This window comes from Prionailurus viverrinus, chromosome C1 (genome assembly GCF_022837055.1).
Source record: "Prionailurus viverrinus isolate Anna chromosome C1, UM_Priviv_1.0, whole genome shotgun sequence".
Taxonomy (NCBI): domain Eukaryota; kingdom Metazoa; phylum Chordata; class Mammalia; order Carnivora; family Felidae; genus Prionailurus; species Prionailurus viverrinus.
Genome location: NC_062568.1, coordinates 15,252,327 through 15,395,551, shown reverse-complemented (window position 1 = coordinate 15,395,551; position 143,225 = coordinate 15,252,327). Strand labels below are relative to the sequence as shown.

The 143,225-nt window shown below is 46.7% G+C and overlaps 1 protein-coding gene and 3 long non-coding RNA genes across 6 annotated transcripts; 2 read left to right on the top strand and 2 right to left on the bottom strand.

Moving 5' to 3' along the window:
• Positions 1-7,164: 7,164 nt before the first annotated feature.
• Positions 7,165-7,757, bottom strand: TNP1 (transition protein 1). The gene is made up of 2 exons (XM_047872806.1): positions 7,574-7,757; positions 7,165-7,366 (listed from the first exon to the last, which is right to left on the bottom strand). The coding sequence occupies exons 1-2, from the start codon at positions 7,710-7,712 to the stop codon at positions 7,338-7,340; spliced, it is 168 nt and encodes a 55-aa protein (XP_047728762.1). The 5' UTR covers positions 7,713-7,757; the 3' UTR covers positions 7,165-7,337.
• Positions 7,758-13,950: 6,193 nt separating this feature from the next.
• LOC125173609 (uncharacterized) lies at positions 13,951-15,024 on the bottom strand. The gene is made up of 2 exons (XR_007155089.1): positions 14,631-15,024; positions 13,951-14,143 (listed from the first exon to the last, which is right to left on the bottom strand). It is a non-coding gene; the product is annotated as an uncharacterized LOC125173609 (long non-coding RNA).
• Positions 15,025-18,964: 3,940 nt separating this feature from the next.
• Positions 18,965-20,182, top strand: LOC125173677 (uncharacterized). Its single transcript, XR_007155114.1, has 2 exons — positions 18,965-19,282; positions 19,992-20,182. It is a non-coding gene; the product is annotated as an uncharacterized LOC125173677 (long non-coding RNA).
• Positions 20,183-43,926: 23,744 nt separating this feature from the next.
• Positions 43,927-130,018, top strand: LOC125171522 (uncharacterized). Of its 3 annotated transcripts, none has more exons than XR_007154376.1 (3): positions 43,927-44,029; positions 108,845-108,998; positions 127,599-130,018. It is a non-coding gene; the product is annotated as an uncharacterized LOC125171522 (long non-coding RNA). The 3 variants fall into 3 exon arrangements; XR_007154375.1 differs by lacking the exon at positions 43,927-44,029 and adding an exon at positions 90,518-90,652; XR_007154377.1 differs by lacking the exon at positions 43,927-44,029 and adding an exon at positions 107,996-108,421.
• Positions 130,019-143,225: the final 13,207 nt, after the last annotated feature.

Below are 143,225 nucleotides of genomic sequence, written 5' to 3'. Positions count from 1 at the left end.
GTCAGGGGTCAGGAGACTAGGGCGATGCAGGTGGCAGAATAGAGTTCTAGTTCAGCTTCTGTCACTATCTGGGCCACGGTAAGTGTGTCTTTTCTAGCCTGGAGGACTCAGTTCCTCCATGTCTGAGAGCAAGGTGGTTGAGTGCACACCTTGCACAGATTTCTTGACTTCCTGTTTCTTATCTCTAAAACAGAGGTCATGAAATACTACCTAGTCACTGAGGTTGAGGGGAGGGTGAAGCTAATATGTATAAAGATCTCAAGGGAAAGCGTAAGTGTATTGCTATTATTATTATTCCTGGAGGTAAAACTTCCCCAAAATCTATTAATTTAAAACAAATATATAGGAAACAATATACTGAGAATTTAAGCTGTGTGCCTCCACTTTGGATTTTTCTTCTCCAATGTTTGTCTTCGTGTGTGTGTGTGTGTGTGTGTGTGAGATAAGGAGTGGGGAAAGGTGAAGGTGAACGGTGGATTTTGTTCATTTCTCTGTAGTGTTTGCTTGGAACAGACCCCCGCTTAGTAGGCTCTGCTCTAAATGAAAAAGGCAGAAAGAATGGGGCAACACGCCATTACCAAGGTAAAAATCCAGGTGACCCGAGGCTAGTTCTGTCCAATAAAAATATAATGCCAGTCACATTTGTGATGTTCAGTTTTCCAGCAGCCACATTTGAAAATCAAAAAAAGAGATGGGGCGCCCGGGTGGCTCAGTCGGTTGAGCGTCCGACTTCAGTTCAGGTGATGATCTCACACTCCGTGGGTTCAAGCCCCGCGTCGGGCTCTGTGCTGACAGCTCGGAGCCTGGAGCCTGCTTCGGATTCTGTGTCTCCCCTTCTCTCTGCCCCTCCCCTGCTCATGCTCTGTCTCTCTCTGTCCAAAAATAAATAAAAACATTAAAAAAATTTTTTTAAATAAAAAAAGAGAAAAAGTAAAATTAATTTCAGTTATTTTATGTAACTGACGACGTCTAAAATGTTTCAATATACAATCCATGTAAAAATTATTAATGAGCTATCTTACATTCTTTTGTTCATATTAAGTCTTTGAAAGGCAGCCTGTATGTTACCACCGACGCCCTGTCACTTCGAACCAGCCACGTTCCAAGTGCTCAGTAGCTACCTGTGCCCCGTGGCCCCCATACTGGACGGTGTAGACCCAGACCCGAGGGAGCTTCTCTCTGCTAAATCAGCCACAACATGGCTTGCTGCCTGGATACCTGGAGTGGAAGGAGGGAAATCATTCTTCTTAGGAGTCAGGCAGGGGAAGGCCGGCCTCCTTTACACCCCAAATTTGCATGTCTGTGTTCTTGACTTTCATGGAGATCACAGTCTGCTTCCTGACACTTCCTTACAATCCATGGCTCCCGGGCATGTTTACTTTTGCTGAGGTGTGAGCAGCAGCACCTGCATAGCTCTGTGACTCTCTGTCCTTGCCATCCCGTCTGCTGCTAACTGTTTCGACATAGTGAAAATGTTCTAGGTGGGGGAAAAAAACGGAGCTGAGAATAAATCCCGCTTCCAGTTCTGGCCATGAAAGTACGTAGGTTCTGAGTAAATTCTTTGAGCTAAGATGGCAGTTTCACAGGAAAAGCTGCCTTTTATAAAAGTGTTCACAGATTAAGGGATTCCAGAGAGTGGCTGTTGTGTGCTCGCTCAGATGCTATTTTAGCCTCCTGGCGGGTGCCCGGGAATTGTATACACTGCAGGGAAGGAGTGCTTTGCACTCTGCAGTGGGCATCGTTGCACCTGACCGCCTGGTATAGATCGTCTCTTCTTCGGTAACTGTCCTCCCATTTTCCTTTCAGGACCAGCCCCGCCCCACCACAACCCAAACTTGACCATCATTTTCTCTCTCCTGAGACCCTGACTTTTTTAGGGGAGTGATGTAAGAATGGAAAACAATTGGGGCCACTGCACTGGGAAGAGAGTGATTTGAGTCTCTTCAGCTTCCTGCCTGGCTCCCATCGTGAGGCCCGGTTGTTCAGTTTTGCCTTCCATTCTCTGGACGGTTCTTCATACTTCCAGTACATTCCATTTACCCCCTTTCAGGTTATTTCTGTTGCTCTCCACCAAACGCAAACGGATGCCTACTTTGAGGAGCAAGTAGGCTGTGGTCTGGCTCGGGCTCTGGAGCCAAGGGCAGCAAATAAGTAGAAAAGGAAAAGAAGAAGAATTAAGTAGTCAAACCAGGGGTGGCATCCAGGGGTGGCCAGGGTGGGAGAGGACTCACTGTTTCCTGCACTTTTTCTCACCCCTTCGCTCACTTCCTTTCTATGATCTCCCTGGGAGATACACTCCCCATGTGCTGCCCTGAGGTGGCAGAGAAAGCCCTTTATCCAGACTCTACGATGCTTTGTGTTCCTAGGAAGGCAGTTGCCAGCCACTGCTGGGCGACATTTCTTTAATCTTCTCCTTTAGAATCTTAGGACTTCTTATTGTTGGAAGGATTGGAAAGGACTCTGAGAGAGAGCCCCAGAGAGGGGGCCGTGATTGCCTTGCAAGTGTGGGCAGAGCTGAGCTTCCGAAGAGACCTCTGTGTCTCTTTGCCCCTCACCTACTCATGTGCACCACCTGGGAGCTCCTTAGAAATGCGGAATCTCTGTCCCCACCCCCACCCCCACCCCCAACCTGACCTGCGAACTCGGAATCTGAATTTTCTCTGATTCCAGGTGGTTCTACGCATGTGAAAGTTTCAGAAGCTTTTTATATAAGCCGGTGTGTTATTGTTCTTCTGTGTTCCTGAAGGAAACAGTAAGTCAATACATCAAGGTCCAGTTTCCAGCCCCTTCTCTTCTTGAAAGCCTCCATTTTGAGTCACTTTTGAAGAGGACCTCGGCACATTGTAAAAATTCCATCTCTTTGTCTTTTCAATAAAAGCCACCTGTGTGTTAGGCCCGAGGACTTTGCAGCGAATTAATTACAGACATACTTTCCTGTTGCAAATGGAACAACTTAACATGATCCTAATCACTGAGTTTATTAATCGGTCCCCGCTCCTTTTGACTGACATCCATGCTCAGATTTTATTTTTCATAGCATATTAGGTTAACAAGTGGATTCATCGACTTGTTTCCCGAGAAACAATGGCTGTGCGTGTGTCCGGATGCGATCCCTCTGTCCCTCATCTGTGGATGGCTTCGCTCTGTCCGGGACTTTACAATCTAGCTGGAGAGACGAGATCATGCCCAACTCCTACATTTTACAGGCGCGCAAAGCAAGCCATAGAGAGATGTGGGACCTGGCCTAGGCTAAAGGGTCAGGAGACTGCCTGCCCAGAGATTCCTCACTCACGCTTCTGCCTGAGCCAGGCTGGTTCACGGTGTTGGTGGAGCTGGGCCACAGGTCGGGGGGACATGGCTCCAGCTGTAGGAGAGGAGGCATGCAAGGCTTGGACTAGAGCAGGACTGATAGACAGATCAAGGTCACAAAACAAGAGGACTGGCCTTGATGGAATGTAGACGCTGGCCCCTTTCCCTGGTATAATGCTGCACGGAGACAACTGTCGCCTGTCCCACTTCCGGGACACTGAGCTAAAAGGTAAGAATGGCCGCAGGGCTCAGATGAGGGCGAGATCTCAAGGTCAGACTGATGAGAAGTTCGAGAGGGAGAGTGGCTTGGGGTGGGGGGGGCAGAAGTGAGAAGAGACTCTCTCGAAGAGAAGTAACCTACTTCCCCGCTCTTCAGCCTGGCGAGGTGACTGAGACCGGGGCTCCTGGAGGTTGGCCATTAACACCCTGCTCCACTCGGCTCTTTCCCCAGAGTGCGCCTGGAGAGCGAGTGCCCGGACTGCGGAGGCAGGCGGCGGCTCTCCTCCGGTCTTGAAGGACAGGACCTTTGGGTGACCGGACAGCAGAGCCCCAGGCCACGTCTGACTTGTACCGACTACCCCCAGGGCACACAGAGTCCCCTCCCAGCTGTGGTTTCTGGACCTTCACCTCTTCAGCACAGCCTTGAGTGTTTCTCCAGAACTTCCTGTTTGCCTGCGGCCCGCACAGTGGCGCCGGTCCCACCCGGGGTCATCTGGCGCGGCCCAGGGCAAGAGGTGGGGGTCAGCCACGCTCTCCCCACGGTTCCTCTGGGTTCTCTCCACCCACACACACATGGGTCCTCTGGGACCACTCCCGTAGCACCCTGAGGCCAGTGAGGCAGAGGCCCTGTATGCAAGTCAGCTCACAAGAAGGTCAAGGTGACCCAGAAGGGCTTCTGGCCAAGATCTTTAAATTTTTTTTTTTTTTTAGTTTTTGACTTTCCACAAAGGCCAAGTAAGTGATGACTTCAGGACGTGACGTTCCAGAAAAAAACTGGAGAGAGGAGAAAAGTCCCCCTTGGTTGGGGAGATATAGCAAAGGCACACAGAGGGCGAGATCTTCGAGCGTCGCATGGTCGAAAGACCCCTGTGCTGGTGACCTACATGGGCCTGCCTGGTGGGTGCTGGGCCTGCAGGAGATGTCAACAGAGAGACAGAATGAATGTTCCTGGAGGGCAGGGACTAAATCAACACTAGTGTTGGAAAATCTCCAGCATGTGGGCCTGGAAAATGTTCTTACAACAAAACAGAGTTTTCCTGGCGGCTGCTATTCCTTCCACAACCTGCCCGAGAGGGCAGAGACTGAAGTCACCAGGCAAGGGGTCTGGCTGCCTTGCCTAGCCTGGGGCTCTACCCCAATTAGTTAGATTGTTTCAGTGTTGAATTATTGAAATAGAACATTGTACTAGAACGTTCTGTCTGGGGATAATCGTGTCTTGCAAAGATGATGTGCCAACATGCTGTTGAAGCTGAGGGTTCAGAGCCCTGAGTAACTCGGTCTGGGTCCTCTCTGCCAGTCACTTCCGAAGGGACTTTGGTCCGTGATGGCAAACCAGAGAAGACAAATAGGACACTAAAGAGGAAAGCTTCCCTCAAAGTCATGCTAGCTACCTGACTCTTGATGCTTTGAGAGGCTGGGCCTTGTGTTCTGTATCACCTGGGATCCCTTACCTGCTGGCTTCTGGTTGAGCTTGGCCAGTGGAAGCACCAGGAGGAGACTGGAGAGAAATGTCGGGGTTTTTCCACTCTGCTCCTGCTCTGCCAGTAGCTGCAGCCTCTATTTTGTTCTTTCGCTCCTTCAAAGCTGCCGTTGCTAGGCTCCAGGGGTCTTGCCTCTGTGAACAGTCTCTCCGGGAAAGGCGCTCCTGTGAGCCCTGTGCAGGGTCTGCGGGATCCTGCCAGACACAGGCCGACCTCCTCCTGGTGAGAACATGTTTCTCGAGGGAAGAAGTAAATTTCACACTATCGGCATTATCGCTGGGCTCGCGTCTTCCCGACTCTTAACTTCTCCCTATGGGAGAGGACCTTTCAGATCGCTCTGGAAAAGGCAGAGCAGTGGGCGGGGGCAAAGGGGTGGGCTGTGCAAGGAGGCATTTGCAGCAGCGAGTGGCAGGGCTGTGAGCTGGGCACTGGGCAGGGGCACAATGTGGGGAAGGGAGGCCGGGGATCACAGACATCGCAGGGGCCTGATGTCCAGCAGGCGGCCTCCAGGTGACTCTAACTTCAGGGTCTGCCTGAGCTCCTGGCTACCGAAGCAGCCCGGCTGGGCAGGTGGGGATAGAAGGGGGTAAAACTGGCTTCCTGCCCGATGGTGCTTTGTTCAACTCCTTCCTGAGCACAGTCCTGCACTGCCCTTAATTGGTCTCTAACATCCAGGGTGGCAAAAGCTGACATGTTGCAAGGAGCTTTCGGGCTTTCTCTACACGGAGGCAGAGGAGCTCTCGGAGGGCGCAAGAGAATGGGAGCCAGTCCTTTCTGATTAGGGATGGCAGGGCTTTGTGCAAACCCGGAGACAAAACAAAAGGAATATTAGAGGAGCTAAAACCATAGAAAAGAGTGCGTTTATATTTTCTCTCTACAAAATTGACAACTGGAGGGAAGTACAAGTTTGAGGAGTTAGAAGTATCTGTGTGCCTGATGGTAAGATTTTGCTCTGGAGCAGTGTGCAGTAGGAGACAGGAAAAATCTTTACCCCATGGTCTAGACATTTTCTGTCTCGACATCCTTCATTATTGTTTTTTATAGATGTAAAAAAAATGGTGATCTTCTATCCACAAATTCTGTTCTACGGAACAGAAAACAAAAACCTGGTAGGATGTCAGAATTTTGTACAAGAGAAGAAAAATATTCAAGAAACAAATTGCATACAGCTCTTTATCAAGAGAAGAATATAGACCGTTGATTTGTTTTGGAAACACATCATGCCATGCACATTACAAGTTCAGAACTGTGTCACTGATATACCAACAGTTTACAGCCCATAAAAAGCTAACCTGGTTCAAAATGCTGATTAAGTTTCTACAAGCATTGTTTCCATTTTGTTTCCATTTTACATTTACCTGTTGGCACGAACGGTTTGTAAACAAAAAACATTTCTGACCACCTTCATTGTATTCACCTTCTTACCTCCATGGGGCTCACACTCAATGGTCTCACTGAAAATACGCAGAATTCCCCAAGACACTCCCTCCCCAGCCTCCCAGCCTCATGGCTCTTGTCATTCCTTCTATCCTTTCCTGGTGGCTTGGTTTAAATAGGAACTTCAGTTCCTCCCTGTGTCACCCTGGTGCTGTCTTCCAACAGGAGGCATTCGTCAAGAAAATATCGCCTAGGAAAGGTCAAGGAAATATCCCCTTCCGAGGGGGATGGGTGGATACTGAGGTGTCGCCTCCATGGCCAGAGATAGAAAAGGTCAAGGTAGAGTTGAAGGAATGGTCCAAGGTAGAGTTGACATTCGTATTGCCTGAACGCCATAGGCTCTGCCCAGGGTGTCTCCCCATCCCTAACAGCCTGCTGGTCCTGCCTGTTAGCCCACATAATCAGATAAATTAGCATGGAGAATTCTGTATCCACTCCCGGGACCAGTCTTTTAGCTTTAGTTTAGCCCATGGTTTGGGGTTGTGCTAAAACCAGAACTGTCTCAGAAATAGCGGTCATCAGTGCCAGTCTCCAGGTTCTAGCTCCTCCTCAACACCTGAATACTGTGATGGTGCCCCGCCAGTGCTGAGGCCCACGGACAGAGTCAAGGACAAACTACGGTGATAGTTTCCAAGTTATGTCGAACGGTTTCACACCTGCCAATTCTTTCCCAAGTCTGCCCAAGCCCATTTTCCAGCCAAAAGATCAAAAGGAAACCTTTCCAACTTTTCAAAGTTTTATTGAGATGTTGAGGAGGAACAGCCAACATATACATTCCTCATTTCGTCACGATTGGCATTTTACCCACACGATAGGTTCTTCTCTGGCTGTCGTCCTCTCGTCGCTGCCTGGCATTGTGTGAAGTCCACCAGGACAGAGCCCGCGGTGGCATCACAAGTGGGAGCGGTAATGGCGATTGGCTGGAAGGGAAGGACAGGTTTACAACAGGGACCCCAGTTAGAACACCCCCATTCATCCTCTTCCCGCCTCAGTGCCTGGAACGGGGCTGGAAATGAAATTCTCAGGCTGAGATTCTGGGTCCTGGAAAAGCTAACTGGATCCAAGAAGGAGGGCCCGTGGGGCAAGTCCCTCATGTTTGATCACTCCCTTGCTTCTCCCTGACTCACAGTCATCTCCCCGTCTTCTACTCTTCAGACTGCCCTTCCGGTATTTTCTTTTGCTGCCACCTCTCTTGACTCCCTTGTGAGGAGCTCGGTTCTTGCCCCTCCTCATGCCATGACTCTTGAATTTGCGGCTGGTCGACATTGTAACTTCTGCCAAAATGAGGGGCTTTGCAGGGCCCGGAGGCCAGGGGTCTGGGTATTTAAGGCCTTAGCCATTGTGACCCTGAAGGGGTGTGGCTTGACAGGTGGGTGGGGCTCCCCTGTGATGTCCCTGGCCTTTGTTACACTTCGGTCATACATGAGAAATAAGGTGGCCCCTCTGATGCAGCTCTAGACTGTCCTCAATGTTGAGGCCTTTTTTTTTTTTAATATTAAATAAGGTTTCCCGGACAGGTATCATTGAGCAACTAAGTTTCAGCTCTGTGCCAGGCATCTGGGGAGTACAAGAGACCATTAAAATAGGTATTTCCTGGAGGCGCCTGGGTGGCTCAGTCTGTTAAGCTCCTACTACTACTCTTGATTTAGACGCAAGTCATAATCTGACCATTTGTGAGTTGGAGTCCTGTGTGGGGCTCTGTGCTGACAGCCTGCTTGGGATTCTCTCTCTCCCTTTCTCTCTGCTCCTCGTGCTCTCTCTCTCAAAAATAAATCAATAACCCTAAAAAAAATAGGCATCTCCTGCCAGTAGGAATTTAATGGCTGTTGAGTGTGTGCACATGCATACGTGTTTAAGTCTCTCGCAGCATTGGAACATCACAAATGTATTTCCGTAAGGACGTGACTCCGGGAAACCCAATTCAACATGAGCAAAATATAAATACTTCTCTTTCTTCTAACTGTGACACTACGGGGTGAGTATTTCTGTAGGACTGTCCTGTACATTATAGGATGTCTGGCAGCATTCCTGGCCTCAACCCGTAGATGCCAGCAGCGGTGACAACCAAAAATATTTCCAAACATTGCCTCGGGGGGAGGGGCACAATCACCCTCTGTGGAGAACCATTGGCTTAGCCATTTCAGAAAATTCAGTCATCAAATATTTGTGATCAGATAGTATGTAAGATGGTTATGGATAAAACCAGACAGACTCTGTTTTCATGGCGGCTTTCAGCCTCATCAGGGAGAAAGCCATCAGAAATCTGCACAAATCAGTAAATAATTACTTCCCAGCATGGTGCAGGATAATTACATCAGACACGGTGGAGGATGTGGTTGGAGAGAGAGGCAGAGGCCAGACTAGGCTCCAGTGCATTGGGAAGCCACGGAAAAATGTTTAAGAGTTAGGTAAAGTGAGATTAGAGGCTGCTGGGTAGAGGCTGGATTGGCGGGGAGGTAGAGTGACTAGAGGTCACACAATAGTAATGGTTCAGGAGAGAGAAATACTTGATGCTCAGGCCTGGGCCAGAAAGGGTGCTGATCAGGATGTATAGATGTAGACAGGAGATACAGACTTGGTGATGGATGGATTGGCTTTGGTTGGTGAGAGCAGAGGGTGTAGAAGGTGTGGCTTTTGTTTCTGTGTAATACTTCGACCTGGAGGCTGGTGCCACTCACTGGGCTAAAGGCCAGGCATGGGGGTGGTGATCATCATGCATTTTGGTCTAAAACTTTTTCAGAGTTGAGGTGCCTTTGACATCTCCAAATAGAGATACTGCATGATTGCTGGGTACCTGGGTGTGGAGCTCCAAGTAGAAGTGTGAGCTGGGGACGTCCCCTGTCCCCAGCTTCCCCAGTAACGGATTCAACATCCAACCTTTTCTTCTTTGTCCTTCATACCTTATACTCATTCAGTCCCTTAGGAAAACATTTCGATGGAACTTGATCATTATTTTCTCTCTCTCTCCCTCCTTCTCTTTCCCCTGCCACCATCTCATTCAAGAACCAAACACCCTGCATGCAGCAAGTTCTTAGCAAAAGTTGGGTGAATAGAAAAGAGAACTCGTTCAAGTTCCATTCTCTATATTTCTGATGTCTATAGAGACAAAATGACAAGTCATGTTTTGAAACCCAGAGTCCTTGAAAAGCCATTGTAAGTGACACTTTCCGTTATCCTGTTTCCAGACGGGTTCTGCTGGAGTCTTTGATTTGTTCAAAGGGGGAGGAGCTTCAGGAAACAGGACCCAGCCTTCCCTTTTTGTATCTTGGAACTTTCTTATATACCTCAGCCTAGTTCCTTTTACAAGCAGGCTCCATGAAAGCAGTTTAAAAATTGCGTTCGTTCCTATCTGTTCCCAAGGGAGCAGTCCTTGAACAGTCCTGCCACAGAGTGGGAGCCCAATATGCATTTGGGGAGTATTTCTGGAATAAACTAAAAGTCCTTCTGTTTTTCTGACTATCTGATTCCTCCCCATTTTGTCCCACCTCTCCAGGGAAGGCTTCCCCAACTTTTCAAGTTCTCATTGTTTTTCGTAATTTGTCCGAAGCCCGTGGTCCTTTAATACTGTTCTCAAAGTCAACCAAAGCTAGGTGTGTGATACCCTGTTCTGTTTCCCACATTGCTATGTGGTGTGTGTGAGTCTGATCTCAAGAGGAGGCCGCGTGTCTCAGTTCTGGTCCTGACTGTTTCATAAATGTCACTTCTCTGGACTTCAGCTCCTTTATTTTTGTAAACAAGCTGGTTGGGTTAGGTGATCCCTGATGTTATCTGACTTTTACAGTAGGTTTCTTGTAGTCAAAGGCTTTTTTTTTTTTCTACTGCATTTCTCATGGGCACTGACGCAGTCCACAGTAGGTGATCAATAAACATTTATTCATTCTTGCTACTTGGGGATTATGAGGACAGACAGTAAGACACAAAGTGACTCTGAATACCACATAGGAGCATTTCTAGACGGGGAAGGGTGAAAAAAACATTGTTTCCATCATAGGCCCTGTTGCTCCTGAGGCTGCTTGCTGGCTAAAGCATTGGCAGGGGAACTGGCTTCCTGCGTTGGAATGACATTTTCTGGATGGTCTTGGAGACTGGATAGTATTTCTGTACCCAACACCCCCCCCCACACACACACCCAAACTCTCAAGTCCATCCCATCCCCAAAGACCTACTCTGCCAAGGGGAAGCTGAGATCACAGAGAATAAGGCAGCCAGGCTTGGGAACTAATGAAGAAACCAACAGAGTCCCCTTTGCATAGGGTTAAGGAGAAGTTCTGATTTCAGAAACTCAATGCTGAGAACTCCAGCGGCAGAAAGCCCTGTGTGGGGGGAGGTGCTCACAGGCCTGTCCCGTGTGGGGCTGGGGGTGTTTGGGTTGGCTTCTGGATCAGACCTCCTGGAGTGAGGACAGAGCACAGCTGAGCATTGGGCATTGCTGCCTGTCTCTGTTTCTCTTTCCATTTCAGCCCCAGTGTTGCTTAAGCCAAGGGCAATTTAGATAGAGCACAGTGAGTTCACTCCTGACACTTGGTAGACCTGAAGCCAACCTTTTTTTTTTTGAGAACTGTTAATTCAGTCTGCTGAGTGTCTCCTTATCTGTAATTTACTCTTTCTCCCTTTTTCTTTCTTTCTTTCTTTCTTTCTTTCTTTCTTTCTTTCTTTCTTTTCTTTTTCTTCTTCTTCTTCTTCTTTTTCTTCTTCTTCTTCTTCTTCTTCTTCTTCTTCTTCTTCAGATGAAGAAACTGAGGCACAGAGTGGTTACATGAATCCCTTCAAATAACCCAGAGATCTCAATGAAACTATTTCCTCCATACTTTGGCTTCCCTGGTGGGTCTTAATTTTGTTTCTCTTCATGAAAGGGAATGGATGCTTTCTGATTGCTAAGGGGACATGGAGAGAGAACCGAATTCTTTGTCCTTTCAGAAGAGGAGCTATCAGCTCCCTCTCTCTAGGGCTGAGTGTTAGCTTGTCTGAAGACAGGTGGATAAACAGAATAGTGTCTTTATCTCCTAGAAGGATGGCCAAAGTGGTGCTAACACTCCCAATGGCCCCTCTCTTAGGTTAGGGAGGGGCAGGCTTTGGGCATCACTGTTTCAGACGTCAGGCCTCTAGTGGGGCCCCATCTCACCTCTCCCGCTCAAACTTACTCCATTAGTTTTCCTGGCTAGCCCAAGAGATGCCTTCCCAGGGATAGATCTTCCCGGCAGGCTGGGAATTGGGGCTTATGAAGAAGAAACATGGAAAAGTTGCTGACAGTCCTTACAAATGTTGATGACTCAGTCCAAATCCCTCTCTAAAACCTGAGTCGCTCCAGATGTTGACCTCAGCAGGGAAGTGGGGACCTTCTACCCTGTTCACATGCACACCCTGTCTTCTTTGCTCTTGCAGCTGCTGCTGTTTGGGCAGGCGAAGGGGCTCAGGCAGGCCACGGGATGGGAAATCTGCCGAGAGAGGGGTCTCACCAGGGGCAGAGGTCTCTGAGCTCAGGACTTATCTCAGGTCTCCGGTAGGGAATAAAGAGAAACCAGGGCCCAAGACCAAAGAAGGAGGGAACTCAACTCCGTTCGCCTCTTTCCATCCAGTTCTGGGAAACAAGGGAGCATCACAGTTTGGATGATGTCTGGGTTCTGCCTGAAGATGTGTTGGGATTCTTTCCCATTTACCCTCCAGGCTCCTTTCCCATCTTTTTTGATTGCTTTCCCCAAACTGTTTCTCCATAAACAATTTCTGTTTTCCAAGAAGAGAGAGATTGGGCTGCTAGAAGGCGGGAGACACAAGAGCGGTGGCCCTGGGTGGTTCCTCAGGAGTCACCTGGACCCCTTCTTTTATAGAAGCCAAAAGGCTTGTCCAAGGGCTGCACCCTCGTGGTGCAAGAGCCATGGCTGAACCCAAGACTGCTGATTCCCAAGACAAAGACTTTCCATTGCTCCACACTGCCTTCCCTGCTTGACTTAAAAGTGGATCTGGTCTCCACTCTCCACTGTATTTGCCTTTTCTTCCTTACATGTGCTTCTAGGATCACAGTGAAGGAATCTAATACTGAAAGAAGATGGAGAACCGGGGGGAAATAGTTCTTAGAGGCAGGGTGTGAATTTGGAGGTCTTCTGCACAAATATAAATTCTCATTTGGAGAGAACTCCAAGTTTTATTTTTGTTGTTATTTTCGGACTTAATGAAAAGTTACTTGAATATGTCAATTCCTCTCGTAACTATTAACAATAAGGCCACATGGTGTAATATCACACAAAGTAAATCCAAATTTTATGCTTCAGAAACTTCCAAATAATGTTTTCACATTAACTACTCCCCTGACCACACTGACTATAACCCTGTCTATAACATCGTGAAGAAGATGCTGTCCCTTGCTGGAATTCACTGGGGGCACAGTTCCCCTCAGCCATAAGACAAAAACAGGGCTGTGTCCTCTGAATAGAAAGAGGGGTGTTATGGTATGAAAATATCACACGTATTCAATCATTTGGCTTCATGTGGTCTTTAGGAACAAATGTGTTTTATCCATCTACCAACTGGAGTAAGGAACTTTGAGTTGGTAGGGTTGCTAGAGAACAGTTTCATAATAAATAGGTCTGGGGATGAAGGGTAACTTGGCCAAAGTCACGAATTATGGGCAGACTTAGATCTCAAGCCCAGATCTCCCCATCTCCAGTCTAGGCTTATTGCCACTGTGCCTTGAGGCACTACTATTGAGATTTCTGGCCTCTCTCTTTTTTTTTTTTTTCCTGTACCCTTTCTCTGCTTTTCTCTTCACCCTTCATGTTCCGACAGCCACATTCCAGGAAACTTTTCCCTCTTGAAATCATCCCACCTGCCAAGTACAATCATGTCACTGAGTTTGAGGACACCTGCCCTGTGAGGGGGAGAAGAGTTGCCACCAAAAGGGGCCAAGGACCGGAGTGACAGACTGTTGCCACCCTCAAGGGTCAATGCCTTTGTAATTGATTGCAAGGCATTGTGACCAACATGCCAATAGGGTCCATTGGTCAGAGGAGACTCCCCGTGTATCTGGAGTATTTTTAGCATAAATGCCTCTTATAGCTCCACTGACCAAGGTGAGGTCAAGAGAGAACATCGCACTCCAATTATATCTCTTTGGCCTGCTCTGATGAAACTCCACTTCCAGCTCTTAGTGGTGAGCAGAGAGGGTAAAGAAGAGGAGAGATGCTGGAGGAGACATTTTACTGTCAAGAAGGCTTGCTCGACAGTCTCGTTGCCTGTTTGGCTCCCACATTGTTCTTTTGAGCAGAATTCTCACATTTTGAAGAGTAGATTCAGCTCTATTTACACTAACGAAGGGGAACAAAGCAATTCCTTCACAAATCCTGGAATTCTGTAGTCCAAAGCACAGAGATTTGGTGACTCTTTGCCCCTCACACTCCCTATGCTGGGACAGCAGGGGTGACTGCCTAGTGAAATCTTCAGAACAAAGCCTTTGTTTTTTAGTAATAACCCCCTTCTCCCCGCCCCCCCAAAAGACCCAGATTCTTCTGAGTGTTGCAGTGATCCAATTTTATTGATCAAGAGATTCTCAATGCTGGGCAGCCTCATTTTTGTTCCGGGAGAAAATGTGGAAGGTAATACCGCAGAGATCTATGTCACCGCAGTAAGGACTATGTCACCGTGCAGAAAGATTTGTATCCTCTCCAGAGCACTGTCCTGCATGAGTGCTCCGCAGTTTCTTCATGCTGTAAGGAAGCAAAGACAAAACTGAGGTTATAAGCTTCCCTGGTTAGGGTAGGAGAGTCTCAGAAGGTTCTTCAGGTGGGCACACGAAGCCAACTCGACATTTTCCAGAATTTCCCTTATGATTTTATTACCCTTTTCGCTATGGTTTGGCCTGACTTACTTGAAACTTCCTGGGATGCTTGTGCTGGGCAAGTCGTGTCTCCCCAGAATAAGCTACGTTATTTGTGGGACCCAGCGCAAGATGATTATACCGGCCTCTTGTTAAAAAAAATACTTTTAGGATGATTATAGCAGAGCGTCAACTAAGCCTCAGGTCCCCTGAGTTACAGGGCGATTTGTAAGTCTCTGAACTTCCTTCTCACTTAAGGCACTTCTAATGGTAAACATTCAGATAACTACATCGAGAGACCTCTATCTAATTCATCCTTATAGTCCAGGAGAGCTGGTCAATGTCTTATTCATAATGCGGGCTTGATGGATACTTACAAATGGCTTGCTTCTCACTGAGGCCATTCCATGTGCCTGAGAATGAATGAAGGCTCTTCCGAAATGCCTCCATCACCACCTCCTTCCTCCCCTCCTCTTACACATCCCCCAACTGCTCCCGGTATTCCTCCTACACTCCTTCAGGACCACACACTGAAGAACTGGCCAGTTGCTATCCTTTTCCTCCCCCAGGCTGTCCTTGGTGGTACTTTTTTCTGTGCTCCGGAAGAAAGATGGAGTCCTAAGGGATGGGCAGAAATGCCGTATCCTAGGGTGGCTGCATCCAGTCATGGTAGATGTTAGAATCCCAGTGTGGGGTTTCTGGTTATTTACCTGAAAATGGTTTTCTGAGCCTTGAGATGAGGCAGGGAGGAGCAGCTAAAGAAACCAGGCAACTGTGGACTTATATTTCCTCACTCTGGGATGTCACAAAGTCAGTATGAGGTCAGCGACCCAATCTACAGGAGAAGGGCTGAGCAGTGGGACCTGGGATGATTTCCTTCAACATTTAGTCAGACTGATTTTCTGGAGCCAAGCCTCTCGATCTACTAAACTTAGGTTATTTCATTTCTCCTCGTCTAAGAAATCTTCTTTTAGTCAAAGCCAGAAGGATATGGAATTAATGGCAATCCTATTATTTTACTAATGAGGAAACTAAACGCCCAGGTAGAAATTACTTCCTTATAGGCTTCAGGAAATTGCTGAAGGACACATAAATACTAAATAGCAGAGGTGGGAATTAAATCTGCATCTACTTAATTTTAGCGATTCGGCAGTGTCTCCTCATGTATTCGCTGCTCTGGTAGATAGGGACAAGGAGGTTAATCACCTAGGGGGTGACACGTACTTAATGTTTACCATGAAGAGAGACATGGACAAAAGGCTTGAATATTAAGACCCAGAAGACACTGACCCAAGTCAGTGATGGGGATAGAGAAGGAGTGAATTATAAAACACTGAGGTGACAGAAGAGGTGAAAAGAATGAGCTTTGAAGGGAAAGATTGAACCCTAGCCTTCCGCCCTGAATGAATAACCACCAATAGATACTGCAGCGGCAACTACATTTGGACAGAAAGTATTGGTTTTAGTGTTGCCCGGTTTGGGATGTCTACTGGACAGACACCATGTCTGTTTAAGCGCTCAGTGGACAAATGGGATATAAGTAACTAGCTCAGGAGAGCAGTGGAGCTGGTGATGTAGATTTGAGCATTGGCAAAGTAGAGCGTTGTGTAGTTGAATGTCCAGGAACAGATGGGATGATCTAGGGGCAAAATGATAGGATTCATCATCCACCTTTGGGTGTTTCGGGGAAGACAGCTGAGGAAAGAGAGCAGAGTACAACTCAGCTAAGAACGAAGTTGCGAAGTAACAGTATGGAGTTCAACATGGAAGTGTCAGACTTGGGGAGGTCATATACCACTCACGGGGGACCTCCCGAGTGCCCGGAGCTGTACAGAGCCCTTGGGGAGCCTGACTTCATTTTTCAGTGCTTGCTTTATTTGATCCTGTAGAGTATTTGGCTAGTAGGTTCCTGCAGGGAGAGAGTAGGGGGTGCAGTCAGGAGTGCATTGGGTAGAGGAGAGACAGGAGGTGAGAAAGGGGAGGGTGGAGGTTGTTTTTGAGCAGAAGGTGAGCCTCTCTCTAGCAACCACTCTCTCCTTTGCTTCACAGCCAAACTTCTTCAAGAGGAGGCTTTATTCAACCACGGTTGCTCTGATATGGAACATGACAGGCCTCCTTATTCTTCCAGGCTCACTTTACCCATGTGTGCTTCACCCCTACCTGACTTTAGCCTCCTCCTTTTGGGTAGATAAGTCCGCAGTTTGGGATGGCCATCTGGTCTTGACCGGTCCTTGTTATTTTACCTTTGTGCCTGCTGTCAGGCACCCTATACTCTGAGAGGACAGGGCCAAGATAATCGCTTGTGCTTGGAACAGTGCCAGGGATATGGTAAGCACTCTAGAGATATTAACTTATTTATTTAATCCTTACATCAACCCTGTGTGGTGGGTATTATTATGGCTGAATTCCAGGATCAGGGTGGTTAGGTAGCTTGTCCACGATCCTGCAGCTGGCAGATGGAGGAGCCGGGTTGTTCTTGTGTAAGAAATTAGAATAATTTCTCATGTAAGGCTGTTTCATACATATTTTACATTTTTTGAAAAAAAAATATGGACCGTCGAGAAAGGCACTCAAGAGATTTTCAATAAGTCCTCACCAATTGAGATGCGGATCACTATCATTTACTGAAACAAGGTTCTTTTTTCTTTTTTTAAGTTTACTGATTTAGAGAGAAAAAGAGACTATGAGTGGGGGAGGGGCAGAAAGAAAGGGAGAGAGAGAACCCCAAGCAGGCTCTGCATAGTCAGCACAGAGCCCGAGGGAGGGCTCGATCTCAGGAACCCCAAGATCATGACCTGAGCTGGAACCAAGAGCCAGACACTCAGTTGACTGAGCCCCCCAGGTGCCCCCATTGAAACAAAGTTCCTATATAAGGATATCTTGTTCACAAAGTGAGGATCTATTCAGGCATTTGGTGTGTGAGCGGGGGGCGGGTATCCATGTTGATATATACCTAGGCTGGTGAGTTCTCAGGCATACTTAACTCATAATTGGGGATCTCATGAACACGGCCCCTTCACTTCCTTTCTGCCCATTCCGCACACTGAATGCATAGGAAAGAGCCACCACGAATGCCACCATGAATGCCTAGGAAAGAACACAGAAACACACAGGCCCAGAGGCAACTGCACATCCTCAGTACAAATCTGGATGCATAAATCCATTGTTCTATCAAGCCATCTGTAGCACATAATATCATGATCACCAACGCCAATCCTTTTTGCTTAAAGATCTGAATTCTTCGGGTGTGGAAAGAACTGGATGGTTAGTAACTTTTTTAAAAAAACGTTCATTTATTATTTTGAGAGAGAGAGAGAGAGAGCGGGGTAGGGGCTGAGAGAGAGGAAGAGAGAGAAGCCCAAGCAGTCTCTGTCAGCACCGTCAGCACAGAGCCCGATGTGGAATTTGAACTCAGGAACAGTGAGATCATGACCTGAGTCAAAATCAAGAGTCAGATGCTCAACTGACCGAGCCACCCAGGTGCCCCTCTTAGTAACTTTTGATGAAAGAGGACACAGAATAAATTAAACTCAACTTTACAGATATGTTAAAACACAACTCGATGTCCCTCTCTTTCTTCCTCTCTCTTTCTCTCTTCCCAACCTTTGTTGCGTCCCCCGGGATTAAAACCTTAGGTCTTATGTTAAAAGAACAACAGGGGCACTGTAGAATTCCCTCCCTCCTAGAGTCTGTAAGAGGCAAGAAACTAGAGGAACTGTGAGAGATGCTTGGATTATCACCTCCCTGGCCCCCACATGAGGTGGATCCTCTTGGAGAGGGTGAACCATAACAGCCTTTGTTCAGGAAGTGTGCTTGAAACCAGGCTGTATTTCCTTCCTTCCTTCCTTCCTTCCTTCCTTCCTTCCTTCCTTCCTCTCTCCCTTCCTTCCTTCCTTCCTCCCTCCCTCCCTTCTTCCCTTCCTTCCTCCCTGCCTCCCTCCCTCCCTCCCTCCCTTCCTTCTTCCCTCCCTCCCTCCCTCCCTTCCTTCCTCCCTTCCTTCCTTCCTTCCTTCCTTCCTTCCTCCCTTCTTCTCTTCCTTCCTTCCTTCCTTCCTTCCGAGAGAGCAGGGAAGGGGCACAGGGAAACGTTTGGGACAGGAGGGTGTACTTATTATCTTGATTTGTGTAGAAAGATTCATGGTTGTATACCTATGTCAAAACTTATCAAATTTCTATCACATTTGGGATGCCTAGGTGGCTCAGTCTGTTGGGCATCAGACTTCCACTCAGGTCATGATCTCACAGTTTGTGAGTCTGAGCCCTACGTGGGGCTCTGTGCTGACAGCTTGGAGCCTGGAGCCTGCTTTAGATTCTGTTTCCCCCTCTCTCTGCCCCTCCCCTGCTTTCACTCTCTATCTCTGTCTCTCAAAAATGAATAAACGTTAAAAAAATTGTTGTTGCATTTAAAATATGTGAGTTTATTGTGTCAGTTCTACCTCGGTGCATTCATTTAAAAATTCCCATATTAGTTCAAATCCTTGCTGAAAAAGCTCTTTCTGAAAATAAGATATCGGGACCAGGAATGCACATGTAAATGTGCCAGCCAATAAAGGCTTTGAAGATGCTGGGTCTGAAAGGACAGGACAATTTCACTTGGTTAGTATCATCCAGGGTGGTTCCCATGGGCTACACTGATCAGCAGCCAGCTGATGAGCCAGCAGTCCTAATAGGTACTTTGTTGATTTTCCCCAAATGTCTCAGTACTCCCAAACCACCCAACCAAGCTCTTATGCTGAATCACAGCCATTGTGACAAGGCATCATTAATCATCAGGTCCTTTTGCCAGGAGCTCCCATGTCATGGGCACTTGTCTCTGTATATAAAAGGAGTGATGGGTGGGCTGCTTTGAATGAAGGGACCTGGGGTGGGGGAGGGGGGCAGCAGATAGATCCCTGCTGCTGGCCAGAATTGGGAAATATAAGAAGATGATGCAGTCCTGTAGATATAAGTGTTCAGCGTGCCATCTGAAGGATTTACTACAGAGACAGAAAGCAAAGAAGTTATGGAAGAAAAAGATCAGGAAGACAAGGTATTGATGACATTTTCTGATTATCCGAAGGGGCCTCGCAAACCCGAAGAGCTGTCCTCCTGGCTTGCAGGTGTTCCGAACTGTGATGCCTTTGTCAAAGCAAAGCTCTTCACTTGCCTTTCAGAGACTGCCTTCCAACTCTTCCCTGGCTTCCTGACTTCTACCCGCAAAAACCCAGCTCTCCCCCAGCTTCCCACCAATCCTTCAAAAAACCAGAATTTCTGTGTTCATTGCTTCTCTTCTTTATGGTAGAGCCTCCCTCAAATCTTTTCATTCAGTAGAGAGGTTGACATAACCCCTGGACCTACCTTTTTGAAAGTGGGTTTCTTTCTTTCTTTCTCTCTCTTTTTTTTAAGGTTTGTTTATTTTGAGAGAGAGACAGAGACAGAGACAGAGACAGAGAAAGCATGAGCTAGTGGGGAGGGGCAGAGAGAGAGAGAGAGAGAGAGCCAAATAGGCTGTGTACCAGCGTGGAGCCTAATGCGGGGCTCGTACTCATGAACCCGTGAGATCATGACCTGAGCTGACATCAGCAGTCAGACACTTAACCAACTAAGCCACCCCAGGTGCCCCTTGAAGGTGGGTTTCTCATACTCTCTGGCCTTATGTCTGATGAAATCTGAGAAACTGAGCTGAAGAGGTCCTTCTGTAAAAAACACATGGGTTTCCTGAGTGTAAATCTTACATTTTCTCATTCTTGTCTCCTTAGTCAGCAGCATATGCCAATGATCTGGTTGAAGACACTGCTCGAACCCATGACTTTCGGCGTCACAGTTTTTCCCATGGCCAGCAATAAGAAAAGCCTCTTTTGGTGCGGGCCCCAGAACACCATAATCATCTTCGATTTTACCTCTCCGCCCAGGGTCTTTTAAGTAAAATTTCTCTCCTTTCACTGACAAATGGTGTTTTGTGTGTTTTTGCTTAGCTGAACAGTGACCTATGGCAACCTGGAGTACCCCTGCCTTTTTTCATGTAATAGGCTAAGTGGGGTAGAACAGGTAGAGGGACAATCAAGCGAGTCGGGAGGAAATGTGTAAGAGACCTGCTAATAAAATATGATTGGGTTCCGGTATGGAATAGGTTGAGATATTTTCTGGATATGAAAAGAATTTACTTGGTTTGATAGACCTTCTAACTGGCTGGGTTGAGGTATAACAACCAGAAAACACAGAACCAGATCATCAGCTCATACTTCTAGCTTTGTTTGTTGGTAATTAGTAACGAAGGCACCCAAAGATACCCCTTTTTCTAGAAACAAGCTCGGGTCATGTCAACACGGAGCCCAGGAACTGTAAACATGAGAAAGGGTGAAAACAGAAAATAGGCCTAGACTGCATCTGTGTATTTGGGACTTTTTAAAGGACAACATCCCCAAGCCTCTCCTAATCGTGTGCTCTAGATACAGTGTAGTCTTGGACCCTTTGGGGTCAAATAATTCTGATAGCTGTGTGGAATCCCTTGTGTAATTGAACCTGGACCTTGTATAATTCACATAAAGGTATGACATCTCTTACCCCTGTCGCATTACCCTTAAAGTGCAACAGTTCTGTCACCTTTAAAAATCATATGCCCGCCAGACCAAAGCTGATCTAGAAGTTTGCGGCCTTAGAACCCAATTCTCCTGTGAAAGATACAGAAACCGTTGTCCAGCCGACTTAGGTAGGCCCCTGGGTTTTGTCAAATTTTCTAGATACCGATGAGCTTCTTGTTCCCAATGGAACATGGGTTTCTCCCATGATGGTTGATTTGTTCTTGGTTGACACATTTGCTCTCAGTGTGGGAGTGGGAGAAGATTTTAGTTTCAAGATCTTATGGGAAGTGTCCCTGCACCCAGGAGCAGAGGCATCCTGGGAATGTGGTAATGCTAGACTCCATCTTGTAGTAATGTGTTATAGTCATATGCTTTGCACACACCGGCGTAGTCTTGGGGAGAAGGCACAGACAAAGGAGGTCAGTAGCCTTTCCTGCTTCATTCTGTGCCAGTCATCCCTATCACACTCACCATTTTTGCCACATTTACATAGAACTTGGCCTTGTTCACATACGCGTGTTATGCAAGAGCCGATAGTCTAGAGTCAAAGTAACGGCATCGGGAGACCCGCCTCCCAGGCACCCAAAGATTGAAATTAAGTGTGAGAACTTTGAATCTTAGTGTCCAAGGCGTTGAATATTTATTGGTGAAAGCCCTGTATGAAGTAAAAAATCATGACCCACGTTATACCTCACAGCAGCTTTTGTGAGGTATGGCACCTGATAGGGCTACTGGAGGGGGACCTTGAAAGTGGTGGACAGGTTGGTAGGCGTTTTAGTCTTTGCAGGCAAAAGCAGCCACGGTGAGTGGCCATGGCCACATTCCAACAAGACTTTACCCAGAGCTTGTGTTAACTATTTCACTGATCTTGTAACAGTGATCTCAATTTTGCAGCTGAAACACACACGGAAGGACTAACTTGACAAAATCACAGAAAGGCAGAGATAATGGAGTGGTCTTTTCTACTCTCCTAGCCCCTTGAGACTTGTTCTGGTTCTGCCCGGGCCAGGATCTTCTTTCTTTGTGTCTTGTCTAAGGGTCAGCCCTCCTCTTCCTTTTCCACCCTTTGTGGTAGTTTCTATTCATGAGTCTTCACCTTTTGCTGGATGTCTCTATGGACCATCTTTCTCCTTGTCTCGGTGGTAGACTTCTTGTAAAAGAGTTAATTTTGAGGGGTGGGAGTCGGTGTGGGGGAGTGGGGTGAGGGCACAGAACCTGCTTGTCCTAAACCAGCTGTTCCTCAGGCAGGTAAGCCAGTGACGGGAAGAAGAAAGCTAACTGGCTATTCATAGGATCAGGACATTGTATGATGCAATGTGGTCATAATGCTACATAAAGCCGCCATTATCCTTATTCCTCATAATAGCAGATGTTGAAACTGGCCCAAAATTGAAGTTCATAAGTTTATGAATTTGAGTGCAGTCCCTTTTGCCTGTTTATAATTCAATCCTAAAGTCTTTTTCCCTTCTTTCCGCTCTTTCAAAATCTTATAGTTGTCTGTTACTATGCTGTCTGATGTCGACTTCAATACATTTTCCAATGACAGTAGATTATGTCACTCCCATAATGTATGTCCACCTGATGGCTTAGGAGCCAACTATAGTCCACAGACCTGTTTTGACTATGCAGGCCAACACGGGGTGAGCAAAAAACATTCGAACTAGTTGCCACCACTGAAACCAATGACTTTCATACACAATCTGGATTTTCAACTCCTTGGTGGCTCTTAAAAATTTGTCTAGCAACACTGCATCCCAATTGACTAGAGTTTAGAAGTACCTTTTAGATGGGGCATTTCACCGTTGTCTCCACCAATCTCTGCTTAGTTCCCTTGTACTAATATTATTGGCATGAACCCTGAAGACATTGACCTTGTAACCTCAATCCTAAACCGTTGGAATGTACCACTACTGACCCTGTAGGTGCCACTTCCCTCTTGCCCACATTTGTCAAATAGTCCAGGGGCCAGTTTGCCATTGTAGGCAGGGGAGCTGGGGTAAGAGTCTGGGATTGTGTATAGGTAGCTTGCTCGCCTTTGTCTCTCTATACAGATCCCATGGACTACACATTATTAGAGCCAATTTATTCCTGGCCTCCAAATCCCTACTTTTGCTTGAAACATAGTTTTAAATCCAGGAGGAAAAAGGAGAAGAGATCCAGCTGTCTGTCTAGATGTGCCTTGGGTTCCATATGGGAACAAGAGACTCGGAATAAAACAGAGTCCTCCCGTCCCTGGTGCTCAGCACGACATTTCGGTGGGTTAATAGCACTATGGTCTCTAAAACACAGCCCCCTTCCAAATAGCTGGAGAGGCCGGGTAATTGTGTTAGGCAGAGGAACCGCCTGAAACTGGACCTAGCCCCACGAGTCTTTTCCGGTGATGTGACTCCCTACCCAGCTGGGACGCTGTCTGCCTTCTGTGCCTTTGGCATTTGACGGTAATAATGGCAGCAATGATGACAATGTTGTGACAGGATAATTCACTGAACTATGAGTTTGTGTATATCCTCTGAGCTTTTTCTCTCCCTTGTTTGAATCGGAAAGCCACACTTTCATTTTGTGGCCTTGCTTCAGCTGGGGGACGAAACAAAAGCCCTCTGAAGATAGATTCCTTCCTGAGTTTTTGATAGCTACAAAACCTGACCTCCAGAGGGTATTACCTTTTGGGAGTGACTTAATTTTACTCATCCTCCAGTAGAGCCTGAGATAAGGACCTGAGAACAGGTTGTGTGTTATGAAGTAGATTCTAGGAAACAGGAATGGGGGAATAGGGTGTGAGCCTGGGAAGGGAGAGAATAGAGTGTGTGACTGAGCTGGTGACTGTCCAGGGCAACTGAAGCTTAGTCCCACTGGAGACCCTCCAAGAAACTACAGGAAAGTTACCTTAGAATTGTCCCTCCCGATGCTAGGAGGCTGGGACATTTATCCATTGATTTTCATCCCCTACTAGTTGAAGCCTTCCTTCGGGAATGTGAACTGCTCCTCTCCGGAGCCGTCTACTGTCTTTGGTAGGTGGGAATCCTTGCTCCCCATTATTCTGTTCTCTGTTCCTTAGGGCCTCAGCCAAAAATGAGACAGAAAACGCATCCTTTTAACATTTAACATTGTGTGTATGTGATTGACCTATTTATATTTATCTATCTCTGCATTTTATTTATTTATTAAAAAAAATTTTTTTTAATGTTTATTTTTTGAGAGACAGAGAGAGACAGAGCATGAGCAGGGGAGGGGCAGAGAGAGAGAGAGAGGGAGTCACAGAATCCAAAGCAGTCTCCAGGCTCTGAGCTGTCAGCACAGAACCCGACGCGGGGCTCTAACCCAAAAACCATGAGATCATGACCTGAGCAGAAATCAAGAGTTGGATGCTTAACCAACTGAGCCACCCAGGTGTCCCCTCCGCATTTCATATACACACATCTATAATTTCTGTATTATATATATTACCTATATGTTATATATAGCTACACTACGGGATCTGCCTAATATTCTATTATTTGTATTTGCATAAACCAATTTTAATACATTGTTAATTATTTGCTTGTATTTAAAAATGGATTCAAAATGTACATATCTCTTCCATCTCGTTAGTCTTTTTTGTATTTTCTTAGGATACAGCTGTAGAAGCAAAGTTACAGGGTCAAAGAGGATGATGTCCTTAAGACTCTTAGTACACTTTTTCCCCCAAATCATTTTTCTGAGAGGTTTCATTGACCTTTCCTCCTATCAGCAGTGTGCGAGAGCATTTGGGGTGAACTTTGGCAATGACCAGGAGTGGGTAAGTAGGAAAGTTTGTAAAATCTTATTGCCTAGAGAGCTTTTAGCACAGTGGAGATGTCTACTCATTTAAGATAAGTTAGGGGGTTATTCTACTTAAACAGAAAAGGGATGGATAACTTTATTCTGGATTCCTCATCTTCCTTACTCTGAAAATGTTTTTTTTTTTTTAATTGTATCAGCTGAAAAGAGCACATGCCCATGCATGTGCACATGTGTAAACACACTCAACACAGAGGAAAGATTCTTAGTAAAGAGTCCCAGTCTGGGGATATTTGAGTTTTCAAAAGTTCTGATTTTACCACCATTTGTTCCACCTTATTTTCTGTTTAGCCACGTAATAAATGAATTGCCAGGTATTCTGTGTTCAAATTTCCCTGAGTATGTGGTAAAGGATAAGCCCAAAGAATGTTAGGATTCTTGGACTTTCAATATGCATTACCAAATGCTTTGAGGAAAGTCTGACAAGGAAAAGGCTCAGGCTATTGATCATCAAACTTGGGAAGGACCTGATTTTCTTTGTCCCTTCTCTTTCCCAGGAGTTGACTAGTATTCAAAGAAAGAGATGTAAAAGAAAATGGAGATAAAGAAAAGAGGGAAAACAAAGATGTAGAGAATTTGGATTTCAGTTCAGCTCTTGGATTGGTGCACAGGGGCCATATTTCTGGATCAGAACTCAGGTGAATAATGATCTGCAGCCACATCTATGTGTTTTCCAGCGCCTCTTCTGTCTTCTTGTTTGACCTCCTTGCCTTTCTTATCTTACAGGCCCAGGGCATGATCACATCTGTCACCAATAAAAAATGAGCTTGGTTGTCACCCCAAACAAGGAGAACAGAATCTAAGGATTCTTAAGCCCAGGATTCTCAAGCTCTGACTTCCTCATTTCTTCTGAGACTTCCCACTAGATCTTTTAAAGTGCTCAACAAGAAGATGGTTGGTTAGTTTCATGAAAGAACTCAGTAAACAATGATTTCCAACCTTTGTAGGTCCCCACCTCTTCTGAGACAGGCCATTCCTCCAGAACACCAGGGGGAGCTGTTGTGCTGCCCAGTCCCAGCACCAAGATGGCTCCCATGAGTGTGGCTATAGACATACGTGTATTCAAACCATCAGGACCCTGCTAGTCACAGAGAGCCGAATGTTTGAAACTGGGATGGTCCTAGAGTCTCCAGAACTGTGGTGGCCAATGACCATGGAGGGAAATGTAGTTTCTATCATATCTGGAAGCTGCTATCTCCCCAAACTTCCCCCTTTCACCTCAGTCCCCTGCTGTGTTTCACTTCTTGATGAGGTCTACAATAAAATAAGTGAAAAGTGAAGCCATCCTAAAGTAATACCGGAGAGCATCTTGGAAGGAAAAGATGTAGACAGAAACATCTCTGCCACCATGTAGCTTACATTGTGTGGCTCCTACTTCCTGGAATGTCTTATTAACTGATATTTTTCAAGGTTTCCTAAACCTGGGGTCAGAACGGGAGATGCTCAATAAATACTTGTTGAATGAAGGGATGACTCCGGTTCCAGGGCTGGGCCTGCCACTCTCTGACCACTTGGTTCCTCTGGGATTCAGTCTACTCAGCTAGGTACTAGTGGGTAGGAGGAGAAAGTGAGGTTCTACTAACTAATCACTGGGGTCCTCTCTATTTGGGATGTTTTATAGTTTCCATATTCAAGGACCTGGTTAGTTAAGACTTAACTAGTTAGTTAGAGTCTTAAGAAAGGCTCTTCTTTATTGTCGCCCGGAATAAACTAACCCGTATATGAAAGAGAAACCGTTCTCTTCTTGAGCACGTGTGAAACACAACAAAAGGTCTCTTTTTCAGTTTTGGCTCTGCCTCTGTTAATTTCAAGTTGCTTCCGGAACTCATGTACATTGCAGATAAAGTGAGTCTAACGTCTGTGGGTGGATGCATTTAATTCGCTCTGCAAGGCAGCCCCCAGTTTGGCGTGGCCAGCGCTCTTCCCTGTTTGCTTTCTGTTGCTCGATGCTCCCGCTGCTCCTGCGGGCATCGCTTAGCAATGCTTTTCCACACTGGCAGCTCCTTCCAGGAGCAGCTGGTGCTCCAGTTTCCAGTTTTTCCAACACTCGCGGAACCAGGCCCATTGTTTCCCCCTCAAAAATGCCATCATAAGTTGGCCGGCACCCCCTGCTCAGGGCTCTGGGTCCCAGCGCCATGGGGCCCTTCCTCCAGCAAAGCAGCAGCCCCTTAGAGAGGGCTGAAGTTTAGCTCTGGGGGGTGTCTCCCTCCAGGCCTGTAAGTTTCCATGATTCTAATAATAGTCCCTTTTGTTCCCTCATACTTGTTAGCTGCTTCCAATCATTGCAACCTCTTTGCTACTTTAATATTCCCCTTGGCCTTTTCTGTTCTTGGTACTGAGTTAATTATTCTTTAAATTCATTCCGTGAAAATGAGTCGTGTGGTTTTCTGTCTCCCAAGTCTGGATCCTGACTGATATATGTGTGGACACAGGAAAATCCAGTTTACAACACACAGAGGCTTGAGGGCCAGATGTGTGATCTGGGCAACTGGTGCTCTGGGAGCTCGGGGAGGGGAAACATCAGTCAAGTCGAGGAGGATCAGAAAATTTCTCGGAGAGGTGGACATAGAGACGTGGACGGTGTTTTCCAGGTGGAAAACCAGGGACAAGGATGGTCAAGACAAGTCCAGGGGCGCAGACTCTACTTGAAGGAGGCCAAGGAACTTGCTTGAGTCTTTACTTTGCTTCTGTGTGTTGGCATCATTTCACAATGTCATCCTCAAGTAACACGTACATGTGGTTCGGGCTCGACGTGCACCACCCAACAGGTCTGGGCAAAAAGTTGGGGTTGAAACAAAAAGATTTGCTTGCTTAAGAAAGGGACCAGTCTGCCCTGTACTGGCTTTTGATGAACCTGGGATGGCTCTTCCTGGAAAGGACTTGGTTTCTTTTTTAGGTAAATCTGCTATTGATGACAGGATGTCAGACGGTAGGAGGATGGTGATGTATGACCTAGAGGAGGGGACCCTTGGATTTCCACTGCATGTCACCTTGATTTCCTTAGCTAAACAACGAAGCGATTGGACCCATCTTGTCCCAACTACTCCAGATCTTTCCCAGATCTGCTCAGGGACAGTGCACTTGATCTCCACACGTAACAGATATTCCAGGATGGCCCCAAGTGCAAATAAATACATTGTTGGGGAGTGTGGTCGCAGTGGCCTTGTACCACCCCGTCAAAAGGCACAAGTCTTCCTCTCGCGAAGCCTGTGGTTAGTGGGCGAAGCCACCTTGTCTTATCACGTGAGGCCTTCACGGCAGGTGTATGCAGCTACCATACGGGTCCAGGCACATGGCCTTCCTTGGTCCTGGTGAGTGATGTGGAAAGACATGGAAAAATGCAAATAAAGTGTGTATGGTGGTGGTGGTAGCCTGGAGAAATGGGGTTGTTTGGTTGCCCACGAGTGGCCGTTGGGCCCCCGCAGGTTCGCTCCCTTGGGAGGAAGCAGGCTGGAGAATGAGCCTTTACTGTAATTTCCTTTCTGGCTGGAGAGGGTGGGTCAGGGGGGCTGCAGAACCACCGGCAGAAGTGAGGCTCCCTCGGTTACTTTGTTCCAGACCCCACTCGGAGGGACCAAGTTCAGGCCCAGATCTGAATTTGTCCTTGACTGCTTGGCTATGAAGCCTGGAACCATAGCGGGGCAGGGTCAGGTGGAGGAAGAGAAGTTCCAAGGAGGGAACAGAGGAACCTGAGGGGTGTGGCAGGAGAGGAGAAGAGGGAGGAGAAAAGAAAGGCTTGCAAAGGCAGAGGCACAGTGGTGGCGGGATGTGGAGGAAAGGCCGGACACATTCAGGACCCTTTGTTCTCCGCCTGAGGTTGGGGGCGGGCAAAGGAGGCTGGGGTGGGCCCGGCACCCCGGAGGGGGGAGCCTGAGGGGGGAGGAGGAGGCTTGTGGCAGGAGAGGCTGCCAGGGGGAGGCCAGGCTGCCCCTGGGCACCCCCGCCCCTGAACCCCTCCAGGCTAGGGCAAGAGCACGACCTGCCAGCCCGCAGGCCAACACTGGGCCAGCTCCGCTTCCCAACCAGCACACTTGCAAACCAGCTGTTGGCCTGTTTTTCTCTTCCCCGCTTAGCTCCCCCCTCCCAGCTTCCAGTTCTCAGAACTCACTCCCATTGGATTCCAGGAAGTGGCTGGTGCAACTCTGTAACCAAATCCCTTCCAAACCTTTTGTATACCTTTTATGCCCCTCTGCCCCTCCGCGGTGTCCTTCACGGCTGGGTCTGGGTCGGGTTACAGAGAACTTGGGACCGGCCTGAGGCCCTGGTACAGTCCTGGGATCACGGAGCCTCAGGGAGCAATCCCCGCCCACCGCCAGCAGGCAGCCCTCCTGGACTGGCCTTGGCCTGCAGAGCTGGCCCATCGCACCCACCTCCCAGACGATGGGTGGGCCTGCTGTACGGCCAGCCAGCCACCCCTCCCCTGACCCAGGTATCACCAGGCCTTTCTCTGCTTCCTCCCTCCCTCCCTTGGTCCTGGGTCCTGGTAGCCCATTTTCCCCAGCCAATCCTTTTCTAGAGTTTTCACTGTCCTCAGAGAAATCTGATGTCTACCCGCAGGCTGAAGGCTGGTTTCCTTTTCCTGTATCTTTGTTGTCTAGATCCTTCCTCCTCTCTGTGGAGGATACTTTTGACCAACATCTTATAGAGAGGTGGGATGACAGGTCAGGGGTTGGTGAGGTTTTTCTGTAAAGGAAAAGTTAGCAAATATTGTAGGCGTTGCAGGAACACATACGTTTTTGTTACATATGCCTTTCCTTTCCTTTTCTTCCCCTGCCCCTCAGCTCTTCAACACTGTTTTTTTTTTTTAAAAAATTCCTAGTTAAAAGGCCGTACAAAAATAGGCCATAGCCACATTTGCGTTTGTTGACCCCTGGACTAGATGATCTCTCAGACTGTTATTTGTTTAAAATGTCTTAAAAATTAATTCTGGGCCTAGATACACAGAGCTGTGCTGAGCCTTAATTCCACAGAATCATCCCGAGAGTGTGGACCAGGGGTGCCAGAATCCGATGAGTTTGGGAAGCAGATCCCTTCCTACAGGACTGCACAGAGCCTTTGGAACTGGGAACTGTGTCTCTTGCACACCAGACTGCAGGAGATTCCAGTATGTCTGTCCCTGGAACTCTGTGTTCGGGGACAGTTGCTGGTGTTCTGTGAGATATCCTTGGAGAGACATTTTTAGATATGAACCTTCTCCCAGGTCTGCTTTTGACTTTGAAGAATCTACTTTTTATCTGGAGTTTGGACCCTGTCCGCAGCCCAGCGGAAAGTAGCATGAACCCCAGGAGGATGCACCTGTTCACTGAGCAGCCTCCTCTGGCTTGAAGAAAGGGCAGCAGGGTGTTGGGTGGGAAGCGGTTTGGGACCTTGCGCTTAGGAGGTGGGGAGGGGCCCAAGAGCCTGGGATGGGACAGCAGGCTCCGTGAGAGTGGACTGCAGGATGTTTCCTATTCCCTAGCTGGGGGTCTTGGAGAACTCATTCATTATTGCCCACTGAGCAGTGAGATCCGCTCAGGCCCCGGGTTCACCCATGTGGGCACCTGCGATTAGATTAGTCAGGCAACATCCCCAAGGGCCAACCTGCTGTGAGGGAAAGTACATGTTCAAGTCCGGAAGACCTGGGCTCTGTTCTCAGTTGCACTAATTAGCTGTGCGATGTTGGAGAAGTGTCTTTTCCTCTCGGACCTCAGCTTTTTCTCCCCAGCCGTGCTAGGACATGTGCCTTCAGCCAGCTTCATGACTTGTTGGTGACCCTCAAATAAAGAAAGCACATATATCTGGTAAGATACGTGCAGAAGGGATTGGAAGGGATTGTCCCCGAGCAACCTTCATGTGGTGACCCACAGACCCACGGAATTTCAGCCCAGGTGACGGTCTGTGGTTCCCACGCATCTCTGCCCTGTGAGAAAGGAAGCTGAGATTTATAGCCCGCATTCTGTAAGTTCCCTTCCAGATTTCATGCAGGAGGTACCGTGCGAACAGCATTCGAGACAGAGGAGAAAGTACAGTTTTATGAAGAAGAGTTCATGGGCCTCTGCCCCGTGGCTGTCATCTGAAAGCAAGAGTGGGGATGGGAGGTAGGGCGTCTGCCTGCAGGACTGTCTCTGCTCTGGGAAATCTGTGGGGGGTTGAATGGCAGAGATCTTGCCGGCGATCCAGACGGTGGGATTTGGGTGGCCAGGGCTCCCCTCTGTGATTCAGCTCGCGGTAGGGAACAGGGTAGTGGGTGGCTTCTGGTGTAGCCTGGGTGACTAGTAGTGGCTGGGACAGACGACTGTGGGCAAGGCCCCATTCTGCCAGGGCACCAAAGCGAGGAGAGGGCCCGGGGTAAAGGGCGATGAGATGAGATGGCAAAAAGTGGATCAAACACCTTCATCACCAGAAGGAGTATTTTGCTCAAGCCTTAAATCCAGGGAAGAAGGGCGCGGAGAGGCGGAGGGTGGCGGGAAAGCCCAAAACGGGTAAGGTTTTCGGACGGACACTTGGCGGTTTGGCAGTGAGTGGACCCGCGGTTTGCGGTTTGGGAGCTGAGTGTTGCACACGATGAAGTCCTTGCCTGCTTCGTGCGATGCCCAGGCTAACGGAGAGGAGGAAGCTGGCCCCCGGCAAGCAAACGTGCAGGTGGAGCGAGGCCACCTTTTCGCTTTCAGGGCCCTGGGATACTCTGGTGCAGGAAGGAGCTTGCCTAAATGTGGCTTAGTCCAACCTCCTCACCTGACAAACGGGAAGGTGAGGCCCAGGGAGGTCGCACAGCTCATTTATAAGAACACCTCGGTGCTTAGGCCTCCCTGGATGGTGGGGAGAGGAGTAGCTGTCCTTCCCCCTTGTAGGGGCTTTCTCAGGTGTGGGGTCTCCTGTGATCTCTGTCTCCTGACAGTGGTGAGGGAGGTGGTTGAGGGAGACGGATTTGAGGATGTAGGTCTCATCAAGAGCCCATAGCAGGGGTCCTCAAAGTGTGGTCCTTGGACCAGCAGCCTCAGAGTCACCTGGAAACTTAGCCATTCAAGTTCCCTCCCCAGACTACTGACCCACGTGGGTTGTATCAGGCCCTCCAGGGGACTCTGACATTCCCCGGAGATGGAGAGCCCCTGGCCGAGCGGGTTCAGCTGGTGCGTGGAGGGAGGGCCAGCATCCTCATCTTGACCGCAGGCCACTTGAGACCCGCAGCAGGCCTTCAGAGGAGGAACGTGAGAGCGCTCTCTCTTCCCTGTCCTCCCCTCAGCTACGGTGTGCCTCAGGTCTCCTTCCCACTGGGCACATCCCCCAGTCACCCCTCTGGGCTCCAGGCCTTATCTGCTGGCCCCAGATAACGAGTGAATTGGCCTAATCAGTCTGACTCGACTGACTGGCTCCAGGGAGGTCTGCGGATGGTGCCACGGCCAGAAATGGAGCAGCTCACGTGGCTGTCCCCCCTCCCTGCATGCCGTGGGCCCCCTCGCCACCCCATCTCCCCTTCAGGAAACACCAGTCCCGGGCTGGGCTCGCCCTCCTTCTGAAACAGCCCCCGGCGACTTTATTCCCCAGAGAGATAAGGGTGGCCTATCTAGGGTTTCTGTGAAAATCGAGGTGGCCGAGCCTCTCTGTCAAGGTCAGGCTGTCTTATGGGTGGCTGCCTGGGGGAGAGAGAGAGGAACTGGGCTGAAATGATCTCAGCCTGCCACAGAGCGAAACAATACGCCTTTGTAGCTCTTGCCAGCGTTGCGAGATAACTGGCATTTTGAATTACCGCTAATTCTCTGCCTTTATTGAGGAAATGGACCATCTTTGAAGCCACCACTCTGCTGATTATTATAATGCATGGTTAAGTAAATTGATAGGGCAGGGTCACCCCACATTGCAAAGACGTGGAAACGGGGCTCGGAGACGTTGGCCGACTCTCCTCGGGCACTGAGTCAGTCCTTGGCTGCAGCAGGGACCCAAAACCCCATTCCCGGTGTTGTGGCGGGAACCCGGGCTGATTGATGCCCACGAAGGCTCCATCTGCGAGGGAGGCCGGCTGATGGACCAGATGTCCTCCCAGATGTTCCTCCCAGGCTCAGCCTGTGTGGCATGATGGCTCCGCTAAAGGCAGTTTTAATCCTGGGGAAAATGGTTGTCATTCAGGGCTGGCTCAAAATTTGGCAAAGTCGGCTGTGAGCGAAACCAAGACATAGGGCCAAACAGCAAAGAGGGGTTTCCGTGAGATCGCCGGCGAGGTGGGGCTGCGGCTGTCAGATTGCCAGAGGCTGACGGCACTTGTCCAGGCATCCGGGCTCCGCTGCCTCTCCTTCCTGGGTCCGAGGGCTCTCTGTCCGCCCCCTTGCTCCTTAACTGGGTGGTAGATGGACCGAGTGTGTGAGGAGGAACTTCTGGTCAACTGCCCAATTCAGGGCAAAGGCTCTTGAATAGCACTATGACTTTATGATTACATTGCTATTTACTCACTGTTACTCAGGGAGATGAGTTTCGGAGGTGGCTGGATGTCTGGAGGGACCAGAGGGAAACCCTGGAGTCCTGGCTGTGTTGGAAATGTGTTTGTCGTTCCAGCTCTCACATCAGTCCTCGTATGTAGAGCCTCCTCCCTAAGCCAGGCCCCACCAGTGGCTGTGGATCCATTTCCCATGGGGAAGGGGAGGTGAGGGTTGACAGGGCAAAGAAGCAGGAGCTAAGCCAAGAAGAGCAGCTGCTTTCCTGGACCAGGCTTTCTACTCCTCTGATTTGTCTCCACTAGGGTCTCAATAACCCAGACTTAGAAGCAGTATCCCCACAGCGGCTTGAGAACATCAGACTCTTTGGACCTTCACCTTAGGACTCCTACCCACTTTTTAACCCTGCCATCCATAAAGCAAGTTTGGGAAACGCTACAGCCTGTAACCCCCGTATGGTGGCCTATAGCCCCCAGGAGCCCGGCCAGGGTCCTGAGAAGTCCTGCATGAAAGAGATGCCTTCTGTTTTGCATAACCGTGCCTTATGTTTTTTGGGGGAAGCACCTGTTTAGTATCCCTAGGGATTAGGATCTGTGTCAAGTTCTTTCTCATCTTGAAATCAAGTTTGTTTACTCATAGCATCCTCCACCCCTGGGGTTCTTCTTTGCTGTGTACTGAGTCTCTCCCTTAATGGAATTGGATCGTTCTAAGAGCAGGGACTTTAGCTGAGAACGGTGCTGAGCCCACAGCAGACCATGAATGCTTGTCGGAAGGAAGTGTCCGTGAGTGGTCTGGGTGCTGGGGGAAGGCAGCTGTTCTAATGATGCCCTTACCTGTGCCGTCCCCCCAACCATGGGATACCCTCCCTGACCTCTGCTCTTCCCATTCTGTGCCTATCGCTTCTCTCTGGTCTCTGACTCACCCCATCTATCTATGGAGTCTTCTTGGCAACCCACCACCAGCCACCATCCGTCCTTGGCCACACTCCCTTAGGACACCTGTTCCTACTTTATCAGACTCGGCTTACTTGGCCTTCCTCTTTGGGTAAACTAAGGAGAGCAGGTTCAATTCAGGGAGCAAGCTGTAGGCTGGACTGTGATGGCTGCTGGGCCAGGCCCGGGTAGGTGCTACAGACAGAGGCGATCTGAGGCCCTACTCTCTGGAGCCTGCTGCCCAGTGGGGAGTCAGCTCCTACCGGATCTCGAGAGCCAAGTGTTGAACTTTCAGGGATTTTTCCAAGCTGGTTTTCCAGGACAGCCCTTTACTAAATCATGGTTGAATAGCAGCCGTAGGCTTGACACAGAGATAGAGTCTGGCAACCATGAACTAAAGCATTCCAGGAGAATCAACTGACTACGTGGAATTTACAATAAAGAGCATTGTATGTTGTCTTATTTGCAAATTGTCTGCTTTACATCAGCAACATTTATTTCATGTATCCTTTTGTTCTTGAAGAGCCAGTTGTGAACCATGACCCTGACCCCGAGTCAGGGTACCGAGCTCTGTATCTTGCTGGTCAAAACTCTGCGTTGGGACTGTTCTGTGTTCAAATGCTCTGTTATGGGAGCGTAGGTGCTGTGTGGTCACGGGGAAGAGAAATTTGTTTGGTCCCACGGGATCATAAAACTCTTCCCAGAGTTGGCAAGCTGAGACTGTGAGCTAGAAATTAACTTAGAGGATGTGGGAGGCCCAAAGACTTACAATCACAGACTTTGCTGGTGGAATAATAAAGTCTAGAACCCCGTGCCTTGGCATACATATATCACACTAGCACACTGGCCTCCTTCATGCTCTCCCGGTCCCCAGATCCCCTGCTCTCTTTCCTGGTTCCCATGGGCTGTGAAGATGTTCTTAGCTTCTTTGCAGGCCTTTCCCAGGAGGGGGAGGGGAGAAAGGAAGGGAAGGGGTAAGCAAAATCCATGCGAGCCTCGCTCAGAGAGCATCTTGAGGCAACATCTGCCACAGCTGGGCTCCCGGCCGTCCAGACACCCTTCAGTCACGCTCTGACAGACGCATTCAAATAAATCAGCTCCCAGCAGGAAAGGGCTTGGAGAGTTCCAGGCCTGGTGAAACCAGATCTGGTGTGGAGGGACAGACAGAAGTCATGTCTGAGCCAGGAGGGGCATGCCCCAGGCCAGCCCCGGGTGCTGGAGCTCTGAAGGGAGCCCGAGAGGCAGCTCCCCAGTGGGGGTCTTTCGTTACCTTCCCCTGGGACCCCTCTCTTCTCCTCTATCAGCTGGACTTGAGTTTACCCTCTTTGTGTGAGAGCACGCAGCTGTGTGGTTCCCAGACCCGCAGCGCTCCAGGGTCAGCGCCACGTCCCCTGAAGGCTGCAGGGCAGGATGAGTCACAGGGTCAGCGTGGAGGGGGTCGGCAGGTCTGGGTAAGTCTCCCCTGTTGACTGGACCCAGGAATTTGAAACCCACTGTTTTCTAGTCACCAGAGGCGGGCATAAGAGGACCTACTGTCCCAGTGGGTGCTGTGTGTTCCAAGCAGGCACGGAGACAAGAAGGGGCTTATTTTCATGGCGCCAAGAATCACACATATTCCCTTCTCGGGAACGTTCCTTCTGGGCCACTGGATTCCCTTTTCTTCTGGGTCATGAAGTACAAGGGGGCTTTGGGCCTCCTTTACGGACATCTCCCCTTATCTGTGGTCCACGTGCTGGGGTCACGAGGGCAGTATGTGAGGCTCTTCTTTGTGACTCTAACACGTTCCCTCTTGTGGACCAAAGGGACCTTGAGCCTGGGGTAGCTTGTTCCTTCGTGCAAGTTTTATTTCTCAGATTCAGAGGAAAACCTAAGCCTTATTACCCCTTAGTCTGGGGTCTGCCACTGGTGTCGGTGGGGGTGACAGCAGGGGAGGTGTGGGTCATTCAGGCTCATGGGGCATCTAAGACGGGCCGCTGAGCCTTGGATGGGAAGGCCGGGCCCAGGGTCCAGGAGCCCCGGAGTCCAGAGACATGGCTAGCGCGGCACTGGAGAGCCAGGTGGGGAGCGCACATTCCGGGGCAGAGCCAGCTAGCTCTCTGCCCTCTCACGGATGTATGGAATCCGGTCACCACTTTGAAGCCAGGAGCTACATGGAACAGACCTGTCTCGTTACTCACGCCCCAGCCAGCCTGCTGGGAGGTGCTCACCGCCAGAGAGAGGCCAGAAGCCAGCAGGTGAATGGTGCCCCCAACGGAGGCTTACCTCACCAGGCTGGCATCAGGGCTGACTCAGAGGACAGGGTCTCGTATCACTGCTGCCTCCCGTGCTCCCCTTGGCAGTTACCTCTCCAAGGAGAGACCGGGCCAAGCTGTGCCGCGCTTACATAACGAGGCCTGATTACGCCTGGTATGCGCGCACTGGCAAAGGCCAAAAATACGTGCTATTGACCGGTAAGGATTTGAGATGCAGTTTGCGGGGGTCGGTGGGAAATGGGCAGTCTGATGGCGGCAGGTATTATTAATGCCAGTGAGGGGCAAGAACTATGCAAAGGCCAGCTGAGGCCTTTTCTTCCCCGACCTGGTGCGCCCCTCATGACAGCTTCCTCCCATCTCTTCCCGTACGTAACAATAAGTCCACCACCTGCTGGGCGTATATTCCTATGGTTCCCACACAATGTCCCACGGAGGGATGTGCTGCGAAGCATAATCTGAGAGGGGGAGAGGTGGCTGGGTGGGGATTGTCATTGCCATTTTCTACAGTAGGAAGCTAAGGCACAGCGGTTTAATGATGGGCCCAGCCTGTAAGAGGCACATCTGGTTCTAGAACAGGGTACTCTGATCCCAAATCTGGAGCCTCCTCTGTTACAGCTTTCCTCCATCCGCTCCTCTGACTTATGTCCCATCCTTCATAAAGCATCCACTGCTTGGGTTAATGGCCGGTAGACCTGATAAACTGACCTCCGACACGCCTTATTAGACTTATGAATAATACACATGGTCAAAAGGAGACACTTTTGAGTGGGTTACATGGTGGCTTTTAACGTTCAGTTGCCAGATTTAGCTAATAAAAATATGGATGCTTGATTCAATTTGGATTTCAGACAAACATTGAAGGCAGTGTTTTTGTTTGTTTGTGTTTAGTTTAAATATGTCCCAAATATTACATAAGACATATCTTCTACTAAAAATTCAAAGTTCAAATTGAACTGGGTGCTCTGTATTTTATCTGGAAACCCCTTTTTACTGGTCCCTAGGCAACGGGAACACAATTTTCTTTAATACTAAGACCAGCGCCATATTAGAATGTTATAACTTGTTAGTTAAGGAAGATGCCTGAGGAAGAGTTTGAGAGCTGACCCTCTGGGTGTGTTTGACATGAATTCAGTGGAGCTAACTAGGGGATAGGTGGAGATGGGTTGAACTGAAAACCTCAGGGTCTGCCAAGTTTATTTAGCCACCATATTTCCAGCCATTGGCTCATATGGTCCCACAGCTCTTGGACACTCTGTCCTGTTTTTGTTTCATTTTGTTTTGTGTTCCATTTTCTTTTTGCCTTGATGTTTTCATTTGTTTAATTTCCACTGAGCTATCTTCAGGTCCACTGATTCTTTCCTCAGTTGTGTCTAGACTGTGTCAAGTCTATGAAGGAATCCACCACTGGCTTTCAGCACCAACAGCTGGCTTTCCAGAAAAGGACTGAGGCTGTAGCTATGAGGGACTGGCCATAGGACAGAAGGAGGATGCAAAGCCCTAGGAAGAGAAGACTGGGGGAATCTGGCCTCCAAACACAGCTTCTATGGAGTTCTGGGGGAGGAGGAGGCAAGGGTCCAGGTAGGTCAAGTCCTTTCTATCCTAAGCATTTCATCTACTGTGGCTTAGGAGTGAAAGGAGGGTTTTTCTGCTCTTTTTCCTAAGATACCAAGGCAAATCCTACATGGAAACCAGGCAAAGCCTGGAGCCCAATGAGAGGTAACTAGGAAATGAAAAACATTAGAAAGAGACATGGTGAGCAGATGTCCACCCTTAGGGAAGGGTCAGATACTAGGAAGAACTAGGTCTGCTGGCCTGAGGCCCTAAGCACTTGGCTCCGTTGTGATTTCAGGGCTGGTTCAGGGAGACTTGCAATGCGAGAAGATGCTAGTTGGGTCCTGGAGATAATTGTTCCCATCCTAAAGGCCACAAGCACTTTGATTGGAACCATAGCCGTTGTATTTTACTCCCATTAATGAGAGCCCACATTTATTGAGGTGAGGCCCCATGGTAATCATTCTGGGGACTATAATGTTAAATAGGACTCACTCCTGGATTTATGGAGCTTTTAGTCAAGAAATACCCAGAATGCTTCCCTAGGTTTGCATGAATAGTTTTTGGGTTTTGTTTTTGTCATTCAAGTTTCAACTTAAATGTTAACCATGATGACAGGTCTTTCTTAAAGGTCTAACCTAACATACCCACTCCAGCAGTCACATGGTCTTATTGGCATCATTGAGACCTAGTGCTTTCTTGTTTATTTGTTGGCTTGTTTACTCATTGTCCATCTTTCCCTTCTAGAATGTAAGCTCTAGCAAGGAACTCATAGCAGATTCCCTCCACCCATTCCTGGCTGTATTTCCCTTGTCTGGTAAAAGGTATTTAATACAATACATTCATTTGTTTAATGAATAAAGAAAAGTTCTTTGGTCCTAGTTTGTTGCTCTACAATGAGCTAACCTCTGACCTAAAGAGGACTCCAGTACTCCTTTTATTATTATTTTTTTAAATTTTTAACACTTGTTTACTTTTTAGAGAGAGTGAGAGAGACAGTGTGAGTGGGGGAGGGGCAGAAAGAGAGGGAGACACAGAATCCAAAGCAGGCTCCAGGCTGTGAGCTGTCAGCACAGAGCCCGACGCGGGGCTCGAACTCACCAACCGTGAGATGACGCTCTGAGCCGAAGTCAGATGCTTAAGCGACTGAGCCACCCAGGCGCCCCTTTAACATGCTGCTGGGTTTCTGTCCAATTTCTTGCTAAACAGTCTAACAAGTGAGAGGCAGAATAGTCTCAGGCTCTGAGCTTTTACAGAACCGTGTCTGTGTAATTTTCTTTTCCTTTCGGGGACTAATACAGCAGGGCTTAACGGATGCTTTTCTGACTATCTGATGAATTAAGGTTTGAGCTCGGGGAGGTTCTGACACAGTGGGACATTCCTTTGTGAGCACTCCTCGTTCTCTCCTCCCATTGTTGTGAACACCAGCTCCGTGTGGCAGATGAGTGTTTCGTTTCTGGAAACCTTAACGAACAAAGAACGTGAATTCACAAAATAAATATACAGAGGAATATATTTATCCAATCGAAAAAGCTGTAACTTCATATTTAAACAAATCAATTTATGGCAATGCTTTGCTAAGCATATGTCTTACAGGAAGTGACTATGATTGTAGACACCCAAACAAATAATAAAATCCAGGAATGGTTGTCAGTTCTGTTAACTTTCTCTCTTGAGTGCCTGGCTGAGCTGCCGGAGGAAGCAGAGCCCTTTGCGGCTTTAGGGTCAAAGGTCCTGTGTCCACAGGTGCTGGGGTCAAAACAGAATTTGACCTCAGGTCTTTCTAAGCTAAATAGACCTGACTTTGTCCAAAAGTAATGGGACAAAGGAGTGTGGTGGGGTGAGCAAGAGAGGATTGTGTTTTCGTGTGTGTGCATGTGAGAGAGAGAGAGACAGAGAGAGAGAGGGAGACAGAGAGAGAGAGAGAGAGAGAGACACAGAGAACGAGAGAGGGAGAGCACGCACGCACGAGAGAGAAAGAGGGGTAGTTGATTAATTCATTCAGTGATTAATTCTGCCACATTTATTAACCTCTTACAAGGGTCAGACAGATTTCTAAGCCTTGTAGGGCCTGGCAGGGTGAATCAGATAAGGCCTCTGACGCTGCATGGTGGTGTTAACCAGGAAGGGATGCCTGGGTTGGATTGGTCTGAGGGAGATAATGGGCTTGGACTGAGCTTTGTTGGGGTTGACAAGCCAGCGGGACACTGAGTTGGAAGCATCTAGACATCAGTTTACCAACTATAAACAAGGCTTTTTCTCGGGGCTCTAGATTCACAGACCCAACTGCCTAGTGACATTTCCTCCTGGATTTTTTAAATTCAGTGTGTCTGAAGGTGATCTTCACCCCCACATGCACTCCTCCGTTGTCCCCATTCTCTGTGACACTGCCACTAGCACAGTCCCGTAGCCTCTTCCTCATTCTCCACTTTGTTTTTGCCCAATTACACGTTGGCTGCATCTCCAAAATGTTCCTCGAATCTCCATGTCCCTCTGTCTGTCTAAGCCCCAGTCTGGATTTCTATCACTTCCCACCTGGCCTCTGGCTGCAACACCCCCTTGCACTGGACCACCTGCCCCCACTTTGCCTCCTTCCCCACTCTTTCCCTGTTGCACAACTGCCAGAGCCGCCTTTCAGAATGCCACTGTGATCACTCCAGTGTCCCCCAGTGCCCTGTTAGCATGCTTCAGTGGCTTCCCCTTGCTCTTGGAAGATGACAAAATTTCTAACGGTTTTCGAGGCTCACCATGTCTGACCGCACTGGCCTCGCCTCCTATCTACTTCTCCATTTTCTCTGTTTTGACCACATGGACCTTCTTTAGCTCTATACTTCCATTTTTTTTTTTTTCCTGAAGGGCTTTTGCACATGCTGTCTATAATAGGCAGAATAATGACTCTCCAAAGATGTCCATATCTTAATCCCCAGAACCTGTGAATATGTTACATTACATGGCAAAGGTGAATTAAGGAATGGAATGAATGGAATTAAGAGTGTTAGAGAGCTGACCTCCACGTAGGGAGGTCATCCTGGATTGTCTGGGTGGGCCCAATAAAATCATAACGGTCCTTATAGGTGGAAGACGGAGACAGAAAAGGTTGGAGATGATTTGATGTGAGAAGGACTCGACCGATCACTGCAGCTTTGAAGATGGAAGGGAGCCACAAGCCAGAGAATGCAAGAAACTTCTAGAAAGTAGATGAGGCAAGGATATTTCAGAAAGGAACGGAGCCCCGCCATCACTGTGACTTGAGCTCAGTAAGGCCCATGTCACTCTTCTAGCCTATGGAAGTGTCTCACAATACATGTGTGTTGTTTTAAGCCACTGAGTTCTTGGTGATTTGTTACAGCAGCTGTAGGAAACTAATACACGTACTGTCCCTTTGCCTGGAATGTTCTCCTTTCCTTTTGCTGTCTAGTTAACTCTTCAGGTTGTAGCCTAACTGCCATTTCCTCAAGAACCGCACCCCCCCCCCCAAACTAGGTTACAGCCCCCTTTTATGATTGGCACTTATGGCTTTGGCTTTGTCGTTTTAAAAAGTGATTTGAATGTGTTATAATTCCAGTTGTGTATTTCTGTGAGATGTATCATAGTGGCTGGGTAGCAGCACAGATGGACCCTGGAGCCCAATGGTCTGGGTTTGAATCTTGCTTCCTCATTATCTGTGTGACCTCGTGCAAGCCACTTAACCTCTACATATGCCTTGGTTATCTCGCTGATAAAACGGGAATAATAGTATCTATCTCACAGAACGGTTGTAAGAACTAAGTGAATTCATGACATGCTTAGAGCAGTGTCTGCCCTGTAGTAAGACACTTTGAGTACGGTTGACCCTTGAACAACGTGGGGGTTGGGGTGTTGACCTCCTGAGCAGTCAAAAATCCACATATAATCCTGACTCCCCCCGCCCCAAACTGAACTACTAACAGCCTACTGTTGACTGGAAGCTTTACTGATAACATCAAGACTCTATTAACACATATTTTGTCTGTTATGTGAATTATATACTATATTCTTCTAACAAGGAAGCTAGGCAAAAGAAAACGTTGTTAAGACATTCATGAGGAAAAGAAAATACATTTACAGTGGCACATGCACATTTATTGGAAAAGTCTGCATGTATGTGGACCTGTGCAGATCAAACCCATGTGGTTCAAGAGACAACCGTATACGCTCTTAATGTTAATTCCTCCCCGCAACCCTGCATTTTCTTAATTTTTATTTTCTTATTTTTGTAACGTTTATTTATTTTTGAGAGAGAGTGAGAGAGAGGGCATGAGCAGGGGAGGGGCAGAGAGAGAGAGAGGGAGACAGAGAATCCCAAGCAGGCTCTGCATTCTCAGCACAGAGCCCGGCGCAGGGTGAACTCACGAGCCATGAGGTCATGAGAGCATGACCTGAGCCGAAATCAAGAGTCGGCCACTTCAAGCGACCGAGCCAGCCAGGTGCCCCGACACTGCCTTTTTTGAAACCACGAGGACAAAAAGCTGTAGGACCAAAGCTACGTCTGCTTGCCATTTTAGGTGGCACCTTCACAGAGTTTGGCATATTATAGTAGGTGCTCGATATTTGCATACAGAATAAATGCATGGAAGGACGAATTCTGAATTGAAGCTTGGGAAAGCATGGGTCTGAAAGTCCCTATCAGAAGCGACTCTTTTCCCAAATTGGTTACGCTAAGGCAGGATTTCTCCATCTCGTCATCACTGACATCTTGAGCTGGACAATTCTTTGCTGTGAGGGCTGCCCTGTGTGTTACAGGGTATTTAACAGCATCCCTAATAGCTACTCGCTAGACGCTAATAGCACACCTCCTCCACGCCACTTGCGATAAACAAAAATGTATCCAGACATTACCGCATGGCCCCTGGGGGCAAAATCACCCGCAGCGGAAAAGCCCCACTCTAAGGACGCAGCCACCACACCAAATAGCAAAGCAAGGGGTGAGTGCCGTATTGTCCCTTGCCATCTTGGCGGCCGGACTCTAGGACGCACCTGCTGCACAGAACCCCCAGCTTATCTCAGCTGCTCAGCTGCTCAAGGCCTCTGAATGCAAGAGTGTGACTTGATGGGAGGAGGGTGGGACTGCCCTTCTTAAAGCCACAACATCATCAGTTGCTGAAAGCAGGAAGGCTTTATCTCCAAGCAGATAGTTCTTGAACTTTGCAGAAGACAGATTTTCATGCTAATCTAAATGCCAGAAAGATTGGAGGAAATGGGATAAAATTTGGGCAAGGCCGCTGACCTTCACCTTTGGCTTCCTTCATTATCAGCTTGAAAATGAAAGCAGGACATTATACCCTCCCCTCCTCGCCCTGCAAAGTGGTGCTCTTTAAGTTTGGGTTATTCTCCGGAAGGGGTTACTTGGCTAAAGCCTGGCAGATGAATGTGAATCTCTTGTACTGAGGGCGGAAAAGGGGTGGCTGACGGAGGTGGTGAGGATCTCCTGTCCAGAGAGTTTTACGGAAGGACCGCGGTGTTGTCCCAATGGACTGAGCCTCCTAGAGGTGGAGACAGAGACAGAGACGCCAGGCGTCCCCCAGTCTGAGGAATCTGCTGTATGGCTGTGAGGTCCGGCTGGACAGGGCGATGGCCAGTCCTCAGGGGCCGAGGGCCCACATTCCTCTCCGTGCAATCCTGACACAGTGACCTGCAAGCCCTTACCCAATAGAAAAGAAACCTGAAAACAGAGCATTTAAGTGGGAAGCGAGAGAATTCTGACCTCTCCTCTAAAAGCAGTCCTGGGGAGGGTGGGGGCGGGGGGCATTGAACCAAGAGCAAAGTCAAAGGTGCCCCAGAGAATATCAGGAAAAACCAGTCTCTCCACTTTCTGAGGCAGCTGGAAAGGATGGGGAAGATAAACCCAGACCGCTTGGAAGAAAAGAAGCCCCTAAATAAGACTGAGTCTATTTTTCAAGTAGAGGTGGGGCCCACTTGGCACTGTGGGTCCGGTGCCCCCAAGAGAGGCCTAGTGACAGGCCACTGTCCTCAGGGACCATTCCCATCAACTACATTTATTATTGTCCCAAGAAGCCCAACGGAACTCGGCAGCGCACGACCTAATCTCACCCACAATTATAGATCTGTGTTTTATCATGTGACAAACCCAGTTCCGGTTTGTTAGTGCAGTTTCTTTGTCCTTGCAAATTGGTGCATTGTCGGGTGCAGGGTTTCTGTGCGAGCCGCAGAAGAGAGTGAAATGAAAGAACCGGATCCAGAGAAAGGGGGACCCCGGTAGGAGGGTGAATGTAATATTAAAGGTAGGACTGAGAACACGGCGTTGGTTACGAAGACCAGGGGGTGTTTTGGGCAGAGAGGCAGGGATGCGTCGTCGCTGATGAAACTACGTAGGATGGAACTTGGAGATGTCCGAGTTCAGCAGGTGCCTTTGCGGCTGAGGAGAGGAGGCCACGGAGGGAAGGGTTTGCTTAAGGCCAACCATCCGAGTCAGTACAGAGACGCATGTCACAGGGCCAAGTGTTCCTCTGTAGCGGTCACCTACTGTCCTCTCCAGCTTCCTTGATATTCCACCCACTTTGTGAGTGATGTCTGAAGGAACAGTTCAAGGTAGATAGAGAGTAAAGTAGAATAATTTTAGCCTTTACTATTTGGCTATCAGTAGAAATTGACAAGAAATTATGGAATTCCGGGGCGCCTGGGTGGCTCAGTCGGTTAAGCGTCTGACTCTTGATTTCAGCTCAGGTCATGATCTCACGGGTTCATGAGTTCAAGCCCCTCATTGGGCTCTGTGCAGACAGTGCACAGGCTGCTTGGGACTCACTCTCTCTTTCTCTGTCCCTTCCCCCTTGCTCTCTCTCTCTCTCTCTTGTTCTCAAAATAAATAAATGACTAAACTTTAAATAATTATAGAATTCTTTGCATCAATAGCTCACACATTATTTTCCTGTGTGGTTAGTTTTCTTTTCAAAGAATGGGAACCATTTGTCTAATACAATAGAGATACATTGGTCTCTATAAATGTATTATTATATTAATAAGAGCCTGCAGTTAGCTGGGTTTGGCTGCTGGAAAGGGGGCTTAGATGAATCTGTATGAAGTCTTTTCCATAAGCAATCTGCTGGGTCAGCAATGGAGCAACAGCAGTGATATTGTTCTCTCTTGTTCTCCTGGTACCTGAATTCTCTCTTAGCTCATCAACAAGAGCGATCCCTCACGCTTTGCATTCTACTTGCTCTCAATGTATACGAGTGACCTCCGGGCACCATACTTTAGGAGACACACATTTTGACATTTAAAAAGTCGGTTGAGAGGCACCTGGGTGGTTCAGTTGGTTAAGCATCTGACTCTTTGTTTCAGCTCAGATCATGATCTCACGGTTGGTGAATTTGAGCCCCACAGCAGGCTCTGTGCTGACAGTGTGGAGCCTGCTTGGGATTCTCTTTCTCCCTCTCTCTCTGCTCTTCCCATGCTCCCATGCTCTCTCTCTCTCTCTCTAAATAAATAAATAAACCTTTTAAAAAAATTTTAAAAAGTATAAACAAATGAAAATTTGGCTGAAAGATTCGCTGGAGGAGACCGAATGCCCTCCGGAGTGAGAAGAGGTGACCCATGGTTTGTAGACCCCTCCCTCCTCCTCAAAGCCTATTTTTATTTTTATCGATTGGTTGTTTTAGTGACACAGAGTCAGATGCTGCCAAAAGGTCTGTTGGGAGTCCTGAGACATGTTCTTTGGATTTTTGAAATTAGGATGTCAGGGCAAACTTAGAACTTCTGGTAGGAAGGAGATGGAGGGGTTGTAGACAGCAGAAACAAGGTGCTACACATCGAGGAGTCTGCAAGAAAACGTGTGAAAGTAGTTCAAGTCAACTCTATGATCCTTTTGAAATTGGTGACTTTATCCTCTGTCCTCACAAGAATTGACTTCTCTTTTAAGCCCACTGGCCGAAGGTCTTCCGTGTCTGCTTCTCTCAAGGGGACGCCACAGCATCTAGGCCTGTATGGCTTTCTTTGCCTCCCTGCCAGGTTGGTCTTGAATTCCCACCTGCTTGATCTGGCTTCAGGTTGGTGGACCATCAAGCTGTATTCCCCAGAACACTCTCCTGGGAGCTGAGGATGCTGGGTATGGCCTACCCTCTACTACATCTCCCTTATAGGGGACCCACCAGAAGGTTTCCTTCGGTAGCCATAAAAGCTGAAAAATGTAAAATTAAAGACAGCTCTCCAGATGCATATTTAAAAATGCTCCTTGTAGTGCAAACCTAAGTGTTAACATGGTCTGAACAAGTCATAAAAGTGAGACCTTAATCTTTAACTCCATACGTTTCCTCAACTTCTGCATAACTTTATTTGCTATCCCAAAGGCAAATGTGTTCTTGTGTTCTAGCTCTCTGTGTGCTTCACTCTCTTCTCCCTTCCTTCTCTCCTTCCTTTCTCTCTCCCTGTTTTCTTCCCGTTTACATTCATTCTTGCCTCCTTAAGCCCTAATAAGTCTTTAAAAAATGATGTCCACCAGTAATATGTGAAAGCAGTGTCATTGTGGAAAGGAGGTGTCAATAATACGGATCTTTGGTTCCTTTCCTAGATGCAATCACAGTTACTGGGATTTCGGACAAGGTCTCTATATCGCTGTGACTCCAAGTGAGGTCTGAGAAAGGTCAGCATCGATACCCTTGGGAGCAGCTTTTGAAATGAAGAATCTCAGCCCCATGTAAGTCTCACTAATTCAGAATCTGCCTTTTAATAAGTTCCCCAGGTGATTCCTTTGCACATTAAATTTTCAGAAGTGCTTTTGCTCTGCATCTGTAGCTTCCAAACCTTTTAGATTACTTACTCCCATCTGTAAAAAAGAGTTTGAGTGCATACCTTTAATATGTGTATACATAATTTGTATACATGCTTTTCCACCAATATTTAGTATCAGTAAAGCTTCTTGAAGACCACACATAGTTGGGTTTTGTATACACTTTCTTTTAACTGGTGTATTTAAACCATTTACATTTAAAGTGATTACCTATTCATTTGAATTAATATTTGCCTTATTATCAATGTTTTCCATTAATTATCCTTACTTTATGTTCCTTTTTTGTCTTCTACTTTTTTCTGCCCTAATTTTTTTAAGTTTATTTATTTATTTTGAAAAGAGACAGCAGTGGAGGAGGGGCAAAGAGAGAGGGAGAGAGTCTCTCTCTCTCTCTCTCTCTCTCAGCACAGAGCCTGATGCAGGGCCTGATCTCATAAAGCTTGAGATCACGACCTAAGCCCAAATCAAGAGTCAGATGATTAACAGACTAAGCCACCCAGATACCTGCTTTTTCTAGTTTTTCATTGAGCTTGTTATATGATTCCATTTTCTCTCTTTTCTTGCATACCCACTATATTTTTTAAAACCTTTTATTTAGTGGTTGCCCCAGAATTTGTGAGATACATTTACAACTAATGCAAATCCACTTTCTTTCTTTCTTTTTTTAAAATTATAATTAGGCTCCACACCCAATGTGGAACTCAAACTCATAACCCTGAGATTAAGAGTCACTTGTTCTACTGACTGAATCAGCCAGCCTCCTCAACAAATCCACTTTTAAATGACACTAAACCACTTCATGGGAAGCATAAGTATCTTATAATAACAGAATACTCCCAACTCCTCCTCCCATCCCTTATAACATTACTGTCATTCATTTTGCTTGTTCATAAACTATAATTACTGAATATATTGTGAGTATTATAATTTTGAACAAACTGCTAGGTGGTAGATCAATGAAGAATAATAAAGATAAAAGATTTACTTTGCCTTCATTTATTCCTTCTCTAACGCTCTAATGCTTCTTTTCTTTATTGTTTAAAAAAATGTTTTTTTGCTTCTTTTCTTTTTGTAGATCTGATTTTCTGACCTGTATAGTTTTCCTTCTTTCTGAAGAACTTTTAACATTTCTTGCAAGGCAGGTCACTTGGTGACAAATTCCTTCAGTTTTTATTTGTCTAAGAATGTCTAGTTTTCATGTCTTCTTCCTTTTGAAAGATAGTTTTGCTGGGTATGGAATTCTAAGTTGCTGGTGTTTTCCTTCAACACTTAAAATATTTCACTCCATTCTCTTCTTACTTGCATGGTTTCTGAGTGGAGTCCAGTGTAATTCTTACTCTTGTTCTTCTGTAGATAAGGCCTTTGTTTGTTTGCTTCCTTCCTTGTTTACTTGTTTTTTTTCTCTCTGGCTTCTTTCAAGATTTCTTATTTCTGCAGTTTGAATATGATGTGCCTGCATGTATTTTTTGGGGGGGGGGGGGTATTTCTCTTGCTTGATGGCACCAGCAGCCAGCTTCTATTCCTGGGCTTCTTCTCTCCTTCAGCTGTGTTTCTCTGTGTCTACCTGTCTTTCCAGAGTTGGTGCTACAGTCTTTCCTGTGGTCTCAATTCTCTGAAGGATCTAAGAAGAGTTGTTGATTTTTAATTCCTTCTTGTTTTTCTTGTTGTAAGGATGAGGATGATGATTTCCAGGCTCTTTAAATGTCAGCCCAAAGCTTCTTTTCTCTTTTATTTTTAAACTTAAAAATACATTTTTCTAGAAGTTTTAAGATTTTCTTCTCATATTGCAGTAGATGGTCTTTCATGCAGCCCTGGGATGAATCCAACACATCTTATAGATTGTTGCTCCTGACCAGGCACTCTCAACTTGACTGAACACTAGAGAATTCTGGAAATTAAAAGCAAAGGTAAAAATGAAAACGAAAGCAGATGCCTATGTCCCACTGTAGACCAATTAAATCTGGATCTCTGGAAGGGCATTTATATTTATGTGAAAATATCCTTAGATGATTCTAGCATGCAGCCAAGGACAAGAACCTCTGTTTTTCTAAACTGAGATTTTAAACTCTCTGCCAGGGGCAAATTTCTGCTTCTTAGCATTCTAACATGGGCTGCCTACAATGCCATAGGGCACTGTCAAGGCAGAGCAGAGCCAGTGATTCTTTCTCTGTTCTAGGCTTGTGCTTTTTGTGATTGCATTGCCTATAGCCACAGCCCAAAGGAGGTAGTGTGGTGGACTAATTAATTCTGAGATGATGCCCATGACTCCTGCCTCCCTGGTGTTCATGTCCTGTATAGTTTCCTCCCCTAAAGTATGGAGGAGACCTGTGAGTTACTTCTCACAAATAGAATATAGCAGATGTAACGAAGGTCCTATTCAGTTGATTTTGAATTAATGAAAATGAAGATTATCTCAGGTGGTCCTGACTTAATCAGGCAAAATCTTTAAAAGAGGGACCGGACCCCACCTAAAGTGAGAGATGCTCTTTGTTGGTTTGATAGCGTTCCCTAGTCAAGCCCCTGGATGAGAACACAGCCCAGCTGATACCTTGCTTGCAGCTTGGTGAGACCCTGAACGGAGGATCCAGCTAAGCTGTGCTCAGGCTCTGACTCACAGAAACCAGGAGGTAGTGAATATGTGTTGTTTTAAGCTGCCCAGTCTGTGGTCACTGGTTACATAGCAATCAAAAACCAAGGCACGTAGTGAGCATAACAGAGAACAAACGTTGTAGTGAGACATGCTTGGGCCCAACTCCTAGCTCTGCCATAGCTGTGTCACTCCGATGAATTGTGCAGGAGCACGGAGTTTCAGTTTTCGGTGTGAAAAAAACAAATCCCTGCCTTGCACAAGTAGGAAGGGGATTGTGAAGAATTCAGATATATGCATAAAAGCTTGTTACTGATACGCTCAGTGTAAGTTCTCAAGAGCTTGAAGCTGTCACTCTCATGTGCAGCATAGTTATTAGTGCAAAATGAGTAAGACCAGCGTTGTTTGGAGGGTGCCTTGATCTGAAAATTTCCGTCTTGCCGATCTTCTTTCCGAAGAGAACAGCTTTATGTTACTCCCTTAGAAGTGAGATGATCTCATGCAAAGGAAGGGCCCTGGAGTGGCAGGGTTGATAACCTTCTGCCAACTATTCTATTTTTCAGCAGGCTCATTGGGGTGGGGGTGGGGGTGGGGGAGGTTTTCTGATGGCCAGTTTGAATCTCTCTTGCCTACAGTAGAAAGTCATCCATTCATGTTGTTTTCTAATATAAATAGAAAAGTCATTATCTCTTTTCAGATTCCAAACTGACAGAGGTTTGGGTTTAGCCATCAGAATAATAACTGTCAAGCAATTTATAACTCACAAGCCACTTTCCATAAACATCATTTCATTTAATCCTTACCACAGCACTGTGAATTAATCATTATTTTCTTAACTTTATAAGCAAAGGCATGAAAGCTCAGAGAATGTAAATATCTTACCCAAAGTTCCAAGGCTATGGAGGGCTAGAAAGGAAAATTGCTTTCAGGTTCAAAACTCCAGTGAGCTGTGTTTCTAAGTGTCCCACACTGCCCAGCTTTCTCATTTTATGAACTAATTTGCTCCCTTTTCTCCCTGACATAACCAGCCCATTTGGTTCTCTGCCTCTGAGGGGCTTAGCCCCAGCATTATTCCTGTGTCTTACAAACTGAAGAGCTAGTTAAAACTATTACTAGTCTATTAAACCAGCCACCTGGACATCATGTTGCTTGGGTCAGATCTCACTTCAGATCTGGGCATATGTGAGCCACCAGCATGAGGCTTTTGCCATTCTTTAATTATCCAGGTTCGTTACTGATGAATCATACTCTTGATTTATCTTAGTGGTAGGTGAGTATGTGTGTCTGAATGAATGCGTGTAAGTACGCTTGTCTCCCTCAAGAAGAAGGCACGTTTTCTGAAAATAAATAAATAAACAAACACGCAAGAACAGTCACCAAATTTACTGACTTACTATTAAGGAACTTAAGCACTTGAATGGAAATAAATGGAGTGTGGGCTCTGAGGTTACACGACCCTTCACAAAGGATTTGGTAATAAATGAATACGTTCTCTGAAATAAAACATGGCGCCTTCAGTGTTCTCTCTTTGTTAAAGACATTTTCCACATCTTCCTGGGACAGTATATCCATTTAATTTCCATTTCTTTCCCTCATTTGCTAGAACTTTTCAGGATTTTGCCCCCCTGCTGTTTTAATGACAGGCTTCACAATCATTTCGCTTTGCGGCTGATAATGAGCGTGCTAAAAGGCGCATTTTCGGCATCTGCTCTCCACACAAATGGCCAATGTGAGCTTACAACTGGGGATGCGAGCTCAGTCTCTGGAAGCAGAGAGGGCCCAGGAAAGCTGGAATGCTTGAGTGCTTCCATTCACTTTTACTGAATTTGCTCAGAAGAGCGAAGCACTCTTTCTCAATTTGCCTCCACACATGGAGTTTCAAAGTCTTAGGTCTGTCCTCCCTCCACCCGTCACCTCCCTTCTTCCTGACACTCCCTACACGAGGTTCTAAGAGGAGATTTAAAACTTTGCCCTCAATGGACATAAAGTTTCTGTTAAGAAAGAGAAGAAAGTTCTAGAGATGTGTTGTGCAACAGTGTGCCCAGAGTTAATCATGCCGCGCCATCAACTAAAACGTGTGTGAAGACAGAGGATCTCGCGTGAAGTGCTCTTACCACAAGAAGATAAGACAAAATAAAATCCGATAAACTTTGCCCTCTGCCTCTCTTCTCTCGTCTATGATTTCAGTGCAAACTCCTCAGTGTTCCTCCAACAATTTCATTCCTTTATCCACCTCTCACGAAAAGTAAGCACTTTTCCTGAGTATCCAACGGAGAAACTCACAATTCATGACCACTGGAATTCAAGACCTCATCAATGAGGAAAACGTAGATCCTAAAAAGATCCTTGCACCATATATTCCAATGCTGTACTAAGGAGAACTGGAGGTTTTAAAAATATTTGATGTTTTGACCAGTTATATACCAAAAAAAACCACAACATTTGGTAAAATGTTATAATGTCCTTATGCTTTTCAAATAGATTTCAATACCTCTCTAACTATTTTAAGCAGAATTGCTTTTGGAATATACCACATTACAAAATTTAGTGTCGTTACTGGTGAAAATATAATATTTGAGATTTCTAAAGATTCGAAACGAAGAAAGCACGACACTTTGATGAATCGAGGTGACATGAATGAGCCCACGGTTGGCTTCGTTATGACACTTGTATGTCTTATCGGTAATAAGCAGAGAGGACAGAGCGCCAGGCAGGATGCTGGGCTGGGCGATTCGGCCTCCGCCAGCTGAACCGCACAGGGCAGGCCCTTGGAACATCTCTGGCGTCAGGTGATTCATTTGTAGAATGAGAGTTGGATGCTATGACCCCTTGAATCTGGGGGACTCCAGGACTGGTGTCCTTTTTTTGTAAGGTTGAACAAACTTAACAATAGGTTCTGTACCCTTGAGCCCTTCCTGTCTTTCTCTCTGTTGCCACACCTGAGAGGAGCTCCCCCTGTGAAGAGGGACAGCAGGACGTGGACTGGCTAAAGAAGAGGCTGGTGTTGTATTTAGAGTCCCTTTTGCCTTCCTCTGTTGCTCGACTGCTCTCACGGCCCGGGGGCCCGGGCTTCCTCTGTCCGCCCTCCGAGCTCGGCCCGCTCTCCGGAACCTGCACACGCACCCCCGCGTGTCGGCACCGCTTTGGCTGAGGGCCGCTGGGCCAGCTGCCGCTCAGGCGGGCTCTGCTCACGCCCTAAGCTGACACATGACAACTTGTATTAGGCTGAGATCCTCCGTGGGAAGCCAGTGGGCCCTACCAGCCATCTCCCTTCTGTTTCCCCATCTGCTGGCTCCCAGGGAGGCGGTGGCAGGACTCAGGTTAAGAGTGCATCCGAAGTGAGGACACGGCATCGAGCTGGAGCACTCACCCTCTCCTCTCTGTCGCATGCTGCCTGGCAGGGGCGGAATCTGTCCCCTAGGAGAAGATGGGGTGACTGAGGCTCGCCTGGCCCCTGCGGAGGGTGTCCCGTCTGCCCCGCCGCCCTCCCCGCCAGGCGTCTCACACGGAAATCATCTTTTCGGCTAGGGTTAAGCGTGGCCAGGTGTTTCGTGGGAGGCAGTGCCAGAAAGTTCTTGGCGTGTCCTTTACACTTGTTTGAATGCCGTGGCTTTTAATATCTGTTCTGATCCTGAAGTTCCAGACAGGAAGAGTGACAGCACGTGTGGGGTGGGGCCAGGGCGGGCTGGGGTCCCGACAGGGCCAGGCCATGTGTTCTGCTGGTTAGTGCATTGGGCTGGCAAGCGGGGAGGCTGCTGGGCTGGGGCCCCATGCACTCCTAGACGCTACAGCTTAAAGGGAGGGGTCTGAGAGGTGGCGTGGCACAAGTCTCATTTTCTGAAGATGAAAACGAGGCCCCGAGAGAGGCAGTAGACTGTGAAAGGCGCATCTAGTTGGTGGTAGGGGCTGGACCATCAAATTCTAGGCTCTGTGTGTGCAGGTGCTTACCCGCTTGTCACAGCTTTGGGGCCCAGGTAGCGTCTACTGCCGGATGGGCACGCCAGCTCGGGCCTTCTGGGTCCCAGGCCCATGCTTACCCGATGCTTCTTCCTCCACCGAGAAAGACCTGAACATTTCTTATGGTTACGATGACCTCATGTCCCTGTTTCTCCTGGTTTGGCCTTTTTCCCACGATTTACCATTTTAGACAAAAAAAAAATCACACGGTTTTTTTGCTTAGAATCTTCTCATCTTTCCAGAATGCCTCTTCGTCAAACATAAACATTCTTGGATCAGAGGTACCCCGGAGGCTGCCGGCTCAGAGCTTCATGGAAGGTTCTGGCGAGTCTCTGGCTGCAGGTAGCGGAAGGCCTAGTGCAAGCCGGAGTGAACTAGGTTAACCAGGACTGCATTCAGCCTGACAAAGGGTTTTAAAAGTAATTCTCTAGAATTCCTTTTTCTCGTCTGTAAAATGAAGGAACTCTGCTGGCTGATTCCGAAGGCTTCTGGTCACATGAAAATCTGCATCTCTAAGTTAATTTCCATGGGCGTCCTCCTCTCCATGCTTGTCCCTTCTTCACTAGCTTCCACACTGATGTGATTAGGGACACATCTGATGGCACCTTAGAGCTTGTACAGTCCAGATGCCCCGTTAGAAAGAGAGTAGCTTTATAGCCAAGAGTGTAGATGCCTGGCCCGCCCCCTTCCTTCTGGCTCCCAATCACACTGGGTTTGAGGAGAGCCTCTGGACACACGGAGAGTCTGGAATCCCATTTCCCAGTAGGAAACTCCTTACCCTTTGTCCCCCTTGTCACCTTGCCTGGCCAGAAAAATTGGAGGCTCCCTGTAAGGAAGGGCATGGGTCGGATGGGAACATTGCTGACATCCCAGTAGATGGCTGGTCTCTCAATGGTGCTACCCCAGAAAGGAGGGTGGTGAAGGGGTCCCCTTCACTTTTAGGCCCTTAAACTGATTTGATCCTTGATCTTGGGAGAACGTGGTCTCCCTGGGGGAGCTTGTTCTTAAAGACATCTGATGGGTAAGTCATGGCTCTGTCTTTCCAAATGGGAAGAAGCTGCTGGCAGCTGCCCTTATGGGGGGTGGCGGGGGCAGGGGTGGGGGGAGCTGTGCAACACCACTGGTCTCACACGTGGCTTTCAGGAGAGTCAGGCCGCCTGGGTCCAAACCGTAGTTCACTCACTCTAGTGTGTCACTTACAGCAAGTTTCTTTCCTAATCTCCTTGCCTCTCGGTGTTCTCATTTGTGAGGGAGAGAGGGGATAAAAATAGCAATCCTCACGGCACTATTCTGAGGATTAAATGAGGTAATCCCCATCGCAAGCAGAATACAGTGGCTACAGTGATGGATGCTTTGTAATCGTAGCGAACACATTGGACTTTTGGTGCTTAAAGTACTTTGATCCACCGAAAGGAGTTCGTGGCTTAATAGAGGAGTTGTAAACCCATTCTGTGCCTTTGAGCAGGCAGGGTTTGGGCACTGCGTCAGTGTGGCAGGAGGAGAAAGAATCCTGAAGTCGGCTCTGGGACACTGCAGGTCTCAGGGATCCTGGGCTGAGAAAGTGGAGCATGTACCTGAGCCTCGAGCAAACTTGACCCTGGTGGGTGGGTCCCAGGTTCCCCTCTCACTAACAAAGAGGAGAGATCCGGAGAGGCTGTGAGGGCCATCAAGTTCTTATTATTGTCATGTGTTTATGGCAATGTTGACCTTCAAATAAATACTGCCCATTGTTTTATCAGTAAAAGATGGGTTTATTTACAAATAAAAAAAGAATGGCCGTTGGGGACGAACAAGCTATGTGGCAAAACCATAAACAAGTCCCAGGAACAACAGAGAGACATGTTTTTTTTTTTTTTTTTTTTTAGGGAAAAAAATGGGGGAAGTTAGGAAGCTGTAATAAACTAAAAGTCCACTGGAGTAAACTGGGCATTTGAAGTATGGTAGCTTTTCATTGGCACAGCTGCCGTCTGGGTATAAGGAAAGCATCTCCTCCCCCAACTGGGATAGCTGAGCAGTATCCACCTGCAGGGTCAAGTCTGTGTAACGTCAAGTCTGTCTCTTCCTGTTATGTCTGCAGTTGACTACTAGGGGTAGGGTGTGAGAGCTCTCCCTGCCCAAACCTCGTGACTCCATTTTAGTGAGGTTTCCTGTTATTAATTTTCACATTAGTAAGTAAAATCTGTAGGTCATTTATGAACTTTGCTTCCATTCTCACATAGCTGGTTCTCTTCAGCCAGCCTGTACATACTCCGGAAAGAATTTGGCATGGGCAGAGGCTCCCCTCCTCCAGATCGAGGAGGTTCAGAGAGGAGCCGCAGGCGAAGATGCTGGTATTCTCTCTCAGCACATGGGCTGACCCTGAGGGGCTAAAAGCTTTCTCCTTCAGGCCATAGTCATGGGAGAGGATGACTAGGGTCAGAACTGACCTACTCAACTGGTTGACCTACTCAACTGAGTCCCAGTGAGCTCTGGGGTCTAAACGTTCTCACCTCTGATGTTTCTCTGATGAATCCATAGTCCCAATGGAGTCCCCCTCCATAAAGAAACCTTTAGTCCACAAAGGACATTGGGAGGATAATTGTCCAAAGGTTGGGGTAAAGGAAGTCAACTCTGGTGGTCCTTGTCCATTCAACCCTCATAGGGTTCTGACAATTATTTCTTTTATTGGTTAAAGAAAGGATTTGTTTTACCCCAAACTTACTTAAGGTACTGTGAGGCAAGGCTTAAGAATGGTTCAAGGCTCAACGTAAAACATACCAGGGACCAATCTGACACATACCAGCTATAGACACTGAGACTACATCTTCTCTGCTATGCAAGGAGGATAATGACCTTCACAGAGGTCTGCTAGGGAGAGTCAGTGAGATAACGCATTAGGTGCTAAGCACAATGTCAAGTTCAATTTCGGATAACTCAGTCCTCTCTCTCTCTTTTCTTAATTCATTGTAGTTTTCTCTATCTTCTTCAGGATCTTTTGGAACTGATGGTCCACGGTCAAAAAAGGGTCAAAGGGCAAGTCCATAAGAGAATGAGCTGCATTAGAGGGGGCAGCCAAGCACAACCTCCTCATGTCTGAAGTAGACACCACTGGTCTCTTGATTAAAAGAAATCCGTCTCCCCAACTACTCAAGGGGCCAGTTCCTCCACATCAAGCTACATAGAGGTTATTAGAGAGATAAGCCTGGAAAAATCATTCTCTGGTGCCAGCAAGACCAGGCACAGATAAGAAGGGACAAGGCTTTAGTGGGACAGATGAAGGTTGGACTCCAGGAAGCTTTGCTGACAGGGGAAGGGTCACGTATTGGCATGGATGTGATCGGAAGAAGAGGTGTCCTCCCCAGGAGGGTTCCGATACAAGGTTCACATACGTGGGCTGAGGGGGGTTTTCCATAAGGAGGTGTGGGTTGACTTTCCAAGGCACTTAGCCACCCAAGCAGTCTGTCAGCAACTCTTCAAAGACACTAAGTCATGGCTCTTATCAACGAGGGAACCATCTTATTCACTTTGTGATAGAATGAAAGTCCCAGAAGCCCCATGCCCAGAAAGTGGCAGAGGCTGCACCAGCTAGAGGGCACATTCCCTTACTTGTGGCCTCTGTGTGTGGAAGGCAGAATCCCATATGGCCCCCAGTGGTCCCTGCCTCCTGGTATTCACACCCTTGCATGATCATGGATTATGGAGCATGGATTTGGCAACTTGCTTCTAGGGAATAGAATACATCTGAAGCAATGGGATGCCACTTCTTAGATTAGGTTGCAAAAAAGACTGAGGCTTCAGTTTTCGATCTTTTCTGTCTCCTAGGCATTCAATAAAAATGTGATGACTGACCCAGGAATTGTTCCATCCATAAACTGAAACTTTGGTATGAAAGGAAAAAATGGTGCGGGGCTAGTTCCCATCTCTGCAGTGGGGATAGACTAAGACGTGTGGTAAGCAATGAAACTCTCCGGATTGGGGATTCTGTGGGCAATATTCACTTGCACGTATATGACTTCAGTTTCCCTACCCCCACTCTCAGTATATAAAGTCATCTAGCGTCTAAGCTGCTGTCCTCCAAAGTGGTACCCCAACTGTTTGCTCAGTAGCCAGAATAATCAAAGCCGCCTGTCTCTGCCTTAGATGGAAAAGGGTGAAAGGCTGGGGGCTAAGTTCACCAGCTGGGAGAGCCATGTTAGTCTTTCGGCTTTGTGCTCACCCTGAATGACAAAGCACCACCAACTTCAGGCTGCCCCTGAGGCATCTGACCTTTTCATCCCTGGGAGCCTGTGGTCTTAAGGGAAGAATGACATAATGGTCCTCTGTTCTTAGTTGGGCTAAGCTGGGCTAATGGGAGAATTGTAAAAGCCTTGGGGTGGGCAAGGGTCCTCTGGAGGTCAACTTGACCATTCTTCAACCTCCAGGAAGGGCAGCTAATTATCAATTTAGTAGGTCAGAGATACAATGAAGAGAAGGTGAGTCTGACTCTCATGTCAGATATAGGATGTACAAGAAGGAAAATTCTAGTTTGCTTGGTCAGTAATCTGGTACTTCATGTTCCCAGCGGTCAGCTCTTCCTGCCTCTATTTTCATCAATGGGTCGCTGTTTCAGCCCGTGCCTTCTTATTCTGCCTTATGTTCAGTTGATTCTGGAGACAAAAGATTTAATACCCATTAAATAATTGTTTTGGGCCTCTACCACACTCCTGCTTTTTCAGATTTCTCTTTCATCTGGGAGATTTTCACGAAGAACAGAATTTACCTTACTGACATCTGGGCAAGGCATGGAGGGTGGGAAGCTGATGGCAATCATAGACATTAGGAATTCAGAAGCTTCAATGCTGGGAGGGTCCTCTGGTTTTAAACATCTCTCTCTGCCACCTGAGGAGTTTGGGTGATTGAATAGGCCCTGAGGAGGTGAGTCATCTGGAGAAGATCACGCAGGTCAGGGTAGATCAGAGTCCAACACCTCAACTTTTGCCTTCTCGTCTCGTGCTCTTTTCAAAGCTCTGAGTTTCATAGGTCTGAAATTACATATAAGATAAGACTGCTTGCTTTTCTGGAGAGGAAAAAAAATCCTATCCCCTCCTAAAAAATAAAGAAGAGTAGAAAAGCTCTTTGGGTTCACTAAACAGGCTGTTACAAGGCTTCTTGGACTCCAAATAATTCTTACCAAATAACATTTTGATGAGTTAAGTATAAACGAATCAGAAACATATGGATAAGATTTCCTTGAAAATACACAAGGGTTTCAGAATCGAGGAGAGTCACCCTTACCCCCAGCCCATCTCCTTCCCCTTGGCTCTGAGTTTAGTCGTTGGGAACTTCCTTCCCTCCGTGGATTCACTGATGGGACTGCCCATCCAGTGTGCTTCTAGCCTCTGCCCTGGGATTCCGCCTCAGCTCCTGTGGCTTAGTGGCCAAGTGGCTGGGGTGGGCTGAGAGAGGAAAGGTCAGCTGGTGAGAGAGATGAGGGAGAAAAAGCAGGGAGGTACAGGGTAGGCAACCCAAGTGCTTAGAAAGCCAGCCATGTGCCGCGTGCAGGGATGGATGGTGTTTGTGGCTACAGGCTGGTTTCAGATTTAGGACTCTTTGGAAAGCAGTTCAAAATGTTTTCTTTCTTTCTAAGCAACAGGAAACTCTCTTGACCCATGCTCAGCTTTGTGTTTTCCAGGTTGCCAAGGTTTTCTGGAGCTTGCTCCTAAGTCTTCATAGGGTCCAGGATAGGCAACACTGAGTTCCCCAAGATGAGGCGCTTACGAATGGAAATCGTGCCTCAGGTTTGCCTTCTAGATTGCCTCAGGATTGCTTCTTCTAGAAGCACCATTCATTTCCCTCAGACAAATTCACTCTGCCTTTCTGTGCCAGGCAAAAGTGGCCCAGGGTGGATGAAATGACCACTCTGCGTACCTGGGAGTTCTGCAGCCCCACACAGCTTCCTGGTGAAGAATACTGGAGGTGAGCCATGTCTGCGGGGTCCAGTTTCCACTCTCCTCCTGTCCTACTCATCTTTGCTGCTTGGCTGTTGCCCTGGCATAGCCAGTAGGGGCGTCTAGTAACAGACTCCATGCACAAGTGTGAATAGTTCTCATATCTTACTCTTTTTTAAAACAATTTTTAATGTTTATTGATTTTCGAGAGACAGAGCGTGAGCAGGGGAGGGGCAGAGAGAGAGAGAGAGAGAGAGAGGAGAGAGACAGAGACAGAATCTGAAGCAGGCTCCAGGCTCGGAGCTGTAGGCACAGAGTCTGACGCGGGGCTCGAACCCACCCACTGTAGGATCATGACCTGAGCCGAAGTCGGACGCTTCACCGACTGAGCCACCCAGGCGCTCCTCTCATATTTCACGCTTTAATCCACGTGCATAGTTTGTGTTTCCCCCAAAGCATACCTTGAATCCAGGATTTGGGGGCAAGAGTTGATCTGTGACATGATTCCAAGCAGCATGGTAAGGAAGAAGAAAAATAAGATAGAGAAAGGAAGGAAAGTCAGTAAAAGGTGTGGGTGCTAATAAGCCGCTTGCCTTTGCGAGCAGCTGGGTTCAGTCGTGTTGGGGACCCTCTGAGAGACACTCACCTCATGAGGAAGCCAGGGTGTTTTTCTACCAGCTGTCACCCCTCACTGGTTGCTTTCAGAGCACTGACTCCCTAGAGCTTTCAGCTGACTCCCTGTGTGGGCAAATCAAGTTCCTGAAGCCAGAGAAAGCCCTGGGGGGGAGAGAGGTGAGGGTGACTGAGGCAGGAAGCTGTTGCAGTATGGCTGGCCTTTGAGAGGCAGGTGGGAATATGGTCAGGGCTAGGTCATTTCCTCCTACAAATACCCGGATATGCCCCCACTCCCCTCTCTCTGCCTCTTCATACTGATGCACATCTGGCTTAAGTCTTGGATACAGGAGGGAAGAGGGGAGTTAAACAAAGCAGGTGCCTCCCACCCCTAGCCCAGCGCATTTGTTTGTAGGCACCAGAGAGCTAAAGGGATAAATGTGTGTTTGCATTGCCGCGGGACTGTTGGGCAGAGTGTCTAACCCAAGGCTGGCCACACTCCCAGGCTCCACAGATCCCCTGAAAAATAGAGCGGGGACTGAGCTCTCCCACCTGTCCCGGGCTTCAGCATGTCAAGCCCGGCACAATCATCTAAAAACCTTGCGTTGGGGGTCTTTTTATTTTCTCTCCCGTCCTTCCTGGGAACGCTTCCTGGGATCAGAGCCCGGTTGTTGCTCTGAGAGGCCCAGGAAACAGGAAGAGAGGAAAGTGGGCTAAGGCAATCAAATCGAGACCTTCTGATGGGGTCAGTAGTGTTATGCCAAGAGCCTTAGCGAAGTGTGCTGCGTATTCAGAGAAGACAAGAAACGAGAGAGGTGGGACAGCCAGACTGAAAGCTGCCAGATCGCAACTTTTTCATCTTTAAGAGGATCCTGTCCAGATGTTCGGGCTTCTGAGCCGCCTGTCTGCCCTACAAGCATAGAGTGCTCCTCTCACCAACATTGAAGTCCTGCGTTAAGGCCATCACACGGACCCATTCTTCATTCCTTCAATATCGTATCACGTCTCTTAGCCCTACAAAAAATAAAAAGCCACAAGCTTTCAAAGTCCAGAGGCAGCCTCACCCCTTCTTGAAGGCGACTGAGCCGGGCAGGCTGGTTGGCAGTGGGTCCTAGCAGGATTTCAGTCAGATGAGCAGCCCTTGGCTCTGGGTCATCAGGACAGAGTAGGAAGAGGGACAAGAAGGGAGATCCCCAGGAGCGGGGTGGAAGAAGAAAGCATTGTGCCTTGGCCACCTCCTCCTCTCTCTCCTTCCCAGATGATTCACGCCGCCATCACTTCCCATCTCTGTCCCCTGGGCTCAGAGCCATCCCAAAGCCCTTCCTGCCCAGCTCGGCTGGAAACAGATGCAGACTGACAGATGTCTCCTTCAGGAACTGAGACTTCTTCACACCCATCCCAGGACGGCCACTCCCTTCCAGGCTGGTGGAAAGAACAACACTTCACAGAGCTTCCCCGAGATGCCCTGCGGCCACTGCAGCACTGGGCAACCTCCCCCAGGCTCTCACCTCCAGGCTCTCACCTCCTGCCTATTGCCCTCCACCATCCGCCCTCGCGGCCGCTGCCCTCCTTTCCAGGGAAAGCCCCCGGCCTGCAGTTCCCTCAGTCCCGTTGGCTTCCAAAGTCTTAGCTCGACTTCCTGCCAGGTGCTCTCCTGACCTCCTCACCCCCTCCTCTTGAGGTGATGATTTGGGTAAGGGAGTGATGTGTCCCCTTTGGAGACCTCTTCGACCTTCCAGCACCCACCCTCTGCCCACCCTTCCTCTGTTAGCAGTGTCCCTTTCCACAGCTCAGGGTGGCCATTGGAAGCAAACAAGACCATCTGGACGCAAGTGCGCTGGGAACCACAAAATCCCTAGAAATAAAAGGAATTACGCAATCTGTTTTTACAGAGAAGAAAATGGAGGTTCTAAGAAGATCACCCCTTTTGCGGTGGACAGAGGACTAGGATCCTTCTGGTACTCACACCTGACGGCGCTTGGAATGCCGGGAGGAGCCAGGTGAAGGGCAGGGTCTCGGGACCTCCTAATAAACTCGATCTGGTGGGTCTGAGGAATCTAGACTTAAACCACACATCCCAGGGGGGCCTGACGCAGAAGGTCCTACTAACAAAACTCTCACCAAGGCAGTCTGACGCCTGGCCCATTGCTCTGACCGTCATCCACACAGACCTAGGTCAGCTTTTGCTGGATCCCACCAAGGAGCATTTAATTCCCTGCCTGTACATTTGTAAGTGCATTTTCTACGTTGCAGAGAACTCAGTTTGGGGCTCAGGCCTGCGAACTAACAGTGAAGAAGTAATTGGTAGCTGGCTCCTCAAACCTCCGCCTCTGAACCTCTGGAGGGTAAAGTGAGGGTTCTCAAAGCAGGTGTAGGCGGAGCGGTGAGGGGAACGTGTCCTGCCCCCCAACAAGGCTGAGAAAGCCCCTCTGAGCACAGGTGACTGAGAGTCATGAAAACTGTCCTCTAGGCCAGCCGAGAGTGCCTCGGGGCACTGATGGCTGCTCACTTTCTGTCCAGACCCATCCCTCCCAGGCTGTTCTTCACCTCCTGCCTTCCCGGCAGCGTTCACAATGTTTCCACCTCACACACGCATGGAGGGCTCTTCCCAGGGGCTGTGGGACACTGTTCCTTGCTCACCTGTGGGATCCTCCCCTGAATGCCCCAGGGGCTCCCCAGGGCAGTGGTGGGGCCTGGAAAAACCTCCCACTGCTGGGGACGGGGGTCACTTCTGAGACATGTGCAGAGAAGCAGCTGGGCCAAGGTGTTGCGAGCTGATACTGACCACGTGATGGGGGGTGGCCAATTCTCGGAAGTGAGCTGGGCCCACGGTGGAGGTGCAAGGGGCCCAACGCTGAGCCTGGAGGGAGCCAAACAGCTGGGAGGACCGGCCATGGGAGGGGTGGAACACGGCAGTGGACAGTGACAAAGTAGATGGGAAGAAGGGGGACCCGAAACTCGGATTCTTCTCCTGGCTCCTCGGGAGCCAGCTGTGTGCGTTCCAGACGATACCTCCGTGGGCCTCTGCTTGACTGAGGGAATGGGGGTTGGGGTGTCGTGAGCACCAGCCGCCCAGGACAACACATCTTTAAAGCAAGTTGATTGGCCGGAATCAAGGCTTCTCCGACTGTTTTCTACGGAGAGAGGTTTCTGCTGCTCTAACATCCTTCCAAGGACCTTGAGAGGAGGAGTGCAATTTTGACCACAGTCACTTGCTTCCCTGCCTTCAGTCATCCCAGGGGTTCCTTGGGGGGAATTTCTGGGCTTTTCCTGAGCTGAAGAGGGCCTTTGATCTGGGATAGTGGTTTTCGGTGAGTAAGCACACCATGAGTCTCTGCCTGGCTGTGGTGGGTCAGCCAGCCAGGGATGGGACAGCCATTGGTGGTCCAAAGGCCTGAGGCATGGAGGGCTTTAGGGCGGGCCAGGCTCATGAGTCGGCTTGGAAAGTGGGTGTCTGTTTAGCGTTTCCAGAAAATACTCACAGCCCCCAATGGCGCACAGTGCCTGAGATTCTGAGTTTTTCACTGCTGTGCACAGTACCGTGACTCATAATTTCTCATTAGATGAGCTAATGAACACATTGATTTATTTACTGGGTCCTGAGGACTTCCTGTCTGTGGGCCCTCAAAGAAAAACCTTTGTGCTGAAAGTCGCTCCAGCCGACGTCTTAGCTGGGCTTAGCTTTTCCCGTCACCTTCTCACCCTTCTTTCTAGGCAGCTGGTTTGGGAAGAGGTTCTGGGATAGAACAAGAGCTGCGCAGTGAGCCGGGGATCGGGGGGCTGAAGAGTGGCAGGCAGGGGGGAGGAGCACGCTCTTCAGTGAAGGCGTTTCCCTTACACGGACGACCGGGACACATGCCGCCCAGATGCCCCTTTTGCGAAGGGCTTGCTGCCCAGCTGTGGGTGTGCGGTCAGCAGACGTTTTCCAGCTGTCAGGTCCGTCAGGGCCAGCGTTGGCTGCAGAGAACGATTTTGCCACAGGTCACCCGCTTGTTACCGCGTCCAGTGACCGAGCAGGGATGAGGTACCCAGGCCTGGCGGGTTCTGCTTGACCCAGGCCACCAGTGAGGAGTGGTGCTTACTCAGAGCTCCCCATCGGCTTGGCCAAGGCCTTGTAGGGCTACATTGTAGTTCTTCTGCCCATTCCTGCCTGGGTCTCCCCACGGGTGGTTCGGAGTCATGATTTGGCCCCAGTTCCAGCCCTCAGATGGCTTACTGCCCCAAAGGTCACTAAGGTGGGTGTGTGGCCCTCCAAATTACATCCTGGCAAATCAAATGAGTAGCTACAAGTATGTGCTGATTGGTGGGACGTTATTGTTGTCGCCCCTTATCTATGGTTATTCAGCTGCCTAAAACAATCACATCAATCCCATTCCTGCCTCAGGGCCTTTGCACTTTCTGTTCTCTCAGTCAGGAAGGCTGTGCCCAAATGTCACCTTCTCAGGGAGGTCTTCCTTGATCCCTTAACTGAAAGGGTCCTCTGTCCAACTCTCAGGCATTCTCTCATGTACTGTGTTGTCTGTTATTTTCTGTTACAATCAACATCGAAGATAATTTGGACATCTCATTCTTGGATGTCTTTGGATACTTATTTTTCAGTGTCTGTCCTTTCCCACTAGAACATAAACCCCATGAAAACAGGAATCTTTCTATCTTGTTTGCCTCTATGTCCCAGGACCTTGCAGGGTGTTTTGAGAAAGTACTTGATAGATGATGAATGAACGAATAAACGAATGAATGAATGAATGAATGAAATGAACAAGTATTTGAGTGAAAAACAGCAGAATATAACTAGAATTTAACACTATTTTATTTCCAGTATATCGATGATTGCTTTTCCCTTTTCGTTCAGTGATACAGGTTTTCACTTAGAGCACCGGTAGACAAATTTTTCTGCAAAGAGCTGGTTTTGGTAACTATTTTTGCCTCTCCAGGTCATAAGGTGTCTATTACAGCTACTTAACTCTGCTGTTGATGTGCAAAAGCAGCCGTAGAAAATATGTCAAGAAATAGGCGTGGCTGCATTAGAATAAAATTGTATTTGAAAAAACAGGTGGCTGGCCAGATTTGGTCATTGTTTGCTGTCCCTGCCTGAGAACAATAATATAAAATTTCCTATAAAATAAAATTTACTGAAGTAAAAAAGGAAAGTCTATTGAAACAATAATATTACTGAATAGCTTTGCAGAAACCATATGCAAATCCCTGAAGTTGGAGAGAACTCAGCTCTAATTTTCGTGCACCATCTGTGGCCACGGTCATGGGGGCGAAAGAGTCTGGAAGACAGAACTCACAGTTGTGAGCCCCACTGTGGGAGGCTCACGCTGAGATATTCCCGAGCGCCTGGCCGGACCAGAGTTCAGCTTTCTTTCCTCTTGCTGTTGGTTTCCCATATCCTTCCTGGCCCCAACTCTGGTCCCAGAACTAGGAGCTTTCATAAAATGCTCTTGCTTGGGTAACTTCACCTTCCATGGGCTTTAGCTATCCCCAGGGCGGAGGTTGGTCATGGCCACACTTACCTTGCTCATAAATATACACTGAGCTTCAGCATAAATGAATGTGGCACAAGGCACTGAGGAGGTGAGTGTGGCACAAGGCACACGTCAGTCTGGAATTCCTGAGCCTCTGGGAGCAAGAAAGGCGCAGATCAACTTAGTGTTTCCCATAAATCAGGGCTGCTCTAAGCACTTCACGTATATTCATTGATTTGATCATTGGTCATCATATAATAATATTATTATTATCACCATTTTACAGATGAGAAAGCCCAGGCACAGGAGCCTAAGTAAGTTGCCCAGGGTTATTCAGCTAGCGGGACGCAGAGTCGGGATTGTAACCCGGATGGTCAGTGCTAGAGTCCACACTGCTGACGGATTCACTGTGACACTATGGTCTCGGGCACAGCACTGCTGGGGGCTCTCACGAGTACACAGACATATTCTGTAGTCCTTGCCCATAGCTTTTTTTTTTTCAAGTATTCATTATTATCTTTTTAAAAAAGTATTCATTATTATTTTTACTGAAGTGTAGTTCATACAACATATGCATTCCTACAAGAGCACATCCAAGACCCATCAAGGAATCACTCCTGTTCCACCTCCCCTCACCCACTGGCACCCTCTCCTTTGCCTTCTGTCTCTACGGATTTGCCTATTCTGGACATTCCCTATGCAGAGACTCGTGCAATATGTGATCTTTGTGTTCAGCTTCTTTTACTTAGAGTGTATTCAGGGTTCGTCCAAGTCATAGCATGGATCAGGGCTTCATTCCTTTTTGTGCCTGAATACTGCATGTGTGTGTGTGTGTGTGTGTGTGTGTGTGTGTGTGTCTTACCGCAATCTGTTTATCCATTCATCTGTTGACTGGCATTTGGGTTGGGTCCATCTTCTGAAGGCTGTGGATATTCCTGTGATGATCATTTATGAACAGCTATTGATATGAGGACTTGTTTTTGTTTTTTATTCTTTCGGGAATATACCTATGAGGGAATTGATAGGTCACATGTTTAACTTTTTTGGGAACCATGGGTTTTCCACAGTGGCTGCACCATTTTGGATTCCCATCAGCAGTGTGTGAGGGTTCCTATCTCTCTACATTCTCTCCAACCATTGTGATTTTCTTCATATTTTTTTTTTCATCATGGTAGCCATCCCAGTGGGTTTGAGGTTATATATCATTGTGACTTTGATTTGCATTTTCTTTACAACCGGTGATGTTGAGCCTCTTTTTATGTGCTTACTTGTCACCTGTATATCTTCTTTGGAGAAATGTCTTTTTCAGTTCTTTGCCCATTTTTAAAATTGGGTTGTTTGCTTCTTGTAGTTGAGTTGTCTTTTTTATATTCTAGATATTTGGCCCATATCAGATATGTAATTTGCAAGTATTTTCTCCCATCCTTAGCTTGCCTTTTTATTTTCTTGATAATATCCGTTGACGCTCAAATGTTTTTAATTTTTGTAAAGCCCAATTTATCTACTTTTTTTCTTTTGTCCCTCGTGCTTTTGGTGTTAAAGTGAAGACTCCATTGCCGAATCCAAGGTCATGAATATTTACCTCTCTGCTTTCTTCTAATGGTTTTACTTCTAGTTCTTATATTTAGGTACTTATACATTTCTTACACTGAGGTTATTAAGCCACCCTCACCCTTTTAGCTTATTTCCAGCACCCAGAAGGTCTCCAGTGTCAGGGCTATCTCCATGAGTATGTAACCTTGGCAGCTGTACAGAGTCCCACACTTTGGAGGGTCACACGCTTGCTTAAATGTTCTGCTGTCACTGTCTTGAAATTATTCATTTTTTTTCAGCAAAAGAAATTTAGAATGCTTTATTTTTTATGAATATAATTTATCGTCAAATTGGCTTACATACAACACCCAGTGCTCATCCCAACCAGTGCCCTCCTCAATGCCCATCACCCATTTTCCCTTTCCCTGCCCCCCCCATCCACCCTTAGTTTGTTCTCTGTATTTAATAGTCTCTTGTGGTTTGCCTCCCTCTCTCTCTGTATCTTTTTTTTCTCCCCTTCCCTTCCCCCTTGGTCCATCAGAGAAGGGCAGATATCATATGTTTTCACTCATATGTGGATCTTGAGAAAGTAAAATGAATTGAAATCCTTAAATTTTGAGCACCAGACTTTACATTTTCATGTTGCACCAGACCCCGGTAATCCTCATCCTTTTCTTCCCATGGGTACGTCCTTCAAGCTTCAACTCAAGTCCTACCTCCTTCAGGAAGCCCTCTATGACCGTTTCCCACTCTACGGATAGTCTCTTCTCCTCAATTTCCCTAAGAGTTGTGGCCCATCCACACCACTCGGTTCTTAGTCACATTGATCACCCTCTGCCCTTGCTGGTCTCTTATCTTTCTGTGCATGGAAGTTTTGTCTCTCCCATCTGGTTACGGACTCACTGGAGCATGGGGAGATGTCATTTCAGCAGGTAGTACTATGTGGGACAGAAGATCGTGCGCGTGTCGCATCTCTTCTTCCTAATGCCAAGTTCCTGTATTCATCTCGGTGTCCTACAGCACACCAAGCCCAGGCTCTGTCAGGTGGCAGTTCGATAAATGATGGCTGACCTCTTTCTGCTCTTTTACCCCGTCTGTCTTTGACTGGGTGGCTCTGCTCTACCCAACGTTTCTAGAATGTTAAGAAGAGAAAGGATCTCAGAACTCATCTGGTCAGACCCATCCATATCTTTGGATGAAGATGTCTCAGGAAGGTCTAGTGTCTTACTCAAGGAGCTCATGGGGCACAGCAGGGGGTGCAGGACACTTTCCTGGGCAGTCGTCTCTACCCCTTCCTGCCTTCCTCTTTGGACAGATGTAAACCCTTCCTGTGAGTGCAGGTGGGAAGTAGCCCTTTCCCTGTCTGGAGCAGTTGACTGGGTTCTCACTGAGACCGGCAGTCCATCAACCCAATTGGCTTGCGGCTTCCTCCGTGGAATGGCTCCCTGGAGCCCCCACTGAGAAGCTCCAGGAACCAGCTGCCTGTCAGCCACTTTATAAAACTGGTTTCCAGATGTCTCCACCTCAAATTGAGGAAGCCGGAGGAGACCCGGCTGGGAGTTTGTCTGTTAAATGAAGTCTTCGGGGTCTGTCATAAATAATGTCGCGTACTAATGGAGCAGGTGGTCTCCCGAGACCTGGTGATGCAGAGGCTGTCCTCAGTGTGTGAGGCCACATAAGGATGAGAGAGGCTAAGACGTAGACAGACCAGACCATCTGGGGACAGGGACAAGAGAGAAGAGATAGATGGACACACAACTGGAGACTGAGTGGAGGTGGGGCGGGGGGCAGGCCACTGTGTCAGAGACAGGACAGAGAAAGAAAAGGAAGCAGAGAAAGAGAGACAGAGACACAGGGCCCAAACTGGCCATTGTATTGACTTGCCAGGGTCTGTCTGTCTCCTTCAGAACAGCTACTAAAGACCACAGGCAGCTCTTGAGGACTCTGTCTGTGCAAGCCCTGTGCCGGTGCTCTGTAGGTACGGGCTCTTTCGCTTTTTGGCCACAGCTTCACGAGGAAGCTCCTGCCACGATGTCCGTTTCACAGACAAGGAAAGTGAAGCTCAGAGGACTCAGGAAACCTGCTCAAAGTCACCCAGTGGCACCCCGGGCCCTTCACCGTCCCATTCTCCTAGGCAGTCACGTTTAGGGGAACGATCTTTCCAGACCCGGCTCCTTCCACTGACAAGCACAGAAACTGTAGCTGGTTGGCTCTACCCAAATCTAATATCATCCTCATAGGGAATTCTTCTCTCTTTTTTAAGTTTCTTTATTTATTTTGAGACAGAGAGAAAGTCTGAGTGGTGGAGGGGCAGAAAGAGAGGGGAGAGCCAGAATCCCAAGCAGGCTCCGCACCAGCAGTGCAAAGCCCCTTGCGGGGCTCAGACTCATGAACCGTGAGACCACGACCTGAGCTGAAGTCAGACACTTAACTGACTGAGCCACCCAGGCATCATGTCCTTATGGAGAATTCTGAGTCTGTTTGCACGTGGGCAGAGGCAGAAACACAAACACCTCCTTCCTCTAAGCACTTACTTTGAAACATGTTGCACATCTACAGTTGCACAGACTTCGTTTCCTCCAACCCGTGACGGAATCCACAAGCTTAAGTGCCACTTTTCTGCCTTATTCACTGTGAGGGAGCATTTATACGCATGAGAACCTCAGGGTATTGGTTTCCCGGGGCTACTGTCACAAATTGTCACACATACAAAAAAACCAAACCAAAACAATTACAAAATTGGTGGCTTAAAAAAACATGGGAGCACTTGGGTGGCCTCGTGGGTTAAGCGTCTGCCTCTTGATTTGAGCTTAGGTCACGATCTCATGGTTCATGAGATCGAGCCCCGAATGTCAGCATGGAGCCTGCTTGGGATTCTCTCTCTCTTTCTCTCTCCCTCTGCCCCTCTCCCTCTCCCTCTCCCTCTCTCTCAAAATAAATAAACAAACATTAAAACATAAAGAAAAACGTGAATTTATTCTTTCATGGTTCTGGAGGCCGGAAGTCTGTAAACAAAGTACAGGCAGGACCTTGCTCCCTTGGAAGGCTCTAGAGAAGAACCCTTCCTTGCTCTTTCCTAGCTTTGGAAGCTCCCACCAATCTTTGGTGGCTTGTAGCTACATCTCCAGTCTCCGCCTCCTTCATTTTTCCTTCTTCCTTGTCTCTGACTCTATATCCAAATCCCTCTCTCCGTACTGTTCTACAGACACCAGTCATTGGACCAAGGGCTCACTCTAATCCAAAATGACTTATCCTTAACTTGATTAAAACTGTAAAAACCCTCTTTCCAAATAATGTCACATTCACAGGCATGAGGGGTGAAGACTTGAACATATCTTTTTGGGGGACACGGTTCAACTCCACCACAATGAAGATACGTACAACATATTGGCAATAAAATGGTAGGAACCAAAGAAAAAGGGACAAGTGTGTAACGCACTAGTGCTCAGGCATTTCCCTCAACAGATGGGATTTTAGCAGGGTTTATGCCTCTTGCCTGATTCCTGGTTCCTCTTCCCCAGACCCCATGTGTTGCTACCTGCCTTCCTTTGCCTCTTGCACATCATCCATTTGCTTTGACGATAATGCCACTGTACTTTGGAGTTGGGTGCTTCTAAAACTGTTTGAAATTTACAAAAAGACACCATATTTGAGGCAAATATTCTGTTTTCCTCAGAGAGGCAGAGTTGACTCTTATCCCTTAGCTTGGGTTTGTTTCCTAGATCAAAGCTACCGGACTACCCGACGTGTAAGGAATGTAGTGAAATGGCCTTAAAATAAAATATGAGATCAGGGGATGTGGAATTATCAGCAGGGGATAATTATGAGCAGTGTGTAAGGGGATGCTCTGGGTATCTGATTCACCACGGACATTGGGCTCAGGATGCCCTTCTCTCCGTGGACTTTTCTTAAATCTGAGATGATCCTCCAATGTTATTTAGGACTCTTGGTGGCAAGGGATAGAAATATATCACCGATTACTTTTTACCCCAGATGGCATCTGCTGGCTCATGTTATTGGGTATTCCAAGGAGTGGTCTAGCCTCAGGTATAGCTAAACCTGGGAGTTCATTGATGACATCAAAATGTTGTATCTCTCTCTCCCTCTGGCAGCAAAATACCCCCATGGGTTCCAGAGAAAGAGAGAACCTAAGCACATTTCAGGAAGTGATTCTGTTAGGCCAGCTGGAGTTCTACATATATCACTGGCACGACCTCGTGGCCCAAAGGAAGAGAGTCTCTGATTGGCTAGGCTGGAGTCTCTAACCACAATGGAATAGTAGGGATGCTCTAGCTACGGTAACAACAAACCCTGCCAATCTCAGTGGCTTGATACAATGAAGTTGATTTTTTTTTTTTAACGTTTTTATTTATTTTTGGTACAGAGAGAGACAGAGCATGAACGGGGTAGGGGCACAGAGAGAGGGAGACACAGAATCGGAAGCAGGCTCCAGGCTCCGAGCCATTAGCCCAGAGCCTGACGCGGGGCTCGAACTCACAGACCGCGAGATCATGACCTGGCTGAAGTCGGGCGCTCAACCGACTGCGCCACCCAGGCGCCCCTGAAGTTGATTTTTTAATCACTTAAGTTGAACCAAAAGACAATTCTCAAGCACACAACTTGAGGGAAGTTCTGCCATCTTCAACATGTGGCTTCCAAGGTCACCAAGAACATCAACATTCAACCAACACACAGGGGAAGAGAAAATGGACCCACAAGCAGGACTTTCTTTTATGGGCCAGGCCCACATTCATTGGCCAGAACTTGGCCATGTGCATAGACCATAACTTTGTCTGAGGAATACAAACTAGCTGTGAGCTCAGCAGGGGAGGAAATAGGTTTGTTCAATGGGTAGCCATTTCTGCCCCCAGCTGTTATGCTCGTGTTATGCCGGCAGCATCGTCAGGAAATGAGGGAGGAGTAGCTTCAGAACAGATTCGTAAAAAATATCCTCCGATCTAACGAGATGATTCAGACACGTCTGACTTTGTTGCTCTTGGCGATACTGGTATCTGATACAGACACTATTGTCTATTGTTGTATGATAAACTCTCCCAAAACTTAATCGTTTACGACAAGAATTTTGTTACACTTTTATCTCATGATTTCATGGGTCAGGAATTTGGGCAGGGCTCAGCTGGGTGATTCTTTTGCTCCACAGAGTGGCAGCTAGGGTCGCTCAGTGGTATTCAGCTGGAGGGTCCAGGATAGCCTTACTCCCACATCTGGTGCCTTGCAGAGATGGGCAGAAGTCTGGGCTCAGCCGGAGCCCCCTTCCTCTCCATGTAGTCTCAAGCCCCACTGCATGGTCTCTGCAGAAGGGTAATCAGACGTCTTCTGTGGTGGCTCAAAGCCACTCAAAGAGTGTTCCAAGAAACCCGAGAACAAGCCTCTATGAGGCTTCTCGAGGTCTAGCTTCCAAAGCCCTAAGGTGTCATTTTGCCACGTTCTGTTGTCCAGCAGGTCATGAGGCCAGTCCAGGCTTAAGCAGAGGGAAATGATACCTTCCTTCTCAGTTATGGCCAACTTTCATGGGCCGCAGATCTTTCCCAGCCATGTGACTTTTCCACATGGGGTCTTTGAATTCGGGAGCCTTTCCTTCTCTGTGAGAGGCTGTAGGATCAGAGCCCTTACTGCCCTGTCTCCGGCCAGCGTCTTGGCATTTTGCAGTTCCCGCCTAGAGCTGGGCCTCTAGAGGCAGGAATCTAGACTCTGAAGAGTGAAGCAGGTGTTCTGGGTTTCCACGGGCAGGACAAGAGGATCCCACATGCAGGGGTAATCGGAAGGGCGGGCCCCACTCCTGGAAGTGGTATCCAGCTAGAGTCAACAGCAAATATGATCGCTGATATCTACACCAGCCCTCATTCTAACAGGTTTACACGTACATGTATTGCTGAATATTTTTAGCAACGCTCCGGCATAAGTGCTGGAATTACGCCCATTTTGCAAAATGGGAAACTGAGGCACAAAGAGTTTAAGTAACTTACCTGGGCTCATGCGGCTGGAAAGTGAGAAACCAGCGCTCAGAGCCAGGAAGCCAAGCACCAGAGGCTCTGAGATCCTAGCAACACAGACTAATAGTTGCCTTTGTAACACAAGGAGCCCGCGGCTCCCTGTCACCTATGGGACTCACCGTTCTATCACCAGCACTATCAGGCTGACTTACTCTCTGGAGGAAACCAAACGTATCCTTTCTGAGTCTGCAGAAGTCTGTGCTAATGAAGGATTCTTACCTTCAGTTACCTCTTTGAGTTCCGGTGACACCCATTCATTTTCCATGGTGCCTTGGGCTCATATGCAAATGAAGCCAAATAAGTCTGGGTTACATTAGAACTGTGTTATTACACCAACTATGGGCTGTTGATGTGAAGTCAAATGAATAGTTTTATAGACGATCCAGTGGGTGTGTGAGGCAGTGCTAAGCACCTTAATGTGGAAATCCAAGGTCTGAGTTTTCTGAGTCAGCAGGGCCTAGAAACCATGCAAAACCAGACTTTCCCAAGGGAAGAAAAAAAACAACAAAAAAAACCTGCTATGGATTCCCGTCAAGGCCTCTCATCTCTCCTAATCCCACATCCTGACCCCTCGCTCCTCGCTGCGTGCACTTTGCTTCTGCCCTTTGAATTCAATTTTCTTCTGAGCAGAAACAGAAAGTCCCCAGGGAAGAAAGAGCTGGAATCTTCTGGGCATTTTCTAGGATTAGATGGTTGAGGCTGTTTGGCAAAGGTGAGCACGATGGTCCTGGCGTCACGTAGGAGCTGTTTGTGGCCCTCCGGCCGTCTCCTTCCTCCTACAGGGATGGCAGATGGCCTGTATTTTTAATAATTAAAAAAAAAAGTTGGAGGGAAATCGGGCTCAGCAGGAGGAATTTGGCAGCATCCAGGCAGCACAATTGAGCTGTGAATTTGTTTGGAGACTGGAAATGGTGTCTTCCCATTAAGCATGCCTGTAGCCTCAGCCCTTCCAGGAATCTGCGAGGGCCCCACGTAATGATTTTCATCAGCAGGTCCCGGCCGGGGGTGGTAGGTGGCGGTGGGGGGGGGGGCACCTCCTTGTCCTCACAGGACTGTACCTCCCAGGGGCCGCGACCAAAACTTTGTGAAACCTACCTCCACTCCCCACCCCATCCCCGTCTCCTTTCAGCCTCACTATAGCTCTGGGAGGCAGAGATCCGAAATGATTGCCCATATCAAGCCAGCGAGACCAGCCTGGGCTGTTTAGCCAAAAAAAAGAGGCAATGTCTGGCTCTAAGGGGAAAGATAAGGGGCTCTAGGAAGACATGGTGGAGGTCCCATACCCTGCTAGATTAGACTGTGGAGGGTGTGGACGTAACTCACTTTATCTGTCCTCCAGGTAACGGAAACGGAGAGGGGCAGAGGAGGGAGGGCTAGAACCTGAAATCCAAAGCCCCGACTTCCAACCTCAGCCTGACACTGACGGCCAAGCGGGTTATCTTCCTTCGCTGGGTCTCAGTTTCCCTGGGACTCTGTAGCCGGGAGAGGCTGGAGAAACGCTAACACCTGTAGATGACCCGATTCTCTGTGGAGACACAGACAGGTCTCCTGGGGAGAGGCGGCTGTCGACCGTGGGGAGGTGACTGAAGAGGTGGGGACAGCCTGCTCTGGAGAGACTGCTGACCGGTGGGTAAACACGGGCAGCATGTGGTGGCTGAGCACGCTTGGATGTGGAGGCCCTGAGGCCATCTTGTACTCCTGGACGGACCGCAGAAGAGCTGGGGCCCCGGAGGACATTTCCTGGACTCCTCGACCCCCTTCAGGAACCCTCTTCTCTTACTGATGTTGAGTCAGCCCTCTCTGGAGAGTGGGTGGAATCAGCTGTGTTCAGAGAAGAGGGTCCACACCGTACCGGCTCTACCCAGCTGGAGCCCGCCAGGCCTCACCTACTCGGGTCGGGGCAGGAAGCGCTGGCAGGGGGCGTTCATTCCAGGGGCTGAGGAAGCAGAGAAAGCTCCCCGCTCCCACCCCTCCCCTCCGTTCTGGCCTGGTCAACACTGGGCCCCACTGACCAGCTGCCACCAGGGGCGAATCAGCCCGGCAGATGGTGTGAGGCCGGGAGGGGACCGCGGCAGCCAGCAGCAGAGATGTAGCGGTGACTGTGAATGCGGGGCGTTCTGTTCCCAAGTCTCCCGCTCTCTCCCTCTGCTCCCTCCGACTCTCCATTATTCATCCACCTCCTGGGGTCTTTCTTCTTTCCTTCCTGCCCCACTTCTCCTTTCCCCTCCCCATTTCTCTCGTCTTCACCCTCCCTTCTTCTTCTTCTTCTTCTTCTTCTTCTCACTCAGCCTTTGCAGTGCAAAGCGAGAGGTAGGACCCTTCCGTGTTAATAAGTGGAGGGCCGGCATCCTGTCTTCCTGGCTACAGAGTCCCGGGGGTGAGGGAGGGGCTCCCCACTCCTGGCGAAAACTGCAGCTGAATACTGGTTGGAAGGCTGAGGGCAATACCGTCAGCTCCGAGCAGTGGGGCCAAGGCTGGTGAGGCCTCAGATAGGTTATCTGTACAGAGAAGGCCAAGGCGAAAGCTCCAGTGTTCCAAGGCTCCATTCCAGATTACAAAGGGCCCCTTGCCCTACTCACTCCACTCCTCCTACCACTTGGAAGTGGATGTGGCCAGGCCTGTGTTCATCCTTTCTTGCTGTCAGGACCCTGGCTGGGGACAGAGGCCGAGCCTGAGGCCTAGGATGTTTGTTGCCTGTCTCCTCATGAGGAGCCCCGGGTCTGTGGGAGACTGGCCAGTACAATGGCCATGCTAAGAGTGATCTCCCCTGGCTTTCCTTAGCCCCCTCCCTCCCAGATCACACACCCCACGGTGTAGGCTGCAGTCAGAATAGGTCCAGGCTTTTCTCCCAGGAATTCACTCTGTTCCTGGTCCAGATCAAGAGTCCAGAGATGCCCCCGAAGGGAAAGAAAGAAAAAGGATTGTTCAAGGAGCCCAGTACTCAGCTCTTCCTACTTTTCAGGGATGCCCTAGACTCCTAACTTCCACTCTAGATCCTAAAACTACACACTATCCATAGTGTGTTTTAAGAAAGTAGAAATGTTCTGTATCTGTGCGAATACAGTAGCCACTAACCACATGTAGCTGTTGAGCCTTGAAAATGTGGCTAGTATGACCAACGAACTGATTTTTTAAAAAAATGTTTTATTTATTTGTGAGCGCGATGGAGAGACAGAGTGTGAGCAGGGGAGGGGCAGAGAGAGGGAGCCGCACAATCCGAAGCGGGCTCCAGGCTCCGAGCTGCCAGGACAGAGCCCCACGCAGCGGGGCTCAAACTCACAAATCGCGAGATCATGACCTGAGCCGAAGTCGGACGCTTAACTGACGGAGTCACCCAGGCGCCCTAACCAAAGAACTGATTCTTCAATTTTATCTAATTCCAAGTAATTTAAGCTCAAGCAGCCATATGTGGCTGGTGGGGCCACAGTGAGCAATTCTAAACCGTGAGGGGAACCTGGTGAATGGTGGCAACACAGTAAGTGAAGAGAGCATTTGACAAACCACGTTGACAAATATCACTTCAGTTAGTTCTCTTAATAAAAGGCTCAGCATCTGGCACAAGGACAGAGGTCCATAAACGGGTTCTTTCCTTTTAATCCACAAAGCACCAGTTGGATGGAGGTGTTGTTATTACCCACATTCTACAGATGAAGAAGGGCGACCCGGAGATTAAGGTATTTGCCCAAAGTCACACAGCCAGTTGGTGCTGGGACAGGATCTGCAGCTGGTCCACGTGACTCCGGAGCTGTGCTTTAGCACATCCGATCTTACCCAAAACACGAAGACTTGGATTCTAATTCTGCCTCTGCCACCGGACAGCTCTGTGACCTTGGGTAAGTCATTCTTCCTTCTTTGGCTTCAGTTGGCTCATCTGTGGTAAGAGTAGATGGGAGTGTCCATCCCGAGTTCCTCTTCAGCTCTGACAGTCTGTGGTTCTACTCGGTTCAGCCCAGGTTGGCCGTCGGGGTTGTGTCTAAACACACTCTGAGGAAGACATTTCCTAGCGTGGGATGCTGTGACCTTCTGTGAGGACAGCGTGAGGGCAGGAGCTGGGCACTGAGGAAGCCTCAGGGGGTGGGGTGCAGGTGGCTTTTGCTGTGGAGTTTGAGGGGAGGGTGGGATACGAGCATCAGGAGGCACAGAGGCAAGATGGCGGGCCACGGCCCATTGGAGGAAGGGGGCACTTTTTCTTCAAGTGACTCTTCTGAGACCCACTTAAGCAGTGTCTCCCTAAGAGCCATGGGATAGCAGGAAACCCCGAAATAACAAAGGCTAGAACGCAAGATGCGGTGTTTGTTTTGCTCCTGCCAAGTATACACTGCCTTCTTTCTTCTGAGCTGGCTCTAATATTTCCAGCTCCTTCCCTTCCGCCACCCAGGGGGTTAGTCTCTCGGGGCTGACAGCACACTAGGCATTTTCTGTGGGACTTTAGACGTGTCCCAGTGCACGGAGCATCCACCCTGCCCTGTCTCCAGGCGCGCCCAAGCTGCTGTCTCAAATTGCCCGGGCGAGCATTCTTGGCCCTGACACCCCTCCCGGGCTCTCCTTCTGGGGCTGTATTATTCCCTTGGAGCTGCCTCCACCGCTTCTCGCTGGCAGATGCTGCCGCTGTAGAAGTCAAGTTGCGACTTCAGCCAGATCTGTGTGCTTTATCCACTCAGAATGAGAGACCCTGGAGAGCCTCGTGTGTGCAGAGCCCTGCAGGGTGCCCCCAGAGGAATAAGTAAGGTCTTCCTTCAAGAAGCCTGTGGCCCAGGACGGTGTAGCTAAGGTGTCCCACCTCAAATGTCTATGCGTCCAGCAGGTGACCCAAATGGGCCCGATGCGAGATACTAGGGAAGAGCGGAGATCAGCTGAATTGGAAAGGCTTGCCTGCCCCATCAATTTAGCTCCAACTTGTTACTACCACACAAAGCCATGGGCTGAATGTGCCGCGTGCTCCTTTTTGTAAAGAGAAACTCGAATTTGGATTTTAATTTGAAATCTCCCAACTTTTACGAACGGCCTACTGGCCAGATAAAATCCATCTGTGGGTCAAAAACATTCCCGGTTCTTTCTTACACATTGGCCAATTCCCGAGGGCGTGTTTGTTGAGTGGTTCAGAAAGGAAGGAGTGAGACGCGCTGGCTCCTGGAAGTTGCTGTCCCTTATGTGTGCACACGTCAGTTGTTACACCGTTTCCCTGTCTTCAGTGAGGGCCCAGGCCTTGTTTTTACCCTAGTAATTCACCGAATAATGATCCCCTTGGAACTTTAATCACAAAGACCAAGTCAACATAGGAGTGGTGGCCACTTGGGCATTTGCACCCTGGAGCTTTCACTGGGTGGATTCCTGCTGCCCTGTCTCCTTTGTCCGCAGGGGCAAAAAAAGGATACTGGTAAATATTTTCTAGAGAACATGAAGCCTGCAGTTTCTGGGCCAAGGTAAAGTTTAGAATGGGGCTTAGGACTCCCCAGAGCTCCCCGTCTCACCAACACACCAACATCTACTCCGTGTGAAATGTACATCTTTATACGATGGCTGTGTGTTGAGTCCCACTAAGAGATTGTAGGTACATAAGTGCCTTGTGTTGTGTTCTTGGCTGTTGTATTAGTCAATGTTCTCTGGAGAAACAGAACCAACAGGATGTATACATACACGTGTGTGTGTTCCTGTGCACATACATACACACACATGTACACACATGTATATATACATAGGCACATACATAAATCCATATAGGTGGAGGAAGGAAATGCAAATGAGAGTGGGACATTTTAAGGAATTAGTTCATGCAATTGTTGGATTCTGCTAGTCTTCAGGGAAGGCTGGCAGGCTGAAGACCCAGGGAAGAGTTAATGTGGCAGTCTTGAGTCTGAAAGCAACCTGGAGGCAGAATTCCTTTTACTTTCAAGGATCTCAGTCTTTTATCCTGTGATCTTCAGCTGATTAATGAGGCCCACCCACAGATGGAAGGTAATTTACTCAAAGTCTACTGACTTAGATGTTAATCACATCACATCTTCACAGCTTCATTTAGACTGATGTTTGACCAAACAACTGGACACCATAGCCTATCCAAGCGGATACAGAAAATTAGCCATCAGAGCAGAATTTCCATCTCAGACTGAATTCTGTCAAAGGGTTCTAAACAACACAATAAGCAACCTGATGCCTGAGAAAGGCCGCTGGATGGCCATGGCCAATGGCCATCAAGACACTTGTCGGGATAATGATCTTTTCAGCATTATTTTGTTTTGTTGACTTTTTTTTTTTTAATCATCTGAGTTATCGATCAGAAATCCGATTTGATGATTAGCTCAAACTGAGGTAGCCCAAAGGTTTGATTTTCTGTGACAGTTTTGATCAAAGGTTGGAGCCTCCTTGGTATAATACATTGTAAAGAAGCCCGATGCTGACCCCAGCTCAGTGGGAAAGAATGTCGTGTTTAAGGATCCACATCTGCGGTGGGAAACAGGCATAGGTAATAGTGGTATATATGCTTCCCATTTGTCCTTCGTGAGCGATACCAAATCTTCACTGGAGAAGAAGGAGAGGATCAGAGAGAACCGATTTTGCGAAGCTCACAATCAAGCAAATGCCAGATGGAGGGTGAGATACTAGGAGTTAGGTCTTCTAACTCATGGTGTCGTTTCCTTACCAAGAAATATCTGATGTTCACCTATCAAATGACTGGTTACCCAAATAATTTTCCCATTTTCTCTATGGCTTTTTTGTATTAGAAAAAGTTTTCTCTCTCCTAAAGGAAAACTCTATATCATAAAACGACTGAATATATCCTAACTTTTGGACTTCTGAATTTTCCTTGTATTCGTTTTAATGGTACTAAGCCTTAATATAATTTTCTAATCTAGAACGGTGATGTCCAATATGGCAGCCATGAGCTCCATGTGGCTACTGGGGCTTGAAATGTAGCTAGTGTTACTGAGGAACTGAATTTTAAAGGTTATTTAAATAAGAAATTTTAAATTTGAATAGCCATGCTTGACTAGTAGCTATTGGATTGGGTAGCACAGATGTAGAGCGTTTTTTTGGTTTTTTTTTCAATGTTTATTTATTTTTGGGACAGAGAGAGACAGAGCATGAACGGGGGAGGGGCAGAGAGAGAGGGAGACACAGAATCGGAAACAGGCTCCAGGCTCTGAGCCATCAGCCCAGAGCCTGACGCGGGGCTCGAACTCACGGACCGCGAGATCGTGACCTGGCTGAAGTCGGACGCTTAACCGACTGCGCCACCCGGGCGCCCCCAGATGTAGAGCGTTTTAATCATTGCAGCAAGTTCTAGTGAACAGCACTAACCTAAAAAAGTCCAACTTACTTTTTCTTCGTTCCCCTTTCCTGTTCCTACCAACCTAACTTTTTCAAAGGCTTGATATAAATATGACTCATTTAGTAGCCCTAATTCCCAATTTCCTTTGACCGTCTCCTATTTTATTTTAAGTTATTTCTTTTAAAAAGGCTTCTTTTAGTTTGGGTTTAAACCAGTGCTGGTTTGAGGCAGGATCTGAAGAGCTGTTACAGGCAGCCCTTTCCTTTGGGGCAGGGGCTGGAAAGGCAGGGATGCTGATGTTGGTGGGGAGGGGGCCTGTGGGAAGAAGGGCAAAGCCAGTGCATTTTGGCCTGCCAAGCTGAATTTTTGTATCTTTCTGGTTTTAAAATGCCAAATCTTAATTCCTGTTCTATTTCTATACTTCTTAGTTTAAACGTCCTGATTCTTTTTCTAAGTCAGCTCGCGATTTAGTGGTCTCAGTGTTTGTCTACTCTTTTCCAGTACTCAGCTTTGATGTAAGGAAAGGGCTTCTGAGCTTCCCTTTCTGAAATCTTATGGACCCACCCTTCCTTTTTGTCGTGCACTTGACTACTGCAGTAATACTGGCTCTCGGCACAGTATCATAAGAATACAGGTTTTTAGGGGCACCTGGGTGGCTCAGTCGGTTGGGCATCGGACTTCGGCTCAAGTCATGATCTCGTGTTCCATGAGTTCGAGCCCTGTGTCGGGCTCTGTGCTGACAACTCAGAGCCCGGAGCCTGCTTCAGATTCTGTGCCTCCTTCTCTGCCCCTCCCCCGCTCACACCCTGCCCCCCCTCTCAAAACATAAATAAACCTCAAAAAAAATTAAACAAAAAAGAATACAGGTTTTTAACACTTCTCTACTGCTCACACCTGGATGATACAGACCATGTTACTTAACATCCCAATGCCTCAGTTTCCTCATTTGTAAAATGAGAGTGATGCTAATGGTAGCACTTGCCTTCTAGAGCATTGGGAGGATTAATGCACGGGGAGTGGTTAGAAGTCTGCCCTGCCTCAGCAGGTCTTATGTGGACAGTAGATGGAATTGCTACGGCAGGTTCTTGTTTCTCTCGCCTAATAGACTGTAAGCTCCTGGAGGGCAGGGGCTCCGCTTAATGCCTGGTGGGTGGTAGGATTGCTATAAATATTTGCTGAACAAACAAGGGAGTGAGTTGCTGCGGTCTGATAATCACTTCCCACTTCTTTCAAATGTCCCGGCAAGAACTCCCAGGTCAGCTTTAAACTCTTCTCCTGCGACTACCACTCCCTGCCTCCTGTATCTTTTACCTCTTTTGTCTCCGTTTATTCTCCTTTCCTAAGTTCCTCTGCTAATTGTGTCCTTTAGGGGTCATTAAATCCAGTCCCCTATTTTCAGCAAGTTCTGACACCCATTTAACTTCTTCTCTAACTTGGAAGCTGGGCCTGGGGAAGACATCCAACACAAAGACTTTAAAAATTCCCCAAACACCAAAATCCTCTCTCCCTTCAGGAAAGTCCCGGGGCTGCAGACATGAGGCCATTGCTCTGTCTTCCATGACACATCCCTGGGCACCTCGGCAAGGAAGTGGGTGGGTAAGAGGTGACAGTGTCACTGGCCCTTCCTGGAGGGAGTTTGGTGGGGGATCCTCCTTCTTGCCATCTTGGCTGTGATTATGTGAAACTAAAACCAGCCTTGTCCTCTGGGTTTTATCATGTGGCCCATCTCCCCTTCCTACCATCTCCTTTCCTGGAAAAGAGGTGGTTTTGTCCTGTCTTTGGCCCTTTCTGAAATATAAAACTCCATTGCATCATGGTGCACCAACCAACAGCTTGTCCAAGCCAGGAACTGAGGGAACATGGCAGCTTCTTAAATTCTCCAGAGATTCCTATTCCAGAAACACACTCATAACTGTCTTGTGTCAACGTGGCCTTTAAGATACATTGCGAAGGAGGAATCCCATTAACTCACAGCCTTCCGGGCTCAACGTTCAAACCGTCCCCTGGCTTGCCTGGTAGCTCCACAGGGCACGGTTCTCATGAACTATAACTTCCCGTTAGACCCCACCCATAAGTCTGCGCCCCCCACCTCCATCCCAGCGGTCTACTGCCCCGTGTCCCTTCTGGAAGTCACAGTCTCTAAAGTGAGCAATGAGAGGGAAGTGATGCCTGATATCTGATAAGACAGCAAGTCAAGTATGAGCTTCGCTTGGCTCTAGATGCTGCCTTCTTGGCCAGAATGAGGTCGTCTGGCTCAGATGCCCACGCTAAGGGGCCCTTCCAGTTCTAAGGATTAAAGCCAGAAATACAAATTTTAGAGAGATTTTTGTCTGTGGCAAACACCAGTTCTTTGGTTTTTTCCTGCTTTCCTATCTTCCTGCCTTCCTTCTTTTCTCCCCCTCCTTCCACAATTATTTACTGCTTTGGTCTCACGTGCCAGACAAGGGCCAAAGAAACAAAATCAAATATTGAAAGGGTCTCAGTTCCTGTTTTCTAGAAGTTGCACTAGAGTCGGGGAAATATGCTCATAACCAGATAACTAGAAATAAAGATGAAAAGGGCAGCCATTGAAATAAGCCCAGGGTGCTGTGGGGGGGGGGGGGGGACCTAAGCCAGGGTGTGCAGATGGCCTTTTGACTTAAAGGAAAAGTGGTTCCCAAGCCCTGATGTGCAGTTCCACGCAGTCCTCTGCAAAACTTTTTCATAGGCCAGAAGAGAAATGATAAAAACGTGGACCGCGTAATATGAGTTTATGAATTCATGTTTCTTGGAAAATAACATCTTCATTCCAAGATGCCACACACTTTGGGGGTCATAAATAATGATGGTGATATTAGGTGGTAAATACAGTCATGTTAGTAGTTGTTATTTTTGTGTCTCTATATTTACTTGATAAAATTAAACAAAGCCATCACCCATCTGTCCTCCAAAATTTTTGGAAGTGTTCCTGATCCATGAAACCTTAAAGGTCAGGAGTTTCTAGTTGAGGGCTCCAGAACTGGGTTACTGGTGTAAATGTCCTGGCTTAGTACATACACTGTTGTATGTGTAGGGAAAGCACAATGTCTCTCCTCATGTCCAAAGACAGTGTCACAGGACCAACACATAGACTGTGTTTGTATTACTTCCCCAGTAGAAGTGATGGAATTTTCACTGAGCCTTCCATACCTTTACGCCTACTCTTCCTGTTGGTCAAAGAATGTATCTGTGAGATGGCTTATTGGGATTGGGGAGTCATTTGTGGTCACAGAACGGAAAAGGAACGTGGTTCCAATTAGAGTTCAAATTCTTGAGCGTGGCTTGTTAGCTACCTTTGTTAACAAGATGACATAAGCAGTTATGTACAAGCTGGTTGTTCTAGGAAAATGGCGGAAGTGAAAATGTGTTGGGAGGGATCAGTAGACAGAGGACCAAGTCATAGACTAGAGTCTGCTCTGCAGCCCATTGCGATCTGCTCCTGAGACCCACTGTTTCTTAGCTGTGTAGGCTTGACTGTATTGCTTCTCTTTTCTGCCCTCAGTTTCCTCATCTACCAAAAAGGGGGCCAGACAACTTTAGACCAGTGGTTCTTATACTTTAGCATGTGTTAGAGACACATGGAGGGCTGGTTAAAACCCAGACGACTGGGTTCTACTCTCTGAGTTTCTGATGTAGTAAATCTGGGTAGGGTCCCAAGATTCTGCATTTCCAAACCTTCCCACATGCTGCTGCTCCTGCTGGTGTAGGCACTACACTTTGAGAACCACCGGATTAGGTACGATTTCAAACCTTTCATTTCTAAAGTGCTATTAATCATTCTTTCCTTCACAGAGTTTATATTCAGACACCTGGGTGGCTCAGTCAGTTACGTGTCCGACTCCTGATGGCAGCTCAGGTCATGATCTCACGGTCTGTGAGTTCGAGCCCCAAGTAGGGCTCTGCGTTGATGACATGGAACCTGCTTGGGTTCTCTCTCTCTCCCTCTCTTTCTTCCCTTCCCCCACTTGTACACACACACTCTCTCAAAATAAATAAGTAAATAAACAAACAAATAAATAGTTTATAATTTGATTAGCATTTTTCCTGTGAGGAGATTGATGACTTCTTTTCTCAATTTCTTTTAGAAGTTTTTTCTTTTTTTTTTTAACATTTATTTATGTTTTGAGAGACAAAAAGAGACAGAGCACTGGTGGGGGGCAGGGCGGGGGAGAGAGAGAGAGTCACAGATCCCGAAACAGGCACCAGGCTCCCAGCTATCAGCACAGAGCTCAACACGGGGCTCACACCCACAAACCTCGAGATCGTGACCTGAGCCGAAGTCGGACACTTGACCGACTGAGCCACTCAGGTGCCCCAAGTCTAATTGAAATATTCAACTATTTATTTGGCACCTTCTGTGTCCACACGACCGGGAGTCAGAGAAAGGATGGCTACCACACTCTTCCCATCAATGCTTCCCTAATCTCCGCATTGTGCAAGAGCCTTGATTCCTGTAAGGTGCTTGGTGCAACATTATCTACTATTTGCGAGCCTAGGGACAGAGAAAGTCTGGAAAATCGAGATCAGGAGGTAGTGGTAGGTCTACCACCAGTAGAGAATGATGACGCAGGGAGAGGCCTGTTTATATATATATACCCCAGAATGGAGGGCTAGTGTCAAAGAGGACTGCCTGGAGACGAGTGTGCCCCAGGGGGGTCACCATCGCCTCCTCCATGTCCCCAGCTCCAAGCTTTTGTTGCGTAATCTCCTCTCACAGAGTCATGGTGGGTGCCAGGCCAGAGGGCAAAGGCAAATGTGGCTCTGGCCCCCTGCAGTAGAGCCCCTGATGTGGACAGTGTTGACATCAGTAGGCACGTAAAGGCAAAGCTTAACTGGCACAATGTAGACTTGGGAGGTGTTTATGTTCCCCAAAGGCTTTTTGGATTTGGGGACTTGAGAGATGTTTTTAACTCAACCAACAACAGATTTGTATTTAGAATATATAAAGAACTGTAAGAAAATGATCAACAATCCACGTTTTAAGTTGGGCAAATAACACAAATGAGCAGGGGTGCCTGCCCTGCTCGTTCCGTGGAGGATGCCGCTCTTGATTTTGCGGTCACGAGTTCGAGGCCCACAATGGGGACAGAGTTTACTTAAAAAAAAAAAATCAAAACTCTTCCTTAAAAAAGAATAAAACGGGGGGCGCCTGGGTGGCGCAGTCGGTTAAGCGTCCGACTTCAGCCAGGTCACGATCTCATGGTCCGTGAGTTCGAGCCCCGCGTCAGGCTCTGGGCTGATGGCTCGGAGCCTGGAGCCTGTTTCCGATTCTGTGTCTCCCTCTCTCTCTGCCCCTCCCCCGTTCATGCTCTGTCTCTCTCTGTCCCAAAAATAAATAAACGTTGAAAAAAAAATTAAAAAAAAAATAAAAGAATAAAACGAATGAGCATTTTGCGAAAGAGGTAATATAATTGAAATAGGGTGCAACCTCATTAGCCATCAGAGAAATGCAAATTAATACCAAAAGAATGTATTTTACATCCTCTGGATGGGCAGAGATGGAACCGGCAATACCAAATGTTGGTGAGAACACAGAGCTCAGGAAGTTCTCATGCAGCCGGTGGACTTGAAGTTGGTCAGATCCACCAGGGACCTTGGCTTTACATTAGCAACTGAAGGGGAACCTGAAGAGCATTTGTTTCCCCTTTAGTCTGCCTCCACCTACCTCCGTACTTAACGGGATCCCTGGTACCGATGCGGGAAGAGGCGTCAGCAAAATCAGCCACAGCGTCACGGTTCACAATGATCCAAGCCTCGAAACAACCAGAAACCCACCCAAAAGAGAAGGGCTGCAAAAATTACAGGGTTTTCTTATAATGTAATTCCCTACATGAATGAAGAGATAAACGTTCATACGCATTTCAGTGCGGATGAACCCCGAAAGCGTACCACCGGGCCAGCAAACAAGTCATAGCCTAAATGCAGTATGACACCCGTTGTGCGAAGTTCAAAAGCAGGCGAAGCTAAACAACGTACTGTTTAGAGATATATTCGTGTGTGGTAAAATTACAAAGGGAAGGAAAGAACATGATGAGGACAAAATCCGGCACAGAGGTTGCTTTGAGATTGAGAGGGGTAGATAGAGTAGGGCAGGAACACATCCGGGGTTCAAAGTGGTGGTGGGGGGGGGGGGGGTCTGTTTCGTAAGGTGAACGGGACATACAGGTGTTTTTCGTATGATTATTTTAACTCTATGTGCACATTATTTGTGCTCTTTTCACGTACATTATCCTTTACAACATATGAAAAACTGGTTGGAATCGTGTTTTACAGCAGGGCTTTTTGATGGCTGGAATTCACCGGGTTCACGGGGGATTGCGCCGTAAGCGGGAGTTTCCATCGGGGGACCCCCGAATCCCAGTATGTGCAACACCTCTTCTCTGGATCCATTCAGTCTTTCAAAGGATTCTCCAGCCTCTTGCGTGAGAAGTGCATGGCAGGCTTGCAGCGGCTTGCAGCAGTCCCAGGGTCCGGGGGTAAAGGGACTGGAGGGGTGGGCGCCTGCAGGTATATGCAGAATTCAACTCAGACTCTGCACCTCTGCCTCGCCCTCTTTGGAGAGGAAGTTGCCTTGCTGTGTGGGGCGGAGGAGGGGAGCTGGGGTTTGCTTGCTTCTCACAGGCTTCTGAGCAGTTTGTTGTTTTCAGTTCCAGGCTTCGCCCTTACCTTCCACAGGACCTGGTCCCCCAATTTCAGAGCCTTTCTAATTTCTTGGGAACCACATGGATTTGTCTCTCATTGCACCCCGCCCGCCACAGCCCACCCTATGCCCTTACTGCTGAGTTAGATTTTCCCCCGCTGTTGGTTTTCCATTTACCAGCGTGCTCTTGATGCCTTTGACCCGTGTGTTGCTTCTTCCATTCCTTTGCTCCTTGATTCTCGTTTTAGTGAGGTTTTGAGGATAAGCGCATGTATTTAGTCTGCTGCATTTAACCAGAATTACCGCTATCAACAACCTCTCCACGTTGGCTGATCTTCCCCATTTTACAGTGAAAGAAACTGAGAACAAAGAGGGGGCCTGCACGTCGCTTGCTGAGCAAAGACTCCATCTGGGGTGTGAATGACTCCGGGGTGGATACTTTTCCTCCTACACTGCCTCTCTCTCCCAGCAGGAAGGCTCCAGGGTCTCATAACCCTTCTGGCTTGAGCGGCATCCCCTCGTCTAACCCACAGCCCTCCTGCTGCAGGCTCCCAGGACCACTGTCCGCTGGGTGTAATGAACAACCCGCCACAGGACCCCGAGCGCCTCGGTGGCTCCCCGCGCAGGGCTGTGCTCTCAGCCAGGTGTGTGAATAGCAGCAAAGCCTCCCTTGGGTGCAAGCGGAGTGACCTTGCTTCTCAATGTTAATGGCTTCACACAGGCAGGGAGAGTTTCCTTTGGAAGCAGCAGATATTCATGGGGGCCATAGGCTCGCTTCATACTGAGAAGCACTTGGAATGAAACTTTATCCCGCGGTGGGGGAGAGAAAGAGGCCAGCAAGCAATGGGAAAGTTGCTTCAATTTTCTTTTTTTTCTTTTTCTTTGACAACCACAAGTTTCCTGCGCTCCCTTGGAACCTCATTTCTGTTTTGACTAAGTGGAAAGTCTCCAAGGAACGCGGGCCGATGGGGGAGCTTTGTCTTAAAAGCACCCTCTGTGGCCTTCCATCAATTTCCCCTCTCCCCTCCTCCACTTGTCCCACTTGTACCTCCTTCTTCTGCACTATCTGACCCCTGTCTTCACCCCTTCCATCAGCTGTCCCCGGCAGAAGCCCCAGCACCTGGCAGGCTGGGGCACCACCAGAGGCCAGGCCCCGGGGGATCGGTGGGGAGGCTCGGGGCGGGGGGCGGGGGGAGGCAGGCCTAGCCATGGGCTGGCAGGCAAGGGGCAAGCTGGAAGGGCCTGAGCCCTCAAGTCCCAGGATGGGCACTTTCCCGTAGCACTTCCCAGCCTCCTGTCCCCTCCCGGTGCTCCATCAGCATTCCGGCAGATTTAGGACAAACTCCGGCCTTTTTAGAGTCTGCAGGTCTGCTAAACCTTTGACCAGAAGAGACAGGAGGGAAAGTTGTCACGGGAAACTACAACTAAGAGCAGAACTTAACTTTTCCTCTAAAATGAAAACCACTTGCCCCGAATGCGGTTCTCAGCAACCCTCCCGACCACAGGCCTTTGGTCACAGCCTCCTGCCCATCCTCCATAGTCAGAGGTGTTCTTTCGCCCTTCCCTGTTGCCATGCTTTCCAGCCACCTTCGCCAGCCCCAGGGACACCACCAGCACCCCCATCTGCAACATTCTCCTCTTTGGTTTTAGAATCCCTCTTTCCGAGTATGCTAGGAGACACGGCAGCGGACGTGCAGAAATGGACTCGACATTCCCTCAGGGCAAGGACCTTGTTTATTTTTAACTTTTAGCAAAGAGCCTAGGGTTAAGAGAATAAAGTGTGTTGGCAAAATATGAACTGTTACTATTATTATTATATTTATTGAGAGGCTACATGCAGCAGGAGATTTTCGGAGTACTTTACATGCATCTTCTCATTTGCCCCAGCAGTCTAATGATGAGGTTTATTATTTTCTCTTAGAATCAGAAGCCCAGAGAAGCGCACACACACACACACACACACACACACACACACACATTAAGTGATTCCATGTGCAAAAAAATTCCCTGTTTGCTAAAAGTTTAGCAAATATTTATGCAGCCCCTGTGTATCAGGCACTATACCAGTTACTGGGGATCCAACACACAATCCAATTTGGTCCGTGCCCGCCAGGGGCTTATGGCGGAGAGCAGCAGATACACCCAAGTACAGCTACCTCCAGTACAAAGCAGTCTGGGCGGAACAGGTGCAGGGGAGCACGGAAAAGGCCAATGGACCTCTTTGTCCTGGAAGTCTGGGAAGGACATATTAGACTTTTTGTGTGCTGAAGGGGACAAAGGTTATTCCAGGTAGACAGAAGGACATGAGCGAAGCTGGGAGGTAGGAACAGACAGGATGGCATTTATGTCTTTGACCCTCGTGGGCTCACCATCTCCTCACTGGTAATGGCGGTGTATTCACCTGATGCTAATAGTTACTTCAGATGATCACTGCGTTGTAGGGCCTCCATACCACGTCTTTGCAGAATGAATGGAAGCGTGAATAAATAAATGGTACCAGAATACTTAGAAGGAGTATACAAAGCTGTAAGAATGGGGTCTCCTTGGTGACCAGATTATCTCCATGAGCTTGTATATATAAACTGCCTAGAAGAAAAATATTAAAAGTTGGTGGTTAAAAAGGAGCTTGGGGCACCTGGGTGGCTCAGTCAGTTAAGCGTCCGACTTCGGCTCAGGTCATGATCTCATGGTCCGCGAGTTCAAGCCCCACGTCGGGATCTGTGCTGACAGCTCAGAGCCTGAGGCCTGTTTCTGATTCTGTGTCTCCCTCTCTCTCTGACCCTCCCCCATTCATGCTCTGTCTCTCTCTGTCTCAAAAATAAATAAACGTTAAAAAAAAAAAAAAAAGGAGCTTGGATTGAAAGAAATAGCCGGCTGGGGCGCCTGGGTGGCGCAGTCGGTTAAGCGTCTGACTTCAGCCAGGTCACGATCTCGCGGTCTGTGAGTTCGAGCCCCGCGTCGGGCTCTGGGCTGATGGCTCAGAGCCTGGAGCCTGTTTCCGATTCTGTGTCTCCCTCTCTCTCTGACCCTCCCCCGTTCATGCTCTGTCTCTCTCTGTCCCCAAAATAAATAAACGTTGAAAAAAAAAATTAAAAAAAAAAAAAAAAGAAAGAAATAGCCGGAGGGGATGTGTTGCTGTAGGTAGGTTTGGGGCACCTTTGCAGGGACCCTTTCAAGGCTCCACGTCTTTGGGTCAGACCGTTAAATCAAAGATAGCAAGACCCTACAGAAGGGTACTGAGCAGAAGAGAGAACCCTGAGTAACAGAAGGGACAGTAAGAGTGTGCCAGCTACAGGGAAGACAAGTTGCTGGTAAAGGGGAGGGTGTCACCTGCTGTGACAGCTGGAGACCAAGGTTGCTCCAGGAGTGTCCCCCTCTCAGGGATGTTGGCCTGGAGTTCTATTGTTTTTCAGGGTGAAGTGGGTAGAAGGAATTTGAAAGAAGGGAAGTGAGAAGAATCTATGGACCCCAAATGGCCAGGGAGTTGACAATCATTAGCTTTGGACTAAAGACAACAGCTGAAGAAAGTGAGGACATGATAACAGCTTTCTTGACTGGCCAGGCATGAACCCTGAAAGGTTTAGAATGTGGGGATTAGGTGGAGAGGATTACGATACAGAGTGATTTCTGAAGAGATTCATCTGTTATGCTGGAACATTCTGTGTGCCTGGGGCTGTGAATTGGGCACAGTCTGCACCCCTGTAAATCTCTTTGTCTTGCAGTAAAGTTATTTGTGGCATTCACCATGACTGTGGGGACTTGAGTGGGAGCCAAGAGCAGTTAGAGATCATGTACCCAGCACTGAGCCCACAGGAAGGACTCCCCCGAGTTTTCAGGCAGTCAGAGTAGCCTCAAAGGCTGACGACAGGAGCCTTGTGATTCATCCGACAGCTAGTTCCAAAGGCCTCTTGAGACACCCCGTGCTTGCCACCAACCCAACATCATGCTCAACCACGTGACTTCCCTCCTCCTTTCCGTATAGGAGGCGAGCAGGATGAGGTCTTTGGCGGGTATAGCTCTTGCTGGTGACACAGATCCCCATGACATGTGGACTGATGTGCTGTATTTGAGCATCAACTTTCCATCTGAGCCTTCACGAGCACCCCCAAATTGGGTAAGACCACAGGGCAGCTGTCTCTGCTGTTCCACCTGAGCTTGGCCCCTGTGGGCTTCAGTCAATTCTAAGAAACTGTATTTCAACCTATACTTCTTGGGGGTGACGCGTTCTCCTTGGTGTTTACCAACCACTGTTGGTGAGAGGTTTTAAAACAATCTGAAATGCTAATGCACGTTAGTATAATAATTTTTCCTTTCTGTTTCTTCCAATTATCATTTATTTTATTTATTTTCTTAAAGATAATTTTTTTAAGTTTATTTATTTTGAGAGAGAGATGGAGAGAGTGAGCGGGGGGGGGGGCTCACAGAGAGAGGGAGAGAGAGAGAATCTCAAGCAGGCTCTGTGCTGTCAGCACAGAAACCGACACGGGGCTCTAATCCACGAACCGTGAGATCATGACCTGAGCCAAAATCAAGAGTCGGACACTCAACTGACTGAGCCATCCAGGGACCCCTGTTTTCTTTTTTCTAATTCTTATATTTCAATATTTAATATTTTCCTCTGTGAAATTCTGTAACATCACAATTTTCTCTTTTCTCATTTTGCTACTATATTAATTTCCTATTGCTGCTGTAACAAATTATCACAAATCTGATGCCTTAAAATGACACAGATTTGTTCCGTCACTGTTCTGGGGGTCAGAAGTCCTGAAATCAAGGTGTCAGCAGGGCCGTGTTTCTTTTGGAAGCTCGGAGGAAGAATTTGCTTCTCTGCTTTTTCTAGCTTTTAATGGCTTTGCCTCAGGGCGCCCTCCTCCATCTTGAAAGCCAACCGCCCAGTGTCTCCCAATCTTTTTATCTCTGTCCCTCCACTTCCATTATCACGTCTCTTTATGACTCTGACCATCCTGTCTCTCTCTTAAAAGACCCTGGTGATTACATCAGGCTCACCTGAATAATCCAAGATGATCTCGAGCTGAAATATGTAACGTAATCACACTTTACAAAGTCCCTTTTGTCATGTAAGACAACATAGTCCCAAGTCCTGGGCTTAGGATGTAGACATCTTCACAGGGCACTACAACCATTACAATCGTCAACTTAATTGCGTTGCGATTACTGGCAAGTAATTATTGGCAACAAATGATCTTCTGCAAGATTAACCACCCAGTGCTAAGGAGCAAGTGCCGGTGGATTCTAATTCACCTTCCATCGGAGTCCCTGATGCCTGATAAAAAACACAAGCAAAGAAGCGTCAGCGATGCACATGCCGATTTTTCCACCGCTCCAGCCTATTGTTGGACCACAGCAGGTAGCAAGTGTTTATTGAAAAAATACAAGAAACATCAGTCCAAGGTGAATTAAATTTTGACTCTTTTGTAGGGCAAAGAATTTAATATTTCCTCCGCTTGAGAATGAATGGTCCTAGATGGAGTCATTGTTACCGCTAATGACAGAAAAAGAACGCCACCTAAAACTTATTATTAGTAAATGCCGAAGGATGTCGGAGCTCCTTCCCCCCCCCCCCCCCCCCCCCCCCAGTGCTCTGCCGGTGGGTCACATCATCTCGCTTAATCCTCACTGCGATACTAGGTCATGAGCTAGGTGCACTCACGATTCCTATTTTGTAGGTAAAAAGACTGGAGGTCAAAGAAGTTTGCAGTTGTCTCTCTGGGGCTGTTAACCCGTGGGCTATACTGAGTCCTTGTGCAGTTGGCCAGTTTGGGCCTCCGCTTGTTCCTTTCTACACGTTAGCTGCAACAGGTGTATCTGGCTCCAGCCCTTTTGGCCCTGTTGATGCACAGTCCGGGAGCCTCATATATCACCCACCCCCAGAGTTTCCCTTAGCCTTGGGGTCAGGGGTGAGAGAGGACCATCACCTCGTCAGAACGGGCAGCTCCCCTTGGGCAGCTAGATTCGAAGACAGCTGCCAAAGGGATTTTGCTTTATGTATCTTTTGGATTGTTCTTCTGCAAGGAGCGGCTATACCCAGGCTTTTAGAAGCTCCAAGAGGGAGTGAATGAGTGGAATTTGCCAGGGGATAGGAATAGGGGCAGGCAGTAAAGCGTTTCTTAACATACACATTCATATTTGTTTATGCATACTTAGGAATATGTTCCATGCAGTGTTGTTTATCTGCAATACAAATTTAGCCCTGAATGCTCTATTTTATCTGGCAACATGGGGAGTGGGGAGAGGAAGAGAAGTTGGAAGGAAATCCCTATTTATAGGTGGGGGGGGGGATTTTTGATGCATTAACAGCAGTATTTCATTCAATCCCCCTTGTCAAGTTATGTTTCCAGAGGACTGAAGTCTCCACAAGGAAACCTCTCGCCACAGCGTCTACCTGGCTCCGATAGCTGGGATCAGGCAGCCGCTTCAGGGCATTAATCCACTCCATGAAACCGGAGCCTGCTTTTGCTGGTTATAAACCTCCCCTCCCCTCCATCCGCCTCCCTTCCCCAAACACGCAGGACACAAACACACAAAGGCCTTGGCTGGAGGTGGAGAGGTTAAGGGGGAGAAGGGGGGGGGGGGGGGGGAAGGATTAGAGTTTTATCAAAATAGCATCTGCAGAGATCTTTCCAAGATAGACATCACTCCTGAGCATGTCTATGGCCTGGGGCCAGGCCTAGGGCGGATGGGAAAACACCAGCTGGCCAGGGAAGGAGTGGTCCCTTGAGGGCAGAGGCTTCGCCAGGTGCATGGGGGGTGGGGGGGGGGGAGGACTCTCCTCTTCCCTCCCTTCCTAGGGCCTCCTGCCCCACCCAACTTTTTTTTCCTGGACTTTTTTTTTTTTTTTTTTTTTTTTTTTTGCCTTTTTGGCCAAACTGTTACTTCCCCCACCCCCCCTGCATCAGGCAACAAGAGCTCCTTTAGCCAGAATATTAACACTGCTGGGACTCTCACATATCACAAGGGGTTCGCCCATGTCTGAGAGAGGCAGAAGCCCCTTCTGGGGGAGGCGAGCCTGCAAGTCTGAAGCCAGACCCTGCTGCTTTGGGGAGCTATACCCCCCTGGAAGCCATCTTATCCTGTTCTCTGCCTTCACCCCAGGCTTGTTCTAATGGATTCAAACAGAAGAATAAAAAGTGAATATTTTATTCCTCAAGATCACAAGTTCTTCTGGCTTCAAATCCTGACAGCAAAGTGTTTAAAGTTCACCCACATCTTTTGGCTGCTTTGAGAGTTCTCCACCCCTCTTACCCTCCTTCTCTGGTCCTTGTTTTCACTAATTTTTTTTTTTTTCAATGTCCTTTCTGCTTCTCTACTTATTAGTAAGGGAAGAAAAAAAATCAGAGTAGCACATTTAAGGATAGCCTGTCTTGAGACTTTCTAAGAAAGAAGTTTTAAGCACAACATCAAGGGAAGAAATTCACAAGGATGACATTGATAGATGGGATTCTATAACTTGTATGTTTCCCAGTTCCATAAAAAAACACACACAGGAAATAGTTGTTACATATATCTTTTATAGAAAGAGCTCTAAACAAATCAGTAACAAAGGGAAACATATATAACTAATGAATGTAAACAGCCAAAAAAATATACAGAAAAAAGTTCAGCTTGAATCCTAACAGAAGCAAATCGTTTTTTATAAATTGAAATAATAACGAAATGCTACTTGTCTGTGTCTAAAAGAGTGACAAAAATATTTTTAAAAAAGGTAATACCAAGTGTTGGCAGAATGCAGAGAAACCGGGACTTTCAAGCACTGTAAATTGCAATGTTGAAAGTATGGTATTTTGAAAGGGAAACAAGGCAACACACATCAAGAAACAAAAATGTCATGAGACAATAATGAGTCCTTATTCTACTTATAGTAATATTTTTAAGCAAGTCACTAATGTTTTATGCTGAGATTTATCTGTGAAGATGTTAATCACAACACTGCTTGCTTGGTAAGAGAAAACTTGAAACTTGGACATTTCTAACAATTGTTTTAATGAATTATGGCACGTGATTCAAAGGACTATGCAGACATTTCAACTCATGCTGTGGAACAGTAGTTTTTAAGCAATTCTCCGTGGAGTCCTCTGAGCGGGGGCTTTGGGTCTCCCATTTTTGATCAGTACTGTTCTGTTTTATAAACCGGGCTTCCACGTGCGATTGAATTTGAACCAAAGATTCATAGTTAAAAATAGTTTAAAAACCACTCTTGGAGAAGAGCATTTAGGGAGTTACCAGATATGTTCTGCTTGCCCTTCAGATCCACTCTCTTACTTTAGACAAGGTATGTTTGGACAAGCACAGCTTCTATTTGAATTGTAGACTTTTTAAAAATAATTAAGAATTATGTGTGTACTGTAACCGATTCTAGGTATATTTTTGCTACACGGGTTTCTTCATTTGTTGTTCTTCATCAAAATTTGTATTCATGTTACTGTTACCCAAACAAATAATTTTATCTTCAATGGTGGACTTTTTAACCGAATTTGAAGTATCTACAATCATGTCAGATTAAATTCTAAAGTTTCAGTTTGAATGAATTGAATTTAAAAATTGAGTTTCTTTTTTTAATTCAGAAAACTGATTTCCTATTTGAATTATCTAAAAATACTGATAAAAAATTGGCATTATTTAGCTCCTTACCAGGCTTTCAGCTAATGGACCCAACAGATTAAAAGATGTCACTTCAGTTTTTTTGTTCAAATACCAGAAAATCTGAAATTAAAAAGGAGCAAAGATAGGAGGACATTCATTTGATCTAAAGGTGAACTCATGAAAAGTCATGGTTCACATATATATACGTAAGTGTACTTTAAAAACATTTTTTTAAACGTTTAGTTTTGAGAGAGAGAGAGAGACAGAGTGTGAGCAGGGGACGGGCAGAGGGAGAGGGAGACACAGAATCCAAAGCAGACTCCAGACTCTGAGCTGTCAGCACAGAGCCTGATGCTAGGCTGGAACTCACAAACTACGAGATTATGACCTGGGCTAAAGTCGGATGCTTAACTGTATGAGCCACCCAGGCGCCCCTGTAAGCGTACTTTCTGTAGCTGTAATGTGTAAAATTATTATTTTGGGTCATGGCCTTTAACATAATACCTCTTAGTGGAAGAGATGCCAATGCTTCCTCACCATATTTGTGTCTTTAATGTTTCATGTGATTAGTAATATGATTATCCCTTGTTGCGGGCAATAAACGTAGGCAAAGGTTATGTGCAAATTATATGCCCATCACTAAGTTTCTTGAGAAATGGAAATTCAATACTTAATTTTTCATCAAAGGTGAGCTTACGTGTTGTAGAGGTCACTGCTGGTGGAGGAGTTTATTGTGAAAATTACTAAACAATAAAAATAAACACATAGTGGCATCTTATTTTATACCTTATTATTTTACGTATACCTTATTTTACATATTTTATACAAGCTACTGTAGCATGTTTTGTGACTAAGTGTGTATTTCCTGCACACATTATATGTATATAATGTATATATAATATATACAATATATAGTATATATATACACTTATATATGTATATATAATATATATACAATATACAATATAATATATATATTATATATTTTAAATATATTATATATAACATATATTTTGAAATATATTATATATTAATATCTATATATTTAATCTGTAATTTCTCACCTCTTACAACAGTCTTGCTGGTTCATTGCTGTCCGTTAGCTGTGAGCATTTCTCAATTTTGTCACATTCCACTGCCAAATGGCGGCACACTCCAGGGACTGAGTAAGGACCGCAGCACCAAATACGTCTAACACTACACCTGGGACTAGGAGATGCTGTCCTTACATGCCCTGGGTCCAGGTACACTTTAAAAAAATATATGATTAGTGGGTACCTGGAATACTTTTCTTGGAGAGAGGCATAATTACATTGGCTCTGGGAATGGTGGAGAAAAGAGAGATCACTATCACAGGTAGACTTCCAGATCTAGCCGCATGTTCAAGGCACACACATCTCATAGACTCCCGGGTGACACCATGGCGGATGCTGAAAGTATAAAAGGCAGTTTTCCAAACCCATCCCACGTGATGTCAGTCCAACAATGAATGAGAAGACCTAGTAAAAAGTGGGGAATCTGGGAAATGTCACACTGGATATGACACTAAAGCAACAGATCTTCCCAGGATCACCCCAGGCAAATGTGCTCGCACGGTCACCTTATCCACACCCCACCCACACTTTTTTGTAAACAGTTCTTTGTGAGCAAACCCTTCTGGACTCATCCTATTTCGGGTGTGTGCCATCTGTTTCCCGTTGGGTTCCTAGCAGATACAGAGGGATAAAAGGCTGTTCACTATATATTGTTGAATGACAAAAGAAGATTACCCAGTAGCACGGCAGTAGGCTCCAAATTAAGTATGCTAGGGAGCTATATATATGTAACTGCATAGAAAAAGAATTCTGGGGATGTACACATCAAAATGTCACTTGCAGTTATATCTGGGTGGGAGGATTAAAAATGACTTTCTTCTTTTCTTGTTTTCTTTATGTGGATTCCAAAAAGTATTTCCAGTAAGCATGAATTATGTTTGCAATAAAAGAAATCGCTTTATGGGGAGTAGGGCAGGGGGGATCAAAAGGCGTGGTACTGGCTCTCTGTTGTGGTTCTCACAGACTTATCGTGTTCTGTAATGTACATCTACCGCACCAGGAATGGGCACCCAAATTGCCTCCGATTCGCTACTTTAAAAAGCAACGCTCTGGGGAAATAATCCCACAGATTTTCATTGAAGGCCCGTGGAGAATTTCTCTAGGATATTACTCAGGACTGTGAATGCTTGTCATAGAGAATATCTGAACATAAACCTCATTTGATTGAGTACTACCAGACTGTCTTTAGAATGACTACGTTAGTCTACACTCTCATCAGAATGTGTCAGGATTCCTTTATCTCCCTAACCTCACAAACACCTTGACTTACCCAATTTTCTGATACTGTCTGCCGATCTGATGGGTGTAAAACGATATGATATTGTTATTTTATCTGTGAATCTTGGTCACAAATAAGTTTGTCTCATCCTATTCTGTTTAGGCAACTAAGTTTATCCTTCTGTGAACGCCTGTCCACATCTTTGCGCATTTTTCTATTGGGCATTCTGTGCCTTTCTTTGTGTAAATTTCCAGGAGTTCCGTGTATATACACAAAGAATTCAAAGTAAGCTACAAAGCTAAGAAAAATTTTGATTAAATACAGATGGTCAACTCTCAGCTGTCCGTAGGGACATACAGTTCAGTAGGGAATATGGTTCAGAACATGGCAGAGAAACATATCCATCCATGTGAAAGCATCCAACCTTGATGGTGCCATTTGGAATCCCAGTCTGGGAACAGAAACTATCCAAGGATTATGGAAGTAGATTTCATTTGCCAAACATACTAGTTCTTACAATCATGACCAAACTGATTATTTTTAGTTCCACTTAATAGGGACCATAGAAGCAATGAAAATCAAAGAAAAATTCATGGTCGATAGTTGATGTTTTATTAAACACTCACTATGCACCACTCCCCATGTTAGGTGCCTTACGTACATTATAACCTTGGTACTGCTATACTCATTTTAGAGGTATGACAACCTAGATTTGAAAAGCTTAAATCCTTGCTCAAGTCCACACAAGCAGGTACCATAGGGTCCAGGAATTGGGGGCACCTGGCTGACTCAGTTGGTAGAGCATGTGATGCTTGATCTCAGGGCTCTGACCCATGACTCAAGCCCCATGCGGGTGTAGAGATTACTTAAAGATAAAATCTTTAAAAAAGATCCAGGAATTGAACTCACTTAGGCCAAAAGAACTTCTATGTTAGAAGAAAAAGCAAGATCTATCATGATTCTTCTTTTTGAAGTTATGTTGGTAAAACTTTTCTAAAAATAATCAATACTCCTGAAGAAGTCATGTAGGGATAACAAATAGCAGAAAATTAGAGTTTATAAGGCCCTTTGATAAGTGTCTAACCCAGTCCCCTAAATTTAGGAAACAAAGCTCAGGGAGGTGATCCAGCTTATTTAATTTTATACAGTTGATTTATAGTGGCGTGGGGACTAGAAGTTGTACTTTCTGTGTCTAGATCAAATATGTATCTATATTTGCAGTGGTAAATGTGGGCTAACTATTTTCAAAAGTGAAGGGAGGGCCAGTTGAAGCCATTTGGGGCAGTAAAAAATGTTTTAGTTTCCAGGAAGGGGATGTTGAGTGAAGATGATTTACACGATTCTTAGAAATGGGACTTTGGGAAACTGAAGGTCTGGCGTAGGCAGAAGGAAGCACAACCTTCTCAAAAAGAATATGGCAGGAGAAGAGAGAGGCCAACTGAGTACCGAGGGCCTGAGAACTGGTTCCCAGGTTTAGAGAAAGAGTCTCTGCCCCAAGCTATGGAGTTGCCTAAAGATAGAAACTGGTCAGTAACCCAGAGTGCTTAGTACCTATGAGAAACTTTAGTGCCAAGTCCTATGGATTGATGTTAACTATAATAATATAAATGGGATGGTGCTTGTCCTGTTGGTGTATGAGCCAAGGGAGAAGGCGGGAATGGAAAATCAGTGAAAGAGAAGCTGAGAAGGCTGTGGGCACAGGTTTCTGTCCAACAAAGAGAGAAGTTATCCCCCCTTCTCCCTAGTGACAGTGGCATCACAGAGAGGGCTTGGGGACCTCTTCCAGGACAGGAGGCAACAACAACGCCCTCATTTCACCAAAGCTCTATTTTCTGTGATGGGGTAGGGAAGGAAAGGGAGGAGGAATCTACGGGGGGTGGGGGTGGTGGTGGGGGGGGGGGACAAGAACATAGTTCCTGACTGTAGCTCTACACCTGACACTGGAGGATTTTAAAGAAGCTCATTAGAGGCCAGGGAGATGCAAGGCAGGTTGAAGAAGCAAACCGCCTCGTCAAAGAGAGGGCAGTGGAAAGAATCCAGAAATAGAGCTGGAAGATCCAGTTCCAGCAGGAGGAGCATGAAGGAGACAGATGAAGTGGGGAGTGAAAACCCCTTGGGGCGGTGGGTTGGAGGCGGGCCAGGCAGGGTGGTGGAAAATAGCTGCTGGTGCCAGGACAAGAATGAATTGAGTGCGCGGCCATGGGAGGGTGGAGGGGAGAGGGCACAGGGCAGGCTCCGCAGGAGTCGGAGCCATCAAGTGAGGGATGATGATTATTCCAGCTGTCTGAAGCCCGTTCTGTTGACTTGGTGCTGGTAAGATGAAGGTCTGGATGGAACTGAGAGTGGCAGGCGAGGGGAGGGGTGAGGGTCAGGGTATTGGCTTTCATGAGCCAGGGTGAGCGACACCACCGCCCCACGTGCTCCCCGAGAGTGGGATTCATTTTTACATTTGCAGTTTGTGGAGTGCTGATCCTAGCCCGGATTGTGTTCTGAGAAAGGCTGAGACCCTAAAACAGCATGTCAGCTTGACTCCTGTGGACACGAGATCCTTCTGAAGGGCCTCCCTAAGGAGTGCTCCATCATTGTCAGGGCCTTGGAAGCACCAGACCGGGGCCAGTGGAGGGGAAGCTCTTTGGCCAGAGCCCATTGGTGACCTAAAGGCACCCTTGATTCCTGGAGGCCTTACTGCCCTCCTGGCCTCTGATTCAGTTCTCAAGGCTGCCTCAGAGAAGGTTCTCTCAGAACAAGACAGACCTGGGGGAGCTGGCAGGGGGAATTGAGGCAAGCTGTGAACTGTGTCCTCCAACTTCTTTCTCCTCATTCTTCGGCATTGCCAGGAGATGGAAAAGAGGCAAGGTGAGGAGGACAGAGTGTTTTTAAAATCAAGACAAAGATGGGCTTTTGCCCCTCATCTCTAAGCTCTGTAACCCAGTTGTAAGATCTAGAAGCCTTCCTCAGCTAAACATCTCTTTCGGTCCCATTTTGGCAGCCTTTGCTGGAGACTATAACCCACTTTATAACATCATATCTCAGATTCTAACGTCTCCAATTTATCCTGTGTATGTTTGCTGTTTGCTCGATGTAGGCTCATTTCTTCTGTTGTTCTCTGCTTTTAGTAGAAGACAGGCTTCCTTTCATGGGGAGAACCCAAAAATGGTCCAGGTGTTGGAGATGGGAGACAAGGCATATGGCTGATGGGGCTCAGCGAATGACAAAGGACAGAAGACCCCCAGAAAAAAGAGTAATGAGAATCCAGAAAAGAGACGAAAACTTTGAGATTTCCTTCTTTTTTAACGGCCTTATTAACATATAATTCATAGTGCATGCAATTCTCCCATTTCAATTTGGCAGCTTTTAGTATATTCACAGAGTTGCGTGCCATCACACTTTTAGGACATTTTCATTGTTTTCCAAAAGAAATCCTGCACTCCTTAGCCATCACTTCCCAACCCATCCATGTCCCCCAGCCCTAGGCAACAACTAACTTACTTTCTCTGTGAGATTTCTTAGGCCAACAGCGAACGCATCCCGGGATTCCATGAATTTATAGAATGCTTTAGTGCCTATGAAGCGTTTTCCCATAGGCACCCTCAGTTTGATCTTTTCATCAACTCATTCAAGCAAGCAGGGCAGGGAGTTTTATCTTGCATTTTTCAGATCAGAAAACTGGGGTGTCTCTGAATGACAACATTCCAGCTTCCCTAAAGGAATGAAGTGACCCACCCTTCACATCTATGAAAGAAAAATAACAGGGAGTTTGGAGTCATATTTCCTTCACTAATCCTCAACGTTTAGGAAAATAAAGGCAGAACACAAGGTGAAGAAACAGGAAGGAAGGATTGAAGCTGCATTTGGAGGCATCGAGGTGAAGCATCTGTTAGAATGCTTTAATTAAGATTTATGTCCTGCTGGAATGCATTGCCAAAGGTAGCTGCAAGATCTCCTCTCCTTGGGATTAAAAAAAAGAAGAAGAAGAGAAGAAGCAGATGAAGAATAAAAATCCCAGCAGAGTTCTTGAGTAGGACTGATTTTAGGGAGTAGTTGTATTAGGAGGCAGGTGGATGGATTAGGTGCTGTCCAGTCTTTCCCAGCGCTAAGATACCATGAAGGCAGGTGGTGGACACATGGTCATATGCTCATATGGAGTTATTCACAGTCCCCACGGACAGGAGGTCCTATTTATTTTTGGTCCTTCTGTCTGTAAAGTGAGATGTGCTATCCTCCCTCGGCTGAGGGCAAAACCCTCTGGGAGGCATTGTAGACACTTCAGAGAAAAGGCCAGTGCAGAGAAAGTTCGATTCAACTTTCATTTGCATGGCAGCGTGTGCTGGTTGTTTACTTCTGTATAACAAACTACCTCAAAACTTAGTGGCTTAAAACAGTAACTCATCCTTATAGTTCACAGTTCTGCGTGTGGACTGGGCTCTGCTGGGTAGTTCTTGCTTGCGATCTCTCATGAACTTGTAGTTGGATATTGGCTGGGGAGGGCGCTGCAATTTTCCTGAGGTTTTAGTGAGTAAGTCATCCAAAATGGTGCCCTTCTGTGGCTGGCAATTGATGCTGGCTCTTGTCTGGGAGCTCAGCCGGGGCTATCAAGTGGACCGTCCTCGTACGGCTCATGTTATGTGTGCTTTTCACAGCAGAGTGGTTATGTTTTCTGGCGGGTCCAGGTTGGCTTACCTCACATGCCCAGCACCTTGATGGGGACAGTTAGAAGCCTGGGTCATCTGGGATCCTGGTCCTTTCTGTATGGTAGTCAGAACCTCAGTGCAGGGCTGCAAGAGACGGAGGCAGAAGCAAATAGTCCTTTTAAAGGTCAGGCCTGAGCTGATGTCGTGTCGCTTCTGCTATACTCTGTGGATCGAAATAGTCACTACTAATCCTGGATTGAAGGGGAGAGAAAATACACCCCACTGTGTAATGGGAAGGGTGACAAAGAATTAGTGACCATCCTTAATCGGCCATGCACTGAAGAGGAGCCATGATGTACTAAAGTGTTGTAGGAGAAAAATGCACAGAGCCTCAAAACAAAGATACATGAAAGTGTGCACTCGAATAAAGCTATAGACGTAAGAATTGGTCTACAGCGGTAGACATCAAAGTTAGAAAGGTCGGGGAGAGTTAAGACAACTGGAATTGAGTGAGCTCCATCTTGAAACAATTCCTTAGTTAATCCATTTGTTTAACAGACGCTTATCGAGCTCATAGCTTATGCCAAGCACTAATACTACAAAAAAGAATATGGCATGAGGCTTTCTTTCCAGACTTCTACCAAAGTCTGCTAGTCCATGCATTAGGTGGCCTCCTAAATCCAAAAGGTAGTTTCTGGTGTACGTATCACTCTCAACACAAAGTATTACAGTTGATATCCAAAGACACAGAAACGATGCCGCACAGACATAATGATGCTGTTGCGTAGGCCTCCGGATTTAGCATCCTACCAGGCCAGAAAAGAAATAAATATTTATCACTATTAACAAAACTAGATGAAAGATATGAGGGAGAGTGGCCAAGTTAAATAGGTTTCTCTGGAGAGACTGGTGGGTAGATTGCCTTCGGAGAACATTCTTTGGGAGAAATGGTGTGTGTTTAGGACCCTTGGGTTCAGCTGGAGTTGTCCGGAGGCCTTGAGAAAACAGTGGCTATAATTCATGTTGCTGGATCAGATTTTTTTTGACAGATCCAAAAGGACTCCCTGTGGGGATGTGAGACTGTCTGTTTAAGAAACATTGCCGTGCTGTTGCTCAGGGTGCATATTACAGCTATATTCTAAAGAGAAGGCACACTTCTGAGTACAAGAGCAGAGATAGGGCTATAGACAATGATAGAAGCAGCTAAAATGGAAACAGAGCCAGGCCACGATGCCTGAGGCAGAGGCAATGGAGGCAAAGAAGGGTTGCAGGTTGTTTGCCCAAGATTGCATTAGCCGAGGTCAGTCCTTAGAGCTGATCTGATCGGAGGGCAAGTTGGTGGAAAAAGTAGCATTTTTGGCTAATTTGGCCATTTAAAAAATCGAATTGACTGGCTTTAGTATGCCAGGTGCTAAATCATACTGGGCCACAAGGAAAGCCTGCAGAGAAAAGGAAGATGGCCTTGGACAGGTGGTAGAAGAAAGAGGACGTCATATTAAGGCCTGCTGTTCTTTGCTTGCCTTGGATCTTAGGCTACAGTCAGGCTGGACTTCAGGGAGAAATGTTCTAATGGAAGGAGAGGATTTATAAGGAAAAGGGATGCATCATCCCTTCCTCCTCTCATGCCCCTTTCACATCACCTCCAACGCACCTTCCTAAAACATAGCTGTCATTACTTGCCTAATGGCCTCTAGTCATTCTTGTTCGCGGGAGCAAACATCCTTCTTAGTTTTGCATTCCAACGTATCAAGCTGGTCCGACTATTCGGTTTTCAAATCTGCTAGCACCCAACACCAGCCGAGTGGTTCTCTGGTTATCTGCCTTGGTAGTTTTTCACCACCCCAAACGTGCTCTCTCCTTTTCTTCTGACTCCAGATCATTCTTCAAAGTCTTCCTGCACAATGAAGTTTCCCGGATCACTCAAGATGACTCCCTTCTCCTCTTGTTTACAGGTCCATTTGGGTAGGAATTCATTTACTCGTGGGTTCATTTATTTGTTGAATTAATATTCATTTGCTGAACATATGTATGTATGTATGTATGTATTTGATGTGGGACTTGAACTCACAGCCCTACGATCAAGACCTGGGCTGAAGTCAAGAATCAGACACTTAACTGACTGAGCCACCCAGGCATCCCTGGGTGCATCTATTATTTGCTGAGTACTAGGCATATTGATTTAGGACACATTTTCTACGTTCAAGGAGTTTGAATGTGACAGGAAAAATTTTCAGTTTCTCTGGTACCCACTCAGAAGCAGTATTATCTTTGCCTATATTTCTAGTTGTATTCTCTGTGGGCTTTTTGTTTTTTAATCTGTGAAGTATTTTCCTTAAAGGCAGATGACTGTCTTGAAGTTCTTTTTAGCCCCCAAAGAGCCTTGCCCATACTAAACTCCCCCAAAACATAAAAGATTTGGGAGCACCCCAGAGCAGTGGCCTGGTAGCAGCACACGTGTGAGTCTGGATCTGATCATGAACTGGAGATTTGATGATCTCTAAAGGAAAGAGATTGCTTTGTGTGATTACTGGGGCCTAAAATCAGGGAAAGATCAGTACTTCCCCCATTTAAAATAATGTATATCAATGAAGAAACCCTCTGCCCATCTCTAATTTGTGTGTTCTCACCACATTCCAAAGTTCCGGGAACATGAGGGCCTTCTTCTTGAAACAAAAAAGACAGTCATTGGGAGTGGTCAAGCCTGTTGATAGTCTGTTGGTTGAGGGCCCAGTCAAGAGTGAGGGCACCCAGGCTGCTCACCTCCTAGGAAAAGTCCCGGACAGGCAGCAGAGTTACGTTGGAAGTGTCATGGTGACCAGAGCTCCATGCTCAGAGACGCCATCTTGCCCACCCCATCTGCCTCTGGCTTGGCTTTTTAATGTAGGGTCACCCAAACAGGGCGCGTGATCTGGAGAATGCCTGGCTCAGTTGGAAAACCCAGTGAACTAAAAGTCAAGAAAGAGAGTTGTAACCTTGGCCTTGGCCCTGATAACTTGTGTTACTGGAGGCCATCACTTTTCCTCTAGGCCTTAGATTCCCCACCTAAAATATAAAGGAGCTGAAATAGTTCAGTCATTTTGTCAAACTGTTTTTTTTTTTGTTTTTAGTCAAACTCTTTCATCACACAAATCATAATGCAGAAGTTCAGAGTGTAGAGCACACAGAAGCAGAGCTGAATTACCTCATGAGGCTCAAAGAGGATTAAGTAGGCCCCTCACTTGCTCAAGATACCCCCTCTCTTTATACTGCCCCTCCTGATCCCCAGCACATATTTTGAAAGCCCCTGGACCAGAAGGGTGGACCCTATATTTTTTTACTGATCACGGTGCATAACCAAAACTAATTTTAAGAGACTCATTTCTAATATACACATCTTGATAAACGCCATACCTTTGTTCCAGTGAATCCTTGTATTAGCTCTTAATAAAGCTCTTTTTTTTTTTTTTTGAGAACAAAGGAAATATAGCTGGGATGTTCAACAGTTTCTTCCCACACCCCAACTGATTGTCCAGCTCAATTCCTGAAGTGCACGCTCTGCAGTGTGGAGATCGCTGACCTCTGGGGATCTTCAGGTTCTTTCCAGCCCGCTATTCTAGAAGACTATGCCTGGAGCACAGAAACAATGCTAGTAATCATTAGCCCTGTTTATTTCTCATAGAAGAAAGAATTTTCTGGATACTTGGGAGACTGAAAGCATAGTGACCATTGTAGGGGGAGGAGACCTACTCCATTAAAAACTCAACCCCCTGTCCCATATCTCCACTGGCCAGACCCACTCTGCTGGCTCAGGCATCTGGCCGGGGCCCTCCCGTGCTCTCACCTGCAGAATCTCTACAGCCTCATGGCGAGATTTCCCAGGGCATGTCTGGCATGTGCCTCCTCTTGAGTCAGGAACTAGTAGCCCTAAACCAGCCCGTGCTAGGAGATTTTCTCCACAACCTGCTTACGAACAAAGAACAGCAGCTTAAAAATTCTCCACTTCGGTTTAAGAAGTGCTCTGTGAGGAGCAGGGAGCTGAGGGGGATTGTGTGTGATACCCTCTCCTTTCTCCTCATGCTGTGGCTGAGTGGCTGTTCTATTCCTGGAAAAGAAAGGGGGTTTGGGGGGGGGGACTGCTGGGCCACTTTCTCGGGAGGACTACAGGGCTCAGGGGAGAGGCAGCCAGGCACAGTTCCCGGTCCCCATCCACTCATAACTCGTTTGAGAGATATGCAAACTGGCAGGACTGCCCAAGGCCTCCTTGCCAAGGCAGGCTTCCCTCCAAGTGGGCTTCTATATTTATGTGAAACAGAAATGAAAGAAACAGCACTAAAAGGCAACAGACACACTAGCCAGCACCCCCCATGAGTGCGTGTTTAATGAGAGGCAAGACTGTGGGAAGAAGCGATCAGAGGGTCACTCGGGGCAGAGTGAAGTCTTGGTGGCCTCAGAGACCTTGACCTAGGGGAAGCCAGAAAGATGTCCACAGACAAAGGCCAGGCAAGTCTTAACACTCCTTTTGTGGGCCTTAGTATGCCTAACACTGAGGCATTGGGCTCTATATTAGTTTCTAGGACCCCCATAGCAAAGCACCACGAACTAGGTGGCTTAAAACAATAGACATTTGGGGCTCCTGGGTGGCTCAGTCGGTTAAGCGTCCACCTTCGGCTCACGTCAGGATCTCACGGTTCGTGGGTTCGAGCCCTGGGTCAAGCTCTGTGCTGACAGCTCAGAGCCTGGAGCCTGCTTCGGATTCTGTGTCTCCCTCTCTCTCTGCCCCTCCCCCGTCCCCCCCCCCCCCCCCGACCTCTCTCTCTCTCGAAAATAAATAAACATTAAAAAAAAAAAAAAAAAAACAACCAATAGATACTTATTCTCTCACAGTTCTGGAGGCCAGAAGTCTGAGATCAAGTTGTTGACAGGGCGATGTCCTCTCTGTCCTCTGACAGAGGATCCCTTCTTGTCTCTTCTAGGTTCTGGTGGTTGCTGGCATCCTTAATGTTTCTTGGCTTATGGATGCAGCACTCCAATCTCTGTCTCTGCCTTCACATGGCTTTTCCTTTATGTGTCGGTGTCTTTTTGTCTGTTTTTTTCTCTTATAAGGACACCGGTCATATTGGGCTTAAGGCCCACCCGAATCTGTTTTAATGATTACATCTACAAAGATCCTATTTCCAAATAAGGCCACCTTCACAGGTTCTGGGTGGACCCAAATATTTTGGGAGGTGGGAGGACGCTATTCAATCCAGTACAGACCCTAAATGCCCCTTTGTCAGGCAAGAATGGGGGCCAGAGAAAAACAATTTGCTCTGCTCTGCTCTCTTAAACTCAGAATATTATACCCATTCTCCAGTTTAGCAGACTCCTTAGGCAAGCGGGAAGGTTGATGGTCTTGAAGTCTCCCTTTAACCTCCTCACACTGGCAGATCCCAGAAGTCACAATGCTTAAGCCCTCTTGCAATAGATCACCGGCAAATACAGACCTCATCACTTCTTAAAGGTTTCCAGGAAAGGGTATTCACAATACACATCCTTAGTGGATAGGAGAAAGTCCAAATTTCAGATTCCATTGGTCAAAGGAAAACTCTGATCTGTGTAAATCCAACAGGATGCAGGGACATGTATTCTGGATTTTAGCTCTGAAGGTAAACTCTCAGGCTCAGACCAATGACTCCTCACCTCCTCCTTTTTGAAAGAGAGCTTTTACTTGCTTGGTGTATACATTCTTACATCCTTTTGATTTCTGCCTTTCCCATCCTTACCCTCCCTCTTTTCTCTTAATTTTACTTTTTTTCTTGGTTGTTTTTCTTTAATTTTTAGTTCCTAAAAATAAAAAAAAAAAATGTAATTGATTCTTTCTACTCTTTCTCTTGGCCAATCTGCTGAGTTGCTGGCTGAGGGGCTCTCAGTTTCTCTCGTGCCCTCACTCCACTTATCCCTTTGTAGTCTAACTGGCCCACTTAGTTCATGCAGATGGGTCTAAAGATAAGGGAGGAGATTTGAAAAGAGTAGAGGACATGGAGGGAAAAACAATGCTTCAGAGGAAACAGCAGAAAATGCCAGGAAATTACTGAAACTCAAGCACAGAGCCCATCCAAGACCAACAGCAGAAAAAGTGGGGGTGAAAATGGAAAGAATCATGAAAACCCAAGCAGATGGTCTTGGGCTGCTTGTAGTAAAAGGGCAGAGAAGATAATATGAAAAAATGTAGCAAAAAACTGTGAAGAAAGACAATCAAGGCACAGAGAGAGGCCCGACAAGCAGCACTAGAGGATTGAAATGGACTGGAGAGCTGGCCGGAGACGGGTATTGGGTTAAGCCTGAAGCTTAAACTGTTGGAGTCCTCAAAGTCCTGCTCAGTAAGTCCTGAAAAATTCTCTCAATCTGCTCTATTAAACCCTTGGCCTTCAGTTCCGTGTTGCTGGAATGGGGAACATTGATTCTTCCACTTTTTAAGTTTCCCAGAGGACAACACTCAGGCCAGGCATCTTCCTGACTCCCTCAGGCACCCAGAAAATGGTAGATGATTCCACATTGTCTAGACTAGAGCTGGTGAGGTTCTCCAGAAAATGGTAGATTTCCTCATACTGTCTAGACTAGAGCTGGTGAGGTTCCCCAAAAAATGGTAGACGTCCCCATACTGTCTGGAATGGAGCTGGTGAGGTTCCCCAGGAGGCATGGCTGATTCAGAATCAGCAATGATAAGAGCAGAACTTTAAAGGCTATGTTTTTCTGCTGGAATATTTTCTCACTTTTTCGGCACCCTTTCTTCTCTTTTCCAGGGATCCACAGACCCATCCTCCTTCATGACTCCCAAACTCTGGACCTCCCTCTCACTCTTGGCTCAGACCAAGTGTATCTCCATTAACACCGAGCAGAAGATACTTGCTGCCTGTTATCTGCTCCCCAGTTGTGTCCAGCCCACTTAATCAACAGGTAATGATAATTCACCTAAGAACTCCCAGGTACCCTGAGCCTTACCCAAGTAAATAGATCTAAAGAACTCCAGCCAAGAGTAGCTGGTGAGGGAGAAGTATTTAGGCCAAACCACTCAGGCTTGACAGTATGTTATCAAAGTTATTCTTGAAAATTCCTTAGGAAGGTAACATTTTGTAGGCCAGTTACTTCAAGTGTTTCAGCTGCAGAAACAGTGGTCTGCTCCAATGCTAAAGAAAAGCTGATCTTTGGAGCTGATTGAATCTGTTAGGCTGGTCTGAGTTTGGGATCACATGGAGGAAAAGAAAATACCCCAGCCAGATTCAGCTTGCAAGACAAGCCGCGCTGAGCTGTATGAAGGAAGCGTGGATTTGCATTTCTTTCTTCCCACGCTGCAGCTTACTGATGGGCAGTTACTTATCTTTTCCCCTTTGCTGAGGACCCATGCCCAAACGTATACAAGTTAACATGAGCTCGAGGGACTCCTCTCCATCAGTGTGAGCTTCTTGGTGAGTGCGCGGTAGGGAGAAAGGTCTGTGCCTCTTTCCCGAGCACAACCGGCTGGCTTAGCAGCAGGTGGACCCACATCTTCTCTCCTCCATGTAAGCATACACGGTGGTGAGAGCGATCCTGGAAATTAAAAAAAAAAAAAACAAAAAACAAAAAACCAACAACTCCCTCTTTGTGTTTTTGAGTTTTTTATCATCAAACTGAATTTTACGCAGACGAGGGCTTCCGAAAGTGAGTCAGTGCTTTCTGATGGGAACGCAGCCCCTTGCCTGGGCCCCTGGCAGGGAAAGTGGGTGGGGACGGAGAATGGGGCAGCAGAGGGGAAGGTGAGAGCTGCAGCTGGGCAAACAGAGCCTGCATTGTTCCCCTGCCGCATCGGGGCTGCAGCCTGGGACCCGCGCCTCCCTTAGAACGCAGCCAACAAGCACATGGCGCCTCGTGCTCTATTTACACAGGTGCCTTCCCTCCCCAGGGAAGCTGGGGCTTTGCAAACATGCATGACCACATGCTTCCATAAGATGGATGCTCACATCTGCATGCTGCCGAGGGGAGAAACTGAGGCCCAGAGTGGGGAAGGAAGGCCGAGCAAATCAACGATGGAAGCAGGAAGGTCGGGCAGGTGTTCTGACTCCCCCTGGCTTCTCTGGTTACCAGGCTGCCTTTGTCCTGTCAGCCCTGCCCCTGACAGGGATAAAGCCTTTGGGCTTTTCACTTTAGATTGCAGCAGCTCTCCCAGCTACCACTCCAAGCTGAAGCTGAAGCTCCCCGACTGTTCGGGGTGGGGGCTGGGGCGGTGACACTCCTCCTCCCCCCCAACCCCCACCCCGCAGCCACACCTGTTAGTGCAGCCTGCCCCCCCCCTCCCGCCCCCACCAGAAGGGCAGGGAGGAAGGGGCTCTGGGGCTTGGACATTTCACATGCCTAAGAAATGTCCCTGAGCCCTACTATATCCGCTCCACTCCTACCCCCGCCCCCCAACATCTCCTGGAAGTCCAAGGAAGGGCAAAGGAGAAACCCAGCCGATTCATTTATTTGTCTGTCGTGTTTTAAAGTGCTCATTTTCAGAGCCTCAGCTCAAATGCCCCAGATTCTTCAGCAGATGAGTTGTAAGGAAATGCAAGGGGTGAAGGGGAAACCATAGGTGAAAAGAGACGAAAAAGACTCATTGCATTTTAAAAAATGGTCAAGATCAAACTGATAGCCGGGCATGCTAACCTGACACTAACACTATAAAAAGATACAAAGAAGTGATTACTATAAAAGCCAGAAGAATAGTGACTTTCAGGGATGGGGGGAGGGTCGAGAACTTTCGGGGATGGGGGGGAGGGTCGAGACTGAGAGAGAACACTTGGGGAGGGTCGATTTCTTACCCCAGTGTTGGCTACAGTACAGGGCACCTTGTGGTAGCCCATTAGGTTATGCATCAGCCTTGTGTGGCGCTTTGTTTTCTAAGGAAAGTGTTAAAATAGTTTGTCAGTTTCCCTGGCGCCTGGACAGCTGGATCTTTAGGATGCGACCCAATCACGTGCCTCTTTCCAGCTGACACAACCAGGTCGTTATAGCAGCTCTCAAGGAGGCACCAGTCTCTTGACCCTAACTTTGGGGAAGGGGGTAACCCTTCGAGGAGGGGGACAGTGGCATGGCAGAACAGAGGCGAAGTGAGGCTGTCCCCCATCCCTCTGAACCGGAAGGGGACTCCAGTGAGTTTTCTTCTTTGCGTGAAGTGAATAGAAAGCCTTTAGAGCATTCTCTGTCAGGTAGCTGACAGGTAACTTATCTGCATGAGGGGGCTCACCGTCTTCTCCACCAGATCAATGCTGGTGCCTGCCTTCCTCTCGCGAATCCCTCTGGAGCTGTGTCTCTGTCTCTCGAGGGACAAAGATGGTCACGGGGACTGCCTGAGATGCATCTCTGACTAACACAAATTCTAGGAACTAACTCTTCCAAGTAAAGGATCCGTTGGTCCCAGCAAGGCCATCAGAGACACTCAAATATTATCCAGTGTCTCCAAGTGCGTGCGTACAATTGTGTGCATGACTGTTTAGAGTAAGACAGCAGGTTGCTAGGCAGTGCGTTTCCAGCAAGGAGAGTGTGAAGAAAAAAAAATAATAATAAATAAACAGATGACGGGGAGGAGAGATCCAGCGCCCGCTCGGAGAGGAGCGTTTGGGTCCGGTTCACTTCGGTCTGATGGGAGTGTCACCGGGACGTCAGGGCTCGCTCAGATCCGGCATGAGTTTCCAATCTTGCCTTCCAACTCCTCACCCTCTGTCTCATGTGGTGGGGAAAGCTGAGATGAAATATGGCCCTCTGGAGGGCCGTGCCTTTGTGAAAGACTATTACAGCTGTAACAAAACTTTTGTAATCTGCACCGTATCCCATTACACCTCCCGGCTCCTTGGGTCCCTTCCCAGCCTCAAGGAAAATACACACACCCTTTCTGTTTCTTTCTTTCTTTCTCTTTTGCTCTCTCCCTAGTTCCTACCCTTTAAAAGGGCATCGCAGTTGTTCTTTTCACATAGGCTTTCCTCTAACCTTTGAGGCAAATGGGCTCGAGGTGTGTAGAAAGGCTGGGTGATACTCGGTGCCCTAAGACCTGTCAAATCATCGAGGGGGCTGCACAGAGCACAGGATGTGGAGGTCACCGCAGTGGGTCAGGATGAGGCTTCTCTGAGCCTTCTTATCCTTGGATGACGGCTTGCTGCCTCCTGCCTCTGACAACAATGATGAGAGCTAACTCTCATTGAGCCTGGGGGCTCTCATCCCCCCAATTGTCTTCATGCCGACTTTTGGGGGAACAGTTGGGCTCCGTGGTGAAGGAACTGAGTTAGAAGCCGACCATCTGGATTTCTGTCTGAACTCCAGTAGTTCCTAATTGTGTGACCTTAACAGATGTCTTTAATCTCTCAATTTCCTCATCTGCGAAACAGAGGTACTGATATTTACCTTGTAATGTGAAGTTCAAGGAGATGATCCACGTCAAGTGCTGTAGACAGTGCACGGCATGGTGGATACGCCCAATCGTAGTCCCCTCTTTTTTATTTTGCCGTGTTCTGACTTCTTTGGTGACGTGGTGGGCTCTAGAGCCTTCTGCTCCACGTGCTCAGGGGAACCAAGCTGGGTTCCAGGATGCAGCTGGAGGACAATGGAAGTGACTTCTGTTCTGGGGAGGGTGAAAAAGTGGGAAGAGAAAGGAATGACATAGAAGGTTCTTACAGTAGTCAGAATCTACAGCTGCTCTAGTCATGAAGGGACCAAGAGTCCCCTGTTTGTGTCAAAAAGAGACAGAATTGGTCAGACAGAACCGACGATTCCAAACTTTGGGCTTGCCACTGTCCCCTATCCTGAGATATTCAAAATATTCATTCGATAGAATGTTTGGCACGGAGGCTCTGTGACACAAAAGCCGGGGTCATGAATCCGGGAAGATCTGAGCCCTCCCTCCTCTATTGCCATTACCTGTGCAAACGGGGCTCACTTCTCAAACTCCCTGGGCCCTAGTTTAATCATTTGTAGAAGGAGAATCAAGGCTTGCTCATGGGATTGTTCTGAGAATTAAATGGAATAAAGTGCCTCAACGTCTCTGATGTAGCACGTCGCTCATAGCAGCACTCAACACACTTGTTGAGTGAGTGATGGAAAGAGTGAATAGTAAGCTTTCCACGGATGATCTCATTCTTCACTTTTGAATTGGTTTTCCTTTTCTTTGCCTCTCCTCTTTCCTTTCTCCCCATTTCCTTCTTTCCCCCTTCCTCACATTTTTAATGTTCAGGATTGCCCTCCCTGTGCCATGTGTCTTTACCTGTCCTTGACTACGTCATTCCTTAGTCAGTATCCCTAGGTGTTTCCCATGGAGGGCCTTACACCTCGCCCGTCTACATAGAAAACGTGTCATTATAAATGGAGGAGGAGGAGGCTGCCTTGCTCCACACATGCCTGTCTGGACAGATTTCCAGGGGCAGCTGTGACTCTTGGTACAACTTCTTCACTTCTTTACTAGATCTTGGCTGTGGTGCTCATATGATAGAAGGTGGAGAGAGAAAGTGGTGAAGACAAAGGGCCAGGAGAAGAGAAAAAAAAAATAGACGTATCTACTTGAGGCCACGTGGCACTTTAGAGAAGGAACAGAGTTGACCACAAAGTAACGTCACGTAAGTCTCAGCTGGTAGCCAAGACCCCATCCACCGAATCATAGTCGTTTCCCAACCTGAAGATAGAGGAGGCACCTGAGGGAAATAGGGGGAAGTAGGACATGATGTTCTATTGTACAATGTCAGAGAGACCATGGGAGGGAAGGATGATGTCAGGCTTGTGCCAAGGGATGCAACAAGGGAAGGTCCCATGTTCCCGGGAAACAGGCACTACCAGCATAACCTACCGCCCGTCCCTGTTGGTCAATGTTAATGGATTTGGGCTGGAAGATGGTAGGGCATCATGCAGGGATGATTCAAAAAGCCTTTTCTTTTGGATTTGCAATGAAAAAAAAAATTTTTTGTGTGTGTGTGCAGACCACAAATATACCTTACTCATCATATTTAATTGCAGCTTAAAAAAAAAATTTTGAGGGTCGAGGAATCTCCAAGGCAGATGGATTGCTTCATGGCCATAAGACGGAGGGCTGGGAGAGCCTTACCAAGGTCATTTCCCCATGTTTCTGCTTTCAGGAAGTATCGTACAAATGTGAGGCTGGAGCATCCATGGCTATGATCTCTAGAGAAGACAATGATTGGCCTGCAAACCAAATTTTGCTGCCTCTGAAAAATTGTCAGGAAAATGACTGTATAATCTGCAAACAAAACAGAGGTCCTATATCCCCTAGCACAGCAGAAGCTTCTTCATTTTATTCTACATTCAGGACTAAATCTTTCAGACCCAGCCAAGGGAGTAACAAGGGGGACATAATCTTGTTCTGATCCTTTGTAGCTTCTCTGGTAGCATCCCTGTCCCCCAGCTGGTTTTCAAGTTACAATCTCTCTGTCTCTCTGTCTCTGTCTCTGTCTCTCTGTCTCTCTGTCTCTCTCTCTCTCTCTCTCTCACACACACACACACACACACACACACACACACACACACATCCTTCATGCCCAGCTAGAACTGATTATCAACTGATTATTAACATTTGGGAAATGGGGGGGGGATAAAATATATACAGTTGTGAAATACCATCCAAGTTCTTATCTTCTTATTGGTCCCATAGGGCAAGTGGAGCCCTCAGCCAAGCTGCTGAGATGTAGAGGTACAGCACATGCTCCCAACTGCCTGATTTCCTCACGTTTTCATCCATCTTACGTCCTTTGTCAGGTCTGTGTTCATCTGTCTTTTCCAACACCCTACACCGTCAACCAATTTTGGGTTTTGGATAAAGTTTTGTTCTTCTCATTTGTCTCAGAATCCACTTTTTTGGCTTTCAAGTGAGCTGGTACCATTTTGGGCAGTCGTCTACTATGCACCTGGCCTGCTTTTGGGTTCAGTCCTGGGAAATCTTGGATGTGTCAGCTCTCTTTCCTCACCCTCCACAGCAAAGATGGGCTGAGAAGGCCCAGTGCGGGGCTGGTCATGCCTTCTGCCTTTCGCCTGCCTTTGGCTCTCCCATCCCGCTTCCCCCCCGGCCCTCACATCCTGACCCACCACACAAGAAGCTCCAAACCTAGGCTCTCTTCTCCTTGAACTTCCCATCTATTTCCATCTTGAGGGGTTCTCACCGTCTCTCCCGCTACCCGCTTTTCTCTCACGATTCCCCAGATGCTGAGTCTCTGTCCCCTCCCACGCCTTTGCCCCGCTGTAAATTTTCACCTTCTGGATTTAAGCACCCTGGATATTGTTGCATCTCTTCCCTGCGCCTCCTTTGCCACCGTGCAACATACAGCTGCTTTTTCAGCCCCGCCCCTCGCTGGCCTTCATTACATAGGAAAGTTTGTAGTGCTTCACATTTTGTTCTGGACACGGGCCAGTCTGGCCCCTTGTCAGGAGCCTCTCCCCGGGACCTCTCCTATAGCAACAATGACATTTTGAGGAGGAGGAGGCTGTTTCATCACTGTAAATACACACCCTCCCCCTCCTCATCGTAACAACCGCGACGGTGATAATGACGTTAATAACGAGGTCAGCTAATAGTTGGACGATGTGTCAGGCACTGTGCTGAGGGCTTTCTCTTGCTGTCTCGTTTATTCCTCACAACTACCCTTTGAGGCAGGTACTATAATAGAGGAGGAAACTGAAGCTAGCGGACATCCAAGGTGCTGTTTAGAGTCGCCAAGAAAGTGGGAGAGCCTGGATGTGAACGCACCTAGGTGGTCGTTCTCAGTCCATATTCTTTGCCACCACGTAGGGACGCCCAGAGCACGATGGTCCTCTCGCACCTGGGCGGAGGGCAGACAGGCAGCCAGGGACAAGGCAAAGAGCCAGAGGCAGCTCGTGTTGGAAACATTCATGGATTATTTGTCAGTTTTTAAGGAAAAAACTAAGGAGACACAGGATACAGATAGCAAGGTGGCAGAGAACTCCAATCAAGCTCGACAGAATCTCTCTGTGCTGTGTCAATTGTCTTCTACGTGACCTTGGTGCCCGATGGAGTTTCTGTCACCATCATAGCTGTCTTCTTCTCTGAAGCACAAAGTCACCATTAGTAGTCCATCAGGCTGTGGTTATGTTGGCTGCCCTCTTCAAAGAAGGGGCTGTGCTGAAAGCGAAGAATTCTTTCCGCAGCCGTGGCTTGGGAGTAAATGGTGGGAACCTTCTCTCGGAACACTTTTGATGTGCGTGAGGCAGAAAGGAAGCTCTCATTTAGCCGGGTCGGTTTGCAAGCAGGGCAAAGGGGCTGTGGTCAGAGGCTCCGACCCTGTGTGTGATCACTCAGCTTTGCTCTGTTCTGTGGCTACAGCCCAGGCATGAAATCCTGGCCGGATGTCTTATGATGCATATGGCGCACTATCATGGTCCCCGTGGGGATGGGACAACAAGGTGGGGATGAATCAGTTCAGTTCCAAATTCTTGATCAGAAGAGCAGCTCGGAACACACATCCTGAAGGCAGTAGAATAAGTGTATACATCAAACCCGGTAGCATCATTGCCCCGTGGGGTACTTCAATCTGGGAGTACATTTCCTTGCCGGATGTCATCAAGTTCTCAGTAGAACCTAAACATGGTTGGCTGTCTTCATTACAAAGTGAACCTGAGGTCCGTGCAGATTAAATGACTAAGCTTTGCGGTACATATGAGCCTTTTGAGTTGTATTTAGACAGAACTCCACCTATTCCACAACAAATTCATAGACAGGCGTCAATCCTGTGTCAAATTATCTTTGAATGTCTGTTGAAAATCATCTGACCACGAATGGGGGTCTGTTTCTGGACTCAGTATTCCACTGATCTACTTGTCTATCTTGGTACCAATGCTTTATTCCCTTTATTATTGGAGCTTTATAATAAATCTTAAAATTAGGTAGTAGAAGTCCTTTGTTTGTTTGTTTGGTTGGTTTTTGCTAAGTTGTTTTGGCCATTCTAAGTCCTTTTTGTTTACCTATGAAATTTAGAATCGGCTCGTCAATTTCTACCCAAAAAAGCCTGCTTTGGGTTTTGACTGGGATGATGTAGAATCCATAGCTCACTTTGAGGTTGATTCATTTCTCTGAGTTTTTGACTGTTTTTGTACTATGGATTAGTGTCCTGGGATGGAGCTCTGGAATCTGTAGCACAAACACAGAGATCTTCAGGACAATTAATTTTTATGCTGATTTAAAGCTAATAAGGATAAATATTTACAGGGAATCCAAGCCATCTGAAAGCAGAGTTACGAGGGCTTCACTGATAATAAGACTATTTACATGAAGGGGAACTTTGACTGTTTTGAGCACCTAGGATAAGCCATATTTGTAAAATGTTTAATTCCCACAAGAAGCCTATGAGGTAGGCATTACCTAGTCTACATTACAAGTAGGGAAACTAGGGTACAAAAAGGTTAAGCAATTACGCTGAGGTCATACAGGAAATTAAGTGGTAAAGTTGACCTTTAAACCCAGGTTGGTCTCATTTTACTGTGATGTTCCCCTACCTCAACAGTCTTCAGACTGTCCAGAATGCCCCAGGAGGCTGCCAGTGTCTCAGGGCCCACGTGAGTGTGTAAGTGTAGGGGTGGGGGGCGGGGGAGGGAAGGGGGAGGCTGGTTCTTGGTGCTCTGGACTCTGTTTCAACTTGATTTTCTTTTGGTCTGTCTTATGAATCGGAGTTTTGCTTAAAAAATAAAAACAGAAACAACAACAACAAAATAGCGGTGCTGTTCATCTCCGTTTCTCACAGACAAAGTTCCTGAAAGCTTTGGAGTAGTGGTGAACCGTGACGGAAGCTGCCCAGGGTCCAAGGTGGCACACTGGGGCTATTTTTTCCTATCAAAATTCGAACTCGTGGTCCTTTCGCCTGCGGGACCCGTTGTCTGGTCAGCTCACGGGGTCACTAATGAACCCAAAAGCTGCTCCGTCACTCTAGTGGCTGTTCTGACAGCTGGGTCTCAGCCCGGGTCAACTAACCCTGCCGTGGGTAAGGCTGGCGTTCTCAGTGTCCGCTGAAGCTCTGGACTGTTCCAGCCCTCACGCCTCCTGAGCTTTGCTGACCTTCCTGCTTTTCACAGGCTGCTAGGCCTCCTCCTTTCTCTGCTCCTCATCAGCCTCGCCCTCGGCAGCCACCCCAAGAAATCCAGCCTTTTTCATCTTCTCTCTCTCAGAAATTGGAACGGATTTTTTTTTTTCTTTTTTCTTTCTGAATTCCTGATGCGCCTGCCTTTGCCAAAACCCCAAATCCCAGATCTGCCGTGTGCCAACAAATGCCGGGAGAGGTTGTTTGGATGAATTCAGAAATGACCTTGAACCTTTGCTCAACGCTCAGATGACAGGTTCTCTCCTTCCCAACCACACCCCAACACACATGCTTCTTGTCGGATAAGGAAATGTTTTATTGCTTCGTTTTCCTTTTCACTTTCTCTACCACCCCTTCTTCACGAACGCTTCCCCTTTATCCTATCACGTACCTTCTGGAAAATTAATCAGAAAGCTAAAACCCCAGGACAGAAAGGGGCCTTGGGAGGGCATTTCATCTGGACTTTTGCTTCTAGAGAGTAATCATACTTGCCTGGTAAAGGACTCTCTCCTCTGTCTTTAGACTTTGATCACTTCCCGTACCTTCTCATTCAAGCATCTCTGGGTTTTGCTTCTTGGGTCTTATTTATTAATTTCGTATTTTAAGGTGCTTCCTTTCTTCCATTTAGGGTCGTTTCATTGGGATCCAGATAATGTATACAAGCCATGTTCATGATAGACACTATCATGATTTGGCCAAAAACATTGAGCTTTTTTCAAGCAGATGTATGTCTCCAAACTCTTTTCCTGGGTCAACCATGGTTTCTGGGGAGTCAGATATGATCATGGGTCTCCATGGGTAAAGACTGGACGCTGCCTGTGGTGGTCCAGTTGTGTACGTAGTTGACTGATCCGGAGGGATTTTTTTGGCTACAGTCAGAGGTCAAGAGTAAACGTAACAAGTCTATGATGGGGTCTACCCAGATGCAAAATGCTTTACAGGCTTGTAATCAATACCCTGGTGATTCAGTGCTAGGCCAGCTGTTGCGGAACAAAATGATTTTATATTGATTGTCTGATTGACTGATTTTGGCTTCAAGAGTACAGACTGGCTCGAGTAACTTTCTGCTGTGGTGAAGACAGATCTCCCAGAGCACAGGCGTGTGAAATTCCACACTCTCCTTTTCCAGGGACTGAAGTGGACAGAAGGGCCAAACCCTCTGTTTTCCTTGACTTGAGTATATTTTTGAACACACCTATTCTTCTTTCCCTTCATTTCCCATTTCACACCCTGTCCATCTACCTTTTCTCCTCACCTTAAAGTCCTAGACCTGTCCCCCAACTGCTCTGAGTCCACTCTTGAGAAAGGATTTCCCAGCCTCTAAAGGACAGGGGCTCCTCCATGACCCCAGCAGAGTTCTTCTGCAAGAACACGTCTTTCAACCTGTGGCCTGTCCCTTTGGCCGTCTACTGAAAGATTGGGACCGTCCTGCACAGCAGGTCCCACTGCAGACTCCTCAGGAGTTAAGTCCCAGCTTGAGCTGGGGCGGAGGGAATGGGGGCACCCAGGGTGGCCAGTAGTTTGTCATCATCTCAGGACGATGGGCTGGGAAGTTGGAGTCTTTGAGATAGAGCAGAATTATCCTCACCGCATGTGATGAAAGAAGGTGGCACAAAATCACCCCTCCAGAGAGGGATCCTGGCCCTGAGTAAGAGCGAGAGAAGGGAAGCAGGTGGGGAGCTTTAAGAGGTGGGAGGAGAATCAGGAGAAGTTCAGAGGCTCTCATGATTCCAAACAATGCTTTCATTTCCGATGTTACCCTCCAAGGAAAGAAGGTCTAGCGTATAAAGGATAGGCCCAGTCAAAATCTGACAACGTAAATCTTTGGCAGATGACATTGTTTCTCTGGTAAGATCGCAACCTGCCAATGGAGAAATATCTCCCAAAGGGGACAATTGGAGTAATCATTTAGACACAATCCCCTGGCTTGATCCCTCTTTCCTTTAACCCCAAAGCCAGAAGCATTGGCTGACCCTCTGGTAGGTGAGGCCTGTGGGCAGACGAACAGGCGAGGACGAGGGAAGTCCTTTCCCGGGGGAATGTGTTAGAAGTTGCGGACGTGAGGCCAGAGCAAATGGCGTGTTTCCTTCTCGGGCTGTCACTTTCCCATGTGAAAGCAGCTTTGCTTTTCCTCATTTGTGCTGCGCGTTTCCCCTCAACCTCCGCTGGGTGTGGACAGGAAGCCTGGCACTGACGCCACCTCTTGAGTTTCCACAAAGTTTCACTTTCTGTTTCTCAAGCCCTGACCCACACTCCACGGCTTCCCAGGCCATGCGCGGGTGCCTTGGAAACCACACGGGTGGCCTGTTTCCTGTAGGTGCTGTGCGTGACAGACAGGATCCCGGAGAACTTCTTTTCTGGAGTCTCAGGGCCTGTGACTCTAGTGCCTGACTTCACGTCCACCCCAGTAACAATGAAGGTCATTGCCATTGGCAGTGCCCCCCCTCTCCCAAAGTCCTGGAGGTAATTACCCTGAAGCATGGAAGAAAGGGCAATGTCTGAAGGTTTTGTGCTGTTTCCTTGACCTGTACCTCGGAGGATCTCAAGGCCAAGAGTGGGTAACTGCTCTGCTATAGTAGAAACTCAGGAAATGCCTTAAACTATTGAAGTCAAGACAGGAAGTGACTTGCTAAAGTCCATAGAGCTGCTCAGCAGCAAGGTCAGGACTAAATATGGCTCTTTTCACTCCCAGGTAAATTGTCTTTCTTTTCCCCAAACTGCCCATCTCACCCCTCTTTCTTCTTGTTATAATGAATACCATTTCCTGTTGTATAGCTGTCTACATTGATAGCCAACAATGCAACATTCTCCTTATGGAAACCCTATCTGGATTGGAAGATGACTATTAATCTACTCATCCTCCACCTCTACCTCAATTAGCAACTATCTCAAGTTATGGCCACCCCAAAGTGTTTGATCATTTCATTCTTCCCCTTGTATCTGTGCAGGGGGGCCTGGCAAGGACTTATGAGGCGGTATGAGGCACAGCACATCAGTGGGCAGTGGGATTTGGAGTATGGGTCCCCTGCTCTTGGTGCTCTTGGCACCTGCTGCATTTTATCCCCACCTGCTGAACCATTAGCCTACTACCTTGTATAAGTTTAGCAGAAAGAGTCCCCAAGCACCTATGAGAAGCACGCACAGCTTTTCCAGGTTACGCCGTGGGGATCGTGAAAATACACAGTATTTGTGTCTGGAAGTCATTTGACAACTCACTTCCAGAGTCACTTGCTTCTTATAACTTACCTCAAGCAGCATATGTTACAACGATCTGGTGCTTTGGGTGAGAGAAGTGAATAGTCTCCTAAGGACGGAGGCACAGGTGAATTAATTCTCATCTTGTTTTGTACTTGTACTTGCCTCTCTATCTTGTCCCCCATTCCCGGCTTTGTTGCGGCTCTCGGACCAACCTGGGACTTTATGACCTGAAGACAGTTGAAGACCTAAAGTAAATTAGGCAGCTTCTGTCCATCTTGCTTCCCCAACTGTTATCCTCTGAATCATCTACCTTTCCTCTGGTTTCCTGTATCATCTTTTCTTTTTTTTAATTTTTTAAAAATTTTTTAATTTTTTAATTTATTTTATTTTTTTAAATTTAATTTTATTTTTTAAAATTTACCTCCAAATTCGTTAGCATATATTGCAACAATGATTTCAGGAGTAGAGTAGACAATCAGGGTAATTGTCCAGACACAGATCAAGGCAGGATGCTTTTAAGCAATCACTCACATCTCTAAAGTCTTAAACCCAAGAGCATGGGGAGGGACCATTCTATAAGCAAAGCCTTAACTATGAAAACAACTTTTGAAACTAAGATTCAAAAGATAAGCTCAACAACAGGTGTTCTTTGCTTTCTGTAGTAGGTGTGTTCTTGAAAAGTTTAGTGTCAATATTTTTCCCCCATTAATCTAATCATAGTCTAAATATAAGAAGGAGGCTGGATATTTAAAGAAACCATGTAGTTGATGTCATTGCAAAGCCTTTTTAGAGTTTTAAAAATCACTTTTCTTTTCAAACATCGGGTTTTCTTCGATTCTAATTTCTTAGAAGTAGGGACCTATCAGGTTGATGTATATTGCCTACAAATAAAGGATGGGTTAGCCGCAGAGTGCTGGAACTTTGGGACTTTTGTATTTATCAAATACTTTATATCTATTTATACTTGGAAGATGGGACAATAGCTTCCTCTGGGAACAGAAAGATCTTTTATTTCTCTCTTCCTAGGCCATGCAAACTCCATTTCTTCTTTCTGGTATTTCCCATACATGCCTCCACCACAAGGCAATTGATCATTCTTTCACACTCTTCTGAACTTTCTGCAAGTGCTGGTGTCTCTGTGCTGGAATAACCTGGTATTTTGGGCTACACTACTGAATATTCTCTTCAGGATGGAGGCAGGTGGTCAAATGACTCAAAAACCAGGACTCTGTCTAAGGTTGTCCAATATGAGCTGTGGCTGTTGAGTACTTGGAATGTGGAATGTGAATGAAACTTAGGAATGAATTTTGAATTTAATTTAATTTTTAAAATGTTTATTTATTTTTGAGAGAGAGGGAGAGAGGGAGAGAAGCAGAGAGAAAGGCAGAGAAAAAGAATCCCAAGTAGCCTGAAGAGGGGCTCAATCTCACGAACCATGAGATCAGGACCTGAGCCGAGTGGGAAAAGGGTAGAGAGAGAGGGAGAGAGAGGATCCCAAGAGGGCTCTGCACTGAGAGTGGTGAGCCCTATGCGGGGCTCAATCTCACAAACCATGAGATCATGACCTGAGCCAAGTGGGAAAGGGGTAGAGAGAGAGGGAGAGAGAGGATCCCAAGAGGGCTCTGCACTGAGAGTGGTGAGCCCTACGCGGGGCTCAAACTCATGAACCATGAGATCATGACCTGAGCCAAAGTCAGACACTTAATCAACTGAGCCACACAGGCGTCCCAGAACTTCTTTAAAAATGTTTCTTTGTTTCTTTATTTTGAGAGAGAGAGAGAGAGAGAGAGAGAGCAAGTGGAAGAGAGGCAGAGAGAGAGAGAGAATCCCAAGCAGGCTCCATGCTTTCAGCGAGGAGCCCAACACAGGGCTCAATCCCATGAACCATGAGATCATGACCTGAGCCAAAATCAAGAGTCGGACTCTAAACTGACTGAGCCACACAGGCTCCCCTGGAGAACTTTTATGTATATTTGAAGCAACTTGATCACCTTTCAACTGTAAGTTTTATGGAGTTTCTACATATAGGTCAAGTCGTTCTACAAAGATTTTAGCTTTTGAATTGAGATTTATGTATAAAATACATATCAGATTTTGAAGATTAGTAGGAAAAAGGAATGTAACATATTTGCTTAATAATTTCTATTCTGTATACGTGCTGAAATGATAACATTTCGGATATACTGAGTCACATAAAATATATTATTAAACTTAATTTCATCTATTTCTTTCCAGGTTTTTTACATGGCTACTAGAACATTGAAAATTGTAAATGTGGTTCATATCATGTGTCTCTTGATCAAGACTGATCTCAAGTATACTATTGCCTGACTTCATGACCACTCCCTGTGTCTAGACAAATGCCGTCAGCTCTTCCTATGACAGGGTTCAGGGTTTTAATTCGGATGCCCCTCAGCTGAAGAAAACGCATCAACCTCTAGCTTTATTCTTTGAGGCAGCTTCTGAATCTACATTTGGGTGACAATTGCTTTGGCATCTTTGAGTTTTTTGCATGCCTTACTGTTCGATGCAGTCCGCATAGTTTATGCTTTAAAAAAAAAAAATAGCAAGACTTCCAGAAAATGCTTTCAGTAGAAAGATAGATTTGGGAAGAATATCCAAAATTGTCACTTTGAACTTCTTATTTCATATGAGAAGAAGACCTGCCCAAATATATTCTGCCGTGCAGTGACGCCTCCAGACCACTGCTGGTCCGGACGCTCTCTGTAACCCCACACCAGAAGTGACTGGGGCCAAGGAACAGCCATGGACACGATGACACAGCATTACAAAACACCACGCTAGCTGGTTATTAATGAAAACCAGATGATGGACCATGCACCACATCGTCCAGAAAGTTGACTAGCTGGAACGGAACATGCAGAGTTCAAGGGTGGCAGGAGCCTGCGTTAGAAGCACGGAGGCTGGGACACACATCCACGCTCTGCTGTGAATCAGCTGCGAGTCACTGGGCAGGTTATTGTCACATCCCCTTTGCTCATCTATCAAATGAGAGGGTCGCGGCAGAAGGTCTCTAGTTCCCACCTGCTCCTACAGCCGCATCTAGGCCAGTCTAGCCCGAGGCCCCCACCACCTCCAGCTGTGAGAACACGGGGCAGGACTACCCGGGTTGGAGAATGCCCAAGGCACAGGCCAGCGGTCTTGTCCCGCGGGGAGTGAGAGGCAGGGCGGGGAGAGCCAGCAGGCTCTGTGACACTGCTGTAACCTCACCGCTGGTCAGTGACCTCCTTTTCGGTAGCATACGTTCCATCACGCGCAGCTTTGCTGGGTCAAGTGCATCTACACTTTAGAGCCATGGCAAACGTTTATCAAACTAACCTCCAGAAGGCACGCGCTCAGCTTCACTCTCGCCACCCAAATACCTGCTTTGGGGAGTAAACAGCAAATCTTTGTTATTTCAATTTGCTGCTTTGTGATTGTAAGTGACATGGAACTTCCCCCATATGGTAATTGGCGACTGACATTTCATCTCACACAATCTGACTGTTTGCATCTTTCGCCCTGGTTTCTTGAGCGTTTTTTTTTTTTTTTTGTCTTATGATTTATAAAAGCTCTTTTGTTTTAAAGGTTAACCCTTTCTTGTTACATGTCTGCACCACTTTCTTGCAAATATTTTTTCAGTTCATGACTCACCTTTTCATCTCGTGTGTGCGTAACTTTGAACTTACAGATATCAACATTTTTATTGAAAAAAAATTCTTTTAATATGAAATGTATTGTCAAATTGGTTTCCATACAACGCCCAGTGCTCATCCCAACAGGAGCCTTCCTCAACGCCCCTCACCCAACCTCCCCTCCCTCCCACCCCCCATCAACCCTCAGTTTGTTCTCAGTTTTTAAGAGTCTCTTATGAGATATTAACATTTTTAAATGGTCATGTTTATCAATCTTAAAAAAAACCCCTCTGTACTTTTATACTTTCAAGGCACCTTCTCTATTCCTAATCGGATAATTTTTACCCATAACAGTTATCTATTTTTCTTTTTAATCTGTAGTGATGCATTTTGGTGTCTGGTGTGAAGAGGCTACATTCTTTTTCTCTGTATAATCACACAGGAAGGATCTTTCACACTGTTTACTAAATAAACTATCCCATTCCTTCCAGTTTCCACACCCATTTAATCTAGTCCATTGTTGACATCATCAGAGAAAATTTCTCATCAGAAAGTTTGACCAGCACAATTCAATGGTGTCAATCCAGCTTGATTTATGCATGGTTGTTAGGCTGGGTGGCAGTTATGAAACGGGGTGGAAGTTAAATCAATGAATTATCATTGATACACTTAATGCCACAAATGTATTGCAGACTGTAGAATTTAGTTAAATTGTGGAACATGCCGTATATTCCACTGGAAATTTGGTTGAGCCCAGTTCACTGGGCTTTGTTTATAAACCTTTACCTTAAAACGTCCGGGATCTAGAGCAGGGGACACGGAGGAGGTAAGGGAGACATCATCTTGGGGATGGAGAGGACTTTTCCATGGTGACCAGATGTTTATCACTGCACGGGCAGATGGCCCAGGGAGGCTGGTTGTGGTTTGGGTTATTTTTTCCTGATGCGGATGTAGTTGCTTCTCTTCTGGGTGGGCAGTGTGGGGACCAAGGAGTCTTAGTGGGTGCACAACATCCAGCAAGGAAACCATTCTGCTGGCTCGCTGCATCAGCCACACTCTTTACAGAACAGGACGCCAGCTGCTGCTCTAACCAAAGTAAAAGTCCTACGTAGGGCCACATGCTAACCATGGGGCACTGCAGGCCTTCCTGGACTCTTCCTTCTCTAGGAGGTAGGGCTCAGAATGACGTCTGATCATGGAAAAAGAATTTCGAGTCGTCCGGGTTCATGGTGTCTGAACCGTGGAGGGTGTACCCTGTGTTCTTTTGAGGTTAGGATTTGCTTTAATTAAGGAAATAAAATGAAATCCAACACACCCTGCTCACGCCACACATGTTCTGAGGGGCTGCAGGAAAACCCCAACGCTGTTGGGACACAGAGTCAGCAGGGACTTCTCGGATGACTTGGTTAGTGTCAGTGGGCCACCCTGCTGTTTCCTTTCCTGAGAACATCTATCCCTTTTCAGAGACTGTTAATTTTGTGCTCAACATGCCTGAGTGCGTTGATATCAGTCTTGAGTCCAGTTTGCATTTAGTCCCCTCCCTGCTGAGGGGAGCAAGAAACTGGGGATTATGGGAGTCCGGGGTGGTGATGAAAGGGCTCTAGACCACCAAGCCTTGAGTTCAGAAGATGCATATGACTTTGCCTGCTCTGTGGATATGTCCCCTGCTTGCCTCCACCCTCCCATTTGTCAGGGTCCCTCCCTTCCCTAAAGACAGTTCAAAACTCTTCCCAAGTTAACACCAAACCGGAGAATGTTCCATTTGTCTTTCTCATGCTCACGCCCTGCCTAACTCAACATCGTATGTGAAAATCTAGAGGAATGGTGTCTGTTTTGAAGAATGCCTTACACTTTTGTTATTTTTCTCTACATAAATTCCTTAACTACAGGGTTGACATACAATCACCACATTCAAACACACTTCATAGTGCCCGGGTCTGATAATCATATATATGTGTGTGTGTGTGTGTGTGTGTTTATATATATATATATATATATATATATATATGTATTTGGAAGTTCTTTCATATAACAAAGTAGCAAAGGGGCCCATCTGTTTGAGTATGTTTAGTCATACATTCATGTAAACTCAGAAAACTGATTTGGAAGACTTGCTTGGGATGAAGGAGGTTCTGAACTATTGATGGTGAGGATTAGAAGGTTTGGAAGGAGCTAAGGCTGTTCTGGGGAGGCCCTCAGTTTCCGATCCACCCTCTTCTCCCCTAGGACTTAATGGTGGGACAGAATCACTGGATTCATTGGGTTGCAAGTCATACATGCCCAACTCAAACTAGTTTAAGCAATATCGGATATTTAATGGCCGCCAAAACCGGAAAGTCCAGTAATGTAACTGGCTTGGGGCACAGATGACTAGTTTCTCCTCATTCTTTGTCTCTGCTTTGCCTTCCTCTGTGTCAGCTCCATTCTCAGGCAGACTTGATTCAAGTGAAGGCAAGGGTGCCCTCCAGCAGCGTCACCCGAGAACTTAGAAAACCCTAAGCAGAAAGAGAATGTCTCCAGGCCAAAGTCCTGGTGGGGGGGTGTGGGGCTCTCAGTGGCCCATCCCGGCTCATGGAGCCTCTTCTGAAACAATTAGTGGTCAGTGGAATATGTTCTTTTGATTTTCCCAGACTCATCAAGGCGTCTGACCCTGAAACCAGGGGTGAAGAGCAACCTTTCCCAAACCGCATGATGGCTCACCTAAAGGAAACTGGGCTGCTGTTCCCAGGAGAGGAGAAACATCAGGCAGAACAATAGAAGCCCACTTCAACAGATGGCGGGTGGATGGTGTGAAGAGAATTCTCATTCTGCTGGGCGGATCTGGGCTCACCTTTCACCTCTGCAACATACAAGTGATGCTGATGTGGCACCAAGGCTGTTGGGATCTGGAAGTAAATTGTCACATGGAGATGTACTTTGGCCAGAATTCGGTCCTCCTCTCCATAACTCTGTCCTCCTTCCATCTATATCTAGGTTATATCAGCCCTCCCCCATTGTACATGGGCACCGCCGTGAAGCACACACTCAAGCCCAGTGGCATGCAGATGAAGCATTTGGGGTTCATGTTCTGCCACTCAGCCTGTTCCCCACCCCCCCACCTTCCCATGGGCAGAAGCACACATTACGTTCTGCTAGGTTGCCATGTTTTCTAACACACTCTCTTACTCTGGATGCCCAGGTGTTGGCCATGGGAGAGGCATGGTTGGCCCACTTACCTGGCTCCCTCCGATTCCTAGGGACACCCTGCCTCATGTTTTTCAGCATGAGAGTCAGGATGCAATGCAAGACCACCGCACTTAAATATTTGGGTTCTCATCCCGGCTCAAAAACGAACTAGATGGGTGATTTTCGGACTGCCCGTGGGTCAATTTCTTCCTCTGTATTTGGTCACATCTTCTTCAAACCATAAGGTCCCTTCATGTTCTAGTGTTCATCCCGTCTGAGCAGCCACTACATTAGCTTCAAGTTTTTCCTCTGAAAATTCAAGAGAATAAAGCTATGCCTTAAAAAGATTTCCTGAGAGTAGACATAAAGAGCTAGAGAAGTCTGAAACCCAGATCCTCCACTAAGTAGGCATGTGATTTAGGGCAAGTTATTAACATCTCTGCGACTCACTTTTCCTCGCCTTTAAAATGGGGCTACAGGATGTCATGAAGATTAAGTAGGTTAATGCTTGAAGCCTGCCCAGGGCAAAGTTCCACATCAGCGATTGCTGTTTCTGCTGTTCTAGACTGTAATGCATAAAACAGAGAAATGTGTTGTATTTTCGAAGCGCATATCTGTCAAGTACTTGCCAGCTGGGAGGAACTCATGTCTCCTGAAGGAGCAGGTCTCATTTTTGGTAGATCTAATTATTACTATAAAGTCATTGTTATTGCCCTTGAAATACTTGAAGATACCATCAGCCACACTCTTGAACACTCCTGTCCTCTTTAATTTCTTTCTATTGCTCTGGCCACAAGACCAGTGCTCTAGTACGGATATGTTCAGGTTTGTTAATGCCCTCCTCTGTGCTGTGCGCCTCTAACTTGACCCCAGACGGGATCTAAACAGTGCTAAACCTATCACTTCTCTCCAACATATAATCACACTTTACTAGTGCTGCCAGGGACTGGATTTCCTTTCTAGCAGCCGAGTCATGTTTTGGGCTCATATTTAGCTTCCAATTAAGAAAGCCCTGAGTTGCTTTCATATAAACCAGTGGAAACCCATTTTAGAATTCAAGTCCTCTGTCTTGCCTAATCAATGTTACCTTCTGGGATAAATACAGAAAATCCTTCAAGTACAGAATGAGGAAATCCTGACTGTGGGCATTCGATGTCAGTTAAATAGGTCACATTTTATTTATATTTCGAAAAAGAAGTGAGAAGGAACAAGAGACCCTGAGCATCAGGTCAGAACAGAATAGTTACATTGTGATCTGAGACTCTGTCCTGGTCGTAGGATCGAGAGCCATTAAACAGCACCAACCAGGCTTTTGGCCCGTGAAGCCGGGGGCAATCACTGCCATGGAATAATTTTCAAATCTGGGCTTATGCCTGTTCAGGATTTCTTGGTGTTTGTTAGTTGTCATTGTTGTATTTGTAGGAAATGAAAGCTGCCATTGAATAGTCTTGGTAACCCCCTCCCAACCCTCCAAATATGCCTGGAATAAGTCAATGAGTTTTCATCTGGGCATATTGCTTTTCCATAAATGAATCTTTGCTTCTCACCTAGGACATAATATTGGTGCTTGGTAGGAATGTGCCAAATATTGTGTCTTTGTGGCCAACTATTTTCATTCAAAATTGAATTTCTATCATTCAGTAAAAAGGGAGAGATCTCCAAGTTCAGATATTTTTCCCTTCCTAAGAGAACTGAAGTATAGAGTCAAATATTAACTGTTCTTTATAACATATAAAAACATACCTAAGGATTTTATTGTTCAGTCCATTTATCTTTGTATCCAGTACAATCTAATGAAAAATATAGGTATACACACAGAGATTAAAAGTATCTATCACATAGGGGCACTGGGTGGCTCAGTCAGTCGAGTCTCCAACTCTTGGTTTCTGCTCAGGTCATGATCTCATGGTTTGTGGGTTTGGGCCCTGCATCGGACTCTGCCCTGATAGTGTGGAGCCTGCTTGGGACTCTCTCTCTCCCTCTTTCTTTGTCCCTCCTCTGCTCTCTCTCCCTCTCTCTCTCTCTCAAAATAAATAAATAAACTTAAAAAGAAGTATCTATAGTAGATATGTGTACATAGGTATATGTATGTCAACACATCTATGTTAGGTTGTGATAAAATTCATTACCCTATGTTGACGGTTGTGATAAAATTCATTACCCCATATTGATGGCATTCTTGTACCCACTGGTAATTTATTAAAACAAATGACTTGGATTCTCTCAGGAGGTACTCCTGGCTCCCAGTGATCACTGATTATTTTTATAAAGGCTCATCAAGAGCTTGTTTAGTGTCAGGAAAAGAAATTCAAAATATACATTGTTAATGTCAAGCTTCTACCTTTTGATTTCTAGAATCGACTTTTATTTTTATTTAAAAAACTGATAAAATATTTGTCTCTTTTGATTGTTCGGGCATTTCTCCCATTAACCCACCCAACATCACCACCCCTACCGCTACATCCACCTGAGGGTGCCTGGGCCGGAAACCGGGGAGTGCTGACCACCCATGGCCAAGCCCTTACACTCTGGCTTGGAAAGGAAGTATGTTTCTCTCTCAGTCATTGGAGATTGACTGAATGAAAATTTGCACTGATAACTATTTTTGCATGTGGAACTAGGAATACTCAGATAGACGTAAGTCCTTTGGCGTCTAGTTTTTCATCTGCCTTAAAATCAGTAGCTCACATTCTCAAAAACAGTTTGCTAATTCTAGCGCTAAGGGGATATGATCGATTGAAACCATAAACGAGAAACCGAAGCAGCAACGAGGACGACAAAAATCCAGATCCATGCAAATTCATTAATTACAATGCCAGGAATCAAGTGTTCCTGCTGTTCCCTTAGAAGCATTCGGTCATTGTGGATTCAGAGGGGTAGGTGAGTGCTTTCAGCATGTATGATTTAAGCAGCTAGTTTTGCATGGTGATGGGTTGCTGGAAGGAATGGGACAGAAGGAACATGAGAAAGAATATGAGTAGTAAAGGAGGATAAGAGAAGACAAGGAGAAAGACAATGTCCATAAAAAGATGAATAAGGAGGGGAGCAGAAAAAAGAAGTGGTTATAATTTCACACTCCAAGGAACACACTAGTAAAGAGGAATCTAATGATGAGGCAAAGGGTTTCTTTTCCATTTGTTTAGGCTTGTGGCCTGATTTTGCTTTGGCTTTCATCGTATACATGGGCCAAGGCAAGTTTTCCAGACCAGTCACACTTCTTGCTGACTTGCTGGAATGTCTTTCTTGGATGTCACGGAAAGAAATGTCTTGGCTTCTATATCCCTGGCTGAATGGGTCAAAGCATGAAAAACCCACAGATATACATCTGACTCCGCTGGAGATAGAAAAGAAGATAAGTGAGGTCTTTTCTCCTCATAGGGCTTGTTAGCCAGATGAAGAGATTAAACCAATGGAAAAGATAAATAGAACTCTCTGGATGTATGTAAGGAGTGCCCACAGGTGCCTGTAAAAAATAAGAGGATAGCCACGCAGGCGAGCAGGAGCCATGGTGGGGGTTTTGACGCAGGGGATGAAGAGGGAAGAACATAGGGGTGGAGGTTGGGTACATGGGCTCAAATCACGATCCTGCCACCTGCCTGTTTTGTGACCTCTGCCATATTGCTTTGCCCCACAAAGGCTTAGTTTTTAGGTGTATAAAAGGGCATTTATAATGTGTACTTTCAAACACATTATCTTTATTAATTTTCTTGGCAGTTCTGTAAAGTGTGAAGCACTGGATTAAGTAACTTTCCTTACCATTGTAATGGAACTTGGCTGGAGAATGTTCTCAGAGGAGAATCCTCAGGGAGACAAGTCTTCCTTGCCTTGCATCCAGAGGAAGTTGCAGATACAGAGGGAGTCACTGTTTCCATCAGACTCGGGAGAGGCAAGAAAGGTCACCAGAAGTCTAGATTCTTCTGGAGTCTCTTGGCATCCTGTCTCACTTTGGTTCTTTCCTGAGCTCCCCAGCTGTACAAATATGCAGATGTACAGACTGGGGAGACTAGCCAAGGTGAATCCAAGGCTGAGCAGGTCAGTAGCTCAGCCTATGAAAAACATTATCATCCCCCCACCACTGAAAGGTGTCTGACAGGAATTTTCTTTCACTCATTCACCCGAATGTCTTGACATTGGCATGAGGGGAGTAACTCAGAGAGCCCAAGGCCTGTGTCCAACTTCCTTGGTGTAGAAAACTCATAAAGGTAGCTGTTACAGAAGAGCTTCATAAGGGAAACTATGGTTTTGCCCCTAGAAAGAATGGGGTAATATACTCCTCACCCACTTTTTAACAAAATGTTGTCTCCTATACCTTTTCTTTCATACCTTATTGGTTCTTCCTTCTCTTCTGTCCTTCCCAGCTAATGCAAGGTCACTGTCTGCCATCTCTCCACTCTCCAGTCCCAGACCCCCTCAGAACTTGAGGAAATCGAGGCAAAGAGCAAATTGTGACTGCGTTGCGTTGGACACCCAGGGACAGAATAAAATGAAGAAACTTCCCATTTGACGGAATGGGCAAAAGGGAATCTGGAGTTCAGGCGGGGTTTGTAGGAAGCTGGTCTATCTTTATCCTTATAATCATCTCTGTCATTTCAATGGTTATAGTGTTGACAATGATGTTGACAGTATAGTGATAACATGAATATGAGCTAAAGCCTTTTGAGTGTTTCTGAGGTTCAAGGCATTGCACTAAGTCCTGCACATGGGTTCTATTAACGCTCACAGCATTTGAAGCAGGTTAAATTACCATGGGCCTTTTACAAATCGGCTGATGTTCAGAAAGGTGAAGTAAAAAGCCAAAGGCCAAACAGCAAAGGGTAGCAGGACTAAAATTGAAACCCAGGAAGTCACACACCAAAATTCAAGATCTTTATTGTCATATTTGGGGCCCTCTGAGTGACGGATCCTCCCCAGCCATTTTTTCCATCCACTGTTTCCAGAGAGCATCCTGCTCACTTATACATCCCATCTTTTCATACTGGTGTGGATGGACTTTTGATGTGAAGGACAAAGAAACCAGGAGGGTGATCTCCTCAGCTTTCAAGAAAGCTTACTTGCAGTTCTCTAAGAACTATCAGCATAAATGGGAGGCAGGATAGGTGAAAACAGCAGAAGGGAGGGCTTGGATCCCTCACACTCCAGCCATTGGTCCTTGTTGCGCCGTTTGCTTCCTCCCATTAATCCCGAAGTTCTCTCAAGCTCCAGCTGCTGCTCCCCATTTCACTCTCTCTACACTAATGGTGGTAGCCTTGATTTTTTCCTGTCTCCCCAGCTTTCGTACTCCCACGATGACTGTTAGGGTAGAGGGCACTTCCTAGTCACCATAAGGTGTGTTGTGAGAATGTTCTGGTTATGGGGATTGCGTCAGAATAGGGCTGGAGATGAAACACACCAATAGTCTGAGGAGGAGGGTTTAAAAAAGGGACTGTTTACAGAGTTGTGGGAGGTTTACACATATACACATACACCCAAGCATGCAATCATCAATGACACTTTGTACACTTAAAATGGGTTCATTTAGGGGCGCCTGGGTGGCGCAGTCAGTTAAGCATCCGACTTCAGCCAGGTCACGATCTCGCAGTCCAGGGGTTCGAGCCCCGCGTCAGGCTCTGGGCTGATGGCTCAGAGCCTGGAGCCTGTTTCCGATTCTGTGTCTCCCTCTCTCTCTGCCCCTCCCCTGTTCATGCTCTGTCTCTCTCTGTCCCAAAAATAAATGTTGAAAAAAAAAATTTAAAATGGGTTCATTTAGTTATACTCCTGTGGAGTCGATTTAAAATCTAAAAATGGGGTCCTCTTATTAAGAAAGGAATTTCTTGGGGCACCTAGGTGGCTTAGTCAGTTAAGCATCTGACTCTTGATTTCAGCTCAGGTCATGATCTCATGGTTCCTGAGTTCGAGTCCTGCATCGGGCTCCCTGCTGACAGTGTGGGGCCTGCTTGGGATTCTCTCGCTCTCTGCCCCTCCCCCCCTCATTCTCTCCCTCCCTCTGCACTGAGGAGGGCACCTGTTGGGACGAGCACTGGATGTTGTATGGAAACCAATCTGACAATAAATTTCATAATAAAAAAAAGTTTGGTAAAACAATCAAAAAAATAAAATAAATAAATAATAAATAAACTTAAAAATTTTTTAAAAATGGAAGGAATTCCTAGTTGAAGAGATTTCTAGGGTGAACATGTCTGACTAGAATTCGTCAGGTACGATGCATGATTTTCACCTATTTGCTTGTGTTTTGCATCATTTTTCTTCCCTGAAACTCTCCCCTCTTTTCTCCAAATGTCCGAGGCAAAGACTGGGCATTCTTCCTCGGCCACATCATGTGCTGCTGAGTTCTCATTTCGCTGGGCAACCCGTGCGGTCGGTCAGGGTCTCGGGAAAGGGACAGGCTGGCTTCGTGCAGCCGCTCTCAAACGTTAACGCGCCCCCTGCGATGGGCCCGGCGCTCTGCCAGGTGCTAGGGAGTCCAGGTCGCGCAAGAGTCCCTGCAGATAATGCATCGCAGTGTCGAAAGAGACGGCCCTGTGACATGCCATGCACTTAGCACTGTGCAAGGAGCAGAGTAAAAGGGCCCTGAGGAGGTAGCAGGTGTCTCTCTGCGGAGGCTTATACTGACATCTTCACAGATTGGGGAGAGTGGAGCTAGATCTCAAGGATAAGAAGCCTTGGAAGGCGTGGTGCTGGGAGAGGACATTCCAGGTGGGGTGAACACGTGGGTGTAAATCCAGAGCCTAGCCAACAAAGGGCATGGTGTGTGACCTATGGCAGGAGTGGGGCTTGGGGGGTAGGGTAGGGAGAGACGGTTCTGGAAAGCAAAGGTGGGCTCAGATTGCACAGGACAAGGTCAAAGCGTTCAAAATCACATGAGAAATATGGATGTGAAGGGAATGGCTAATGTCCACCCACCCCCGGCGCCCTGCAGAGGAAGTGCTCAAGAAACAGTAGTCATTATCATGGTTTTATTGTGTTACTATTATTTTTTGTTTTGGGAGAGAGAGAGAGGGAGAGAGGGAGAGAGAGAGAGGGAGAGAGAGGACCTGAAACAGGCTCTAGGCTCTGAACTGTCAGCACAGAGACTGACATGGGGCTCGAACTCATGAACTGTGAGATCATGACCTGAGCCCAAGTCAGAGGCTCAACCGACTGAGCCACACAAGAACCCCTATTGTGTTGTTACAATTAATAAAGATGTTTGAGGGGGCTTCTGGGTGGCTCAGTCAGTTAAATGTCCGACTCTTGATTTTGGCTCAGGTCATGATCTCACGGTTTGTAGGTCTGGGAGATTGAGCCCCGTGTCAGGCTCTGCCTCTCTGCTAACAGAATGAACTTGCTTGAGATTTTCTCTCTCCCTCTCTGCCCCTTCCACACTCGCATTCTCTCTTTCTCTCTCTCTCTCTCAAAATAAATAAACTTTAAAAAAAGTTTGAAGCCCACTTTGGCTCCTGTGTGGTTGAAGGAAAGATAAAACCTTTTCTCGATGCCTCTTAAGCACAGGAGCAGCAAGCTCCAGACCGAAGGAGGGAAGCCCTTCTGGTGCTGAGTCAAGTGCAGGATGTGAAAGTTCCCGCAGAAAACGAGAATCACATCATGCATGTAAGTGATGGCTGGATCCAGGCTCAGAAGATTCCAGGTTGCTGCACTCACTTGTGCAGGCCTTCCCCCACTTCTCACTGACAATTGTTTCCAGAAGTATTGAGCCCCTCGGAACCATGTGTTTGTCTCTTCCCTGGAAAGGCATATGGGGGCTACGAGTGAGGCAGGGACAGGGTTGGTTGGGGCTTTCTGTCTTTCCCCCTTCCCCTGGGCTCCACTCCTCTCTCCTCTTTCTTCCCATAGAGGTGGCAGGATGTGAAGGCCATGAACTCCATCAGGAGCCCACTCCAGAAACTGGAAAAGACCCAGATGTCCTTCCACTGGTGAATGGTCAAACTGGGTCGCCTTTAAAGAGACGTGGCCTGGAGCTGCGTGAGGAGGATCCCCAGGGCTCCGCAGCGACTGTTTGAAGTTCAAAGTCACTGCTCCTAACCCGTGAGTCCCACCAGAGTGTGGAAGGCTACTGTCAGGAGGAGAGCAGCAGGTGTGACAGAAGAGACAGGCTAGATTTACCTGTGGTGGCCTGATCCCCGCAACCCGGCCCCCCTTCTGGCCCCCGCTGCTTACTCCTTCATGGTCTTCTAGAAAGATAGTTGGGCCTTCACAGAAGTAGCTTGTGAAGTGAATTAGCATTCACTGTAGGCCGGAATGCTGCAGTCACCAACAAGGATTTTACATAGGAATGTCTTTAGTTCCTCACTCCTCCTGTAAAGTAGACACTATTATTATCCCCGGAGGCTCAGAAAAGTTAAGTCCCTTACCCAAGGAGACACAGCTATTAAGGCAGGTTAAGTCTTGAATCCAGGGCTATTAAATCAAAGGCCCGCACTCTTTCCGTTATGCTGTGTGGCCTCCAATAATAGCATCGCCACCAAAAGAAAGCCACTCAAGCGCTGCAACATGTTGACAGCCAATGAGGAGAGAGAAAGGGGAGGCTGCTAAATTATGGGCTTTTCGCTCTTGAGGGGCCATGATACAGAGTCAACTGCCTGGGAAGGAGGGCCTGTGAGCCACTGAGTTCCTAATGGTATAATCCAGAGTCGACACGGGGGCAAAAAGGAGGTTCTCTTTGAAGTTCATTATCGTCAGAAACTTCTCCAGCCCCAAGTCACTCTTCCACTCTAAGAAGTGTTATTATTTCTTCCCTCTTCTCGACGTATCTGGGTTGGCTCCTGTGCCCACATCTCTCACTTCCAGCCAAAGGCAGGGGGTCCATTGCAGGAGGCAGACACACTTGGGCTTCCACACAATGCCACTTGCTGTGTGAGTTTTGGCAAGTTGTTTCACTGCTTAATTTCTGGGGGTTGTATTATATCATGGGGCGTTACGTTATATTGTGTTATATGACAGTCTTCTTCATGGCGTTCTTATGAAGATTGAGAAGATAATGCGTGTCAGACTTCTAGCATGTTTCCTGGCATATCGCAAACACCCGTGGGCTACGTGCGTACTGTGTGTGCAACCTTCTTGAACTCATAGACTCTGGTCTCTTCTGCCTCCTACCGTGCCATAAGTCTATTCTTTCTGAAATGTTACTTGTGGCCCATTTTTCTTTCCAGAAATTTTTGCCAGAGGAATTGAGTCTATTCGACAAGTAGCCAAGGTTTCTTTCTTTTTTCTTTTTAATCCCAAGTCTCTTCTCAGCATGCTCTTCTGATTGTATGATTGTATGATTCCAACTACTTGTATGCTCATTGTTTCCCCTACCTACCAGTGGGGGAGGACTACTGAGCTAATGATGGGAAGGATGTGGCTTCTACTCATCTTTTGCTGTTTTGTTGTGGGTAAATTGATTTCACTTTTTTGCACTTTCTATCCTTGGTTATAAAATGGAAATAATAGGACCTCTTGAAGCTGCTTCACAGGGTTATCATAAAAGCCCAAGAAAAGACACTGGGTAAAATATTTAGACAACTCCAGAATACTATAAGAATATGAGGCATTGTCGTTCAGATATAGGGCTTCTTAGGAGCTTTACTTTGTAGCTCTGTGGTGAGTTAGGTTTTGATGTGGAGCAAACAACCACAAATTCTCAGTGGCTTGCAACAATAAACATTTATTTCTCACACATCTGTGGAGTTCAGCTGATGCAGGCTGGGCTCACTCCTACATCGGCGGGGCGGGGGGGGGGGTGGTGGTTGGAGTTTGGCTGACCATGCTGAGCCTGGCTGAGTAATTTGGTTCCACATGTTTCTCATCCTCTTCCCGGGACGAGTGGACTAGCCCAAGCATGTCTTTCTCAGGCTGATGGCGGAAGCATGAGAAAGCAAATCAAAACACTCAGGGCTTCCCAAATCCTGGGCTTGAAATTGGCACATTCTCACCCTAGTGGCCAAGCAGGCCTTGTGGCTGAGCTCAGGGGTAGGGGTTAGGCATTAGCCACTGTAGGAAGATTTTTCAAAATTTCATGAGAAAGAGCCTGCATAAAAGTGAAGAATGACCACTGGGGATATTAATACAAATCTGCCACACTGGGTTTCTTACCCAGCCCGTGGACAGGATTCTCTGGAGGTCCAGCATTTTTTCTCACGGAGCCCAGTGTGGGGCTTGAACTCAGGACCCTGAGATCAAGACCAGAGCTGAGATCAAGAGTCTACCAACTGATTGAGCCACCCAGGCACCCTGAGGCTCAATGTTCTTGATAAGAAGGATGTTGGCTCAAATGGGGAGACACAGTGTATCACCTCTGTCCTGGCTCATTGGATTTAGGACCTAAGGACAAAACTCTTTAGGTTTAGGTAGTGAAAAACAAGAAGTGACCATCATGAAGTTTGGTCTCTGCTTCTAGAGCTACCCATTGCTAAGTTGTATGAATTTTCTTTTTTATTGTAGGAATATCTATCTATCTATCTATCTATCTATCTATCATCTATCTATATTTGTAGAAACATTTGCTCTTTCCCAAGATTGTTGCTTTCACAAAAGTGGGAAGATATTTGATATTCTCCCCCTCTTCCTTCCCAGCATCCTTTTAGATTCCTGTGAGTTCCTAAGGAACTAGAAGAGGAATACATACAACATGAGACTGTGGAACTCTTGTCTGAGACCACCTCCACTCTGGGGTCACTTTCAGCCCCACAAAAGTTTTCCTCAGAGCCAGTTTTATTCCTGGGGATACAAGATCCCCATAAACAGATGACTGGAATCACCATTGGTTCCCAGCAATGAGAGTTTGCCTGGCGGGTTTATTTGTAAATGATTCCAGAGTAACTGAGTAAGATATCTCAGAGCCAGAAATTCTGGGTTAGAAAGTTTCAAACCAGAACAGCCTCTTCAAAAGAAGATGAAGATGAGAGCGAGAGAGAGAGAGAGGGAGAGAGAGAGAGAGAGAAGTTAGCTTTATGGGCCAGCTCCAGGGCTCCAGATGTTCTTTCCAAAGGAATCTCCCAAATTATCTGAGCCCAAGTTACACAGTGAGCGAGAAAGAAAATTGTCTACAGCATCTTTGGTTGGGACCACATGAATTTATTGAAAGTGGCTTTCAGGGAGAATTGAGGGGTGGAGGAGCTCATGCACATGTATAAACACACACACACACACACACACACACACACACACACACACAGAGCTCAGTGTTTGGTCTTGTCAAATGCTTTTCTTCTTATCCAAGAAAGAGACTGTTGTCTGCCTTTTAGTATCTTCTTCTTTCTCAAAAATTAAAACAACTACTTTTTCAAGTTGTGCAGTTGCTGGCTTGCACTGGACTTAAAAATTACCTGGAAGAACTTGTTGAGAGCTGTGGGTCTGGGAACCCAGAAATGTGTTGCAATAAGCTCATGTTAGGATTGCCCCGAAGTACCTGAAAGGGTGCTCAACCCTTTCACCAGCACTTAGCTTTCCTGGGAGTTTTAAGTTTGGAGAAACAGCTTTGCCAACTCTTGCATGCTTTCTTTCCCACCCAGAATCATTCATTCATTTGATACATATTTAGTGCACATGTAAAACCTATTAGGCTCTGTGGATTTGGGATGCTGTGGTCAGTGGTGAAAGACACCCAACATGGTCTCTGTCCTCTTGGAATCTATTGTTTAGTGGAGGGGGCAAAATTAATTATTTAAATTTACCTTGATATCAGTGCCATGAAAGAAACAAGCAAAATTCAGAGACAGAGAATAACAGGGACTTTTTCATACCGGGTAATCAGAGAAGGCTTCTCTGAGAAGATGACATTTGAGCTAAATATGTATGTGGAGACCTAACAGTTGAGAAGAGCTAGTCATGTGAACACCAGGGGATGTGGGATGCAGTGATGTGCTAGGCAGAGAGAGTCAAAAGCCTTAAAACAGTGATACGATATGATTTATTCCCCAGCCTATTCTCTAGACAGCACTCAGAGAAACCTTTAAAAAATGTTTAATGTAAAGGTAGTAAGCAAAGAATCTAGTAGTACGGTAATAATATAATGACTCAGGTGGTGGCTAGGGAAATTGAGAGAATAAAAAGAATTTTGGAGATTTATTTTGGTAGTAGAGTCCGTAGCACCTGGTGTGGGATGAGTAAGCAGTTGAATCAGGGGGCTGGGGGTGCCACTGGGAAGAGAGTGGGAGAAATTGAAAAAAAATACCAAGTTTCTGACTTAAGACTTTGAGTGGATGGTCTATTATCTTCCATTGTAAGAATTTGTTCGTTTTTTTGGAAAGCTTAATTAAGAAGTCAAGGGTTTTGTATAAACATCTGGACTTTGAATATATTTACATCATAACTCTGACCCCGAGGGTCCCAGAAATTTCCACTTCTCCCTCTGAAGTGGAGGAGGTTTTGGCTTGCAACAGAGAAGACTAAGAGATGATTTAATCAAGATTTTAAGAATGTTGGTTAGCTCTCTCAGCTGTACTGGAAGTGGGTAATGGAGCTTAATATATTCTTAATACACATGTTCCAGGAAGTGTCCATGATTACTTCTGATTTTAATGGCAGGGTCAGTTGAATCAGCTTGGTCCCATAACTCCAGTTGTTTTCCATCTCTCCTGATGAAAATAGAAGTGGTTTTGAATGAACACAAGCAGGAAGTTCAGTTAGATACCAGAAGAACTTCCGAGCCATGCATGTTATGGACTCTTGCTCTGCAGGAGATAAAGGTAAATTTGGATAAAATAATTGCAGAGTAGGCTTAGATGAAGATGAGAAAATGACAAAGATGACCTGTTAGAAAGTGTAGTAAACGAGATACAACACCACAAAAAATGTATTATATGTAAACAAGTGGGGTTTTATTGCAAGAATGAACATTTTGTTCAGTTTTAGGAAATACATTAGGATAATATGCTACAGTAACATACCTAAAGAGAAAAATAGTGATTATTGCACAAATGCTAAAAAAGCCTCTGAAAATAATTCAACATCCATTCCTGGAAAACGCATTTGAGTTTAGGAATTGATGGCTACTTCCTCAATAAGATAAAAATAATTAGTTTGGTTTTAAAGTCAGTATCTTCTTTAGTGAGACAAATCCATTAACATCAGGTATAAAATAAGAATGTTCATTTATTTAACATTGTACTGGAGATATTAGCCAATGCAATTAGACAAGATAAATCAATTAGAGGCATAAGAATTGGAAACAAAACAAAAAAGTAAAACTATCATTGTTTGCAGATAATAGTATACACGGAAAACTCAATCATGATAAACTCAAACAGAATATTTTACTAAATTTAGGGAAAAAAGCAGAATTTAAAATTAACATTCAGAAATTAGTAGTTCTTATGTACATACAAACATAACAGAGGATATATCTGTCATATTATCATAGAGAAAATATGGAGAAAAGTCCATTTAAAATATGAACAAAGAAAATAAAATACTCAGGAACAAGTTCAATACAAATGTGCAAAATCCAAAGGTAGGAATTTGAAACCTTCCTTAAAAACACAAAAGTAGACTTAACCAAAGGAAATATAGCCTTTGTTTTTTTCTTACCATGTCTCAACATCATGGAGATGTCATTTCTCCCTTGGTTAATTTACTTGTTGAATATAATCCTAAGAAAGCATTACATTCAAAATTTTTATAGAGAAGTTGATACTAAAGTTTATGTAGAAATGAGAGCAAAAACAATTAGGAAAATATTAGGAAATAAAAATGAGCTACAATGAGGGACTTATACTGCTGAAAATTTATTTATTTATTTATTTATTTATTTATTTATTTATTTTATTTTTTTTAATGTTTATTCATTCCCGAGAGACAGAGACAAAGTGCAAGTGGGGGAGGAGCAGAGAGAGAGGGAGACACAGAATCTGAAGCAGGCTCCAGGCTCTGAGCTGTCCGCACAGAGCCCGACGCGGGGCTCGAACTCACAGACCAGGAGATCATTCCCTGAGCTGAAGTCAGACGCTTCACCGACTGAGCTACCCAGGCGCCCCATGTACTGCTCAAAATTTAAATACACCCTAAGGTTTCTGAAATTACACCATTGTAGACCTTGTGCATAGGTAGACAGTCCAACCAGTGAAATAAAATGTAATACAGAAACAGATCCACAAACATACAAAATTTTAATGTGTGATTAAAACGGAGGCTCTGATAATGAATAGACATTTAAAAACCAATGAAATGTGTATCTCAAAACATATACAAGAATAAATTCAAATGTATCAGATATAAGAAACAAAAATAAAATCCTACAAGTATGAGATTCTTATTAGAAGAGAACATGAGTAAATTGATTTCTAATTTAGATCTGATCTAGGTCTAGCTATTAGCTGAAATCCTGCAATAATGATAACAATAAGAACAACAACAGTAATCTTGACCATATAAAATTTTAAAGCAACAACTTTGAATGTTCAAAAACACCATAAGCAACACATTCAAAAGCCGAGTTACAAACTGGGGAAAACTATTCTTATGTGTAGCACAAATAAAGAGCTAATATTCTCAAAATATAAAGAAATTTAAACAGAGGAAAACAAGGAAAACCAAACACTATTTTAAAAATAAGGAAAATGTATGTCCAAATACTTTTTTCCACATTTCTGTAATTTTATTGTTGAACTATGTAAATAAGCGTATCTTTCATGACATTTGGTGCTTATAAGTTTTAAATACAACACTATCTGTAGAGAAAAAATGTAAATTATTGCTTTTAAAAATGTAGCATTTTTGTATATTCTAAAGACTGGCATTAATAAGAATCCATTTTATTCATCATAGTTAGCAATTATGCACCTGTGTCCTCTCTGAATGGTGGACATGTGATTTCCATAAATACATGTGGGATTATCTTTCATCTTATTGATGGAATATGCCTGAAATATATTAAACAAAAATGATGGTGTGTAGCATTGGGATCTTATTTCAGAACAATTTTTAATAATACTTAATGACTATAATACAAAAATGAGATAAAAAGAATGGCAACAAAACCTCACCCAATGCCCAGTAATTTTGGAAAAAACATTAGTGTCTCAATATATTACATCTTTACTTATTGTTTTCTTATTTTATTTTTTCATCATGATAAGTGTACTTTTTTTAATCATCACATTGTATACCTTTATTTA

What these genes read in the sequence shown, in the direction of transcription:
- TNP1 (XM_047872806.1), bottom strand. Translation starts at nt 7,712, where the DNA reads ATGTCGACCAGCCGCAAATTCAAGAGTCATGGCATGAGGAGGGGCAAG. An exon ending in TAGAAGACGGGGAGATGACT is followed by an intron (nt 7,367 to 7,573) that starts GTGAGTCAGGGA and finishes CTTCCCTTCCAG; the next exon opens with CCAATCGCCATTACCGCTCC.